This window comes from Camellia sinensis, chromosome 3 (assembly GCF_055761805.1).
Source record: "Camellia sinensis isolate YWXY chromosome 3, ASM5576180v1, whole genome shotgun sequence".
Lineage (NCBI taxonomy): Eukaryota > Viridiplantae > Streptophyta > Magnoliopsida > Ericales > Theaceae > Camellia > Camellia sinensis.
The window spans coordinates 40058694-40202872 of record NC_138963.1 but is presented as its reverse complement, the minus strand read 5'-3'; the positions used below and the strand labels follow the sequence as shown (position 1 = coordinate 40202872).

The 144179-nt window shown below is 38.4% G+C and overlaps 2 protein-coding genes and 2 long non-coding RNA genes across 6 annotated transcripts; all 4 read right to left on the bottom strand.

Annotated features, from left to right (window-relative positions):
- Positions 1-9431: 9431 nt before the first annotated feature.
- LOC114290435 (kinesin-like protein KIN-5C) lies at positions 9432-46196 on the bottom strand. Its single transcript, XM_082919569.1, has 23 exons — positions 45987-46196; positions 32586-32715; positions 31352-31510; positions 30912-31261; positions 30696-30834; positions 30295-30392; positions 30038-30194; positions 29574-29643; positions 29375-29451; positions 28987-29040; positions 28805-28885; positions 28613-28724; positions 28453-28539; positions 28028-28203; positions 27699-27860; positions 27452-27559; positions 26987-27145; positions 26826-26909; positions 26547-26752; positions 26256-26357; positions 25831-25940; positions 10607-10758; positions 9432-9911 (listed from the first exon to the last, which is right to left on the bottom strand). The coding sequence occupies exons 1-23, from the start codon at positions 46043-46045 to the stop codon at positions 9714-9716; spliced, it is 3030 nt and encodes a 1009-aa protein (XP_082775695.1). The 5' UTR covers positions 46046-46196; the 3' UTR covers positions 9432-9713.
- Positions 46197-51271: 5075 nt separating this feature from the next.
- On the bottom strand, positions 51272-61574 carry LOC114290433 (kinesin-like protein KIN-5C). Of its 2 annotated transcripts, XM_082919568.1 has the most exons (24): positions 61316-61574; positions 60953-61082; positions 59509-59667; positions 59072-59421; positions 58856-58994; positions 58611-58708; positions 58363-58519; positions 57381-57450; positions 57192-57268; positions 56786-56839; positions 56604-56684; positions 56412-56523; positions 56249-56335; positions 55993-56168; positions 55669-55830; positions 55422-55529; positions 54952-55110; positions 54791-54874; positions 54512-54717; positions 54221-54322; positions 53817-53926; positions 53019-53170; positions 51566-51769; positions 51272-51470 (listed from the first exon to the last, which is right to left on the bottom strand). In XM_082919568.1, the coding sequence occupies exons 1-23, from the start codon at positions 61372-61374 to the stop codon at positions 51572-51574; spliced, it is 3030 nt and encodes a 1009-aa protein (XP_082775694.1). In that variant the 5' UTR covers positions 61375-61574; the 3' UTR covers positions 51272-51470; positions 51566-51571. The 2 variants fall into 2 exon arrangements, with proteins under 2 accessions (XP_082775694.1, XP_028090150.2); XM_028234349.2 differs by having other exon boundaries at positions 51272-51769.
- Positions 61575-87348: 25774 nt separating this feature from the next.
- Positions 87349-89833, bottom strand: LOC145820960 (uncharacterized). The gene is made up of 4 exons (XR_014363002.1): positions 89407-89833; positions 88931-88997; positions 88502-88620; positions 87349-87616 (listed from the first exon to the last, which is right to left on the bottom strand). It is a non-coding gene; the product is annotated as an uncharacterized LOC145820960 (long non-coding RNA).
- A 100-nt stretch (positions 89834-89933) lies between these two features.
- LOC145820959 (uncharacterized) lies at positions 89934-92345 on the bottom strand. 2 transcript variants are annotated; one of them, XR_014363000.1, is made up of 5 exons: positions 92254-92345; positions 92071-92128; positions 90852-91044; positions 90325-90405; positions 89934-90156 (listed from the first exon to the last, which is right to left on the bottom strand). It is a non-coding gene; the product is annotated as an uncharacterized LOC145820959 (long non-coding RNA). The 2 variants fall into 2 exon arrangements; XR_014363001.1 differs by having other exon boundaries at positions 89934-90146.
- Between the last annotated feature and the right edge of the window lie 51834 nt (positions 92346-144179).

Genomic DNA, 144179 nt, shown 5'->3' with positions numbered 1-144179 from the left:
ATCATTTTGTGCAGTATATCAAAAGTTAGGTATGTATCCAATTTTTCTCTTCCCAACTCACATTATTTTTTATACACTATATGTATGATGTGTTTACTCTTTGATTACATTAATAAAAAATTTCACTGTTCAAAAAAATGTTACATATGTAAAATATGATTTGATATTCACCTAATTATCAAATATGATCTTTTACCCATTCCTACCCTCGGCCAAAAAACGAGAGAATTGTAAACATAAATTTCATAACATAAACCTTACACTTTGTGATCATTTACCAAGTGTATTATCAAGAAATTAAGACAAAATGACATACCTAAATCCATCGATGAACAGTTAAACGGAAGCGTTTGATTGTCAATAAAACCTTTGATATTGACTATGTTATTGCCTTCTAATCCTTTCCCCTTTGGTGCCTTATATTTCTCCTTTGAGAGGATTTAGAAAAACAAAACAGTATTCTTATTTTTTCACCTTGGGAAGGAATAGGAACCATAACCTTTTAAAGGTTGTAATTGATTTTCATAACTGAAAGGTAATGAAAACCAATAAATTAACCATTATTGGTTTTAAAACTGAAAGGTAATGAAAACCAATAAATTAACCATTATTGGTTTTAAAACTGAAAGGTAATGAAAACCAACTTTAACCAATATGTTTTAATTTCTATTTCTGCCCCCCCATAGAAATAGAAATTATACAACTAGTATCTACACATTAGGTCCATAACACATATACCCTTAAGCCTATTAACTAAATTGAATCACTTAAAATGTAGGCTTCTTATAAATGATAACACCACATTTAATTATGTGGTCCCATTGAGACATTATCTAACAATCTCCCACTGGACCACATATGTATCCTGAAAAATGTGCTTAACTTTAGTGAGCTCAGAAATTTGTTATCATAACTTGAGGGTATCCAAACAATCTTATCCATTAACTATATTAATATAGGATCAAAGCGGTCTTCGTTACATCAATCGTAACTCGACCCACCAATGGTCACGTATACTAATACAGCTAAATGACATAGATCAATCATGGATGCGTAGCATGGAAATTACATGTGATGTGATCCATACATGCCTATTTTCAACTGGTCCTACTTAACTTTGTTGAGATCAATACGTAACAGAGCGTAATAAACTGAATATTTCATTTCTGCAGAAATTAATCTAATTACATAGATAAAACTCAAGGCTGACATAAAGCAGTAATATAAATACAAACTCCCACTAAACCAGAATGTTCTCAAATAGAACAACACCCATCTGAGCAGTGTGCTCATGAAAGACCTTGGGTGGTAGTCCCTTCGTAAGTGGATCCGCTATCATGGAGTTTGTCCCAATGTGCTCTATGGAAATCTGTCCACTCTGCACTCTTTCTTTTTGAGTAAAGCCTTTGGCTACAAGACGTGCCTTATACCTCTCCACATTACCATTTGAATCCCTTTTGGTTTTAAATATCCATTTACAACCTACGGGTTTCGCACCAACTGGTAATGAGACAAGTTTCCAAACTTTATTGTCTTGCATAGACTTATATTCTTCATTCATGGCTTCTATCCACTTATGAGAGTTGGAACTTTCCATGGCTTGACGAAAGTTGATTGGATCATCTTTCGACATTCCATTTTCTACCTCATGTTCCTGGAGATATACAATATAATCATCTGAAAATGCAAATCTCCTTTCTCTGGTGGATCGCCTTAATGGCACAGATTCTTGAGGTTGAGGTTGTAGAGTTTGTTCCTCAGGAACAATTACCTCATCTTGAATGGGGGTTTGAACTATATTATCTTGAACAACATTGTCTGGTTGAGGATTCGAAATTACTTCTCGAGCAATGACAGGTATAGAAACCTGTGATTGGTCAAAAGTAGTAGTAGTAGGAAGTGGGATTACTCTTGCTTCCTCCTCAAAAACAATGTCTCTAACTGGATTTCTCCCCCCAAACTCAACATCCTCAAAAATGTTGCAATTACCTCATCTTGAATAAGTTACCAAACAGATAATCTCTAAATAAATTAATTTAATGACAACATATCAAGATACCTAGCACAACATTAATACCAAGCCTTTGGGTAGTGATATTAACTGTAAGTGGTATTCTTGTTGTAATGATCAAACATTGACAATAAGTTATGTCAAAGAACAAATCTATCTTTTGATGGATTTATTATTCACATTAGGTTTTCTTGACAATTGGCACATGTTTATCACCACAAAATGTGTGTGTAATTCTGCCAAGTCTTAATCATGTCTTTGGACCGATAAATACCCGCATGAGATACACAGACATGAATTTCAAAACATTCCATATAAAACAATCTAGACAAGAGAGATCACTTTTGTGACATCTTGTTTGAATTGACTTATATTGAGAATGTTAGAAAATTAAATTTCTGTAGACGTTGTATGAAATTACATTAAATTTAAAGATTTCTAAATTTGTGACCCCGTATATGTTATATAATCTGCAGCAATTCCAATTATATATATACATATATAAATAGAATTGACGGGTCCAAAAACAAATAGTTTTTTTTTTTTTTATGATGTTCAAAATGAAACCGATCAAATCGCAAGATATATCTATATATATACTCCCTCCGTCCCAAAATATTAGTCCCTTATTCCATTTTTCATTGTCCCAAAATATTAGTCCCTCTTCAAAAATCAAGTACAAAAATAATATAAATTTCCTATTTTACCCTTCTTTTAAATTAATAAACAACATAAAAAGTACAATTATGCATTGATATTCCCAAAAAATGTACTATCAAAAGGATAATTTTGGAAAATTAACTTTTTTTAAATGTAATAATTGTACTACCAAAAAAAGTTGGATTCCCCAAAAGGGACCATTATTTTGGGACGGAGGGAGTATATAAATACATGATGTTCATCCATTTGAAAAATAAACCGCCCATCCAAATTATGTTCCATTTCCAGAAAACAAAACAGAATTTGCAGCAGAGGAAAAAACAGAAAAACAAAAAACAGAATCTGATTCCAGGAAACTAAATAGAATGAATAAAGCATATCAATTCTGATAATACACATGATATGAATGCTCTGATACCACTTGTAAACATAAATTTCAAAACATAAACCTTACACTTTGAGATCATTTACCATGTGTATTATCAAGAAATCAAGACAAAATGACATACCTGAATCTATCGATAAACGGTTAAACGGAAGCGTTTGATTGTCAATAAAACCTTTGATATTAACTATGTTATTGCTTTCTAATCCTTTCCCCTTTGGTGCCTTATGTTTCTCTTTGAGAGGATTTAGAAAAACAAAACAGTATTCTTATTTTTTCACCTTGGGAAGGAATAGGGACCATAACCTTTTAAAGGTTGTAATTGGTTTTCATAACTGAAAGGTAATAAAAACCAATAAATTAACAATTATTGGTTTTAAAACTGAAAGGTAATGAAAACCAACTTTAACCAATATGTTTTAATTTCTATTTCTGCCCCTCATAGAAATAGAAATTATACAACTAGTATCTACACATTAGGTCCATAACACATATACCCTTAAGCCTATTAACTAAATTGAATCACTTAAATTGTAGGCTTCTTATAAATGATAACACCACATTTAATTATGTGGTTCCATTGAGACATTATCTAACAAGAATCTATAGCATTTACTGAAACTAGTCAAACGGATTTGAAAAGAAAAAGAATAATGTTTAATGTATTAGTTAGTGTATTAATTGATGATGTAACATAATTTAAGAAGTTTTTCTTATTTGTAATTTGTATAATGAGTGAGATTAATAATAATATCATAATTAGTGTTGAGACACTAATTGATGCAAGTAATACTATCGAAAAAAAAATTAAAAAAAAAATTGCATCATTATGCAATCTTACAGCACTGACTAATTGTTAGACGTAGATCTTAATTTTCCTTTCACAAGCAAGTTGTTAGATATGGCCTTTACCAATTCCTACCTTCGACTTACAAAGAAATATTTTATTTCCCCAAAAAATAAAAATAAAACTAAAAAAGCTAATAGGTGGAAAAGTGTATCAAGGGTGTAACCTCGACCAGGCTAGGATCATTGCTCACGAGCAACTTTAATGGCAAAACAATCAGGCTTGGCAAATTAGACATCTAAAGTCCTTATCTAATAGAGAGCTAATGCCTTGCCAAAAAAACTCATTTATGTACAAATAAAATAAAAATCACTTTGATGTTTTTTTTGATTGAAATGAATTTGTCAATGGCAATTTTGAAAGAAAAAAAAAAAACATTGTTATGGGTTTTTTTTATTGAAATGAATTATTAATATCAATATATTTAGATTTTATATACAATTTTTTTATTTGTATATTATTACTCTGGTTAATATCCAACTCAAAGAAGAAACAAAATAAAAAGGGAATTTTTGAAAAGCTAACTAATATTTTTTGTTGGGTAAATTACACTAACGCCCTTTGAGATTTCTCTTTAATACAGATTTTTTTTCACATTTAAAAAATTACACTTACCCCTTATCAAATTAAAATGATATATTTGTCCCTTAACCTTTATACATATAAAATAATACAGATATTTTCTTCATGTCATTTCAAAAGAAATAACAATCATCTTTTTTGGTTTAACATACACAAAAAATTAATTTTTTTTTATTTTTCGTGTTTTTTTAATTTTTACTGAATTTTTTTAATATTTTAAGCAACTTTTTTATTTTTTAGATACACCAAATCTAGATATACTTAAGAAGTATCACATTTTGTGATTTTTTTTTTTAAACTCACCAAATACAAAAAAATACAAAAATTCAATTCATTATCTTACTTTGTTGTATTCAATGGATTCTTTTTAAGTTTTTGGTATAAATTTTATACTTTTTAAATATATCTAGATTAAATTGATCTAATCTAGATATAATGGTCGAAATAAAAATAAAAAATTATATTCATATATAAAAATTTATACAAAAAATATCATAACCATGTTGTAATAGTGATATTGTTGTAAATATAAATCATGTTTATGGGTGTTTTGTTTTAAAATGAAATGTCACCGTTAAGCTATATCATTATGTTTGAAAATTTCATATAAAATTTATTTTTGTATATCATCACTCAATAAAAACATGTTCAGGTAGAATTTAATGATAGAAAATTATAAAATGTAATCATAATAATAAGAAAAAGAAATAATAGGAAAAGTGGCAAAATGGTCGTTTAAAAAAATTTAAGATAAATTACAAACACCCCCTTAAGGTTTGTTTAAAATACGAATTGTCTCATGTGATTTGAAAAATTACAAATACCTCCCTGTCATAATTTTTTATTTAACAGAATTAATTGAAAATTTGAAATTTCTAACTATTCACCTATACAATAATAAAATTATTTGAATTATTAATTAAAATAAAATTTTAACATTATTAAAATTATTAATTAACTTGGTGATTTATTAATAAAATGACATATTTGTTATGAAATTAGAAACTTTAGAGGCATAATGTAATTTCTAAAATCATAGGGATAATTTGTAATTTAAGTAAACCTTAAAAGGTGTGTTTATAATTTATCCAAAATTTTAAGACATAACATTAGCAATCTAGGAGACAATTTGTAATGAGATTACAAATCTCAGAGAGTGAAGTGTAATTTTTCAAATGTGAAAGGGGGATTTGTATTAAATAAAAATATCAGGGAGTGTCAATGTAATTTACTTTTTTTTTGTTTTATTCATTTTACATCAACTGTGGGAAAAAAACAAAAAAAATGTTTTTAATCTTTAGTGAATTTTTTAAAATTTCTAGATATTTCAATTTTTAAGTGTACCTAAACACGAAAGAGGAAATTTTAACTGAACTATGAAAAACTTCACTAAAGAAATTTTAACTAAATTATAGATTTCCCCTTTATGTTTCATAAATTATATTCTGCTCCCCGAGATTTATATTCGCATAACAATTTAACCCTTACTGTTAACTAAACATTAAGAATGGTCAGCTGACATCACCAAAATATAAATTGATGGACGATACTGCTCCTACTGAAATCTTTTTGATAAATTAACAAAATTTACAAAAGAATTACATTAGATGAGAAAAAAATTAAGTTTTTGAAACCATATTTGATTTGTTGTTTAGAAGAAAAAAAAATTAGAATTTTAAAAAATAAATAAAAACTAATATAATAAAAATAAATATGAAAAAATATATTTAATTTGTAAAAATTATTTCTGAACACTCAAAAGATATAATTATATAAAAATAATAATCTACCCGTTTAGTTTTGATTTTCAGAAAATTCTACTTTTATATTTTCTGTATTTCAATGAATTTTTTTTAATATTTTAAGAAATTTTTTTTAAAAAATTTTTACACACACCCAACGTAAATACACTTAAAAATTATACTATTTTTGGAAAAAAATCTTTAACAAATTCATTAAATACCAAAAAAAAATTTAAAAAAATACAAAAATTCAGTACATTTTTCGTATTTTTGTATATTTATTAATTTTTTAAAATATTTTTTCACAAATATTTTACTATTTAGATACATGTAAGTAAGGTGCATCTGAAAAGGTAAAAAAAATGCTTAAAATTTATATAATATTCACTAAAAATAAGAAATAAAATAGGAAAAACAGAAAACTCATTTTTCAAAAAACTGAATTTAGAAAACTGAAACCAAACACACTGAATTATTTTTTATTTTTTATTTCTTAACCAAATTAATTTTAAATTTTTTTAAAAATAAATTTCTAAAAATCAAACCAAACATATTCTAAGAATTTTTTGACAAGTCATTTCTTGTATTTTTAACTTATTTAATTATTTGTTAATTTTATGATATTTTTACAATCTGACACTACAACATATAAGAGATTTAGAGACCAATTTTTTTATCTTTAGAAGTAAAAATTTTGTTACAAAAGACATTTAGGGACTAATTTCTATCATCGTGACAGTGGTCGCTAAAAGGTCACCCTGAAAAGTCAAAAATAAGGCTTTTAGCGATAAAATTTTGAAAATGTCTATAATAACTAGACTTTTAGGGACAAAATAATTTGGTCTCAAAATGGTTTATTTTTTTAGAAAAAAAAATTTGATACCAAAAAGATAATAATTAATGACTAATATTCAATTTTCGTTGCTAAAAATATAATTACGACATTTTTTGTAACAAAAATATTTGTTCCCCTAAAAATAATTTTGTCCCTAAATTTTGGTCTCTATAGCCTTAATTTTTTGTAGTGTGATAAGTGTTTCCATTTTAATTTTGCATTTCATAACTTATTTAAAAATGATAATTTAGCTAAACCTCAGGGGGAATCTGTAATTTAGCTAAACTTCAAGGGAATCTATAATTTAGCTAAATCTCAAGGGGTGTAGGTAATTTGCCCTTACTTCTTAAAAGGGCATTTTAGTCAATTTATGATATCCGTTAACGGCGTTAATTGCAATGGGCAGGATTTAATTTTTGAAACCTTAGGGGGAAATCTATAATTTTGTTAAACCTTAAGGGATGTGTAGGTAATTTGCCCAAGAAAAACAAAAAACTTTTTTATTTGTATATTACTACTCTGGTTAATATACAACTTTGTTTGGACGGATTAGATAAGGGGTGATTGGAATCACCGGACTGTTAGTTCTAGAATATATTGTTTCCGGGCTATTTGGTTGGACTGAATTTGTATTCCATGTTTGTTTAGTCATGGGATTAGTTGTCTAGAAATGACTATTTAGTTGGATAAGATATGAATCCTATATTTGTTTGATATATTATGAAGAAGAATAAATGTTTAAACGACTATTTTACCTTTTCAATTATTTACTAAGTAATAGCAATATTTAACATATCTTTAATATTTTAATTATTTTTAACTAGATTAAATAAAAATTTATTTTATTTTATTTTTTACACAATTAAATAAACAAAATATCAATAAAAATATATGTTATTTTTTTAATTAAAATTTTAAATAAATTTATTTGAAAAAAATAATAATAATTAAATAAAAACATCTATTAAAATTTAAATAATGAAATTAAATAAAATATAAAGAAAATTTTAAAATAAAACATCAATAAAATATCTATTAAAAAATTATTTTAAAAAATTAAATAAATAAAATATCAATAAAAATTAAATAAAATTATTTAATTTTTAAATTGAGACATTAAAAATTATTAAATTTTACTAAATATAATATATAATTAAATAATAGATGGTCAAAATAGTCATTTCACCACCTAATCTCATATCCCTTTATCTCTCTATTTGTGTCTCACTCCCTATGGGACACAATAGTCCAATGAATTTGAAACTAATAGTCTGGTGCAAAAATTTTGAACCAAATAATGGGCTATTAGTCCAGATAAATTAATAGTCCAATCTCATCTCTCAATCTCTCAAAACAATCACCACCAAAGAGGAAGCAAAATGAAAACGCAAATTTTGAAAAGCTAACTAATATTTTTTGTTTTATTTATTTACCTCAACTGTGTGAAGACAAAAACAAAACAAAGAAAAAAACGAAATGTTTTTCATCTTTAGTAAATTTTTTAAAATTTCTAGATATTTCAATTTTTAAGTGCATCTAAACAAGAAAAAGGAAATTTTGACTAAACTATGAAAAAACTTCACCAAAGAAAAAAAAACAAAACAAAACAAAAACACTAAAATATTTTTCAAAAACTAAACCAAAGAACTAAAATATTTTTCAAAAACTAAACCAAAGAACTAAAATATTTTTCAAAAACTAAACCAAAGAGGTTAAAAAAAAGCGTTTTGACTTTTTTATATCATATCATCTCTCTACTTTTTTTTGTTTATTTCAAAAAAAAAAATTAATTGATATTAACCTACTTTCCAAAATAACCCAAGTAGATTCAGGTGAATCTAACTTTCAGAATTTGGACTTGATAAAACTAAAATTGTCTGAGAAATGAGGGAGGATCCCTGCAAAGATATCAAAACCCTTGAAATTCATAAATATATCGAATGCACAAAAAATAAATAAATAAACAACAAAATAAAAAGAATTCCTTCCTTTTTTTTGGAAAGAGAAAACAAAACACAAAGCATAAGTTCAAAAACACAATTGTTTTAATTGTGAAACAATTTTCAAACATTCAAAATTGTTTCTAAAAATAGAGTTGTTTTATCCAAGAAACAATTTTTTTAGAACAATTCACCAAACAAAAAGAGGAAAACAAAAACACAACCAAACAAAAACTATATAACTCACAAGTCATGCAATATAAAGGATTAACATTTTTTATTTACTGCACTGTATTAACCACTGACTTGCAATAAATAGAATAGATTAAAATATTAAAATACAAACAATAAAATTAAAAAAAAAAAAAAAAAACTACTCGGGGTTAAATAAATAACTGCAAGTTATCTTACCTGATACAAGACAAAGGCAAAAAAAACAAAAGAGTATCTCTCAAATAATCTAAAATAATCTTACAATAACAAATGCCACAAAAGAACAAGTATTATGGAGGAATAATGTAGAGCTTTTCCGTCATATACAACTCTGATTAACCTATAATTTGCTAAATCCCAAGAAAGGATTTATTTAGTTTTCATTGACATGTTACATTCCCCGTATTTTTCAAAGAGCAATAATGAGAGTGTGCATGAAAAGTTACAAATACAAATCCGATAAACATCATGCGCGAAAATGACAAACACTGCCTCTTATCAATTGAGTTGGATCAGGGGTGAGCGTGGTATGAGAGACGGCTTTGATTCCTTAACTTCAAATGATTCGTAAGAATGGTTTTCTCTAAATTCCTCTAGCAGGGCCTCCATTGGCATGGCTCGAAGAGATTCAATTGTCCCCTTACATGGAATGTCTGGCTCACATCTGATTGGTGTTGTGCCAGTTGGCTCATAATCCTGGCCATTATAATTTTAAAGCAATCAGGATATAAACCCAACTATTTATTGAATAGAATAACAGAAAATATACATGAATTCACAAAAAGTTTACATTTACAGAATAATCAGGGAGGACAGTTCTTTGCTTGTAAAGAAAAGCATGTTCTCAAACTTATCCAGAAAAGAAAATGAATGAAATAATCCAGATAATAATGTTAGTTCTTAAATGCATATCTTAGTTTTTTTAAGTTCAACATTTCGGCCAGTAATGCTTGGTTAAAATAAGCAGGCATAGTCAGGCCAGACCCATCACAAGAATTAAAAACAAAAAGAAATTTGGTTGCAATAGACGGTCAAAAAACATATTGTCATGTCAAAATACATATGTTTGGATATTGTGTATATATGGAGAGAGACAAATATATTGTTCTTTTATTTAAGATAACTCAATCCTTTCATTTACTATTGTCATTTCAAAGACATAGTCTGCAGCCGCAGTGAAGTGTAGAGATGCGAAGGCAATGGTTTTTAGGTGCTAAACCTTAAATTTCATGATGATGCATTAACAGTAATATAAATTCTGGTTGGCATTGGACCAATGTTTTTGGTTAAAAGTGCATTAGTGCACGTTCAAGAAAGGAGGCCAACTACACATCTCTGATGCAATTCAATAGTCTTGGGATCATGATGAGTGAGATGAAAAATTAGCATACCATATATTTCTGCTGGAAGGTATCCACTGCTTTTTGTTCAATAGAAGTTGATTGGACAGAGTGATCCACCCCGAGAACCTCAAGAATATTTGCATGAGCCTCGACTGTGGCCAAAATGCCACTTATGGATCCACGTTCTTGCTCTGATACACCTGCAGAAAGTTTCAGAAGCAAATCACCAAACATAGAACAACATTCATAATTCATTTAAATGACATTAGTAATTCATGACACTTTTTTTTATGTATAAGTCTGTTCTACTTAAAATCAGAGTCAATGATACTTCTGCACAGGACAACCACGTCAACATGTATCCAATGCTGCTTTACAAACTTAAAAATGTGCACCTAAGATTAGACAGCCAGAACCATTTCACATGACTTGCAAGTTCCATCATCTATAACCCTTGGCAAATCTCCTTCCCATAGATGTGTTCATTTCTTCTTATTTCCGTAGATGCATAAATTTCTTAATCTATCTCTATTGCCACTCATCTAACTACACATTCTAATGCCAGCCACACTCATTTCTTTGAGAATGTGTAGTTTTTTCCCCAAATTTTCAACCACAAACAAAAGCTGCCCTCCAGACCAAAAGAAAGAAAGTTATGAAAAATCTAGAAATCCGCTAGATATTGATTTGTGATTATGTATCAATTTTAAGCAATAAAACAATCCCAATCAAACAATCAAGACAAACCGATACAACGATTTTAACATGGAAAAACCACAATTGGAGCACCTCCAATTGTGATAAAAAAGCCACGGGCAACAGTTACAAAACAATTCGCTAAGAAAATATAAAGGAATTACACAGGTATACTCTCAATTACCTAGCGAATCCATACCCGAATTGAACCAACCCCTATATGCCTCTTCCAGCCCCGTCTTCACCTCAGAATTGTCTTAACGATGAGCCACTCCAGAATCCACCAAAGCTTCAGGCTCAAATTCTTCAGAATCTACCGAAGAACAACTCTCTCTTTTGTATAGAATGAACAAACAATCCTTTGATGTATCCTCTTTAAGCCATGAGTTGAATACTCAATGAAACATCAAAGAAAACTAGCAAAACAGCCCCAGGTATAAACCCTAGAACCCAAGAAAGAAAGTGATGCCACATGTGAATGTGAGAATATGTGTTCTCCTAGGATTAGGAATAAGTGTCCTATATCTATTAGACTTCTATATATCTCAGTAATGTATTCATGTAGGATTAGGAATTAGTGGTACTCTATATAAATGATGTATGTATTCTTTGTTCAATAGAATTCAAGACTAATATACAGCTTTATTCAGAAAACTTATATGGTATCAGAGCAGGTTGAGAAACCCTAGCACCGTAGGTCTCTCTCCTTCTCTCAAACCTGATTGTTGATCGAAGCCCTTTGCTTCATCAATCGTCAGTCGTGAATCTTCTCCTTGGCACAGTCTGGTTCGCGATTTCTCTCTCTCTCTCTCTCTCTCTCTCTCTCTCTCTCTCTCTCTGCCCTGGTTGTCGGACGAAGCTTCTTACTTCGTCGATCATCTGGTTGGGTCTGATTCATCTGATTCCTTGCAACTGTTCGACTCATCTATTCGACTCGTCGTCTTCTCTCTCTCATTCTGGTTCGCATGTGTCGGCTTCAGGTTCTCACTCCTCTAGTTTGGTTCTCTTGGCTCCGTCTGTTAACTGAGTTAGTGACACATCTCAGTTTGGTTCTTCAGTGTTTCCTTTATTATACTTTGACCTAACTATTCTACAACTTTGCTTTATAATGGACCCCAAAATTCAAGCCATTAAATGTAAACTCACTAGTGGCAATTATGCCTATTGGGCCAATGTTATGAAGAATTTTCTTCTTGGTCAAAAAAAATGGGGCTATGTTTCTGGTTCTACTCCTCGTCCATCGGACCCGAAGGTAGAAGGGTATCTGTCTTCCTGTGATACTTGGGATTGTGATAATGCCCAAGTTCTTACCTGGTTTCATAACTGTGTGGATGACCGTATTGGAATGATGTTTTCCAAGTACAGTACTACCAAGGAAGTGTGGGATTATTTACTCGGTGTTTATCAGCAGTCCAACTTTGCCAAGCGGTATGAGTTGGAAATAACTATTCAGAGTGCTCGTCAGCGGGATCAAACTATTCAGGACTTTTATATTGAGATGACAGGTCTCTGGGATCAGTTGGCTCTTATGGAACCACCTAGTCTCAAGATACTAGACGCTTATATTGAGTTTCTGGAACAGGATCGTTTAGTCCAGTTCTTAACAGCTCTCTCCCCTCAGTATGAGGCTATTCGAGGTGGCATCCTTCACCGATCTCCTCTTCCCTCTTTGGATGCTATTGTTCGTGAACTCCTCTCCGAGGAAACCCGTCTTAAGACGGCCAGTTAGACTTTGCCTCTTTCTGTGTTCTTGGCTCCTGCCAAGCCACCCTTGTTATTAACCCCTTCTCCTCATCAACTTCAGGCCACTGCGAAACCCAAGCGAGGACCATTAGGGCCAGATGAGTGTGCTTTCTGCCATCAGAGGGGTCATTGGAAGAACAATTGTCCCAAAAAGGGACGTCAGCCTGCTCCGTCTTCTCAGACACAGTTCCGCGGTCCTACTTCGAGTACTTTCCGACCTCTTGCTGCTTACACTGCATCTACTCCGGCTCCCGATCCTGACTTGGCTTCCCTGAGTGCTCAGGTTGCACAACTTCAGCATATCCTGTCCACCTCTCAGTCATCCCCATCTGCCTCCGCTCTTACCTCTCTTCATTCAGGTTTGCTTGGGTCCTCTTCAGGTATCCCTTCTTCTGTCTGGATTTTTGATTCTGGTGCCTCTCATCATATGACTCTTCACCTTTCCTTACTTCAAAATTGTATTCCCCCACCCATTCCTATTACTATTAATACTGCTAATAGATCTGGTATGTCTATTTTATCTGTTGGGTCTGTCATACCCTCTGCCATGTCTGCTGTTACTATTCTTTCTGTTTTTTATGTTCCTTAATTATCTGTCAATTTGTTATCTATCAGTCAACTTGATGCGTCTGGTTTTGATGTTATCTTTTCCTCTTCTGTCTGTTGTATGCAGGATCGGGTGTCCAAGAAGCAGATTGGGACCGGCCGTAGAATTGGAGATCTTTATGTGGTTGAAAGCTTGCATCTCCCCTTATCCACCTCTCCAGCTGCACTTTCCTCGTTTCAATTAGATTCTCAGTCGAGTCAGTTTTACTTATGGCATTCTCGTCTCGGTCATTTGTCTGTTGACCGCTTACGATCTTTAGCTCAGTCAGGATTGTTGGGTAAAGTTTCTCCTAGTCAAATTGATGAATGTCGAGGGTGTAAACTTGCCAAAATGTCAGCTTTACCTTTTAATAAAAGTGCATCTATTTCTGTTTCTCCTTTCTCTCTTGTGCATACTGATGTTTGAGGACCCTCTCCTATTCTTACTAAAGGGGGTTCAGTATACTATGTGTCTTTTGTTGATGATTGCACCCGTTACACGTGGATTTGTCTTATGACTCATAAGTCTGACTTCTACCAGATATATCGTACTTTCCAGTCCATAGTCACTACACAGTTTGGATCTACTATTAAAATGTTACGGTCTGACTTGGGTGGGGAATACTTTAAAATTGAATTCTGTGAATATTTGGCCAACTTGGGTACCATTCACCAAACTTCTTGTACTGATACACTTGCCCAAAATGGCCGAGCTGAGCGTAAACACCGTCATCTTCTTGAGACAACTAGGTCTCTTCTTCTCTCTGCCTCCGTTCCAGCTCCGTTTTGGGGTGAGGCAGTTCTTACTGCTGCTTTTCTTCTCAACCGTATGCCTACCCCCCTTCTTTCTGGTCGGTCTCCTTATGAGGCTCTCTTTTCTCAACTTCCTAATTACTCCCTCCTTCGTGTGTTTGGATCTGCGTGTTTTGTCCTTTTACCCCGTAAAGATAGGACTAAACTTAGTGTCTGGTCTGTCCTATGTGTTTTTTTGGGATATAGTCTCACTCAGAAAGGTTATCGCTGTTATGACCCTGTTTCTCGTCGCCTTTATGTCTCCCGCCATGTTGCCTTTCTCGAACGTCTATCTTACTTTCAGCTTCCTCCTCTCACCGCCCCAATTTCCAAAGAGGATTTGGTTCATATTGATCCATTTCCTTCTGAGGTCCCATCTGATGAGTACATCTCCATAGTTCCTCCTGAGCTTATTCCATCTTCTCCTCCTGCTTCACCTCTGACTACTTCTCCTTCTTCGCCTTCTCCTCCTCCTTCTCCTCCGTTGTTAGTTTATTCTCGTCGCAAGGTTCCTCCTCTACCAGTTGTCTCTACCCCTGCTGCTGATCCTCCTGCTTCTGACGACTCTAATCCTGCTGCACACCGATATCCTCCTCGAGCGCGTCATCCTCCAAAAAGGTTGGGTTGGTCTAATACTTGTTTTTCTGCTTCCTATCGTACCTTTTTGTCTGCTATTCACTCTTTTGCAGAACCTCAGTCTTACAAGGAGGCCTGTCAGGATCCTCATTGGGTTCAAACTATGGAGGATGTGTTGTTTGCTCTACAGAAAACTAGTACTTGGGAGTTGGTTCCTTTACCTGCTGGTAAGAATCTGATTGGTTGCAAATGGGTCTACAAAGTCAAGACTCATTCTGATGGTTCTCTTGAGCGCTACAAAGCTCGTCTGGTGGCCAAAGGTTTCTCCCAAGAATATGGTATTGATTATGAGGAGACATTTGCTCCTATTGCCAAGATGACTACTGTCCGTACTTTGATTTCTGTCGCTGCTGTTCGTTTTTGGCCTCTTTATCAGATGGATGTTAAGAATGCTTTTCTTAATGGCCATCTCACTGAGGAGGTTTACATGCGTCCTCCCCCTGGTCTTCACCATTCCTTTGGCCAAGTCGGTCGTCTTCGGTGTGCTCTATATGGTCTGAAGCAATCTCCTCGTGCTTGGTATGATCACTTTCAGACTGCCGTTACCGAGCTTGGGTTTCATCCTTCTGCTTCCGACTCTGCTTTATTTCTAAGACATACCTCAACTGGTTTTGTTGCTCTCTTACTATATGTAGATGATATGATCATCACTAGCTCTGACTCTTCTGCTATCTCTGAGGTCAAGTAGCATCTATTCCGCACCTTCAAAATGAAGGATCTGGGACCATTGCGGTATTTTCTAGGCATTGAGGTGGCTTCTTCTCCCAAGGGTTACTTTCTGTCCCAGGCTAAGTATACTAACGAGGTTATCCATCGTGCCAGACTTACTGACACTAAGCTGTCTGATACCCCCATTGAGCTTAATGTAAAGCTCAACACTACTGATGGGGTTCCTCTAGATGATCCTACGTTATATCGCGAGCTTGTGGGTTGTTTAGTCTATCTGACAGTTACTCGCCCTGATCTTGCCTATGCTGTCCATGTGATTAGTCAGTTTGTTTTTGCCCCTCGCTCTACACATTGGGCTGCTTTGCTTCGGATTCTTCGCTATCTTCGCAGTACTATCTTTCAGGGCTTGCTGTTCTCTTCTACTTCTTCCTTAGACTTGGTGGCTTATGCTGATGCTGATTGGGCTGGTGATGTTAATGATCGTAAATCTACTTCTGGTTTCTGTATGTTTCTTGGTGATTCCCTTATTTCTTGGAAAAGCAAGAAACAGACTGTTGTTGGCCGTTCTACTGCCGAAGCTGAGTATCGTGCTATGGCTCATGCTACTGCTGAAATTGTCTGGCTTCGTAATCTCTTATCTGAGTTGGGCGTCCCTCAATCTTCCCCGACCTCTCTCTATTGTGACAACCGAAGTGCTATTCAAATTGCTCATAACACTGTCTTCCATGAACGGACAAAGCATATTGAGATTGATTGTCACTTCGTCCGTCAGCATCTGCAGTCTGGCTTTATCTCGCTTCCTTTTGTCTCTTCGACTCTGCAACTTGCTGACTTCTTCACTAAGACTCACACCACTGCTCGGTTTCGGTTCTTTCTTAACAAACTCTCAATGTTTTCTGCTAAAACACCTTGAGTTTGAGCGGGGGTGTGAGAATGTGTTCTCCTAGGATTAGGAATATGTGTTCTCCTAGGATTAGGAATAAGTGTCCTATATCTATTAGACTTCTATATATCTCAGTAATGTATTCATGTAGGATTAGGAATAAGTGGTACTCTATATAAATGATGTATGTATTCTTTGTTCAATAGAATTCAAGACTAATATACAGTTTTATTCAGAAAACTTACAGTGAAAAGCATAGATCCCATGATAAAAGTGTGTGTGTGACTCTTGAAGTTCGACAAACACAAGATTTAAATCCTAGCAGTGATCTGAAAACTGGGCCTCCGGCAAGAGAATCTAAGCACAACAAAGAAAAGTCAAACCACTAGAAATCAAGAGGTATTTGATGAGTAAAAGCATAGGCTCCCCCTCAATCAATGAATCTATTCCTTTTTTTTTCTTCCTTTCTTTTGCACATTTTTTTTCTTTCTTTTGCATATTTTTTGTTCTTTTTATTTTTCTTTTTCTTTTTCTTTTTCTTTTTCTTGTGCACACTCATTGGCAACTGACACGCTCAAGAGTATAGAAACCGAATCAGAGAAGCATGGATATAATAAGGATAGCCTAGTTGGTGACTCTGAGGTAGCCTTTTCCTCATAGCTGGACTTCAAAGAATAGAGGGAGAAAGTCGTGGAGATGCAAAAAAATGAAAGGTGGTTAAGAGACTCAACATCATCCAAGATATGCTAGTATCGGTCAATTCCTCTAGAAAAACAAAAGATACCATGCCAGAAGTCCATAGAAAAAAAAGATCACTAAGGCGGAAGACTCTAATATTTGCTAATCTAAGAATGTGTACAGAATGAGACATACTAATCAAAGAACACACACTCCGAAATGAGTAATGACCACAGAAAGCACACACATATTAACATGTAATGGATATTCTCATCAATTCCAATATGCACCAAGGACTACTCAAAAATTTCAAGTTTGCAAAACCATACTAAGAAAAAAAATTTGGGATTTTTTTTTTTTCATTTTTTTTTCTTTTTCTAAACAAAGCAAGACATAAAACGAACATGCACATATTTTTTTTCCTAAACAAAGCAAGTCAGAAAACGAACACACACACACTAAATGACTCAAAAAAAAACATAAAGAAACCCAAAAACTAAAACTAATAAACAAATTAACACAAGTCAAGTTTTCTCACCCAAACCGTTTTAGTATGAACAAAGTTATGAGAATGGCGGTTCTTGGGTGGTGTCTTGACATTGTGATTCCCTTCCCTTTCAATAGGAACCTATCTCGACATGGTTTCCAACTTCCTATTTCTATGTCTAGGCAAATACAAACTCGCTCCATGTTTGGTCTCAAGCAAATCAAAATAACGAGGTCTAATATGACCCTTAACCTCATTACCACCAATGAAGTGTCTCCTACCCCACGAGATGTTGGAATTTCTTCCATCTCTATGAGACATTCTCCCATGCAACTCATAACAATAAGGGCGAATATGACCAGCCAAACCACAATGATGACAAATAAAAACAAGGTGTACAGGATGTACCTTCTTTTCTTTGACCTTACCAACTCTAGGATGATTGAGAAGCCTATCCTCATGTTGAATTTTTTGTTCTCCCTTTTCTTGAGTTCTTGTATCATAAGATGTGGAAGCACTCTGTTTTTGCTCTTTCTTACCACCAAAGCCCATGTCACTCTTGTCAGAACAAATTTGTTGAGACCCAATGATATTGTCCAAAGTCTTTGATCCTCTGTTCCAAAGACCAATGGTAGCCACAGCACACTTGAGTTGTTCCTTTTTCTTGATCATTAGTTCTTCTAAAGCAACTTGAGACATCTCAAGAGTTTCAATTTTTTCTTCATATGTTGCATAAATTTGTTGTAGCTCATTCCTCTCTGTCTCACAAGTCAAGAGTTTTGCACAAAGAGCTTGTCGATCATTAGAAATCTTAAGGGCATCATTCCTAGCCTCGGAAATCTCTTTCTTTAATTTGACATTCTCACTTTCACATGCTTTGAGTTTCGTAGTGAGTTTGTCATTCAATTTGGATAAGTTAAGAGATTCCTTATACAACTTTTGATATGCTTGCTAAAGTTCTTCATCTTCACTCCCCGAGGATTCATCATCAATGGCATTCTCAGTTGGGCTCTTCGAATACTTTGTTCGTCCATTAGTTTCAGAAACTGCCATGAAGGCAAGGAATTGTTTGTGTCCCTCTTCGCCTTGATCTTCGTTGTCACTTTCATCTTTATCAGATTCTGATTTATCATCCCAAGTGATAGCGAGAGCTTTCTTCTTCCTCAAACGAGTGGGGCATTTTTTAGCAAAGTGGCCAAATCCTTGACATTCATAACATTAGACTCTTTCAGAGTTCCCTTGTATCTTTCCTTTCTTCTTCTTGACTATAGAATTAATTTTGAGTTTATCTTTGCCTTTGGATTTATGAGTATGAATAGAGTCCAAAAGATTAGGATTCTTTTTTAAAAAAAGATTTTTTTAATTGTTTTACAAAAGCATCCGTAATCTTGGAATCTATCTCACAGTCCTCATCAGAATCTACTCCAACTCTATGAGCACTACTAAAAGCAATAACATCTTTTTGTTTCTTATTGAAATTCCTATGTGCCTCATAAGTTTGGAGATTTCCAACCAAATGATCTAGCTTGAGGTTATCAACATCTTGAGCCTCCTCAATAGCCGTAACTTTTGGTTGGAATCGATCGGGCAAGGACCTCAAAATTTTTCCTACAATCTTCGGTTCCGGTATTTTTTCACCTAAATTGAAGCTGGAATTTATAATGTCACTCAATTTCGCATACAATTCTTCAAAGGTCTTACTATCTTTCATTGAAAGGTTTTCGAAACTAGACGTGAGACTTTGAAGTTTTAAGCGTTTAATAGAAGGAGTGCCCTCATGAACAGTTTATAAGATATCCCAAGCCTCTTTTGCGACTTCACAATTGCAAATGCGACTAAACTCTTCAAGTGTGACAACGCAAAAAAGAGAATTTATAGCTTTACTATTCCAATTACTATTTTGGTAATCAATTGTGTCCCACTTATCAATTGGTTTAGGAAAAATTACTCCATTAACGGTAATCATTAGTTCGGTCCACCCATACATGACAGATTGCCAAATTTTTTCATCAATAGATTTCAAAAACGATCTCATCCGAGCTTTCCAAAAAGAATAATTGGATCCGTCAAGTAGGGGTGGTCGAACCATAGAATTTCCCTCACGTATTGAATCCATTATCACAAATCAAACAAGATCTCGCTCAAAAGTTTTAAAAAAACAAAAGAGCGACCCGCTTTGATACCAATTGAAAAATCTAAAAATCCGTTAGATATTGATTTGTGATTATGTATCAATTTTAAGCAATAAAACAATCACAATCAAACAATCAAGACATATCGACGCAACGATTTTAACGTGAAAAAACCACAATTGGAGCATCTCCAATTGTGATAAAAAAAAATCATGAGCAACAGTCACAAAACAATCCGCTAAGAAAATATAAAGAAATTACACAGGTATACTCTCAATTACCTAGCGAATCCACGCCCGAATTGAACCAACCCCTATGTGCCTCTTCTAGCCCCGTCTTCACCTCAGAATTGTCTTGACGATGAGCCACTCCAGAATCCACCAAAGCTTCAGGCTCGAATTCTTCAGAATCTACCGAAGAACAACTCACTCTTTTGTATAGAATGAACAAACAATTCTTTGATGTATCCTCCTTAAACCATGAGTTGAATACTCAATAAAATATCAAAGAAAACTAGCAAAGTAGCCTCAGATATAAACCCTAGAACCCAAAAAGATCTAAAGGTGAAACCCTAGATTTGGAGCAACATGCGAATTTATAGAATCTGAAATCACGAGGTCCGCTCTAGCGTGGGAATGGACGCTCGAGTGGGGACACTATATGACATGTTCCACCAAGATGTACGCTCGAGCGGGGATTTCGACGCTCGAGTGTGAAAACACGGATCACAGTATTTTTGCAGACACGCATACTTCTGGAACTCACCAATCTCCGCTCGAGCGGGGAAATGTCTGCTTGAGCGGACAAGCAACTTTGAATGCACTTTTGCATTTTGCTTCGGGGGCGCTGCCCCTCGACCCCGCCTGGGCGCTGCCTCGGACCCGCCAAGGGGCACTGCCCCCTCGACCCCCCGCGAGCTGACCGAGCAGCTCGATCCCCGTCATAGTCAGCGAAGTGGCAATCTTGAAAGAATTAAACACCACAAACTTCTCTGCAAGGCATAATTTGGGTTGGATTCACATCTAATAAACTCATAGCCTCACTGAAATAAAAGTGCGAAAACAAGTACAACTAAAAGGAGTTTTGTCAAACGGAATTGCCAAGAATAAAACCTAACAAACTATAATTTTCTCCCTTTGGCATGGCAGACTGGGAAGAATTCTAGGATCATACACGAAAGATAAAAAAATACAATTCCTCACATTCTGCCCTCAAAGAGAAGTCATTGCTTTTTGTTCAAATTCTCTATTTTATCGTTACTAAATGCCCAATTCCATCTTCATATTTGAATTTCCCATTTTGTAGTTCTTTTTAGCCATCAGACTTAACAGCATTATTTCAACTAGGTTCATTCAGAAAAATGTTTATCAAGTCCAATATATTTGAACCCAAACACGTTTCATGTTAAAACAGAGTCTGTGAAAGATTTAAGTGAAGCATTAACTCTTACTTTTTCAATTCAAACTACTTTCAATTGTTCAACCAAAGAAGGTGAATGTAGGGAAGCATTGCTCATTCATCGAAATGAGTAGAATAGCCAAACTATAGGGTGAAATATATTGCTATGACTGATAATAGGGTCCCTCCAACCTGAACTCTTTTCTTTTCTTTTTTTCTTTTTTTTTTTTTTTTTTGATAGATAAACCTGAACACATTTGAACTCATTTCATTCAATTTAATGCATCGATTTAAGTTGACGATTATCACAACTTACCATATAAAAAATAATCTTTATAAGCCAATCTTAAAAAAAAAATCTAGTTTACCCTTTTTCTAAACCACTTAGAACCACTAAATAGCAAAGGATTATATTAAAATCACCTTCTCTGCACTATGAAGAAACTGCTAAGATACTTCAGAACTTTCTAGACAACGTAATTCCCTTCAAATCTGGGAAAAGGTAAGATTCAATCCAAGGTCCCCTGTGTGACCACATTGACTTCTTATCCAACAAACTAGATGAAACCTTAAACCCTAACGAACAACCAATTTCCTATGGAGATACAAAAATCCCCCAATATTGTGCAACAGCAGATAATTGTTGAAAATTTCCTAAAAGCTAGTCAGCTAGAAACAGATTTTTCAAAAATAGGTTATACGAAAAAAATAATTCAAAAAGAAACAAAGTGCAATCATGGCTTCGGCTTTTAAAAAATTCTCAGTAGTGTGATTCGTCTGTAACTTATTTACCTAGATGGCATTTCGAATCATATTGACACAAGAACATAGCAGTAAATCAATCATTGAAATGATGCACAATTGTAAACCAAGTCATGGAGTTCATGATGACTTAATGATTTTGTTAAAACCTATCACCTACTTCACCCACTTAAACCTACTCCACTAAACCTAACCCACTACACCACTACCACATCACCTACTCCACTAAACCTAACCCACTACACCACTACCACCTCCATTTCACCTACTCCTTACCTACTACACACTCACCCTCTTCTATATATAGGAATCATGAATCATTGTAATAAATATAACATTATATCAATCAATAATACAAGCATTTCTCTTTATATATTAAATTTCTACATGGTATCAGAACAGGTTTAGAACCTAGTATTTTTGCTTCACCGGCGGGCGGCAACTTCGCCTTGGCCGCCCGCCGGACCTCAACCTAGTCCACTAGCATTTTCTACACATACCTTCACTCTTCTTCACCACCTCGCCGACGCAAACCCAAAATCTCTTTACCCATCCGTATTGTCATGATCGGAACTCTCACTGGAGCCCAATGGGGAATCTTCGCTAATGGTATGTACTGTTGCTCCATCTGGCTTACAATCTTTGGACATAGAGATTTCCTTCGCTACCGGTTCTTCAGACCCCTCAGGACAAGCCTGTCTATCACATGTGGCATCAGAACTGTGACTTTCCTCCAAAACACAACCCATGGAGTGCTGATGCAGACTATCATGTGTTTCCTGCACAACAAGTCTGGTGTCATCCAAAATCTTTTTCCATGTTAGGCTCCTTAGACATACACTCAAACAATGTAGAGATTCTTGATCGAAGCTTTGTCAAGGATAGTGAATCAGCATCAGATTGTGGATCCATTACAGACAATTCCAGATTAGAAGGCACCTGCTTTGTCAACGAATCCAACTCAGGCTGTTCTTTAGAGTGGAAATCTGAATCAGGAAGTCATCCATAAGCTGCAGGTGATTGTACTTTCAGCCTTGTTAGGCTTCTCAACATTCTTATCCTTCTTGAAATGGGACAGCTCAGAGATCAATGCTGTAGCCCAAGCAATTGCAGTAATGTCACCCAACACAGCTCTCTCTCTCTCTCTTTTTCTCATTCACACTGCCACATACACACACATGCACGACATCCCTCTCTCTTCATCATGTACCCCACTCTCTCTCTCTCATCTTTCCACTTTCAAACCCACAATCCTTTTTTTTAATCAACCCACTCCCTCACTTTCTTTAAACCCCTCTTTCCCTCACATGGGCTTGTCCCCTCTCTTTCCTCCGTTTGATTTCAAAATCCATTATTTTTATTTATTTTCTCCAAACCACTTTCCTTATTTCCCCCCTCTTTCATTTTGATTTCAAATATATTTTTATTATTTCTTTCTTTATTTTTCTTTCACATTATTTTTAATCTTTTTCAAATTCCATTCATACCATATAGCTTTGCACACCAAACCATATTTTATTCATCTCGGGATCAACCCCGATCACCATTTTACACCACAAAACAACAACAAAAAAAAAAAAAAAAAAAAAAACCACATACACAGGCGGGATTTTTCTTCTCTACTCTGCCGCCTGTCTTTTCTTCTTGCCTCCGTCCTGGACGGCCCTTGACGGTGTTGCCTCCGTGCTTCCTAGACCACCAAGCAAGTTTCCTCCTCCCTGCTCCTCCACTACAGCATATGGTGGACCTCCAAATCGGAACATCACGGTGGCCTTCCGCTTCAGCTCCTTGTTTTCTGTCTTTAGCACACTTATCTCTGCTCGCGCATCCTTATACATGCGTTGGAGCAGAGCCAGCTGGGAGTTTAACTGTTGCACCTCATTTGCCCTACTCTGCAGCCGGTTCGACAAGTTTGTAACCGCAGTCATGGTTTCCACACATGACTTCAATGTATACTGATTGGCTTCCACATCCGACTGCACTGCCATTCTTTGCTCCACAGACCGCATCGGAAAGTTCAACGGAGCAAACTCCGGGGCGCTTGGTTGAGGTTCCAGTGCCACCGCACTAGTTATCTCTCTTGTTGACTCGTTGAGGTCGGGAAAGAGAGTGAGCAGACCACGGGACGAAGAGGCCATATTCTGGGTAGCTGAACGGGAAGACGAGGCCATGTTATGGGTTGCTGAGTTTTTTCAGAGAAGGGTTGGATCCAGAGTATTTCCAGAGTATCTCTCTCAGAACACGAAGAATTTTTCAGAGGTTTCTCTCAGTTTTTCTATCTCAGCTTCTGCCTCAGCCTCAGCCTCCGTCTTGGTTAAATAAGCCGAGGCAGCCACGCGTATCGCGCGCCACTTGACGCCAGACGACAAACGGGCGCCCCAGCCAAGGCACTCACGTGCCTCGCCATCATATCTGGCACGTCTTTTTATGGATTAGGCACGCCTTTTGATGGCACGCCTTTTGAAAGATTGGGCACACCTTTTGAGGGTGCGACTTTTTAAGGGTCCGACAAGACTCTGTAAACTGTCCCGACATTGATTCCGGTTAGCTCCTTCATGGGTCCGACAAGACTCTGTAAACTGTCCCGACATTGATTCCGGTTAGCTCCTTCATGGGTCCGACAAGACTCTGTAAACTGTCCCGACATTAATTCCGGTTAGCTCCTTCATGGGTCCGACAAGACTCTGTAAACTGTCCCGACATTGATTCCGGTTAGTTTCTACAAAGGTCCCGCAAGACTCTGTAAACTGTCACAACAACTGTCACAACATTGTCAGCTACAACGGTCCGACATGACCCCATAAACTGTCTTCTACATCGGTCTGACACCGCCATCCAGTGTCCTCTACACCGTTATGACACCACCATACAGTGTCCTCTACAACGTTATGACACCCCCATACAGTGTCCTCTACAACGTTATGACACCACCATCCAGTGTCTTCACCAATGGTCTGACACGACCATACAGTGTCACCTATCCTCTTTTATTTTTATGTATTTTCTTGTTTTGTAACTCTCTCCAAACTCAAGTTGGTTAGTTCCTATCCCCCTTGAGTTTGCGGGGGGCTGTTAAAACCTATCACCTACTTCACCCACTTAAACCTACTCCACTAAACCTAACCCACTACTCCACTAAACCTAACCCCCATACAGTGTCCTCTACACCGTTATGACACCACCATACAGTGTCCTCTACAACGTTATGACACCCCCATACAGTGTCCTCTACAACGTTATGACACCACCATCCAGTGTCTTCACCAATGGTCTGACACGACCATACAGTGTCACCTATCCTCTTTTATTTTTATGTATTTTCTTGTTTTGTAACTCTCTCCAAACTCAAGTTGGTTAGTTCCTATCCCCCTTGAGTTTGCGGGGGGCTGTTAAAACCTATCACCTACTTCACCCACTTAAACCTACTCCACTAAACCTAACCCACTACTCCACTAAACCTAACCCACTACACCACTACCACCTCACCTACTCCACTAAACCTAACCCACTACACCACTACCACCTCCACTTCACCTACTCCTTACCTACTACACACTCACCCTATTCTATATATAGGAATCATGAATCATTGTAATAAATATAACATTATATCAATCAATAATACAAGCATTTCTCTTTATACATTAAATTTCTACAGATTTCATTTGACAAAAGCCAAACTCAGGATATATGTGTAACATAACAAGATACATTTCAAAATGATTACAACAAAATTGGAAACAAATGGGCAATAATTAAACGTGCACGATAGCATACAAACTGTACAAGTGAAGATTGTAATAACACTCACTATCAAAGTGCTGAATGATATCTTCACTATTCTTTGCCATTTCTTCTTCAACTGCCGCCCTTGCCAAAGCAATCTCAGTATCATGTTGCACATTACTATCAGACACATTCCTGGAACAAAAGATGAATTCACTCAATTTGAATACTCACGCCATGGACTGTAGCCAAAAGGTTTGGAATGTAATTACATATTAATCAATAACATGGTGACAGTTTCACAGCCATTATGCAAACCCAACACAAAAACCATAATTCAAAACTAAACAAATTATAATCTTTTCACCTAAAAAGACATATTCATTACTTCCACATATGTCAAAGTTGCCATTATCAGCAGAGCAAAACACAAATATTAGAAGCCAGAGCACTGAGATTTTAATATTCTTCTGTTTCTTGACAAAGAATGTGAGAACTAGCACAACTGACCTGACAAGGGAGACTAATGTCGAAACATTTTGACTGCCAATTTCATTGACGGATTCATGTGTCCTTTTCCAATGCTTGGAAGCTGTTTCAGCGGTGTTTACACTGTCAAGACAAAACAGAAACAAGCAACAAAGTTAACCAGTAGTAGAATATAATACAAATGTCACTGTCCAAAGCAGAATTAGTACAAGGTCACCAACCAAAAAATAATGAGGTACGTAAAGGTCAACATGCAAACAATATAGATACAATAGGATCAAATTAGAGAACACAGCAACAGCCATTTCTTACCATTGCTGGAAAAGTAACTCCATACGGCAATGTTTGGCAGCAGAGAAATCAGCACAATCTTTCGCATCATTCTCTGCTTGCACAGAGAACTCCTGCCATTTTCGTTTTGCATCTGTTGTTATACCCTCCATTGAGGAAACATGCCCATCCAAAAATGTCTTATTTCCTATAACAGTGTCTTTGAGATGAATGAGCCGTGCATCCACCTATTAGCCAAACCGTTAGTGATTCCTGAGAAGAATACAAAAGCACAAAAAGTAGTTAAGACACCAAACAAACCAGCTCTTTTTGGCGACGAATGTGACTAGAAACTAAGTTGGTCACGTCAGCAATAAGCTTCTCTGCATCTGATGTTGATTGTTCCTGCATATGTAAAGCTTAAGCTGTTAAAAATATAAATCCTAACATTTTAACTCTACACAAAAGATCTAAAACTGTACCGCATAAGCCTTTTCGAATTCTTCGATACTTGTCGTCTGAATTTCATCAACTTGGGTTGCATGACTTTGAAGATTTTTTGACTGTTCAATAAGCTGATGGAGAAATCCATGAGTGTACTCCGAGATATTCTTGGACTGCTCAATACTTGCATGAAATCTCTGTACAATTCAAAAATCATGATGAATAATAAGAAATTTGAACAATACATTCGCTTTAATAACAGTAACACAAGCAGCAAAAGACATTTAAGAAAAATACACAAAATTGTCGAACAATCTTGCAAATTCAATCATAAATCTACTTATTAAGTAACCTCCACATGCAATTTACAGAATTTGCAGAAAGTTTTTTAAGTAAATTAGTGATCGAAATTGCAAGCTCCATTGTCAAAAGATGCCACAAAAATTTATACATGGCAAGCAACTAGATATGCTCAAATGAAATTATATACAATTAAATCAAACCTGTCGAAGGTCTCTGGCAAAATGTGCCATTTCCCCTTGATGAGTTGATAGAGTGCCTTGAAGATCATCAAAAATTGAATTTGCTTTAATGGCCTCTGCAGCTAAAAACTGAATCCAGAATAACATAATAAAAGAAAAAAAGAAAAAGTAAAATGTATTAAATTACTGTCTACAACGATGATGCTAATATAATGAACAGCTTTATAAATCATAAGATTAAAGAAAAAATGAAATTGCTGCCACCTACTTTTTCGATAGAATGTACATTAGAAGAAACAGAAGCTGAAATCTCCTCTACAGCTGCATTAGAGCTCGCATTGTGCAAGCAAACAACATTTTGCACAGCCTCCATGTGAGAAATATATACTGCCCTCGAAGCAGTCATCTTTTTCTTTAAATCGATGACAGCCTATGAAAGGAATTTTGTTAAAATCAATTGTGTTGAAACTCAATCTCGTGCAAAACAAGTACTTATAAGCTGGTATCAAATTAAAATATAGTAATGCAAGATTAACATCTGTAGAGGGGGGAGGGAGGGGTGTACAATAACAAAATCTGCAACAAATTCAGAAATACCTTATTGTGTATGTCCAAAAAGGATTGACAATGTTTCTCAATGCACTGAAGGTGTTCACTTTGTCGAGACATCGACTTTGCTACCGTATTACAAAGGGAGCCTAGTTGCTGCGCAAGATCAGTTCGGAAACCATTCACAACTGACCTGTTGTCAGCATTCAGTTTGTCTTCTCTTTCTACACAAAATCACACCAGATAGCACCAGTCAGGAATTTATGACAACAATCAATACTCTTATGTTTGGTTGAGGGATTTGAGGAGGAATTTGGAAAGGGAAAGGGAAAAGAAAAAGGTGTGTGAAACTAGGTGAAATTTAGATATATTTCATTCATATTTCACCTATTTTTTTCATTTCCCTTTCCAAATCCCTTCTCAAATCCCCCAACCAAACACAACATTAATAGGTTAAAACCGACACTACATACCAATTTTCAAATATAAAGAAGCATTATCCTGCAGAGATTTCTCCAAGTCAGACCGCAAGACACTTGCTTGATGGGCCAATGCATTTTCTGTTTCAATTATTCACCAACATTATGATGGAGCTAGCAAAGAAATTCTAACAACAGAAATATTCAAGCATACCTGCTTTTTTCTGCTCAGAGATAATAAAATCACACTCCTTGAGAGCATACTGGCATCTCCTTAACTCTTCTTCAGTGCTGGCCAACGATTTGCTTGTTTGGTTCAAGTTTTTCTACAAAACTTTCAATCACATGATAAGAACCTAAGGATGAATCCTAAAACCATACATAACCACATACGGATAGAACTTACCTGGGTAGCATCAAGTTTGTTGTCTATATCAGAGCATTTTTTAACCTGATCATCGAATTTATCTTGTAATTCCTCAAGTTGCTGGTCATAGCAAATTAAGTATGTGAGGTGAAACAAATTATCACACAATCACATAGCAGACCAAATTCTATTGTTTTTACAGTTGCTTAAATTAAATGAACCTTCTGGTGGGTTTCTATTGTAACTTCCATTTGTTCAATCTGATCTGCCATTGCCTAAACATGAAGAAAGAATATACAGGATTAGAGGTGAATGTTAGATGAATAGACTTCAGAAATCAATGATAGAACGATAAGGGATACATATATCAAAAATGATTTGTCAAATCAGGCACGATTCAACCCTTGTACTAAGAAGCTACCATAAAAATAAAAAAAAAATTAAAAAAATTGCTGAATAGTCAACCATAACAACAGCAAATGGATCTGATTAGCACATTTTTGAGTCTATTAATGGTCAATAGTAAGATTGAATGATTGTATAAGTATAGAAGTAGAGTGATGCTTAAACAGTGAAAGAAAATCACAAATGATGAGACCAGCAGAGTACCTTCTTTTCACTCTCCTCCTGATAATATCGTTCCTTTGGTATGTAGACACCATTTTTCTCACGTGCAGCATAAACCTCTGGATAGTGAGGAAGGATTAAAGAATAGATAAAGAAATTCACTAAAAAAAATATACCTGGAATAAGTAATTGAAGGTAGAAGTATCTCTTTATCAAAAACAGGAATCCAAAAAGTTTATACCTGCCTTAAGTCGTTCAATTTCACCATAAAGATCCTTTATAAGAGTTGATTTCATCATTTTCTGGTTGACCTACAAAAACAAAAAAGCGTTTAAAAATTAAAAATTAAAATAATAATAAACCAAAATTATGTTTAAATACTTAAATGCAAAGGCCCATTCGTTAAGACCATCAAGATCAACAACACAAGGTAATCCATGCCAACAGAAATATGACAAAGGTACATTCCACCCATCCATGACGACGAGCTCTTCATAGACTGGTGCTTTGTGAAATTAAAGCATTTACAGTACTTTCATCCAAGGAATTACTAGCAACATGGTACAACATTCTCATACATTTTCAACTTAGAGATAATGCCAGCACTTGATGAGTTTAAAAATTAAGATTTTGTTCCCCCACCCTATGGCTTATTTCTTAGAAATGCACTCAAATTCTTGAAAACAGTAAGATTACAATATCAACCTCAGGCTTATTTCTAATATGTTTTGCCCTATGTGCATAGTCCAGTGTACTCAAGGTCTCCTCCAGACAATGAACTGCAGGCGATACTGTGGCAATAATGCATGTCTTGGTTCTTCCACCCAACGAATCACGAAGCAGACGGGTGAGCTTGCTATCCCTACATTCCGATTTAGCATAGTAAGTACATAATTGGGAAGGGGAAAAAATCTGGAAAAGATATAAAAACAAGCCAAAGATCTAATGAAAACAACTTTAACCTGTAGGGGACATGTACAAGATGCTCCACAAGAGCATTAATAACTCGTCCGAGAGTTAGCAAGCTTTTGTTTATCTCTCCTGCCTCTCTTGCACGACCCTAGGAAATATACACTCATATTAAACAAAAAAGACAAATATAACAAATTCATTACCAAATTTTACCCAAAGTAAAAAGACAAGACTGAAAAACAAAATTAACTAAAAAGATGTTTTTCTGTCATTTGTAGCCCCAAAGTCAGGCCATAGGCTGGGCTCGTAGCCTGCAATCTCCGAACAAGATTGGCAGGCAATTCCACTGGGCTAATTAGCTTGCTGTAACTTGAAAATAACATGATTTATCTTAATTTAATTACCAAATTCTTGTGTTCAGCTTTTACAGCAAATGTAGATGTCAAAATACCTCCCTAGCACCAGAACGAGAAATATTTTCTGAACCAGCCAAATCAACCAAATTCAGTTTGCCACATTTGATAAGCTCTTCACCTTCTGGGGTTGCTTCCTTGATGTGTATGGTTATGGAAAAAAGGGAATGTGACCGACTGAGAAACAAAATATGTTAACAAACAAGGAGATTGGATTCTGATTATGACTACAAAGGCAATGAAAGAATAATGACCTTGATTGTTTGTTTAATAGAGTTTCTGCGGTGCGACGTTTTGCAGACCCCCTTTCAAGTAGGGTAAAAATCTCACTAGCACTCGTTACAATTTCCTCCTCCAATCCTCTTACAAGAACACCACCTTTCCCATCTTCCATGAGAGGCAACTGTTTTTTCTGCCTATCCTCCAACGCAACTCTGGATATCTCCTCAGGGGCAAGCAAGTCAGTGATCTCCTCATTATACAATTCTAAGAAAGTAACTTTAACACTGTATTCTGCATTTTGACTCTCCAATGTGTCAAAAATTTGCTTCACGGCTCTAGGTATGACACCTGCTTCCAGAGGCAAGTCTCCATTAGGTCCACTCTGTCACAAAATATAGACATGGCATCAGTACTTGAAATGAGTAAGTATAGCAAACTTAAACATGAACTAACCACATAAACAACAAAGTACCTTCGACCTCTTACATTCTCCTTCCATGGTGTAAGTTTTTCCTGTGCCAGTTTGTCCATAGGCAAAAATGGTACAATTGAAACCCTCCAGAACTTCATTAACAATAGGAACAACTGCTTGATCATAAAGATCTTTTTGCTGAGCTGAAGGGCCAAAAACCTATATGGTACATGAATTAATGCCAGTATATAACTCAAAGGTCATTACAAGTTAGTGTTGGGGTAGTGTGAATCCTCTAATAAGCTATGTTATCAAAAAAAATCAAATACCCGTTTCGGACACTTAGACACTTGGACACGGATGTGAGATACGTGTCCAGCACTTTTCATTGGATTGGACACTTCACATATATCTATATTAAACACTATCATTATATATGTTTATTGTTGTATAATTACTATAAAATGAGTAAAATGTTTTTTTGACACCATAACACCATTTTGTCTCACATATTAGGTTAAAAATATAATCATTTTTTTGCCAAGTCCACGTATCCTTATATTTGATGTTTAAAGTGTCCGACCTCTAGATGATATGCACCCGCACCCGCACCCGACACCCGTACATGAGTGCATGTAACATGACTGATAAGTATTAAACACTAACCACTCAACCGCAAATAACCCAAATGTTTTAGAGTAAATCCATGGTATATTCAAACTTGTGACATGTTGCCCTAATTTTCTAGGTATATATATATAGTCGAAAGGAGCAGCTATCATTGTAATCTCTTGTAACCTTTCTGATCATAGTGAAAATCACAACAATCATAGACGTAACCCCAGTTTTGGAGTGAACCACGTAAACCTTGCATTCTTTGTGTGTACATGTGATTTATCTTTCTTGTGTATTTGTTTGTTTTTGTATTTCGCATTTCACTAATCTGATTAGGTGTTACGGATTCCTAACAGTCCAAAAACATAATATTAAACTTCACTTGATACATAATTTCCTTGCCACAATATTTTTGTATGCTATCAGCCTTACTCTCTTATATTTGACTTTCCAAGACACTTAAAAAGCTGTCTTTCAAAGTAAAATGCTGAAAAAAACACCATATTCACACTTCATATTGAAAAACCTCTCTTCTACCAAACAGAACAAGAAACAAATTGCCCACTCTGCCTATATGTTATCAAATGAACTACTACAGAAAATCTCATCTACAATTTACATCAAAGTAACTAAATTTAGCATTAAAAAAAAAAAAAAAAAACTTTTTCAAATAAAATACCTTGTCGAACGTGAAAACCCTATCAATGTGTTTCCCAGCAATGTTCTGAGAAACTGCGACTTCCCTCTGGTACTCATTGCAAGTCACGACCTGCGGTGCATTGCTCCGCAACTCTTCTTCGCTAAATGGCCTGAAAACAAACAAACTGTTAGTGTATAGCTGTTATAGCATTATAACTGTTATAGCATTATAGCTTTATATTTCTTAATTCTTTCTTAATGTAAAGTATGTAAAGAACAGCTTTTCCTTTATGCTTTCCTTTATGCTTTCGGTGCCTACATTTGGCATCCTATGTATCCTCTCCTCTCTATAAAGAGAGTGAACTTCTCTTTGTAAATATATACACACATAACAGATCAATATAGAGTTATTCCTTCTCTCTCTCTCTCTCTCTCTCTCTCTCTACCAAACTATTGTTTCATGGTATCAGAGCCCAATTATACAATTCTGGCATTTTTCAATTTTGGTGCTTAGTCCCGTACATAGTGACACTACACCAAACAGCTCAGAATCTCCTTACGATTCCAACGGTACCACACCCGTCATCAGAACCGCCCTCACGCGCTCCCACACGCCTCCTTTGTGATCAGCACGGCTCTACTTCTGTCGCCACTCTCACACGCGCCTTCACGCCCCTTCAGGTCTGCTCTTTCGTGTCCGCGCCTGCTACCGTGCACCCGCGTGCGCCATCCCTCTATCGTGAGCCGCGCCTGCGCCGTTCTGCTATCGTGCACCCGCGTGCGCCAGCCTGCTACCGTGAGCCACGCGTGCGCCAGTCCGCTAACGTGCGCCGCTGACATCATTTTACATTCTGTTGACGTCATCTCTGCACAGCACACCTTTTCTAGCTATTTTTGACCTTCCGGACTCACTGATACACTCTGTTTTACCTAATTTTGCTCCTACAGGTCTATTCCTATTGATTTAGCCCTACTCAACTATTATTATGGATCGTCATGATGCCTCCCATCCCATTTCCGTTATTTTGAATGGTTCCAATTATGTTCTGTGGGCCCAAGCCATGTCTTCCTTCCTCAAAGGAAAGAAGCTCTGGCGAATTATCACCGGGGATGTGACCCAACCGGTGAAAGACACTGACACTGATGAAACTACTGCTACTACTGCTACATATGAAGACCGACTTGAGGAATGGAACAGTAAGAATTACCAAATCATTACCTGGTTTCGAAATACCTCTGTTACCTCTATCAGTCTTCAGTTTGGTCGCTTTCAGCTTGACTCTGTAACTACTCCTGCAAAAGACATCTGGGATTTTTTGAAAGAACGATACCAGACTACTGGTCTTGCCCATCAATATCAACTTCAGAGCCAACTTCACCGCATGCGCCAAGAATCCAGTCAGTCCATTAATGACTTCCTTTCTCAAATGTACTCTGTTTGGGACCAACTTGCTCTTTCAGAACTGACTTGGCCTCACCGAAAAGATGCTGTTTTATTTACTATTTATCGTAATCAGCAAAGGTTGGTGCACTTTCTCATGGCTCTTACTTCCTCTTTTGAGCCCGTACGTGCCTCTCTGCTTCATCGCCATCCCTTGCCCACTCTTGAACAAGCTATTTCTGAGCTGCTACCAGAGGAGACTCGTCTCGATACTCTCCAAACTCATCATGTGGACTCTGTTCTTGCCACTCCTCCGTATCGGCCATCATTTACCCAGCGGACCACTGTCTGCCTCTATTGTCAGAATCGGGGCCTTCCTTCAACACATCTCCTGGTCAATTGCCCCGTCAGATCCTGCCGATAGACGTGCCTCTCTGCTTCATCGCCATCCCTTGCCCACTCTTGAACAAGCTATTTCTGAGCTGCTACCAGAGGAGACTCGTCTCGATACTCTCCAAACTCATCATGTGGACTCTGTTCTTGCCACTCCTCCGTATCGGCCATCATTTACCCAGCGGACCACTGTCTGCCTCTATTGTCAGAATCGGGGCCTTCCTTCAACACATCTCCTGGTCAATTGCCCCGTCAGATCCTGCCGATACTGCAACAAACTTGGTCCTGGTCATCTGCAACAGGATTGTTTTCGCAATCCATCCCGATCATCCTCCAATAGCCACTCCTTTCGCGGTGGTTCTTCCCGAGGGAGCTTTCATCGTTCCGGGAATCAGTCTCATCACACTGCTGCTACTTCCGGGAATCAGTCTCATCACACTACTGCTGCTGCCTCTGCCTCTGCCTCTGAGGGTTTCTCTGAGTCACCTGTTCCGTCTACCCCTCTATTTTCTCAAACGGATGTAGAGGCCATGTTCAAACACCTTCTCTCTCCCTTCTGGTACACCTCCTCCTACTGCTTTGTCTATGATCCCAGGTAACTCTTCTTAGTATTTTGACTCTGCCTGTTGTAATCATATGACCTTCAGTTCTACTATATTTTCTTTCATCTCTTCATCTTCTCATATTCCCTCAATTCATACTGCTGATGGTTCTCTCATATCTGTCCGTCATGTTGGTACTGTTTTCATATCTTCTTTATCTTTATCTCAAGTTTATCATATCCCTGCTCTCACCTTAAACCTTATTTCTATTGATCAATTATGTGAACTTGGTCTAACTGTCACATTTTCTGCTACTAATTGTTTGGTGCAGGACCCTCAGACAGGGCAGACTTTTGGGATTGGCCGTAAGCACGGACGTCTCTATGAACTCATTCACCTTCATGTTCCTGACTCTCCTCAGATCGCTGCTCCTGCATCTGCTTCCTCATTATCTCCTTTTCATCTTTGCCATTGTCGCTTAGGACATATTTCTGTTAATCGCTTAAAGTCTTTAGTTTCTAGTGGACAATTGGGTCATGTAATTCTAGATAATTTCAATTGTATACCCTATCAATTTGCCAAACAACCTGCTTTATCATTCAATAAAAGTACTTCTGTTTCCCATGCACCTTTTGATCTTATACATTCGGATATTTGGGGCCCCTTCCCTACTACTACTATGGGGGGATCTCGTTATTTTGTTGTTTTTATTGATGATTTTTCCTGGTTTACTTGGCTTTTTCTCATGAAAACTCGGTCTTAACTTAAACACCTTTATTATAGATTTGCCCAAATGGTCCACACCTAATTTTCCAAAAACATCAAACTCTTTCGCTCTGACAATGCTATGGAATATCGGGATTCAGATTTCCTTTCTTTTCTTCATAGTCATGGTACACTGCCTCATCGTTCCTGTGCTGGCACGTCCCAGCAAAATGATCGTACTGAACGGAAACATAGGCATATTCTTGACATTACTCGCGCTCTCTCCTTCTATCTTCTTCCTGCCCTGAAAACTTTTAGGGGGAAGCTGCCCTCACTGCTGTCTACACTATCAATTGTGCTCCTACCCCTGTCATCCATAAGCAAACTCCCTTTGAACGTCTGCATGGCACTCCCCCTCCATACACCAATCTTCGGGTTTTTGGCTCTACCTGCTTTGTTCTGTTTCAATCCCATGAACACACCAAGCTTGAACCTCGTTCTCGTCTTTGTTGCTTTCTTGGGTATGGAATTGAACATAAAGGCTTTCGCTGTTGGGATCCTCTCTCTAAACGTCTTCGTATCTCCCGACATGTCATTTTCTGGGAGCAACAAATGTTTTCCTCACTATCCTCCTTTCACTTACCCGCACTTTCCACTAATGTCTTGTTTACTAATCCTTCCATAGATCTATTCTCTGATGATTTTGATACAGGTTCCTCCTTCATCGAGATGCCCTTGTTCACTCCTGATCCTGTCCAGACTGCTCTCCCTGAAGGTCCACCTCTCATTGCACCACCTCCTTCTCCACCGTTCTTCCTCTCACTGATCCTCCTACGGGTCGACCGCGCCGGATAACTCAACCTCCTATCTATCTTCGTGATTATATTGTTGGATCTGCTGCCTTTTCTACTTATGAACCTACCTCCTATCGTGAGGCTTGTACTAATCCTCTTTGGCAGCAAGCTATGACTGATAAACTTCAGGCCTTGGACAAAACTCATACTTGGGATCTTGTTGATCTTCCTCATGGCAAGACTGCGATTGGCTGCAAATGGGTTTACAAAATCAAGACCCATTCTGATGGCTCTATTGAATGCTACAAAGCTCGTCTTGTTGCCAAGGGTTTCAATCAGGAATATGGTATTGATTATGAGGAGACATTCTCCCCTGTTGCTCGGCTTACCTCTGTTTGCAGTTTACTTGCTGTTGATGTTGCTCGCCACTAGGAGCTCTTTCAGATGGATGTCAAAAATGCTTTCCTCAATGGTAATCTTCTTGAGGAGGTCTACATGCAACCTCCACCTGGGTCCACTTTTCCACCTCATAAGGTTTGCAAACTACAGCGTGCCCTCTATGGCCTCAAGCAAGCGCCCCGTGCTTGGTTTGCTAAGTTCAATTCTACCATTCATGACTTCGGGTTCACCTCTAGCTCCTATGACTCTGCTCTTTTTATACGGACTACTCCTCATGGTACCACTCTTCTCCTTCTGTATGTGGATGATATGATTATCACTGGTAATGATGAAGCTGGTATTCTCCACCTCAAACGTTTTCTCCACCGTCAGTTTGAAATGATGGACCTTGGTACTCTTAACTACTTCTTAGGCCTTAAAATCTTGTTAGCATATTATATTAAGTATTAGCATATTATATTAGCCGAAAGGTACACTAGGGTCTGTCTGTAATCATTTTATGCACTCAGGGATAGCACTCAGGGATCATCTTGTAATTGCCTTTCTTGTAAACCCTAATCTTCATTTATAAATAGGGGTGATATTCTATCATTCCCCAAGCTGGTTACTCAAGCTTCATGGTATCAGAGCTTAAGCTCTAGGGTTCGATCTTACCTAGGTTGGTCCTCTGCTGGGTCGTTCTCCAGTTCGTAAGCAGTCGTCGCTCAGTTCCTCAATCCCTCAGTCCCTCAGTTCATCAGTCGCCAGCAGTCTTCGTCTTCATCGTCTTCGTCAGTCTTCGTCTTCATCGTCTTCGTCTTCATCGCCTTCGTCTTCGGCTTCATCAGCTTCGGCTTAGTCGTCTTCGTCTTCATCAGTCGCTCGTCTCTGTGTATGTATGATATACCCTCTGTTTTGTATACCACCGTCCTAATACATGTATAACTATATGTATATATATATATATATATATATATGTAAATCAGTAAACATTTCTATATATATATAAATCAATCAGTAAATATATATATATAAACAAAAAAATATATATATATAAATAAATAAATAAAAAAATTAAAAAAAACAAAACAAAACAAAACAAAAAATAAATAAAAATAAAAATAAAAAATAAAATAAAATAAAAAATATGATTTCTTAAATTTGTTATGCTCTTATAAGTAGTCATTGTGCCTGTTCTTTCACCACCACCTTCCGGGTTTGTGATTGCCACTAGTTTTGTTGCGGGTTTGGTAGTATTGTATCCATGACAGATTCCACCAGTGTGTCCCTTTCTTCTCAAACACCAAAAAGTGAGAGTCTCATTCTACCTACTACCATGACTGAGAACCCCAACCCTAGTCTGAAAATCACCACCTCTCTATTTAATGGTCAGAACTACCTAGCATGGTCCCAAAGTTTGACTATGTTTTTGAAGAGCAGAGGGAAGATGGGGTATGTTGATGGCAGGATACAGGCACCTAGTACCACTGACTCAGGTTATGACCAATGGGAGATTACCAACTCTTTGATTATGAGTTGGCTTATCCATTCGATGGTTCCAGAACTTGGTGAGGGCTACTTGTCTATGGAGACTGCCCAGGACGTTTGGGAGGCTGTGGCTGTTACCTATTCCCGCAAAGGGAATTTTTCACAGGCATTTGAGTTGCGCCGCTCTATTGAGAGCTCACTTCAGGGGGAGCAGACTGTTCTTCAGTACTTCACTTTCCTCACCAACGGCTGGAAACGCCTTGACCACCTGGAAGACTATAAGCCCGTTTGCCCTACTGATTCTATCGGGTACAAAAAGTTCATCTCACGGGAACGGGTCTTTAAATTTTTGGCCGGCCTAAATGTGGAGTATGATCCAGTTAGGGGTCGAGTTCTGAGTATGGATACTCTTCCTTCACTTCAGGAAGCATTTGCCTATATACAAAATGAGGAGAGTCGCCGGTCTGCTATGATGTCCCCTGTCTCTACTGACCCCGCATTACTGTCTACTCATCGAGATGGCCTCAGCCTGCCTCCTCCGTCTGCTACTAAGGAGTCTGTATTCTGTGATTATTGCAAGAAGCCACGGCATACTCGTGAGACGTGTTGGAAGCTTCATGGGACTCCATCCGGGGGTCGAGGTGATCGGTCTGGTTCTCGAGGAGGTCGGTCAGGCCAATCTAGAGGACGTGGTTCCTATTCCCGGGCTCATCAGTCTAGTGCCGTTGATACCCTTGATTCTAATTCTACTTCTGTTACCCAAGCTTCTGATACTGAGCTGGAGGATGCTTTGCGCCAATTGTTGGACCGCCGATCTTCTACTGCTCTCAGTACCGCTTCCTCGTCCTTTGCCCGCTCAGGTAACTTAGCATCTTCTCCTTGTGCTTTCCTGTGTCATACATCCTTGCCTTGGATTATTGATTCTGGTGCCTCAGATCATATGTCTGGCTCCTCTGATCTTTTCTCTGTCTATAAGCCCTCTTCAGGTCAGGACAAAGTTAAGATTGCCGATGGTACTGTTTCTTCCATTTCTGGAAAAGGTTTAGTCCAAGTCACTCCTACCATACATCTATCTTCTGTTCTCCATGTTCCCAAGTTTTCTGTTAATCTGTTATCCTTAAGTCGTCTTACCCAAGATTTGAAGTGTAGTGTGACATTTTTTCCTGATCATTGTCTTTTTCAGGACCTTGTCACGGGGAGGACGATTGGCAGTGGTAGTGCAGAAAATGGTCTCTACTTCCTAGATCAACCGGACAAACTTGCTTATTCTTCCACCACGTCTTCTACTACCCCCGCTGATTTATGGCTGTGGCATCGGCGTCTTGGGCATCCCTCATTTCATTTACTTAAGCATTTATTTCCTTCTAGTTTCGCAAATCATCATGTGTCTGACTTTCTTTGTGAGTCTTGTCAACTTGGAAAACAACATAGAGCTTCTTTTGCTCTCAGTTTGAATAAAAGCTTCGTTCCTTTTTCATTAATACATTCTAATGTTTGGGGTCCCTCTCGTGTTCTGTCTGTGAAAGGTCATCGCTGGTTTGTTACATTTATTGATGATTTTTCTCGTGCTAATTGGGTGTATCTCATGAAAGATAAGAGTGAGGTTTTCTCTGTGTTTCGCATTTTTCATAAGATGATTTGTACTCAGTTTGGGGCCACTATCAAAATATTTCGTTCTGATAATAGCAGGGAATACATAGATTTTGGGTTAGGACAATATTTCTCTACTCATGGCATTATCCATCAGACCTCTTGCACCAATACCCCTCAACAAAATGGGGTGGCCGAACGCAAGAATCGGCATCTTCTTGACATGGCTCGGTGCATGTGTTTTTTTATGAATGTGCCTCGGCCCTATTGGGGCGACGCTGTTCTCACCGCTGCCCATCTTATTAATCGTCTCCCTACCCAGGTCTTGGACAAAAAGGCTCCGCTTCACGTCCTCCTCGGTTCTCCATCCTTGTTTTCTATTCCTCCCAAAATATTTGGTTGTGTCTGTTTTGTCCATAATCACTCTCCCTCTCGTGGTAAGTTGGACCCTCGCTCCCTCAAGTGTGTTTTCCTTGGTTACTCTCCTACTCAAAAGGGGTATAAATGTTACCACCCTTCTTCTCGTAAGTGGTTTGTGTCCATGGATGTAACTTTCTTTGAATCCCAGTCCTATTTCTTGTCCTCTCCGGTGTCACCGTCCTCATTTCCGGAGGAGCCTTGGTGTGAAGTGAGTCATGTGCCTCCTATGGTGGAACCAGTTGTTCTTGCACCACCCTCTACTACTGTGCTTCCTATGGTGGAACCAGTTGTTCTTGCACCCCCCTCTTCTACTGGGACTATAGAACCCACTGTCACCAAGAATACGGACGGGCATGTTTATGTCCGGGACGTAGACAGAAAACAAGTTAACTGGATACATGGGACCGTTTCTGCTACCCCACTGCCATCTCCTGCTTCTGATGAGAGTCGAGGTAACTTTGAAACTCTCGAGTCCATTGATCTTGATGTTCCTATTGCCAAGAGGAAGGGTGTGAGATCTTGTACTCAACATCCTATCTCACAGTTTGTATCATACTCTCATTTATCATCCTCATATAGAGCGTTTGTGTCCAATATTTCCTCTGTTAGCATTCCTAACCATTTTCAGGATGCTCTTGCTACCTCTGAATGGAAACTAGCCATGATTGAGGAAATGAAAGCACTTAGGAAGAATGGCACTTGGGAATTGACTGAGTTACCTACGGGCAAACGACCTGTGGGATGTAAATGGGTATATATTGTGAAACATAAAGCAGATGGGTCTATTAAGCGTTACAAGGCAAGACTTGTGGAAAAAGGGTTTACTCAGACATATGGCATTGATTATCAGGAGACCTTCGCACCCGTGGCTAAAATGAATTCAGTCAGAGTACTTCTCTCTCTAGCAGCTAATCTAGATTGGCCGCTTTATCAGTTTGATGTCAAGAATGCTTTTCTCCATGGTGACCTCGAAGAAGAAGTATATATGGACATTCCTCCGGGTTTTGAGGATCATCAAACAGAAGGCAAAGTATGCAAACTTCGGAAGTCATTATATGGTCTCAAACAGTCTCCAAAGGCTTGGTTTGAGAGATTCACTCAGGCTATGTTTAAATATGGCTTCAAACAAAGTCAGGCAGATCACACATTGTTTGTGAAACATTCCTCACACGGTAAGACTACAGCACTTATTGTTTATGTAGATGACATAGTTCTTACAGGCAATGATAGTGGGGAAATACCTCTGTTGAAGAAATATTTAGCTAAAGAGTTTGAAATTAAAGACTTGGGCAGCTTGAAGTATTTTCTGGGAATTGAAGTTGCTCGCTCTAAGGATGGGATATTTATCTCACAGAGAAAATATGTGCTTGACCTGTTGAAGGAAACTGGGATGCTTGGCTGCAAGGCATGTGCCACCCCCCTGGAACCCAATCAGAAATTAGGGGATGATGAAGGAGGAGAAGTTGTGGATAGGGGGAGCTATCAACGATTAGTGGGTAAGCTCATTTACCTATCTCACTCTCGTCCTGATATTGCTGTTGCTGTCAGTATAGTTAGTCAGTTTATGCATGCTCCTCATCAGATTCACCTTGAGGCTGTCATGAGAATCTTGAGGTATTTGAAGTCTGCTCCTGGAAAGGGTCTGTATTTTTCAAAGTATGATCATCTTCGTGTAGAAGCCTATACAGATGCTGACTGGGCTGGGTCAGTAACCGATAGGAGATCAACTTCAGGGTATTGCACATTTGTTGGCGGCAACCTAGTTACTTGGAGGAGTAAGAAACAGAATGTGGTTGCCAGGTCAAGCGCAGAAGCTGAGTTTAGAGCTATGGCACAAGGTGTGTGTGAACTTTTATGGATCAAATTATTGTTGCGTGATCTAGGTATTGATCAGACGGACTCCATGCGGTTATACTGTGATAATAAGGCCGCCATCAACATCGCTCACAATTCAGTTCAACATGACAAGACAAAACATGTTGAGATTGATCGCCACTTCATTAAGGAGAAACTCACTAGTGGTACCATTTGTACTCCCTTTGTCCAGTCTGGTGAACAACTTGCTGACATTCTCACTAAGCGGATTGGGAATAAACCATTTCATGACATATTAGGCAAGCTATAGCGATCCCGGGTTTACCCTTGTTGTACAGTGATCCGGACATGTGTCCGTGGATGTTGGTAGTTGATTACTATTTTGTTTACATCCTTTTTTCTACGTATTTGAGTTATAGGATGTGTTGGGCGGATTTGTTTCAGGTTGGTTGAGTTTAGAAACCAAAACTAGTTGCCCAGATTTTTGGCCTGTACGCTCGAGCGGGGGTTTGGGCGCTCGAGCGGGTAATACACCCATCCAGTATTTTCTGTGCAGTGTTGGACGCTCGAGCGTGGGATTGGCCGCTCGAGCGGGGTTGTCTGAGTGCCGCTCGAGCGTAGAGTTGGAAGCTCGAGCGGAGGCCTGGTTCTGCAAAAGTGCTGGGCGAGTGCATTCTGCGCTCGAGCGGGAGGTTGGCCGCTCGAGCGGAAGTCTGTGAGTGGCCGCTCGAGCGGGGTGTTTTACGCTCGAGCGGAGACCTGGGTTAAAATCCCGAAATTGTGACTTTTCAAATCACTTTTTACTTTCTCTTCTCTCTCTTACTTTTCCAAAATCACCATTGTTGAGCCTCTCACTCTAGACTCTACCTTCTCTCTAGGTTTTGATCTAGTAGGAGTGATTTACTCATCTTTGGCCTTTACAAAAAAGTTGTTGATCGTCGAGGGCTTCATTTTAATCTGAAAATCTCGGGTTTTGGAGCACGTTGGGTTTTGTCGTCTTCTCCTTTGGGACTCCGAATTTGAGGTAGGGATATCCTACTCCTCTCTATGGGTTTTGTCTTTAAATTTTGGTATTTTGAGATGTTGGGCTTGGTTTGGTAATTTTGTGAAAGTTTGGGGCTTTTGTGTAATTTTACAAAAGTTGGGGTTTTATTCATAATAAACCTAGATGCATGTTTGGCATAGAAAAATGGAATGATTGTTGAATCATTGATGAAAATGGGACCTAAGGGTTGAAATGTTAATTATGGGAATTGACCTAATTACATTGTTTAATTAATTGGGATAATTAATTAAGAAGAATGAAGAAATGAAATGTTGATTGAATATCCATTGTGCATTTATTTTCTGTTTAGAAATAACTGTTTTGGGCTATCGGTGGAGGATAGTCGTGATTGTTGTAGACAATGCATGATGATTAGGCAAACTGAAACTAATCAATGAAATGTGTCATGGAACTTGACGATTGATAGAATACATTAATTGTATGTATTGGATGATTGTATATAGAACCAATGTGTTTGTATACGTTATGTGTAGAGGAGGAGATAGGGGATGTACTCCGCGGTTTAGGGGAAGATAGGGGATGTACCTCTAAACCGGTTAGTGTTGGGAGAAGATAGGGGATGAACTCCGTAGATACAGCTCATATGCTTGTCTAGAAGTGAAGATAGAGCTTATATGCTTATCTTTGTGATGTGTGGATATAGCTCATATGCTTATCTGTGGATATTGTGGTTATACATATCTGTTGTAGAATGTGGATATAGCTTATTTGCTTATCTGAGAATGTAGAGATTGTTGATATACATATCTGTTGAGAATGTGGTTAGTGCTTATATGCCTATCCGTTGAAAAAGGGAAAATGAAAGGAAACTTGGACTCATAAGTCGTATGACATAAATATGTGATTTATGTGATTGTATCAGTGTTGGCCATCTATCAATTGTTAATATTTTAGTCATTGTTCATGGTTGGTTTAGTGTATTTCTACTGGGTTGTGGCTCACCCTATATGGGAATATCATTTTCAGGTGCAGGTAGCATGCCACCTCCAAGGACATAGCTTGGGAGGCTTAAGGCGGACAAGTTTTGTCGTTTTACTTTTGATGTATTACATGTAACTTCAAGCCAAGGGCTTAATGTGTAAACGAGTTAGTACTCTTTTGTTGTAACCAAGTGTTAACTTGGAAAGCTGTAAGCCCGTAGGGCATTTTGTTATGATGTTAACATGTAATACTTATGTAATGGAACTCTAATGAATAAAGGAATGTGGTTAGTTTATATGTAAATGCATGTCTTATCTGATGGGTTTATTGTTATTATTTTGAGGGCGTTACACAAGCTGGGCATGAGAGATATCTTCGCACCAGCTTGAGGGGGAGTGTTAGCATATTATATTAAATATTAGCATATTATATTAGCCGAAAGGTACACTAGGGTCTGTCTGTAATCATTTTATGCACTCAGGGATAGCACTCAAGGATCATCTTGTAATTGCCTTTCTTGTAAACCCTAATCTTCATTTATAAATAGGGGGTGATATTCTATCATTCCCCAAGCTGGTTACTCAAGCTTCAAATCTCTCATGATTCTACTGGTTCCTATTTGTCCCAGGCCAAATATGCATCCGATCTTCTGGCTCGTGCTGGTCTTACCGATTGCAAAACTACATCTACTCCAGTTGATCCTCAGATTCGTCTCACTCCTCTCGATGGGAATCTCCTCTCTGATGCTACTCTTTATCGCCAGCTCGTCGGAAGTCTTGTCTATCTCACAGTGACTCGTCCTGACATTGCCTATGATGTTCACATTGTCAGTCAGTACATGTCGGCTCCTCGCACTCCCCACTATACTGCTCTACTTCGCATCCTTCGCTACCTCAAAGGCACTCTGTTCCATGGCCTTCACTACTCTGCTTCCTCCTCTCTTGAACTGCGTGCCTTTTCTGATGCTGATTGAGCTGGGGATCCTACGGATCGACACTTTACCACGGGATTATGTTTCTTCTTAGGGGATTCTCTTCTTGCTTGGCGTAGCAAAAAACAATCCCTTACTGCCCGCTCTAGTACCGAAGCTGAATACCGAGCTCTTACTGATACTACTCAAGAACTTCTCTGGCTTCGCTGGCTCCTTGCTAATATGGGTGTTTCTTCTTCTGGTCCTACCTCTCTCTATTGTGACAATCAGAATGCCATTCAGATTGCTCATAATGATGTTTTTCATGATCGCACCAAACATATTGAGATTGATTGTCATTTCATTCGCCAGCATGTCACCTGTAGTATTGTTCATCTTCTCCCTATTGCTTCTGCCGAACAACCTGCCGATATTTTCACCAAGGCTCATCCTCCTGGACGCTTCAGTGATCTTTTTTTCAAACTCAACTTGGTTGATGCTTTCCCTCCTTGAGTTTGCGGGGGGATGTTAGTGTATAGTTGGTATAGCATTATAACTGCTATAGCATTATAGCTTTATATTTCTTAATTCTTTCTTAATGTAAAGTATGTAAAGAACAGCTTTTCCTTTATGCTTTTGGTGCCTACATTTGGCATCCTATGTATCCTCTCCTCTCTATAAAGAGAGTGAACTTCTCTTTGTAAATATATACACACGTAACAGATCAATATAGAGTTATTCCTTCTCTCTCTCTCTCTCCCTCTCTCTCTCTCTACCAAACTATTGTTTCACAAACATACATCATAAATCATAAATTAGATAAATTCACAAAATTGTCAACAATATTCTGCAACAATCTCAATAAAAATAACGAAATTTGTGAAGAAAAATTAGATTAGCGATTCACAACCAGATAAAACCCTAACGCCTAAAAATACAGATGCTTACACTGGTTTATATGTATGTATGCATGCATATATTTATTTATATATATATATAGAGAGAGAGAGGGAGAGAGAGAGAGAAACAGATTGGTACCTGCAACGAAGAAGGACTTGAACATTGACGCCTTTCTCTTTCTCAGGGCGACCAGACATTTTCGAACGACCCAAGTGAGAGAATCGAACACACTACTGTTACGTTGTTTTTGAAGATCCAGCCACGATTCTCTCTCTCTCTTTCTCTCTCCGAATTCTGAACGAGAGCGGGATGGGAACGAGATTTGAAATTTGGGAGCCGATCTCATTCTTTTGATCCAACGTCTATTATCTGACAATTGTAGATCCGACGGTCTGTGTGATTTTAAATTCAGCTTTCGTTTATTTGACCGAATTAGCCGTATCCCTATATATAAAAAATAAATAAATAAATATGTATAAAATTATATGAAATGTAAGTATATTTTATTTATTTTTTATTTTTATTTTTTTAAATATATTTTTAAATCTCTCAACTAAACACAAAATTAAAAAATTACAATTTTAATAATAAAAGAAAAATTGGAGGGTCCCTAACAATCTATCCTATTTCTTTTCTAAATAATTAAAAAATTAATTTTCTATTTTAGGAAGTTACATTTTCAACCACTTTTTCCAACAATACTCTCTATTCTTTCTATTTGATTTAAATATTATGCATTCATTATTTTTTTATTTAAATGGTAAAAAAATACATTTCTTTACTATTTTTTAGTTAAATTGTAGACAAATTATAAAATATTATTGAACAGGCAATTGGACATGTGGTGTTTCTAGATTATTAGATGATTTCTGATTATTAAGAACCCAAAATCAAAATTTTAAAATTAAATAAATAAAAATCCAAATAAGAAGCAAAAAAAAAAATCTAGTAATTCATTCTTTTCAAATAATGATTATAATCAATAAATAAACCAATCATGATTGATTCAAAGTGCGAATGATATATAAATTCTTTCTCTTTTTTTTTTAACCGTCAATGCCATATTGGAACAAAATAATAATTTTATATGTTTAGAGAAGCTATAGTGATTCCGTATAAATGGAGAGGGGCTATAGCAACCCTTATATTTGCGAGTTGGATAAGAAACCGCTGGGGGTGTTTTTTGACCCAAAAAAAAAATGTCTTGTTTGTTTTGTTGCCTGCGTAAGTGGTAGGAGTGGACTATGTTGAGTTAGATTCACTTATGGAAAATCTGGATTCCCCTCTCTCCAACACTAGTTTGTCCAGCACTCTCTAGCTATGTCTAGGATATGAAGGCGCGTAGCAAGGCGAGAGAGAGGCCAAGTTTTGTGCATACCAGTTGATTGCCCAGACGACTATCCAAATGACCGGTATAACACTTGTCTACCACGGTTATCACCCTTGTTGACCATCTCTGCCACCTTGTTGCCTAACGACCAGCAAGAGAGTGCAGGATAATGATAGGATTGAATAGTGCTGAAGAGGAGGCGAACCCTAGAAAATCCATGGAAGGATTAATACTCTAAGGCCATGTTTGTTTGGACGGACTGGATTAGTATTCCCATGACTAATAGTCCTAGGAATACCAATCCGTTGGATTATGTATCCTATCTTAACTAATAGTCAAGTTTAAAATAATTAATCCGTACTTTAATTGTTTAACCAAACATCGGATTAATAATTTTATTAGACTATTAGTCCAATCCCAAACTCATGTCCACCCAAACAAACATGACCTAAGGCTATGTTTGTTTGGGCGGACTGGATTAGCATTCCCATGACTAATAGTCCTAGGATTACGAATCCGTTGGATTATGTATCCTATCTTAACTAATAGTCAAGTTTAAAATAATTAGTCCGTACTTCAATTGTTTAACCAAACATTGGATTAATAATTTTATTGGATTATTAGTCCAATCCCAAGCTCATGTCCACCCAAACAAACATGGCCTAAGAGCATGTTTGTTTTGAGGGATAAGGGTGTGGGATTCGACTATTAGTCCCACCAAACTAATAGTCCATTGTTTGTTTGTAAAATTTTGCTCCGAACTAATAATCCCCTCGGACTATTAGTCCCACAAATATGGGACTATTCTATCCCATGGGGGGTGTGGGATAGAAACCATGAGATTGATATCCCATGGGATTATTTGGTGAAATGTCCATTTTACCCTCCATGCTATTACTTAGTAAACAATTAGAAAGGGTAAAATAGTCTTTTGAACATTTATAAATTATTTTTTTAGTGTTGTTAATTTAAAATTATATATTAAATAAAAAAATTAAATTCTAAATTCTAAATTTAATTTAATTAAAAATAATAAATTAAAAATTATGGCCTTATAAATTAATTTTTTTTAGTGTTGTTAAAAAATTAAATTTACATATTTCTCTAAAATTATTTTTTTAGTGTTGTTAATTTAAAATTATGTATTAAATAAAAATTATAAATTAAATTTATTTAAAAATAATAAATTATAAATTATGGCTTTATAAATTAAATTTTTTTAGTGTTGTTGAAAATTTAATTTATATATTAAATAAAATTATTTTTTTATTGTCGTTAATTTAAAATTATATATTAAATAAAAAATATAAATTATAAATTATAAATTAAATTTAATTGAAAATAATAAATTAAAAATTATGGCCTTATAAATTAAATTTTTTTAGTGTTGTTAAATTATAAATTATAGATTACAAATTTAAAATTATATATTAAATAAAAATTATAAATTACAAGGATAAAATAGTCTTTTGAACATTTATCCTTATCCAGTCCGTCTAACCAAACATTGGATTCATTAAAAATAGTTCAATCCAGACATCTAATCCCATGATTAAACAAATATAAGATACAAATCCAGTCCAACCAAATAGTCCGGGGACAATATATCCTAGGACTAACAGTCCGATGGATTACAATCCCCCCTTATCCAGTCCGTCCAAACAAACGCACCCTATTCGGATTGCGGGGGATTTGGGGGAGACTATTCACTATTCGGATTGCTTATCCGAAGGGATGAATAACCCATCGTTTGTTTTTTTTTTAGTCCGCCGAACATGGAGTTCGGCCGAACTTCTTGTCCCCATACGGGGCATTATACTATCCCGGGAGGGGTGTGAGACAGTTTGGGAGGACAATCTACTGTTGGGATTAGGTGATAAAATGACTATTTTGACCTTCTACTATTTAATTATGTATTACATTTAGTAAAATTTAAAAAAATTTAAATGTTTCAATTTAAAAATAAAATAATTTTATTTAACTTTTTATTGACCAGCGGATCAACAATCTACTACAGTGGCTAGACTATCTCACCTGTGGGGGCACGGGATTGATACTTAAGTAGCAAAACACAAAAATAAATTATTTATTTTTATGTATTTTTATATTAATTGAGCTTAAAAAGTACAAAAAAATAATAATTATAATATTAAAAATTAAAAATTATTAATTTTATATATTAATACTAATCTTCAACTTAATATCACCACAGTACTAATTCCCTCATTTAATCCCACTGTACTCATAATCCCTTCAAATTTAATCTGCCACATAAACATAGCCAAAACTTGTTATTTTGGCTAAAAAGTAAGTATACAAGGGATCTGTTGGGAATACTTTTACACACCCCCTTCCCCCCATTAGTTTTATATTTTTTTTACTTCAACCTTTAAATTTTTTTGTTCACTTTAACCCCTAGCGTTTGTATCTCTCTTTTTTTTTGTGAGTAAATTACAAATACGCCTTTTGAGACTTGCTTAAAATACGTATTGTTTCTTGTGATTTGAAAAATTACAAATACCGCCCTATCATAATTTTTTTATTTAACAGAATTAATTGAAAAAATGAAATTTATAACTGTTCACCTATACAATAATAAAATTATTCGAATTATTAATTGAAATAAAATTTTAGCTTTATTAAAAACTGTTAATTAACTTGATAATTTATTAATAAAAAGACCTATTTGTTATGAAATTAAAAACCTTAGGAGGCAGAATGTAATTTTTAGAATCACATGAGTAATTTGTAATTTAAGTAAATCTCAGAAGGTGTATTTATAATTTATCCTCTTTTTTTTTTAATTTATCCAATTTTAGATGAAAAATATCACGTGGGCAACCATGTGGCCCTAGGTAGTAGAATTGATAAATTACATTTATCCTTTTAAGTTTCACAGTTTCTCATTTTCACTATTATTTTTTTCTAAATTTCGCTATTAATATTTATAATTTTTTCCAATTTACTTCTAAAACCAATTTTTATCCAATTTTAAGGCTCAAAATTTAAAATTCAAAACCCAAAACCTAAACTCAAATTTTAACCCCCATCTCTTTCTCCTCTTCAAATTCCCTTATGCTGTGTTTGGTTGGGGGATTTGGGAAGGGATTTGGAAAGGGAAATGGAAAAGGTAGGTGAAATGTGAATAAATCATGCCTATATTTCACATAGTTTCACACACCTTTTCCCTTTCCCTTTCTAAATCCCTCCTCAAATCCATCAACCAAACACAGCATTAAAAACTTCCGATACTCCTTCAACTTCCAACATGCCACTATCTCTCTAGTCTCTATCTCCAAATCTCCCCTCTCCGTCCATTTCTTTCATTGTCCCGCCTTGTATCACGACCATTCATTCATAAACACCCAAACATCCTTTTGTTTGGTTGAGTTTTTATAAATAATTTACTTTCTGATAAAGTTTAAAAATTAGTTTGCTGCAAAGATGACTTTCTCATGGAGGCGCAAGAATAGTTTTTGTAAATTCAAAATATATTTGCTTGTAATTGTTTTTGGAATAATTGCAAAAAAGTGGTATATAAACTCAAAATATTGCAAAGGGATTGAAATACAAGACTTGCACAATCTAACGCATAAATTGCTTGTACTTTCATGACATGCAATTATTTTGAGTTGATACAATACAAAAATATACTAATTATTTTCATATGACAATCTCCACAACATTAGGCCTAGTTTGGAAAGACTAAATAAGTGCACTTTTTGACTTTTTATGAAATATGGGTTGAGTTTGAGTTGAGTTTGAAGTAATGTGTTAGAGAGGTGATGTGACTTAAATAAGATGATGTGACTTAAATAGGATAGTGACTTTTTGACTTTTTATCTTTTTTGTCTCATGCCAAACTTGGCCTTATAAATCAAACAGATAAATCCTGCTCAGTTTATATAACTCACAAATCACGCAATATACTGGATTAAACACTAACATTCCTTGTTCACTGCACTGTATTAACCACTGACTTCCAATAAATAGAATAAAATAAAATATCCAAGCAGGATTAAATAAATAACAGCATATTATCTTACCTGATACAAGACAATCAAAAAACAAAAGGGTATGCCCATCTCTCAAGTAAGCTGAAATAATCTTACATTAACAAATGCCCCAAAAGAACAAGCATTGTGGAGGAATAACGTAGGGCTTTTCCCTCATATACAACTCTGATTAACCTATAATTTGCTAAATCCCAAGTAAGGATTTATTTAAGTTTCCATTGACATGTTACATTTTCCACTACCAAGTATTACAAGCAACGGAGACCTATCAGCTTCCTGGCATTTTTCAAAGTGCAATGATGAGAGTGTGCATGAAAAAATACAAATACAAATAGGCTAAACACCGTGCACGCAAATGACAATCCCCGCACCTCCTATCAATTGAGTTCGCCCAGAGGTGAGCGTGGTATGAGAGATGGCTTTAATTCCTTAACTTCAAATGATTCATATGAATGGTTTTCTCGAAACTCCTCTACCAGGGCCTCCATTGGCATGGCTCGAAGAGATTCAATTGTCCCCTTACATGGAACATCTGGCTCACATCTGATTGGTGTTGTGCCGGTTGGCTCATAATCCTGGGCATTATTATTTTAAAGCAATCAGGATATCAACCCAACTATATTTTGAATAGGTCAACAGCAAATATATGCAAGTAATCATGATGAATTCATACAAATGTTTATAATTAGATTAATTTCCTTCTTTTTTTTTATAGGTAACAAGCAAAGAGAGCTGATAAAAAGCTTGTGAGGAAAAAATCATGTTCTCAAATTTATCCTGAAAAGAAAATGATTGAATTAATCCAGATAGTAATGTTAGTTCTTGAATGCATAATCTTAAATTTTTTTACATTTGGGCTTGCTTAAAATAAGCATAGTCAGGGCAAAGCTATCTTCAGAATTTAAAATAATAATAAAAAAGGGTTACAACTTACAAAAAAAAAAAAAAAAAACAACGCTCAATTAGTACACATTAATGTGTGTTTGGGAGAGAGAAGATTGAGTACACACCTAACCTTTGGCATAATGCACAAAGTGGTGGCTTCAAGACTTAAACCCATAACCTTATGGTGTGTTTGGTTGGAGGATTTGGGGAGGGATTTGGAAAGGGAAAGGGAAAAGGTGTGTGTAACTAGGTGAAATTTAGGCATATTTTATTCATATTTCACCTACCTTTTCCATTTCTCTTTCCAAATCCCTCATCAAATCCCTCAACCAAACACAACATTAAGGTTACAACTTACAACAGATGGTCAAAAAACATATGTGATTTCATTTCCCTTACCCTGTAAAATTCTAGGCTAAAGCAATCAAATTCAGTCCCCAAACCTTTATATGTATTACATGGACAATAACGCTATGTTTGGATATTGAATTTGTGAAGAGAAAAAGAAAAGGAAAGGAAAAATATAGGAAACAACAATGAAAAATCAAGTAAAAGAAGCTAAATTCCTAGTCATTTGTTTGGTTGGGTTTCAAAAAGGAAAAGAAAATGGCTGGGTATTTATCATTGTTTGTTTGATTACCCAAAAATAATGAATATGCTCAAGTAATTTTATTTCCATTAACCAATCCAAGGCTAACATAGCATAAAGAACAAATAACATAGTTTGTACCACAGTGAAGTGTTGGGATGCGAAAGCAATGGTTTTATCCTTCGTAGAGGCAAAAGTGCTAAGCTTTAAATTCCTTGAAGATGCTTTAAACAGTAGTTTGTCGTTAAAAGTGTGATAGTTTGGGTTCAAGGGGGGAGGCCAAGTACACACATCTCTGCTGAAATTCACTAATCATGCGATCAGATGAGTAAGATGCAAGATCAACATACCATATATTTCTGCTGGAAGGTATCCATGGTTTTTTGTTCAATAGAAGCAGATTGGACAGAGTGATCCTCCCGGAGAACCTCAATAGTATTTGCATGAGCCTTGACTGTGGCCAAAATATCACTTACAGAGGCACACTCTTGCTCTGATACACCTGCAAAAAAAAAAGCAAACTGACAAACATAAAAGAACACTCCTAATTCATTTAAATATAATTCATTTGAATAACACCTGAATAATAAACCCAAAGTAATTCCCTTTACTTTGGATCTGACAAAGACAAGATTCAATCCAAGGACCCCAGTGTGACAACATTGACTAACACATCCAAACAATTAGCTGAAACCTCAAACCCTAATGAACAACGTTTTCTTATGATACATCAATTCCCCAATATTGTGCAATCCACAGATAATTGTTGAAAATTTCCTAATCAAAGGTGTAATTGTCTCCCTACAGTCTATAGGGTAGCCAGCTACAAACAGTTTTTTTTTTTTTTTCAAAAATAGGTTTGTATGATTCGTCTTTAACTATTTACCTTAATAACAATTCAAATCACATTGATACAAGAATACAGTGGTAAATCAATCATTTAAATAATGCTCAATTCTAAACCAAGTCATGTTGTTCAAAAGGACTTAAGAGATTTCATTTGACAAAAAACAAACTCAGGATAGACGTCTAACATAACAAGACAAGTTTGAAAACAATTACAAAAAATTGGAAACAAATGGCAAATAAAATTAAACATGAACTATATAGCATACAACTGCACAAGTCAAGATTGTAACAGCACTCACGATCAAAGTGCTGAATGAAATCTTCACTATTGTTCGCCACATCTTCTTCAACTGTAGTCCTTGCCAAAGCAATCTCAGTATCATGTTGCTCGTTACTATCTGACACATCTCTGGAACAAAAAGATGAACAATTAACTCAATACGATATTCATATCATACTGTAGCTAAAAGGTTAGGAACTTAATTACATATTAATCAAATTATATGGCGACCATGTCACTGCCATTATACATACCCAAAACCAGAACCATACATAACTAGAAAAATTCTAAAATTTTCTCCTCATAACACATATTCATTACTTCCAGGTGCATTGACATCAAAGTTACAAATATTAGAAGAGTACTGAGATTTTAATATTCTTCTGTTTCTTGACAAATAAGGTGAGAGCTAACACAACTGACCTGACAAGGGAGACCAATGTCGAGACATTTTGACTTCCAATTTCATTGATGGACTCATGTGTCCTTTTCCAATGCTTGGAAGCTGTTTCAGCAGTGTTTACACTGTCAAGGCAAAACAGAAACAAGCAACAAAGTTAACCAGTAGTAGAATATAATACAAATGTCACTGTCCAAAGCAGAATTAGTACAAGGTCACCAACCAAAAAGGAATGAGGTAAGTAAAGGTCAACATGAAAACAATACAGATACAATAGGATCAAATTAGAGAGCGCTGCAACAGCCATTTCTTACCATTGCTGGAAAAGTAACTCCATACGGCAATGTTTAGCAGCAGAGAAATCAGCACAATCTTTCGCATCATTCTCTGCTTGCACAGAGAACTCCTGCCATTTTCGTTTTGCATCTGTTGTTATACCCTCCATTGAGGAAACATGCCCATCCAAAAATGTCTTATTTCCTATAACAGTATCTTTGAGATGAATGAGCCGTTCATCCACCTATTAGCCAAACCGTTAGTCATTCCTGAGAAGAATACAAAAGCACAAAAATTAGTTAAGACACCAAACAAACCAGCTCTTTTTGGCGACGAATGTGACTAGAAACTAAGTTGGTCACGTCAGCAATAAGCTTCTCTGCATCTGATGTTGATTGCTCCTGCATAAATAAAGCTTAAGTGGTCAAACATATAAATCTTAACATTTTAACTCTACACATAAGATCTAAAAATGTACCTCATAAGCCTTTTGGAATTCTTTGATACTCGTCGTCTGAATTTCATCAACTTGGGTTGCATGACTTTGAAGATTTTTTGACTGTTCAATAAGCTGATGGAGAAATCCATAAGTGAACTCTGAGATATTCTTTGAGTGCTCAACACTTGCATGAAATCTCTGTACAATTCAACAATCATGATGAATAATAAGAAATTTGAAATATATATAGGTTTAACAACAGTAAGACAAGCAGCAAAAGACATTTAGGAAAAATACACAAAAATGTTGAACAATCCTGCAATTTCATTCGCAAATCAACTTATTAAACAACCTCTACATGCAATTCACAGAATTTGCAGAAATTTTTTCAGTACATTAGTGATCAAAGTTGAAACTGCAGGCAACATTTGTCAAAAGGTGCCATGAAAATTTATACTTGGCAAGAAACTAGATATTCTTAAATGAAATGAAATACAATTGAGTCAAACCTGTCGAAGCTCTCTAGCAAAATGTGCCATTTCCCCTTGATGAGTTGATAGAGTGCCTTGAAGATCATCAAAAATAGAATTTGCTTCAACAGCCTCTGCAGCTAAAAACTGATTCCAAAATAACAGAATAAAAGAAAAAAGGAAAAAGCAAAATGTATTAACTTACCGTCTACAACAACGATGCCAATATAATGAAAAGCTTTGTAGATCATAAGATGCAGGAAAAAATGAAATCGCTGCTACCTACTTGTTCGATAGAATGTATATTAGAAGAAACTGAAGCTGAAATCTCCTCCACAGCTGCATTAGAGCTCGCATTGTGCAGGCGAACAACATTTTGCATAGCCTCCATGTGAGAAATATATAGTGCCCTTGAAGCAGTCATCTTTTTCTTCAAATCAATGACAGCCTATGAAAGGAATTTTGTTAAAATCAAGTGTGTTGAAACTCAATCTCATGCAAAACAAGTACTTATGAGCTGGTGGCAAATTAAAATATAGTAATACAAGATTGACATATGTATAGAGAGAGAGAGAGAGAGTAGAATAACAAGATCTGCAAAAATAAATACCTTATTGTGAATGGCCAAAAAGAAATGACAATGTTTCTCAATGCACTGAAGGTGTTCACCTTGTCGAGACATTGATATTGCCACCGTATTACAAAGGGAGCCTAGTTGCTGTGCAAGCTCCGTTTGAAAATCGTTCACAACTGACCTGTTATCAGCATTCAGTTTGTCTTCTCTTGCTACAAAAAATCACATCATAGCACCAGTCAGGAATTTATGTCAGCAATCAATTTAGTAAGTTATAACCAACACTACGTACCAATTTTCAAATATAATGAAGCATTATCCTGCAAAGATTTCTCCAAGTCAGACCGCAAGACACTTGCTTGATAAGCCAATGCATTTTCTGTTCCAATTATTCGGCAACATTATTGAGAAGCAGCTAGCAAAGAAATTCCAACAACAGAAATATTCAACCATACCTGCTTTCTTCTGCTCGGAGATAATAAAATCACACTCCTTCAGAGCATACTGACACCTCCTTAATTCTTCTTCAGTGCTAGCCAGCAATTTGCTTGTTTGGTTCAAGTTTTTCTGCAAAACTTTCAATTGTACGATAAGAATCTAAGGATGAATCCTTAAACCATATATAACCACATACGGATACAACTTACCTGGGTGGCATCAAGTTTGTTGCTTAAATCAGAGCCTTTTTGAACCTGATCATCAAATTTATCTTGCAATTCCTCAAGTTGCTGGTCATAGCAAATCAAGTATGGGAAGTGAAACAAATTAACACACAATCACATGATAGACCAAATTCTATTATTTTTACAGTTGCTTAAAAAAAACTGACCTTCTGATTAGTTTCTATTGTAACCACCATTTGTTCAATCTGATCGGCCATTGCCTAAACATGATGAAGGAAGATAAAAGATTAAGAAGAGACTGTTAGATACATAGACATCGGAAAATCAATGGTGGAACGGCAAACGAAACCTATATCAAAAGTTATTTATCAATCCAGGGACAATTTGACCTATGTACTAAGAAACTACCATGGTACTGATCATAAAAAATTTACTGAATAGTCAACCACACAACAGCAATACACTTGCTAACAGCAAATGAATCTAATTAGTGCATTGTCGAGTCTATTAATGGGCAAGACTTAGGTTCAATGATTGCAAATAAATATCATTTAAGTACAGTGCTGCTTAAACAGGGAAAGAAAAGAACAAAGGATGAGACCAGTGCAGTACCTTCTTTTCACTCTCCTCCTGATAGTATCGTTCCTTTGGCATATAGACACCATTTTTCTCACGTGCAGCATATACCTCTGGATAGTGAGGAATAAATAAAGAATAAATTCACTAAAAAATATAGCTAGAATAAGTAAATGAATCTATAAGTATTTCTTTATCAAAAACAGGAATCCCAAAGGTTTTTACCTGCCTTAAGTCGTTCAATTTCACCATAAAGATCCTTTATAAGGGTTGATTTCATCATTTTCTGGTTGACCTATAAAAACAGTAAAATAATATTAAAAGATCATTTAAAAATTGAAAACCAAAATTTAGTTTAAATGCTTAAATGCACTGGCCCACTCGTTTAGACCATCAAGATCTACAACACAAAGGTAATCCATGCCAACAGATATATGACAAATGCATATTGCACCCATCCAAGCTGAGCTCTTCGTAGACTGGTTCTTTGTGAAATTAAAACATTTATAGCACTTTCATCCAGGAAATTACGAGGAACATGGTACAGCATTCTTATACATTTTCCACTTAACGATAATGCCAACATGACTAGCAACAAGGTACAAAATTCATCAACAAAATTCCACTTAGAGATAATGTCAGCACTTGATGAGTTTAAAAAATAAAATTTTGTTCCCCACACACCTGGAGAACACAATCTTTGTTATGCACAAATAGTAAAGTATATAAACCAGTATGTCAAGGTGTGTGCATGTACATATATGTTGACATAGTGGGTGTTTGGGAAGTGGGTTTTTTTGTAGGTTTTTTTAGTTGTAGGATATTATTGGAGAAATTTTTTTTTGTGTTTGGGAAAATAGTTGGGTTTTTTTGTAGTTGGATGTGATGTTTGTGAGAGAAAAAGTAAAATGATTATGGGATTTTATGTGATATTTTTGTTTGGATTTGTTTTTTTTGGTTTTGTAACCAATTTGTCTTTTAGTGAAAAAAAACCAAAAAACAAACTCCCCAAACACCGCCATACTTCAGTAACACAAACCAATCTAATAATGATAAGAAGCTAACTCAGTCGAAGAAACTCTGGGGAAAATAAATAAGATTAATTGGTTTCCAAAAAAAATTACAAATAAAAGAAAAATCTAGAAAGCAGATGAAGAAATGCACTCAGGAAACCAAAGTCATGGAAAAATAATATTCCAAAATCAACCTCAGGCTTGTTTCTAATATGTTTTGCCCTATGAGCATAGTCCAGGGTACTCAAGGTCTCCTCCAGACAATGGACTGCAGGTGATACTGTGGCAATAATGCATGTCTTAGTTCTTCCACCCAGCGAATCACGAAGCAGACGGGTGAGCTTGCTATCCCTAAATTCCAATTTAAAATAGTAAGTATAGAAGAACAAAAAAATTTGAAACGGACATGAGAAGAAGCTAAAGATCTCTGGAAAACTTTAACCTGTAGGGGACATGCCCAAGATGCTCCACAAGAGCACTAATAACTCGTCCAAGAGTTAGCAAACTTTTGTTTATCTCTCCTGCCTCTCTTGCACGACCCTAGGAATTAGACACTCATATTAACTAAAAAGACAGATATAACAAATTGATTATCCAATTTTACCCAAGCTAAAATGACAAAAGAAAGAAAAAGAAACTTAACTATAAAAAAATATTGTTTCTAGTCATTTGTAAATGTCAAAATACCTCCCTAGCACCAGAACGAGAAATATTTTCTGAACCAGCTAAATCAACCAAATTCAGTTTGCCACATTTGATAAGCTCTTCACCTTCTGGGGTTGCTTCTTTGATGTGTATGGTTATGGAAAAAAGGGAATGTGACCGACTGAGAAACAAAATATATTAACAAACAAGAAGATTGGATTCTGATTATGACTACAAAGACAATGAAAGAATAATGACCTTGATTGTTTGTTTAATAGAGTTTCTGCGGTGCGACGTTTTGCGGACCCTCTTTCAAGTAGAGTAAAAATCTCACTAGCACTTGTTACAATTTCCTCCTCCAATCCTCTTACAAGAACACCGCCTTTCCCATCTTCCATGAGAGGCAACTGTTTTTTCTGCCTATCCTCCAACGCAACTCTCGATATCTCCTCAGGGGCAAGCAAGTCAGTGATCTCCTCATTATACAATTCTAAGAAAGTAACTTTAACACTGTATTCTGCATTTTGACTCTCCAACGTGTCAAAAATTTGCTTCACAGCTCTAGGGATGACACCAGCTTCTGGAGGCAAGTCTCCATTAGGTCCATTCTGTCACGAAAAGTAGACATGGTATCAGAACTTGAACTGTATAGTATAGCAAACTCTAACAAGAACTAACCACATAAACAACATTACCTTTGACCTCTTACATTCTCCTTCCATGGTGTAAGTTTTTCCTGTACCAGTTTGTCCATAAGCAAAAATGGTACAATTGAAACCCTCCAAAACTTCATTAACAATGGGAATAACTGCTTGATCATAAAGATCTTTTTGCTGAGCTGAAGGACCAAAAACCTACATACAACATGAATTTAATTAGTATGTAAATCAAAAATCGTACAAGTTAATGTTGGTGTGCTATGTATGATTCCTCGTAAGTATTGGACACTAACCACTCGACGGCGAATCCACCACAAATTTTTTGGAGTAAGTGTATTATGATATTTCCGCACTTGTGACATGTTGCCCTAATTTTCTACGTATTTAGTTGAGGTGAGGCAGCTATAACTACATAGAAAACAATGAATCTTTCTTGTACATAACTATCACACTTTAACTAAAAACAACATATTTATAGTTGGCCTAATTTTCTTATCTATTTTTCTCTAGTGTCCTGTTGCAAACAATGAATTGAAAAACTATGACAATAATCCCAGGCCAAATTTCAATATTAATGCGTACACCTTAACATGGCCTCATTTGGTGTAGCTGTTAAAACAAATTATAGATTATGACTTTAATCAAAAGTTGTTAATCTGTTTGGTGTAATTGTTGGATTATAGATTTAAGTTGCTGAGTAGTATTTGTTAAATAAATTGTGAAATAACTTTTTCAATTAACTTTTATTTTTTGTCATTCACTACTTGTCTACATTTCTTATAAAAAATAATAATAATATTCTATATTCTATTTGGGTCTTTTTCTATTTTTAAAAAAATAAAAAATAAAAAAATCTAAGAGTATAACCGTAAATTAGCATGTCCACAACAGAAGTTGATAATCAGAAGCAAGGGTTGAGCAACTTCTCAAAATTAGCTTTTTTGACTTAAAATAAGTTATTAGAATCAGAAGCTGTTTGAAATAAGTTTAATCAAACAGTCCAAAATAGCTTTTCAAAAGTCATAAGCTTTATTAAACACCCCTATTGATAAAGGCTTAACTTTCAAGGTTCAGTCGCTTAAATGGGATGCAAAGTCACAATCCAAATATTGAGTTAAAATTGATTTCTAAATACATAATTTTCTTGCCGCAGTATATTTCAATGCTATCAGCCTTACTCTCTTATTATTCAAGTTTCCAAGAAACTTAAGAATCTGTCTTTCAAGTTATATGTTGAAAAAACAGTGTCTTCAATCACATTGGAGGAATCATATGGAACTAGCCTATAACCTTGTTTTGAAAATCAATACAATCTATTACGAAGATGCCACTGCTCCTTACATATTGATGGCGTAAACGGAATAAGAAACAAATTTCCCACTCCACCTATAACTTATCAAATGAACTACAAAAAGCAAATCTCATCTACAAATTACAACAAATTAACTAAAAATAAAAGCCCTTTTTTAAAATCAAATACCTTGTCGAATACGAAAACCCTATCGATGTGTTTCCCCGCAATGTTCTGAGAAACTGCGACTTCTCTCTGGTACTCATTGCAAGTCACCACCTGTGGCGCATTGTTCCGCAACTCTTCTTCACTAAATGGCCTGAAACAAACAAATATACATCATAAATCATAAATTAGATAAATTCACACTATTGTCAACAAGATTCGGCAACAATCTCAATAAATAAATAAAAAAGAAGCGAAATTTCTAAAGAGGGATTGGATTAGTGATTCACAACCTGAGGAAATCCTAAACCCTAAAAATACTACACAGGGCAGACGCTTACACAGGTATATATATACAAGGAGAGAGAGAGAGAGAGAGATTGGCACCTGCAACGAAGAAGGACTTGAACATTGACGCCTTTCTCTTTCTCGTGGCGACCAGACATTTTCGAACTAAGCTAAGAGAAGAGAATCGAACACTGTTACTCACAGATTTGATTCTCTCTCGTCTCCTCTCTGCTCTCTCTCTCTCTCTCTCTCTCTCTCTCTCTTCCTTTTCCTCTCTCTACACTCTCTCTCTCTCTCTCTCAATTCTGAACTCTCTTCCTTTTCCTCTCTCTACACTCTCTCTCTCTCTCTGAATTCTGAATGAGAGCGGGATCGGAGCGAGATTTGAAATTTGGGAGCCGCTCTCATTCCTTCGATCCAACGGCTGCTATCTGATAAGCGTAGATCTGACGGTTTGTGCGATGTTGAAATTCAAGTTACATTCATGTGACCGAATTAGCCCTATATTTTTAAATTCCAATTTTGAACGATTGGAATAAGTTATTATAGTTAGTTTTTGCTATTTTAATTTGGCTACAAAAATTAGGTAGTATTTACTACAGTTTTAGAATTATGATTGGGAAAATTAGCCTAAGGCCCCTCTGTGACGCCCCAAATTTTCTTTTTTTTTTTTTTGAAACATCAAGGGAAATTAAATAAACAAAATAACTTAATAAACTAAAAAGTTGACATCTTAATAGGGCATTCCAACTCTCGTACATAACCACAGGTTCAAATAATATTAAATAAAAACTTAACATTATTCAAATACAACAGCAATGAAATTATAAGGTCCTTAATAGCTAATATATAGGATAATAAAGTTATTCGACTTTTGCTATGATTTCAACTCAGCTAAGGCTCTACGTTAGCGTCAACTCCATTTCAGCTTCAATTATTTCCTCGCTAAAACCTGGCATAAAACGTCAGGGCAACAAAATATATGCCATGAGTTTTGCAACACAGTAAGAAAACGTAACCAACCTACCATTCTTTTTAAGAGACAAATAATAATATTCTAAACATGAGATAACAATATAATTATACACAGAAATTACAACCATTAGAATAGTTTCAGTAATTTTAATAAATTAGGTGACACTCGAAATCTCGCCAAAGAGATTTAACTTACCAACCACTAAGCATGGCAACGGTTAATTTGAAACCCTCCCTTGGTCAAATATTTAAGTGTTACCAACCGTAACTACCAGGGATGCCCACGTCCGGAGTTATATACCCAAGTAGTGGCATTCGTGGTCTGCCCCAAGGAAACGGTCTGCCAGGGGTAAGCAACCTCCCTGTGTGCCACCTGCACATCCACCCTTATTCCAAAACCGAATACCGAAAAGGGTTCAAATAAGTCCCGTGCCATCTTAGAGTTTCGCAACACAATTTACGTGAGAATTCTCAAAACCAGGGCTCACCCTGAACAACCGGTGTTAACCGTCAACCCTTAATTCCGTACAGTCTTTAAACCAAGACTCACTCCGAACAACTGGTATTAACCATCAATTGTTAACTTTGTATATGCCGTTAATCATTTCAGTTAATTTTGATATTAATCACAAACAATTCCAAATTTTTAATCACAAATAATGTTATACCAACTCATTAAAATTCCCAATCATAAAATATTGCATGTGTCACACAATACTAAATAAAAGTACAGAATTCAAATAAACAATTTATTTAAACCATGGTATGAAATAATAACTTAGATACAAGAATTAAACCCTAAACACACACATGCACGAATTTTTGATTTACAAAATTAGACTAGCATAATATTAAAGTGGTGATTTTATTCTGTCCAGAAAAATTTTCAGAGTATATATCTTACAATTAAAATTATAAATACATTACTTATACAACCCTAAAATTCATATCAATCTACAGGATACTCAATAAACATGTTATGGTTATTTTTCAGAAAGCTTTTTCCAAAAATAACTTATAAATAATTCTAAACAAATTCTAAGGGTGTTTATGACACAAATTTGTCACATTTCCTTACGTTAATTCCATGCTTAAATTTATAGATCAAACCCATAATCTAAAAATTTATTATGAAACTAGACTTCTCAAATTTCATCTTCTAGTTAGAAATTACCAGATTTGGCTTAGTATAGAATTTTAAATAAATTTTCAAATACATGGTAAAATTTGTCTCACAGTTTCAGATTTAGTTAGAAGTTTGTATAAATTCGTAGAAAGCTCGAAAATTGTTTCCAAAAATTTCTGGATAAACTAGACATCATTATCAATAACTTTGTAGAAGAAATCATCTCGAAATTCTGAGTATAAAATTGTCTAAAAATTCGGGTAACATGCTGGCAGATTCAAGACAGATTTCTCAACACAGTTTCAGATTTAGTTAAAAATTTGTATAAATTCGTAGAAGGCTCAAAAATTGTTTCCAAAAATTTCTGGACAAACTAGACATCATTATCAACAACTTTGTAGAATAAATCATCTCGAAATTTTGAGTATAAAATTATCTAAAAATTCGGGTAAACATGCGGGCAGATTCAAAACAATTTATTCTCAACACAGTTTCAGATTTAGTTAAAATTTTGTATAAATTCGTAGAAAGCTCAAAAATTATTTCCAAAAATTTCTGGACAAACTAGACATCATTATCAACAACTTTGTAGAAGAAATCATCTCGAAATTTTGAGTATAAAATTATCTAAAAATTCGGATAAACATGCGGGCAGATTCAAAACAATTTAGACAATGTATCATATGTACACAATCTGAAAATTTCAATTATATAAAAAAAATGAGAAGGTTGAGAGGGTTTTCTTACCTATTAGCCTTCAAGATCTTCCTTTCTTTAATTTTTTTTTTTTTTTTTTTTTTTTTTTTTGCTTCCCATGAAATTCCTTCTAGCAAAAAAAAAAATTGAATAGGCTTCAATACTCTCTTATTTTTCACTCCCTCTCTCTCATTCTCGGCTCTCTCTCTCTCTCTCTCTCTCTCTCTCTCTCTCCCTCTCTCTCTCTCTCTCCCTCTAGGACTCTCACAGCACATACCCACCAATTCCTCACCCAAACACCTTTAACTCCTTAGTTATACACACACACATGCACTTCTCTTGTTGACACATTGCACACATGCACCTTGGTCAAGCTTCCAGCACATCACTTACACATGCACACACAAACAGATTTCTTAGTACACACACTTGGATTTCTCAGCACACCCTCACTTCATATACACCCATAAATTTATTTATTTATTTATTTTTTTTTTTTTTTCCTTCCATAGTTTAATTTATGATTAAGATTGATTTAATTAAATAATACATATTCTTAATAAGTCTTGATTGACACAAAATTAGTTAATTATATCTAATCTCAAATCCCACCTAATTTAATTAGTCTAATTGACTTCCAATAGAGCCTGATTAAATATGTGTATATATATATATATATATTTTGGGGTTTTAGTATATAAAATATTAGGTTTCAGTGTAATTTGAATAAAAATATCATAAGGTTCATAAATTTATATTGAGTGATAATATAAAGTCAAAAAGAACATTTTATTTTATTTTATTTTAAATAAATGTTCAGTATAAAAATATACAGACTATTAAATTCAAAATATTGTGACTAATTATTTAAGAAAATTAAAAATATATATTATTATTATTATTATATAAAAATATGGGGTTTTACAATCTATCCCCCTTACAAAAATTTCGTCCCCGAAATTTAAGTTGTCCTTGGGTTTTGAAAAGTTGTGGGTAACCGATGAGCGAACTCTACTATTATGTTATTAGTTTCCAGTTTTACCTCATTCACACCCTCTCCCATCTTCCATTCCACACCACGTGTGCACCTGAACACTAGCACATTTCATTGAGGTTCCATCGTATCCCTCACATGCACACACACAGCGGATTTCTCAATACACCCACACCCATAAACACTCTAACTTCTAGACTCGTACATAATTTAATTGGTCGAATTTGACTTCCATAAAGGCCCAATTAATTTTGGTTAATTTATCATTCTGAATCAGATTTCAAATCAAATCCCCAAAATGCTCCAATTATCAAATTAAACTTATTGAGCTCATCAATTTTGGTTTCTCTCACCTTTAAGGCCTTCAATTTCATATCAAACTCAAAATCTCCATCTATAAATTACATATTCAATTGAGCACCTCATAAATAATGTAATTCATAATAATCTAAATTCTCAATCCTCACAACTCAATTAACTCCAATTCGAACCCAATTGATTAAACCTTAGTTTTATTAAACTGAATCGAGTATTTAATTACACTTTCATAGGGTCCAATACTTGAAATTAAACTGATTTAACTTATCAATTTCACCTCCTTGCTATTTTGCATCAATACGCACCCCAGACCTTCTTTGGGAGCATCACAATACACGTTGTACCCAACGTCACGTTCTGGCACTAGGAGAATAGGGGCGCTCGTCAATCTTTTCTTGAGTTCTTGGAATGAATTTTCGCAAGATTCGTTCCATTCAAACTTACCCTCTTTTGAGTCAAATGTGTCATTGGTTTGGCCAGTTTTGAGAAGTCTTGAATCTTCGATAGTAACCGGCGAGTCCTAAGAAACTACGAATCTCAAATGTGTTCTTAGGTTGCTTCCATTCTGTCACTGTTTCTACTTTAGTTAGGTCTACTAATATTTCCTTGTCAGATATCACGTGATCCAAAAACCTTACTTCCCCCATCCAGAACTCACATTTACTAGCCTTAGCATACAGCTGGTTTTCTCTCAAAGTTTGAAGTACTATTCTCAAATATTATTCATGGTCTCCTTCAGACTTGAAATACACCAAAATATGTTTTATGAAAACTACCACAATTTGATCTAAGTAAAGCGTGAATATTTTGTTCATTAAGCTCATGAACATGCCTGGTGCATTGGTTAGGCCGAATGGCATCACTACGAATTCATAGTGGCTGTAATAGGTTCGAAACGCAGTCTTAAGAATATCTTCTTCCTGAACACGCAATTGGTGATACCCCGACCTGAGGTCTATCTTTGAGAAATACTTTGCCCCTCTAAGCTGATTGAAAAGGTCATCAATCCGAGGTAGTGGATACCGATTCTTAATGGCGACTATTGAGTTGTCGATAATCAATGCACAACCTGAGTGTCCCATCTTTCTTTTTAGCAAATAAGGTTGGTGCTTCCCACAGGGACGTGCTTGACCTTATATATTCCTTGTCCAATAATTCTTGCAACTATGTCTTTAGCTTTCTCAATTCAGTTGGTGCCAGGCGATGTGGTGCCATTAAAATCGGTGATGTACCAGGTTGTAGTTCAATGGTAAAGTCTACTTCTCGCTTTGGGGGTAGTCCTGGTAATTCCTCTGGGAACACATCAGCATATTCGTAACCCTAGTTCCATACGATCTTTATCTTCCAGAACTAAGCTGGCTAGCCACCCAACTAGGTGATTGTGCCACTTTGAATTTCCAAGTGTTAGTGATAGGGAATCTTGTCTATCCCCCTTAAATTGGAATCGTGTTCCATCCTGAGAGTAAGCAATCACCGTCTTCCGATAGCAATCAATGATGGCTCTATGGGCTGATAACCAGTCCATTCCTAGGATAACGTCAAAGTCTGAAATTTTCATGACTCGTAGGTCGCAAGTTAAACGTAAATTAGAGACTCTTAGTTCACATGATTTGCAGACGTTATCTACTCGAGTTTGACCTCCTAGCAGTGAAGCTACACTTATAGGTGTTTCTAATCGTTCAAGCTCTAATCCTAAGATCCACACAATTATAGTAGAGAAGAAAGAGTATGACGTGGCTACGACCATAGCATAACTAGCATAAGAATTCAAAAGGAATTTGAGCAGACGGTAAAGTCGGATGACATGATAGTTTTGAACTTTAAATAGGGTTAAGATTATGGAGCTGGTGATCAAACTAGATATTTGAATTGAAATTGTGTTTGGCCATACACATTTCAAACCAAACACCTAAGATTCTTCACCCTGTAAGGATTAAAAGAGTGCAATCGGTTTTCAAGAGAACAACATACAAGATACAATAAACATGACTCAAAAATTACCAATTGATCATCTTAAGGCAATACTTTGTCGAATTGGAAAGGTTCAATGAAGATAGAGCAGTGATGATTTTACATCCGACAAATTTGGAGTCAACCCAGTTAGCATCAAACAATGATAGTTACTATGATTAGCATAAAGCTCTCAAAAACTATGAGTTACACAATTCTATTCCTTCTAACACATGACACTACTCCTCAATTGAGGTTAAACCTCTTCCCACCGTCCCTAGGTATTCTAACCTAGAGCTCTGATACCATGTTGTGACGCCCCAAATTTTCTTTTTTTTTTTTGAAACATCAAGGGAAATTAAATAAACAAAATGACTTAATAAACTAAAAAGTTGACATCTTAATAGGGCATTCCAACTCTCGTACATAACCACAGGTTCAAATAATATTAAATAAAAACTTAACATTATTCAAATACAACAGCAATGAAATTATAAGGTCCTTAATAGCTAATATATAGGATAATAAAGTTATTCGACTTTTGCTATGATTTCAACTCAGCCAAGGCTCTACGTTAGCGTCAACTCCATTTCAGCTTCAATTATTTCCTCGCTAAAACCTGGCATAAAACGCCAGGGCAACAAAATATATGCCATGAGTTTTGCAACACAGTAAGAAAACGTAACCAACCTACCATTCTTTTTAAGAGACAAATAATAATATTCTAAACATGAGATAACAATATAATTATACACAGAAATTACAACCATTAGAATAGTTTCAGTAATTTTAATAAATTAGGTGACACTCGAAATCTCGCCAAAGAGATTTAACTTACCAACCACTAAGCATGGCAACGGTTAATTTGAAACCCTCCCTTGGTCAAATATTTAAGTGTTACCAACCGTAACTACCAGGGATGCCCACGTCCGGAGTTATATACCCAAGTAGTGGCATCCGTGGTCTGCCCCAAGGAAACGGTCTGCCAGGGGTAAGCAACCTCCCTGTGTGCCACCTGCACATCCACCCTTATTCCAAAACCGAATACCGAAAAGGGTTCAAATAAGTCCCGTGCCATCTTAGAGTTTCGCAACACAATTTACGTGAGAATTCTCAAAACCAGGGCTCACCCTGAACAACCGGTGTTAACCGTCAACCCTTAATTCCGTACAGTCTTTAAACCAAGACTCACTCCGAACAACTGGTATTAACCATCAATTGTTAACTTTGTATATGCCGTTAATCATTTCAGTTAATTTTGATATTAATCACAAACAATTCCAAATTTTTAATCACAAATAATGTTATACCAACTCATTAAAATTCCCAATCATAAAATATTGCATGTGTCACACAATACTAAATAAAAGTACAGAATTTAAATAAACAATTTATTTAAACCATGGTATGAAATAATAACTTAGATACAAGAATTAAACCCTAAACACACACATGCACGAATTTTTGATTTACAAAATTAGACTAGCATAATATTAAAGTGGTGATTTTATTCTGTCCAGAAAAATTTTCAGAGTATATATCTTGCAATTAAAATTATAAATACATTACTTATACAACCCTAAAATTCATATCAATCTACAGGATACTCAATAAACATGTTATGGTTATTTTTCAGAAAGCTTTTTCCAAAAATAACTTATAAATAATTCTAAACAAATTCTAAGGGTGTTTATGACACAGATTTGTCACATTTCCTTACGTTAATTCCATGCTTAAATTTATAGATCAAACCCATAATCTAAAAATTTATTATGAAACTAGACTTCTCAAATTTCATCTTCTAGTTAGAAATTACCAGATTTGGCTTAGTATAGAATTTTAAATAAATTTTCAAATACATGGTAAAATTTGTCTCACAGTTTCAGATTTAGTTAGAAGTTTGTATAAATTCGTAGAAAGCTCGAAAATTGTTTCCAAAAATTTCTGGATAAACTAGACATCATTATCAATAACTTTGTAGAAGAAATCATCTCGAAATTCTGAGTATAAAATTGTCTAAAAATTCGGGTAACATGCTGGCAGATTCAAGACAGATTTCTCAACACAGTTTCAGATTTAGTTAAAAATTTGTATAAATTCGTAGAAGGCTCAAAAATTGTTTCCAAAAATTTCTGGACAAACTAGACATCATTATCAACAACTTTGTAGAAGAAATCATCTCGAAATTTTGAGTATAAAATTATCTAAAAATTCGGGTAAACACGCGGGCAGATTCAAAACAATTTATTCTCAACACAGTTTCAGATTTAGTTAAAAATTTGTATAAATTCGTAGAAAGCTCAAAAATTATTTCCAAAAATTTCTGGACAAACTAGACATCATTATCAACAACTTTGTAGAAGAAATCATCTCGAAATTTTGAGTATAAAATTATCTAAAAATTCGGATAAACATGCGGGCAGATTCAAAACAATTTAGACAATGTATCATATGTACACAATCTGAAAATTTCAATTATATAAAAAAAATGAGAAGGTTGAGAGGGTTTTCTTACCTATTAGCCTTCAAGATCTTCCTTTCTTTAATTTTTTTTTTTTTTTTTTTTTTTTTTTTTTTTTTTTGCTTCCCATGAAATTCCTTCTAGCAAAAAAAAAAATTGAATAGGCTTCAATACTCTCTCTCTCTCTCTCTCTCTCTCTCTCTCTCTCTCTCTCTCTCTCTCTCTCTCTCTCTCTCTCTCTCTCTCTCTCCCTCTAGGACTCTCACAGCACATACCCACCAATTCCTCACCCAAACACCTTTAACTCCTTAGTTATACACACACACATGCACTTCTCTTGTTGACACATTGCACACATGCACCTTGGTCAAGCTTCCAGCACATCACTTACACATGCACACACAAACAGATTTCTTAGTACACACACTTGGATTTCTCAGCACACCCTCACTTCATATACACCCATAAATTTATTTATTTATTTATTTTTTTTTTTTTCCTTCCATAGTTTAATTTATGATTAAGATTGATTTAATTAAATAATACATATTCTTAATAAGTCTTGATTGACACAAAATTAGTTAATTATATCTAATCTCAAATCCCACCTAATTTAATTAGTCTAATTGACTTCCAATAGAGCCTGATTAAATATGTGTATATATATATATATATATTTTTTTTTTGGGGTTTTAGTATATAAAATATTAGGTTTCAGTGTAATTTGAATAAAAATATCATAAGGTTCATAAATTTATATTGAGTGATAATATAAAGTCAAAAAGAACATTTTATTTTATTTTATTTTAAATAAATGTTCAGTATAAAAATATACAGACTATTAAATTCAAAATATTGTGACTAATTATTTAAGAAAATTAAAAATATATATTATTATTATTATTATATAAAAATATGGGGTTTTACAACTCTCTCATTTTTAGTAATGTAAGAGATCCACAATATTATTTTATGAAGTCTAAGGTTCCTTAATCTCATACTCATATATCACAGAGAAATTTGACTCTCCCAACCATGGCACTCAATCTCTGACAAAGACAAACCAGTATCTCTCTCTCTCTCTCTCTCTCTAAATCTATCGATCTAATTTTGTTGATATTCATTCATTCATATATGACTTTTGATTTGCAAAATGCATAAATCAAATGTTGAAACTGAACCAACCAGTGAATTCAAGTAGAACAGCGAATGAAGAAGTTTACATGATCTTGATCTACTACAAGTTTTGCCAAGACATTCTCTCCCCTCTCATCTACGTCAAGGACCTTCGCAAGCACAACGTAACCCTATACTTCCTCATCGATGAGTGCAGCAAGCTTGTCCACGATATCCTCACCATTCGTGACAGTTTCATGATCTCACGAGCACAACTGGGCTTCATAAGGCTATATGAAAATGGAAGAGAAAACAAACCAGTAGGCAGAAAGACGATGTGATAGTGTGATTATAGCATGTCGGAAAAAGGTTTAAAAAATGGGCCACCCACCTACTTTTTGTATGATGCTCCAAAGTGGAGTCCCGTATACTTTAGCGTTTACCACATTCCTTCAGAAAATGTATCCTATGTATGCATATTTATGTCGAGTAATCTTTATTTATATTATTACGTGTTCTCATATTTGAGTTATTAAAATTTGGTGGGATGATAAAAGGAACTGAATTATGGAAGTTGGAAGAAAATATAAGAAAATGAAATACTTAGTAGACAATTATGGACAGTGCTTAAGTTCAATTAATATGAAGGAACTTGATTTAACTTTTATGGGATTTACATGCTGGCATTATTGAGGAGAGTATTATGGACAGATTGAATGTGGAAAAATTGTTACTATAGTGTCATATTAGTGTAATGTAAGCATAAACTATTCATATTATTGTAGTGCAGAATTTGTCCTATAATATATCTCTTAGACTTTCTCTTCATGAGTATGATAGCATAGCTTACCAAGTTTTTTTTTTTTGGTCTGTACTTTTTAATCTACAGCACATCTCTCAATCACAGTAATCTTCATTGATAGAACTGATGCTTGCCCACTATTATAATTTTTGTTGATTTTATATTCTGTAGAAGTCTGCTAATAATTAGGAATTATAGAATTCTGTTATTACCTTATGTGCACACATACATCTGAGTAAATTCAGGGGTTGTTTAGGGTGTCATAAATAAGTGCACTTTTTGTCTTTTTGGACTAAAAAGTTAAGGAAAAAAATATAGATGTTTGAGTTAACTTCTTGACTTTTTATGAAAAAATGTGTATTAAAAAATTGTATAAAGAAGTGTGTAAGAGAAGATTGGAGAGGTGTGGGTCACAGCCGTACAATCTGCACAAGTGAAATGGAAGTAAGAAATTATTGGCTACTTTTCGGGCATTGCACTCGACGGTTTTGTTCGGCCCGTGGGGGTCATCACGGGTCCCATTTTGATAATCTGAACAGTCAATATGTAGAACTCGTCGAGTACTATATGTCTCTAAAAAATCACGTTGATTGGATATCGATAGCTATCTGATCAGATTTGTTTTTTGTCAATCGTCAATTATAACACCATCCATTTGTTGTACATAACTGATTTGATCATGCAGTTATCGATATCCGATCAATATGATTTTTTACAAATACATAGTACTCAACGAGTTCTACACATTGACGGTTCAGATTATCAAAACGGGACCCGTGATGGCCCCCATGGGCCGAACAACAACCATCTAAAATTACACCCAATCATTTCATTTTTGTCAACAAACGCAGCACAGCAGCTGCACATAGATGATATCAAAGTTGTACTTTTGTTTAGAAAATTGATTTTTATTATTATTTTTTTTTTGTGAATAGTGACAACTTTTTAATTTTTTGAGTAACTTTTTTACTTTTTGTCCTTTTTAGGCTATGCCAAACTAACCCTTAGTGTGCCTATGTTGAAATTTATGTTTTTTTGTTATTATTTCAGGCTGCTTTCTTAGCAATGAATAGTACTAGAGGAAAACTTCTAGTACTTCAGTCTGGCAAGTTCATGACCTTTCCATCATTGAATTTTATGTGTTTGGTATAAACAACAACGAAATTGCTAGCCCATACCATATCTGTTTTTTATGTTGCCAAGTTCTCAGTCATATCGTGCCCGCACAAAACCACACAGATTTTCTCTACACAATTTTCCCTGGATGGAGCCACACAAAGCCACACAAATTTTCTCTAACACAAATTTCTTTGGATAGAGGCACACAAAGGCACACAAAATTTCTCTACACAATTTTCTCTAGCTTTCTTTGGTATTGAGAGAAATTTTAATTTTCTCTGGTTGAAAGATGATGAATGGAGCCTTATGAATGCACCCTGTAATAAATTACAGATTTATAGTCCAGAGAAATTCTCAACAACTCAAATTTATAGTCTAGAGAAATTCTCAATAATAATGAACCTTGTGAACCAGAATTTATCTGTGAAGTCCAGAGAAAATTCGACCAGAGAAATTCTCTGTGAAGTCTAGAGAAAATTGAACCAGAGAAAATCTCAATGAACTAGAATTTCTCTGCGAAGTCCAGAGAAATTCTCTAGATCGAATTTTCTCTGACTAGTTGAGTCTAACTGATTCAATTTTCCCTTTCTACAGCTTGTATTATATCTGTCAACTACACAAATGATGTGTTCTTGTACATGCATGCTTTTGGTATCATTGTTGTTTCTTGGTAATAAAGTTTGTGCATCATTTGTGCTGTTTAGTTACTGATATACAGTTTTTTAGGTGAATGTTTTATGATTAAACCCTGTGCTTAACTTGTGTTGTCATGTCATTCAAAATGCTCTAGACTTCTAAAAAGAAAAGGAAAAAATGTTTTCTTGATTTAGGTGTAATATCTATATATTATGTTTGCAATAACTGTTTACTTAGTTTTTCATAGCTCTTTATTGCAACGTCGTAACATTTTGCAATGCCCAGAGTGAATGTTTTCTGATTTGTCCAAAGAAATTTGGTGTTGGTTCAAAGAAATTTGGAATTTTCTCTATGATTTGTCCAGAGAAATTTAGAATTTTCTCTGTGATGTGTCCAGAAAAATTTGGAATTTTCTCTGTGATTTGTCCAGAGAAATTCTCTGGATCGAATTTTCTCTGGATTGGTATTGAGGGACCTTAGACATTATGAAAATATTGAGTGCCCTTTATGCTATAAAATCTTAATACTAGGGACCTTAAAAAAAATCCCCATTATGATTTTATAATAGAGTTATATTTTAAATTTATGAGTTTTAAAATTATGATTTGAGTGTGAAAATTTATTTGTTTATGAGTTTTGAATTGAGTTTGAAATTTTTAACGTGGCATATGATATTTAATTCAAAAATTCACAACTCATAACAAAACATGCAATCCAAAATTCTACTCAAAACTCATAAAAAAAAATTAAAAAATTTGGAAATATTTTTTTTATCTAAAATACAAAAATAACAAGTGCAAAAAAAAAAAAAAAAAAAAAAAAAAAAAAAACTATTTTGGTTAATTGGCCAGATGTCCGGAGAACATCCGAAAGGATGACCGAGTAGACATGTTTTTAAAAGTAGGTGTGAAATCAATTTTTTAATACGCTATCCAAACAAACGGTTCAGGTGAAGGGGTGGAATCAACTTTCGAAAATTGCACCAAACAGAGCCTTATGTTTTGAATTATAATTGATTTTTTTTAATAATTAATTTGATAATTGTGAAAGAAAAAATTAAATATTTATAATTTTATTGTAACATTTTATTTTATTAACTATTTTAATTCAAATCATACTTTCCAAATAAGGCCAAAATATGGCAATGCATAGCCAATATTCTAAAAATAAAATGCTTAAGTCTATAAAATGTATCTTTTAAATTTTTGGGAAAAGTGGGTGGTTGGGGCACTTTATTACAAAAATATGAGACCTTTTTATGTGATGTAACTTTTTTTTATTTTATTTTATTACAGAGAAAAAATCTACACTCATGCATTTGTAATTATTTTTGGCTAAATAGTCTGATTTGCAATTTTTCTCTAAACTATCTTAATTGTGTTGACCATGTGTTTTGTTTAGAATCTAAACAATTAAAACTTATAATCTCCTATCATGTTAATGTAAATGAATTTAAGAATAATGTTTTAAATTTTAAAACATTACTTTCTCTACACTAATTCTCCATCGTTTGGAAACTTAAAACTTTATAAAAAATTACTATAAATTATCATACTCTTTTTCTTTTTTATTTTTTGCTTTTGTTTTGTAAAAAATCAAGTAGTCAATTTCCAAGCGAGATAAGTCATTTACAAAATACACTAGTATAATTTTTTTATTACTTACTATTGTGAGAACACATTCGTTAGTTAACACAATTTTTGTATGAGAATTAGTGTATAATGGATTTTTAAAAATTATTTAGATATATAACTAGCCTCGTAAGAGGATCAAAGAAAAAGGAAAGAGAGTAGAGGTGACCAATTTAACTCAAACTCATAATGAACTCGCTCAATTATATCCATTTAAATAAGTAATACTTCTACTTTTATTATTGCCACCATTGCCACTGCACCACCATCACCACCTCCATCAGTTCTATCATCACTACCACTTTGATGAAAATCTTATTCAAATGTCTTGATAGAGCTTTAACATTGTGTGGCAACACTTTATTAATCCTGATGTAGCTGATCCATCTAAAAAAATAAATAAGTGATTTTTGGCATGTGTTAAAATAACACATGTTATTTTAGCACATTATCATATTTATGTCACAATTATCTTATTTAAGTCATATCACATTTCTATCATATCATTTTAAACCCAATTTATATTTCATATTTTTTCATAAAAAGTCAAAAAGTATACTAATTTAGTATTTCCCAAATAACCCCTTGACGTAGTTACTTGAATCAACTCATGTTGTTGCAGTTCACTCTGTGAATCATTAACACCTCCATCACCAACACTCTACTACCTTTGTTTCTACTCTACCATTCCTCCGCTGCCACTCCACCAACATCGCTACCATTCCCACAGCACCACTACCACTACCACTACCACTACTATCTATTGCTAAAATAAATGACAAATGTCAACAAATTTGTTGAGTTCATTTATCTAATGAGAGAATTTGTGTTAAATTGTTTTAAATGTGAAACCCGTGTTGACCCAATTAATCTGGCCATTTTTTTTTTTTCAATCAAAGAAATTATTACAAGCAAATCAGGAGCAAAAAAGCAAAAGACTAATGAGCCAGAAACCCAATTGGGGGGTAGACAGCCATAGAAGGAAGCTTAGGTCCATGACGGTGCAAAATATTGTTTAATTTGTTAAAATTGTATCAATTTATATTAATTTGTACCGTTTTAATTGTTAATTGCAGTTTAAACATTGAAATTTATAATATGTTTTTTAAACCGTTCTGCTCCGCTATAGTTAATACATATATATTTTTTAACATCTAATGAAATATCAAAGTAAATATGAATGTGAAAGAGATTTAAGATATGAAATTTATTACAAATTAGTAATTATATATATAAAACATATTATATAAAATTATTGTGTGTTATATATACATATATACAAAATATTATACAAATTAATGTTATATATTATGCAAATGTATGATAATTAGTTAGAATATTATTCAACTAATTCGTCAAAAACTGCCTAAACCTCAGTTTGTCAATCTGTTAATCTACCAAGCCGCTATTCGATTTGTAATTTTACTCTCAAACCATCCAAACCACATCGCGTACACCCCTACTTAGGCCACCCAGTGAATCAATGTCGCCCATTTGCTACGTCTAATTAGCCTTCGTTTGGCTAGTTTAGTTGGACAAAAAACACAAAAGACAGATTAGACTAAGGGGTTGTTTGGGATGATCTAAATAAGTACACTTTTTAACTTTTTATGAAAAAACGTGAAATATGGGTAGAGAGATGTGATTTAATTAAGATGATGTGATTTAAATAGTGTAACGTCCTCAAAATAACAACAATAAACCCATCAGATAAGACATGCATTTACATATAAACTAACCACATTCTTTTATTCATTAGAGTTCCATTACATTTGTATTACATGTTAACCTCATAACAAAAATGCCCTAAAGGCTTACAGCTTTCCAAGTTAACACTTGGTTACAACAAAGAGTACTAACTCGATTACACATTAAGCCCTGGGCTTGAAGTTACATGTAATACATCAAAAGTTAAGCGACAAAAGCATGTCCGTCACTAGCCTCCCAGCTATGTCCTTGGAGGTGGCATGCTTCCTGCACCTGAAAATGATATTCCCATATAGGGTGAGCCACAGCCCAGTAGAAATACACTAAACCAACCATGGACAATGACTAAAATATTAGCAATTGATAGATGGTCAACACTGTTACACCCACATAAATCACATATTTATGTCATACAACTTATGAGTCTAAGTTACCTTTCATTTTCCCTTTTTTCAACAGATAAGCATGCTAGCTCTATCATTATTTCCACAGATATGTATAAAAACTATATCTCACATTCAGATAAGCATAAAAGCTATATCCACATTCTCAACAGATATGTATAACAACAATATCCCACATTCACAGATAAGCATATAAGCTGTATCCACACTTCTCTAGACAAGCATATGAGCTGTGTCTACGGAGTTCATCCCCTATCTTCTCCCAATACTATCCGGTTTAGAGGTACATCCCCTATCTTCCCCTAAACCGCGGAGTACATCCCCTATCTCCTCCTCTACACATAACGTATATAAACACATTGGTTCTATATACAATCACCCAATACATACAATTAATGTATTCTATCAACCGTCAAGTTCCATGACACATTTCATTGATTAGTTTCAGTTTGCCTAATCATCATGCATTGTCTACAACAATCACGACTATCCTCCACCGATAGCCCAAGCAGTTATTTCTAAACAGAAAATAAATGCACCAATGGATATTCAATCAACATTTCATTTCCTCATTTCTCACCATTAATTATCCCAATTAATTAAACAATGTAATTAGGCCATTTTCCATAATTACCATTTCAACCCTTAGGTCCCATTTTCATCAATGATTCAATATCAATTCCATTTCTCCATGCCAAACATGCATCTAGGTTTATTATGAATAAAACCCCAACTTTTGTAAAATTACACAAAAGCCCCAAACTTTCACAAAATTACCAAACCAAGCCCAACATCTCAAAATACCAAAATTTAAAGACAAAACCCATAGAGAGGAGTAGGATATCCCTACCTCAAATTCGGAGTCCCAAAGGAGAAGACAACAAAACCCAACGTGCTCCAAAACCCGAGATTTTCAGATTAAAATGAAGCCCTCGACGATCAACAACTTTTTTGTAAAGGCCAAAGGTGAGTAAATCACTCCTAGTAGATCAAAACCTAGAGAGAAGGTAGTATCTAGAGTGAGAAGCTCAACAATGGTGTTTTTGGAAAAGTAAGAGAGAGAAGAGGAAATGAAAAAGTGATTTGAAGAGTCACAAATTCGGGACTTTAACCCAGGTCTCCGCTCGAGCGTAAAACACCCCGCTCGAGCGGCCACTCACAGACTTCCGCTCGAGCGGCCAACCTCCCGCTCGAGCGCAGAATGCACTCGCCCAGCACTTTTGCAGAACCAGGCCTCCGCTCGAGCTCCCAACCCTACGCTCGAGCGTCCACTCACACAGATCCGCTCGAGCGTCCAACTCCACGCTCGAGCGTACAACACTGCACAACAAATACTGGATGGGTGTATTACCCGCTCGAGCGCCAACACCTCCGCTCGAGCGTACAGGCCAAAAATCTGGGCAACTAGTTTTGGTTTCTAAACTCAACCAACCTGAAACAAATCCGCCCAACACATCCTATAACTCAAATACGAAGTAAAAAGGATGTAAACAAAATAATAAACAACCACCAATCATCCACGGACACATGTCCGGATCACTGTACAACAAGGGTAAACCCGAGATCGCTATAACCTCCCCCCCTTAAAGAATTTCGTCCCTGAAATTAAACACAAGTTTTCAAAAACAAGTTTTCCTCCATTTTAAACAATGTTATATTTTAACATTCAACAATTCGACCCATTACCGGTCATCCCATCCCTTTAACAAGAGACATATCACAATATGTAAACAACATATGTATTGCCAACATGCATCAACATTATGCACTATCTTTCCAATTTCAACAATATAATCAACATATATAGTGTCACATTCAACTTCCATATAAGGCAAGTTCCAAAACATACTTCCAATAATCAAAACATTTTCAATAATCAAAACATTTTCAATGTTTCACAACTTAAGACATATATAAAAGTTCTTAAGTTCAACAAAATGTAAAATTTAAATACAAGATTACATATCAACAAACAAGTCCGGATATTTCTCTCGGACTTCCAACTCACGTTCCCAAGTGGCTTCCTCCACTCCGTGATGTTTCCACAAGACTTTCACCAAAGGAATGGTCTTGCCACGCAGGACCTGATCCCGCCTATCCAAGACCCGAACCGGTCTCTCCTCATACGAGGCATCCTCATCTACCTCTAAATCAGTCTAATCCAACACATGTGATGGATCTGGCTCATACTTCCGAAGCATACTCACATGAAACACGTCATGCACTCCGGACAACTGCGGCGGTAAGGCTAACCGATATGCAACCTCACCAATCCTCTCAAGGATCTCAAAAGGACCAATAAACCGAGGGGATAACTTCCCACTCTTCCCAAACCTCATCAGACCTCGTCTAGGTGATATCTTCAGAAAGACATGATCACCTACCTCAAACGCCAAAGGCCTCCTCCTACGGTCAGCATAAGATTTCTGCCGACTCTGGGCTGTAACAAGCCTCCTACGGATAAGCTCAATTTTCTCCGTCGTCTCCCTAACCAACTCCGGACCCAACAAAGGTGCATCACCCACCTCGGCCCAACACACTGGAGACCTACACGGTCGGCCATACAAGGCCTCAAACGGTGCCATACCGATGCTAGACTGAAAACTGTTGTTGTAGGCAAACTCCACCAAGGGCAAGTGCCTCTCCCACGTCCCACTAAAATCAAGGACACAACCCCGAAGCATATCCTCGAGGATCTGAATAGTACGCTCGGACTGCCCGTCAGTCTGAGGATGATAAGCCGTACTAAAGGTCAACTTAGTGCCCAAGGCACTCTGCAAACTCTGCCACAACCTAGCAGTAAAGCGAGGATCTCTATCTGAGACGATCGTCACTGGGACCCCGTGCAATCTCACTATGTCCCGAATATACAAGTCGGCAAGATGATCTACCGAATCTCTCACGCGCATAGGAATGAAGTGCGCCGACTTAGTCAACTGGTCTACAACCACCCAAATAGCATCACTACCCCGTTGAGTCCTCGGAAGACCCACAACGAAGTCCATAGTGACATGTTCCCACTTCCACTCGGCAATAGGCAAGGGTTGCAACAAACCCGCTGGCCTCTGATGCTCGGCCTTCACTTGCTGGCAAGTAAGACATTTCGATACGAAAACAGCCACATCTCTCTTCATACCCCGCCACCAAAACTGGCGACCCAAATCCTGATACATCTTAGTACCTCCCGGATGCACCGCAAGGCGCGAATAATGAAACTCTCGGAGTACTTCCTCGCGGCAAGACTCCGGTACAAACAAACGGTCTCGGTATCTCACACTCAGGTCGGGATACACCGTCAAACCCTTCTCAACTTTCCCACTGGAGATCTTCTCTCGGAGGGATTCTACTTCAAGGTCACCTCTCTGTGCCTCTAACACTCTAATCACAAGTGTAGGCTGCGCAACAACAGAAAACAAGGCCGCATCCTCAATAGATTCGCCCAGTAGCAAATCAAACTCGCCAAGTGCTCCCAACATCTCCCATTCCCGGATGGCTATACAAGCTACATCACTAATGGATTTTCTACTAAGGGCATCGGCCACAACATTGGCCTTTCCCGGATGATAGTGCAACTCAAAATCATAATCCTCGATGAACTCCATCCACCTCCTCTGCCTCAAATTCAAGTCTCTCTGTGTAAACAGATACTTCAAACTCTTATGATCCGAGAATACCTCGAACCTCTCACCATAAAGGTAGTGCCTCCAGATTTTCAAGGCAAAAATCACAGCTGCTAACTCTAGGTCGTGTGTGGGGTAATTCTTCTCGTGTATTTTCAACTGACGTGAGCCATAAGCTACCACTTTCCCTTCTTGCATCAACACACAGCCCAAACCCTCTCGTGAGGCATCACAATAAACCGCATAACCCAACCCTCTCTCCGGAATAATCAACACCGGAGCGGTGGTCAATCTAACTTTCAACTCTTGGAATGACTTTTCACAAGTCTCACTCCACAAACTTGACTCCCTTCCGAGTCAGTCTAGTCAACGGTGACGCTAACCTGGAGAAATCTTTCACAAACCGACGGTAATACCCAGCTAATCCCAGAAAACTGCGAATCTCAAACACACTCTTAGGCTGTGCCCAATCTTGCACTGCCTCTACCTTGGATGTATCAACAGACACCCCTTCCCCGGATACTACGTGGCCTAAGAATTTGACTTCCCTCAGCCAGAACTCACACTTCCCAAACTTGGCATACAGCCTATGGGCTCTAAGCAACTCAAGCACCACTCTCAAATGTGCCTCATGCTCCTTCTCTGAAGGCGAATAGATAAGAATATCGTCTACAAAGACGACCACAAATCGGTCTAAGAACTCCCGGAAAATCCGGTTCATCAAGTCCATAAAGACTGCCGGTGCATTGGTAAGCCCGAATGGCATCACCAGAAACTCATAATGGCCATACCGCGTACGGAATGCCGTCTTAGGAATATCTTTCTCCCTGACCCTCAACTGATGGTAACCCGATCTCAAGTCTATCTTAGAGAAACAACGGGAACCCTTCAACTGGTCAAACAAATCATCTATACGGGGCATAGGGTACTTATTTTTAACCGTAGCCCGATTCAATTTCCGGTAGTCAATACACAATCTCAAGGCACCATCTTTCTTTTTAACAAAGAGGGCCGGTGCTCCCCACGGTGAAACACTAGGGCGAACAAAGCCCTTATCTAGCAATTCTTGGAGCTGAACTTTCAACTCAACCAACTCTGCTGGAGCAAAACGGTAAGGTGCCATAGAAATCGGCGCCGTGCCGGGCACTAAATCAATAGAGAACTCTATCTCTCGGTGAGGTGGCAAACTAACAAGATCTTCGGGAAAGACATCCGAATACTGACAAACCACCCTCGGCAATACATGCTGGGTCTCACCACTCTCACCACTCTCAAAGCTAGCAAGTAGACTACTAAGTTCACTTCGCCCTCGCGAATCATACCCCGGTGGCAAAACACTACCAACCCGGTCTCCCAAGAAATGGAACCACTCCCCGCTCAAGGTACATAACGTGACCCTCTGGCGGTAGCAATCAATAACAGCCCGGTATGACGATAACCAGTCCATACCCAAAATAACATCAAAGCCCTTCATGGGCATGACAACAAACGGAAAAGGAAGCCTATAATCGGCGACCTCTATATCACATCCTCTAACACCCTGTTTCAGGATCAACTCACCACCCAAAGGCGATACCACACAAATAGGAGATGCTAACTGTGCTAACTCCAATTCCAAAACCGATGCAAATGCAGCAGATACAAAAGAATGAGATGCACCCGTGTCTATCAACACATTAGCAACTGAGTTGCAAAACAGAAAAGTACCTCTCACTACTGATGGAGCCGGTACTAAATCCTGCGCGGTAACAGCATACACGCGCCCCGTAGGCCCTTGGTCTACCTGCTCACCTCTCGGAGCAAAAGACTACTGCACAGACTGGGATGACGAAACCCCCGGATTGGCCCTCGAGGCCTGCACAGACTGAGCTGGCTGAAAACCCTGCGTCTGCCTAGAACCAGACGCTCCCGAAGTGGCACTCAACTGTGGGCAAAACCTCTTCAGGTGCCCAGGCTGTCCACACTGATAACAAGTCAAGAGCTGCCCCCTGCCCAAACTCTGACTCTGCGGTCTAGCTGAAGAAGAAGCAGCAGCTTTCTGACCCCCACCCTTCTGCGGGCAAACTGAAACCTTGTGACCCAGCTGGCCACACTTGTAACAAGTGAATTCCCCCTGACTGCCTCTCCCCGAGCCTACACTCGGCACTGGAAAGGTCGATCTAGAGACTGCACCCTGAGACTGCTGAGGGTTATAACCCTTCTGTCTCCTGCCATCACACTGACTATCCTGGCTCCTCTTGGAGCCCCTCTGTTCTTCCTCCTCCTCCTGCATCATAATCTCCATATGAGCAGCAGCATCAACTAGGTGTCTATACTCTCGGATGTAAGACCCACCAACTCTCAACTTGAGGCCCCGCCTCAACTTCCGCTCAAACTCATAGCAACGGCGTTCCTCAGACGCCACCAGTTCCGGTGCAAACCTGGACAAACTGGTAAAAGTAGCCTCAAACTCGGCCACTGACAAGCCCTGCTGTTTAAGCCGGCTAAACTGATCCCTCAGCTTCTCCCTAGCTGCTGCAGACAAAAACCTCTCCTGAAAAGCATTTATAAACGCCTCCCAAGTACCGCCCACACGAGCCTTCTCGTACTTCCACCATTGACCCGCATCTCCCTTTAGTTGGAAGGATGCCAAGGTCACTTTCAGTGCTCCGTCCTCGATGCCAAGCATCTCGAACGTCTTACTCATTTGCTCTAGCCACTCATCAGCCTTCAGTGGCTCCTTCGGATCCCCAATAAACTCGTCCGGATTACACCAGAAGAACTCCCTCTTCAAGAAGGAAGGCCCTGCCTCAGCTGCCTGATTCCCAGCTCTAAGAATACCCAAAGCTCCTGCTATCTCTCTGGCCAAGGCACCCATGGCCTGCTGACCCACTGGCTCGGCCACATTGGCCTGCCCAACTCCCTCCTGTACTGCCGGAATCTCCCCCGGTAACGGTGCTTCCTGCCTCGCGGGTCTACCACGCCTAGCACCTCTTCCTCGTCCTGACATCCTAATAAAGGTAACACAGAACGTTAGCACATTCACAAATGTGCCGAAACTAAACACTCACGTCCTAATGCATGGACAACTGTAATTCACTCCACATAAGCACATAAACACATAAGCACTTACGAATTTCATTTCCGGATAATAATAGTCCCGAGGCGTTACTAGAGTTCCGGTTAGAAACAGCATTGATCAAGTGCTTTTCCAACAAGACTCCCAGAAACTCAAGGATCCAATCAACATCCCAGAAATTAAATCCCATACCCACATAGTCACATAAGCATGTTAGCATTTAAGCACATAGCATATGATACTACATCTAAGTCTCTATCAAGCGAGACAAACCCATTGTGATACTAATCACTTTCCACGTACCCAAAGTATTCGAACCCGATACGCTCTGATACCAAGTTGTAACGTCCTCAAAATAACAACAATAAACCCATCATATAAGACATGCATTTACATATAAACTAACCACATTCTTTTATTCATTAGAGTTCCATTACATTTGTATTACATGTTAACCTCATAACAAAAATGCCCTAAAGGCTTACAGCTTTCCAAGTTAACACTTGGTTACAACAAAGAGTACTAACTCGATTACACATTAAGCCCTGGGCTTGAAGTTACATGTAATACATCAAAAGTTAAGCGACAAAAGCATGTCCGTCACTAGCCTCCCAGCTATGTCCTTGGAGGTGGCATGCTTCCTGCACCTGAAAATGATATTCCCATATAGGGTGAGCCACAGCCCAGTAGAAATACACTAAACCAACCATGGACAATGACTAAAATATTAGCAATTGATAGATGGTCAACACTGTTACACCCACATAAATCACATATTTATGTCATACAACTTATGAGTCTAAGTTACCTTTCATTTTCCCTTTTTTCAACAGATAAGCATGCTAGCTCTATCATTATTTCCACAGATATGTATAAAAACTATATCTCACATTCAGATAAGCATAAAAGCTATATCCACATTCTCAACAGATATGTATAACAACAATATCCCACATTCACAGATAAGCATATAAGCTGTATCCACACTTCTCTAGACAAGCATATGAGCTGTGTCTACGGAGTTCATCCCCTATCTTCTCCCAATACTATCCGGTTTAGAGGTACATCCCCTATCTTCCCCTAAACCGCGGAGTACATCCCCTATCTCCTCCTCTACACATAACGTATATAAACACATTGGTTCTATATACAATCACCCAATACATACAATTAATGTATTCTATCAACCGTCAAGTTCCATGACACATTTCATTGATTAGTTTCAGTTTGCCTAATCATCATGCATTGTCTACAACAATCACGACTATCCTCCACCGATAGCCCAAGCAGTTATTTCTAAACAGAAAATAAATGCACCAATGGATATTCAATCAACATTTCATTTCCTCATTTCTCACCATTAATTATCCCAATTAATTAAACAATGTAATTAGGCCATTTTCCATAATTACCATTTCAACCCTTAGGTCCCATTTTCATCAATGATTCAACATCAATTCCATTTCTCCATGCCAAACATGCATCTAGGTTTATTATGAATAAAACCCCAACTTTTGTAAAATTACACAAAAGCCCCAAACTTTCACAAAATTACCAAACCAAGCCCAACATCTCAAAATACCAAAATTTAAAGACAAAACCCATAGAGAGGAGTAGGATATCCCTACCTCAAATTCGGAGTCCCAAAGGAGAAGACAACAAAACCCAACGTGCTCCAAAACCCGAGATTTTCAGATTAAAATGAAGCCCTCGACGATCAACAACTTTTTTGTAAAGGCCAAAGGTGAGTAAATCACTCCTACTAGATCAAAACCTAGAGAGAAGGTAGTATCTAGAGTGAGAAGCTCAACAATGGTGTTTTTGGAAAAGTAAGAGAGAGAAGAGGAAATGAAAAAGTGATTTGAAGAGTCACAAATTCGGGACTTTAACCCAGGTCTCCGCTCGAGCGTAAAACACCCCGCTCGAGCGGCCACTCACAGACTTCCGCTCGAGCGGCCAACCTCCCGCTCGAGCGCAGAATGCACTCGCCCAGCACTTTTGCAGAACCAGGCCTCCGCTCGAGCTCCCAACCCTACGCTCGAGCGTCCACTCACACAGATCCGCTCGAGCGTCCAACTCCACGCTCGAGCGTACAACACTGCACAACAAATACTGGATGGGTGTATTACCCGCTCGAGCGCCAACACCTCCGCTCGAGCGTACAGGCCAAAAATCTGGGCAACTAGTTTTGGTTTCTAAACTCAACCAACCTGAAACAAATCCGCCCAACACATCCTATAACTCAAATACGAAGTAAAAAGGATGTAAACAAAATAATAAACAACCACCAATCATCCACGGACACATGTCCGGATCACTGTACAACAAGGGTAAACCCGGGATCGCTATAAATAGGATAGTGACTTTTTGAATTTTTAGTTTTTTTGAATTATGCCAAACTAAGCCTAAATAAGTTAATATAACAAAATGTGACATCAAAATTATAATTATTTTACTTTTTTTTCTCACAAAAGTCAAAAAAATCAAAAAAAAAACTAAATGAATTTTTTAGTCCCGAGTTAAAAAAGTCATAACTAAAAAAAATTAACTAAAAAATCAATGCCAAACGGAGACTAAATAAGTAAGAGAGGAGCAAACATAAGATAGAACAGTGCCTCAAGCTCCAAGTTTTGTATGAGACAAAATTTTTGAGGCCCACTGTGTCTAGAACATCGGCAAAGCCCAATATGAAGATTTATTTAAGGGGAAATTACCCATAGGTCCCATGTGGAACATGTAGACACCATTTAATCTCATAACTTTTTGAGTACACCCAAAAGTCCTTTCACTAGAAAAAAAATTGTTTTTTGCGACGGCAAAACGCCGTCGCAAATACCCCAATTGCCGTCTCAAAAGGTTTTTGCGACGGTAAAATGACTTTTTGCGACGGCAAATGGGGGTCGCAACAAAAGGGGTTGCAAAAGGGTTTTAGCGACGGCAAGTGCCGTCGCCTTTGCTTTTGCGACGGGAAAATTCTTTTTTTGCGACGGCAAATTTCTGTCGCCAATAATAGATGAAAATCTGAATTTTTTTGCGACAGCACCGTATTGCCGTCGCTAAAAGGGTTTTTGCGACGGCAAAAATACCGTCGCTAAAAGTGTATTTGAGGCAGCAACCTAAACCATTTCTAATGACTATTGTCGACGGCTAAGATACTGTCGCTAAAGGCCTTATTTTTCAATAATATTCCCTATCTTTTGCGACAGTAGAGGTGCCGTCGCAAAAAGCCTATTTCAAATTTCTTTTTGAGACAGGATGTTCTGCCGTCTAAAAAAAAATTAAAAAACAAAAAAAAAACCTGTAATAAAATTATTAAAAATATAAAAATGACTTATATTAAATGAAAAATAACTATAAAAAAAAACCAATAATTATATAATAATTAAAAAGTCCAATATATAAATAAAAATTCATCTATAATTAAAAAACAAATTATATTCTAACATTAACAATTCCATCTTCTAGTTAAATGTAAAATACCACTGAAACACTACAACATAAAAACAAAGCCAAGGGCAAAAAAAAAAAAAAATGTACATAAGATGGTCACTAGCTACATTAATACTAGAATTGCTTTAATTACATATCATATAAGATTAACCCAATCCATGCCATGATTGTAATTGTTTTCTGGCACATAAAAAATATTTCCAAACCCTTCCATCCCAAACTCCCCTAGAAAAGGTGGATCCATGGCTTCCATGGAGAACAATGAAGTCGGGCTGTTGCTTGAAACACCATCGCATCTCTCCAGTAGCCTCTGTATCTCCTTCTCTGCCTCGGAAAGCTGTTGAGGTTGAAGAAGATACAACAAAAGAGCTAACTCAGTATCTAAAAAATATACTTGAATTTAAAATTCAAGGCTTCAACCTAACAGACATGTAGCTCTATAAATTTTGAGTTGAAAGAACAAATAAAAGGATTGAAGAATTACTCCAAGAGAACAAAACTCTATAGGAAAAATTGAAAAATATTCATCAAATGATAGTAAATCAGAATAGGAAACAAAATTAAATTAGACTTCCTTTTTGAAAATTGCAAACTAAGGGTTGACGAAAATTCACAATTTTACGGCACTCTAGAAAGATATTTAGTACATTAATGATTATTGTATGAGATGATGATCAAGAATACTCATAGCCATAGTCTATATATATATGCTTTTCTGCAAGTTGTGAAACAGAGTAATTATATTTGATTTAGTGATATGGTGACAACAAAGAGTAAAACGTCAGGCCTAAAGGATTGTCATCATTTGAGCAACATTTCTTCACCTATTAGTGAGGACTGGGGAGTTTAAAACTAAACCAATGAAGATGTTTACCTTAAGACGGACGATGAATTAAAAAATGTAGAGAGGGATTTTAATAAACTTAAACTTCAACATAGGTGATCTTGGGCGAAAGAGATCAACTATTTGAGATGGTAAAGAATTGATAAAAAAAATTCTTTGATAAATCAATTATACATTTAAAAAAAAAAAAAGAACATAATTGAACAGACATCTGCCAAATGCATATTTTCTTCTAAAGAAGGCCACACTAAGCTCGCACAGTGCTGTATGTCAAAGACACAAGCACAAGCTCAAGCTCAGCCTATTGGATACATACAACTGCCACATTAACAGAAAATAAGTGTGCTAATAACATGATGAAAAAAGAACAAGAGGTACCTTAAATATGTACATTGATTGAATGATCATCGGCCTCTTGTAGTCTAAGGATAAGAGTAAGCTTGATAGTTTCTCCGAGCAAGATAATTTTTTGAAGACTGGATCAATCTCATGCAGCGCTACACAAAACATACAATATGAGTGGCAATACAATGTATTCACCCAAAAAGAGTGGCAATATAATGCCAACCAAAAAGGCATAACAAATGTCAGTGTACCATCCACTCATTTCCTCTTTTCGATCATTTGGATTGTCATAGCAATTCATTTACTAACTTTATTAGAATCCAAATAAGATTATTGAAATTTAAAGATATAAATGAAAACATTCAAAGTAATTATAGAATTTAAGGGGATGACAGAGATGATATGAATTCTCCACATACATACATCCAAGAAGGAAGAAGAAGAATAGTATTCCCCACATACCATGTCCAACTTTGTTAATTGAGAGTTGCTTTGGTTGCTTTACGTTACCATCTTCATCAAATGCTTTCTGTGTCCAACAATACCAAATGTCAACATGGCCATGTAGCCAACATTCTACAAGGACTACAACTAAAAAAGTCACTGAAATTAAAAAAAATAAAATTTTAAATGGAAAAAAGGTGGGGGGGAAATTAAAATACTGCTTGATTAGAATTCTAGAAGTGAACCTGTTTCACAGCACAGCAGCAATCAAAGCATTTTTAACTCTTTAAAAAGAGTACAATAGAAATACTATCTACACCGTATCTAAAAGTTAAAACAAACAATGATTTTTATCTAGCTAATAGATTAAAAGAATCAAATCAAACGTAGAACCATGATCTCATAAAAATAAAATTAAAAAAATTAAAACAAAACAAAAAAATATTATAAACAAAAAAAAAAAAAAACTAAGCCATCTTTCATAGTACTACTACCTATAGAAACATGACTGCAAAGCCCATATCCATTTGCCTTGCACCTGGTGGAGGCATTGTCTGCCTTGCACCTGGTGGAGGCATCTCCATTTGCTCAACAATCCTTCGAATCTGGGGCTCAAAGCCCATATCCAACATTCGATCAGCCTCATCCAAAGCCAAATACTTGATCATCCGAAGAGAAACTCTTGCCCTCTCTATCATATCTACTAAGCGCCGCGGTGTGGCAACTAATATGTCCACACCCTGTTCCAGATTACGGAGCTGCATAAGCACAGGTTTGCCCATTTACCCACAAAAACAGAAACAAAAAAAGTTAAGTGCATGGAATGTGTTGGACACAAGTAAAAAAATCAAAGAAATCATTGATATTTCACATTTCACAACCCTCAATCTGGTCTTCTACATATTAGAATTCTTGCAACACTCCAACTCTAATTGCACAAGAAAGAAATCCAAAACGTCAAATCCAAGGGAAGGAAATACAAATTAGCACTATAAACTAGTCAAAGAAATCATGTATGCATGAGCAAAACTTCTGATTTTGTATAAAGAAATTAACGTTGATTGAAGGAAATGAACTTACTAGGCAGACACAGTTTAAGTGAATAGATCTACTATGATTTTTGATAACTTTCTACTCTCTTTTCAGAGTGTGACACAGGAATAAACAATGGGGAAAACTTACAGGACTCTTTCATAGTAAGATTCAATAGTAGGTCTCCAAGATGGAAAAACTTCTGGAATTTCCTAGCCAGACAACACCAGAAATAATGTTTTCACCTTAGGAATCATGTACCCATTGTACAAAATGTATGCTAAATGACATATCACAAAATGCAGGAGAAATGAAATTGTTATATGAGGACACATTAAGAGAACATAAACAAATGACAGCACACGAAATTATTAAAATACCTTCTGAAGGCCATTGATTCAGATTACTATGACTTGAAATGCTTTCCAGGGGACCAATATAGAAACTTTCTTTTGAGTCACCTGTACTCCAATCAGTAGAAGATAGTCAACCCCAAGTTCTTTTCTCCATTACACCAATGAAATATGTATTAATGAGAAAAGAACCGATTAGAGTTTCTCCATCTAATATCAATCATACCATCAATCAATGAGTTTCAACCCTGGCTTTAAATTCATGAATTGGAAAAAAGTATCTTTAAGACCACATCCTGTTTAGACTGAATCACAAAATCTTTGTAAAATCATTGCCAAACTTGCTATTATTTGTCAATTTATGCTTCCACCAAAATTTGAGAGCATTCATTCAAATTTTCAGCATATTCAATCTCGATACCATACAGATACACTTTTCTGAATTTTTTTTTTTTTTATAATCTGAAAATTTCAACTTACATCGGCACATTTCCCACTTTATATACAATTTGAAAGCATCACAAAATTTGTTAAAAGTGAGAGAACAGTAAAACCTTTAGAACTTGAAGAAGGGTTGAGATTCTCGGCATACAGTGGCGTATAACCTCTATTTTCTTTGTGAAGCAATTTCATCTTCTCTTCAGGGGGGAGTGAGAAGAATCTTTTGCTCTCATCAAACACTTGCTTAAGCAGTTCTTGCTCTACCCCATAGTTTATGACGTAAAAGAAACCACATTCTATGCATGCCTACACCACACATCCGAATACTAATGAATTTGGGAACATGATGAGTCGTTCTAAAAAACAAATCAAATTAATATCATCATTGTGACAGCTTCATACACATTACTGGCCCATTTCTAACAGTTTATAAGCTTTCTAGTTAATTGGCTTACCTTAACAATTAACAACCATATGCTTATCACAAAGAATTCTTTAGGCTGTGTTTGTGGAGAAAAAATAAAAAAGGAAAGAAAATGTAGAGGGAAAAAATAAAATAAAAAAAGAAGCTTAATTCAAATTTCCCTTCCCTTTTCTTTTCCCCATGTTACAAAATAAGTTGTTTGGATAACCCAAGAAATTTAATAATATCACTGCACCATTCATAGCTTTTAACATCATAAACTGACATTGCATAATTAATGAGTTTATCTATTCTATTATATAATGCGAGCGCCCAAGTTGGCGTGAACACTGTCGCCCATTTTACCATTCCCAAACTGCCCTTATACAATTACCTCAGTTTATTTTCAATACACACCATCTAGTTAAGCAAATGACTTCCCAAATGACACTATATCACTTGTCCACTATAACACTGCTGCTTTTCTAAGCTGAAATATAACTAAGTATGTAAACATTCAAGTCCAATGGGATGTCCAAACACGCCCTAAATGCACAAACATGTAACTTGATTTTAATTTCTGGGTACTTTTGTCTTGATTTGCATATATAATATACCAAATCTGAAAAAAAAATTAAATTAATTAAAAACAAAAACACACAGATTCATATTTCAGATTCAGATTTAGATTTCAGAATTAATAAAATTAACATACAGATTTCAGATTTCACAACTAAGATCAACATTACACAGTGTGAGACACAACTAAGATCAGATTTCAGATTACACAGTGTGATCAACTAAGATCAACATTTCAGATTCAGATTAACATACAGACATTACAGACATCACAGAATGAGGGAGACATTACACACACAGATTCGATCGGTGCAGTGTAGAGATGAGAGATCAGGGAGAGAGAGACTTACCTGTGAGACAATGTGAGTCTATCGGGGCGAGAGAGAGAGAGAAAGAGATGAGACTGATCTGATGAGATGAGAGAGTGAGGGAGACAGATTAGATCAGAGATATATCTGATATATATATATATATATATAAAACAACCATCGGGCAAAGAGAGAGAGAGACAGAGATTGAGAGAAAGAGTTTACCTGTGAGTAGATCGGCGGTGCGATGATCGGTGCGAATCGATGAGATGAACAACGAGAGAGTGAGAGAGTGATCGGTGCAGAGATGAACGAGAGGCGACTGAGAGAGTGATGTAAGGGAGACGATTAGATTTAGGGTTTTTTTGGTTCTAAGAATTGGGAGGGTTTTTTTTGGTTCTAAAGAATTGGGGATTTTGGGGGGCGCAGGAATGGAAAAAATGGGTTTTTTTAAAATATTTTTTAAAAAATATTATTTAAATAATAAAAATATTATTTTCATTTTTTTATTTTGTAATAGAAAAATTTTTTTTTTAAAAATTCATCATAAATGAATATTTAAATAATATAAATAAATAAATAATAATTTTTATTTTCTTTTCGTTATTAAAGTTGAAAATTTATTTGTTTCATATATATTTTAATGAAAAATATTTTCCACTAAAATAAAAATGAGGGGGGGATGAGAAAAAAAAATTAAAAAAAAAATTTCATCATAAATGAATATTTAAATAATAAAAATAAATAAATAATAATTTTCATTTTCTTTTCGTTATTAAGGTTGAAAATTTATTTGTTTCATATATATTTTAATGAAAAATATTTTCCACTAAAATAAAAATTAATTTTCTGTAGTCAATGAAAAATATTTTTCTGCGGCCTATTTTTTTTTATTACTAAAAATCATGAACTAATTTTTTATGGTAGAGGAAAAAGAACGGCAGCAGTAGTGAAGGTGGTGGACAAGAGATGATGGTGATGGTGATGGCGAAAGAGATTAGTGGTGAAGTTCTGGTAGTGGTAGTGTAAATGGAGTGGCAGGGGTGAAAGAGAGGTAATGGTAGTAGTAATGGCAGTAGTGGCAGTGGTGGTAGTGGAGTGGTGGCAATAGTAGTAGTAATGGTAGTCGTAGAGGTGAAATGGCGACAGTAGAAGTAATGGTGGTAGTGGAATGGCGTTTTGCAGTAGTGGTGAAGGTCGTAAAAGAGATGGGTGGTGAGAGAGAGAGAAAGAGATGAGTGAGAGACAGATAGAGAAGAGAAAGAGATAGACAGAGACAGAGTGATGAGCGAGAGAGAGAAAAAGTGGTCGCTAAAAGTGCATTTTCTTGTAGTGGAAAGCTCAGTAAATAGAGAAGAGATAAGGGAGATAATGAGCAATGTGAACACAATGGGGGAGAGAGACAAACAGACACATAGAGAGAAAGAGAGAGAGAGACAAAAGTGAGAGACAAACAAACAGACACAGAGAGAGAAAGAAAGAGAGAAGAGTGATAAGTGAGAGAGAGATAAAGAGAGAAAGAGATATAGAGAGAGAGAGACAGAGAGACAGATAGAGAAATAGATAGAGAGAGACATATAGAAAAATAGAGAGAAACAAGAGATGGGAGAGACATATAGAAAGAGAGCGTAAAGAGATGAACGATAGAGAGAATAGAAAAATAGAGAGATAGAGAGAAAAGAGATGAGCGAGAGAGACAGAGAGAGAGAAAAGAGAGATGAGCGAGAAAGACAGAGAGAGAAAAGAGATGAGAGAGATAGAGAGAAGAGAGATGAGCGAGAGAGAGACATAGAAAGAAGACCAATGAGAGAGATAGAGAGAAGAAAGATGAACGAAGGACACACAGACAGACAAACAAACAGATAGATAGACAAACAAACAGAGAAAGAAGAGTGGTGAGTGAAAGAGAGAAAGAGAAGAGTGGTGGTAGTTGAATGTCGTTTGCAATAGTGGTAAATGTGGTAGAGAAGATGGGTGGTAAGAGAGAGAGATGAGTAAGAGACGAATAGAGAAAAGAGATAGAGAGACAGAGTGATGAGCGAAAAAGAGACAAAGTAGTCGCTAAAAGTGCATTTTCTTGTAGTGGATCGATAAATCGATAGGGAGATCAATAAATAAAGAAGACATATAATTCAAAACTCTGTTTAAAACTTAATTCAAATCAATTTTTTAAATATTTTAAATATTTAAAAAATATTTTAATTTTGGAAGAGACAGATAAAGAAGAGAGATAGAGTGATGAGCGAGAGAGAGAGAGATAGACAAAGTGGTTGCTAAAAGTGTATTTTCTTATAGTGGATCGATAAATCGAGAAGGAGCTCGATAAATAGAGAAGATGTGAATAAGAGAGTAAGCAAGGCGAACATAGTGAAGGAGAAATAGACAAATGGACAAGTAGACACAGAGAGAGAAAGAAGAGTGATGAGTGAGAGAGAGACAAGGAGAGAGAGATAGACAGAAAAAGAGATAGAGAGAGAAAGAGAGAGAGATGGAAAGATAGAAAAAAAGAGAGAAACAAGAGATGAGCGAGAGATAGACAAAAAAAGAAAGAAATAGAACGAAAAGAGATGAGTGAGAGAGAGACACAGAAAAAGAGAGAGACAGAAAGAGAAGAGAAACGAGCGAGAGAGATAGAGAGAGATAGAAAGATAAGAGAGAGAGAAAAAAAAAAATGAAAGAGATAGAGATTAGAGAGATGAGCGAGAGAGATAGAGAGAAGAGAGATATGCGAGAGACACAGAGAGAAAATGAGAGAGAGAGAAACAGGCAGACATAGAAAGAAAGAGAGATAGAGATAGAGAGAAATGAATGAAAAGAGGTAAAGAGAAGAGAGAGAGATAGAAACAGAGAGACAGGAAGATGAAAAAATAAATGAAAAGAGAAATGTTATATCAAAAGAGTAAGACGACATTATTTTTTTAAATTCTTTTTGCAACAGAAAAATACCGTTGAATTTATTCAAACCATTTTGTGACTGTATATGTATGAAGCTATCTCAAAACCGCAACACTATGCTAGGTTAGAGTTTTCCAAAAACTCTTTTGAGAAAATTATACTTTCTTGTTTTCCGTGTTATATTGTTTTTACTGATTTTTTTAATATTTTAAGTATTTTTTTAAATTTTTAGACACACCTAACATAAATACACCTAAAAATTTTAAAAATTGTAAAAAAAATCTTTTAAAAATTCACTAAATACCAAAAATATAAAAAAATACAATAATTCAATACATTTTTTTTTGTATTTTTATGTATTTATTAATTTTTAAAAATATTTTTTCATAAATTTTTTATTTTTTAGATACATCTAAGTAAGGTACATCTAAAAAAAATATTTAAATTTAAAAAATATTCACTAAAAAAAAAAACACGAAAGTCACTTTTTGTGACGGTAGAAAATGTTGTCTCAAAAAAGCAGAGTATTTGCGACGGCACCATTTGCCGTCTCAAAAAATCAGAGCATTTGCGACGGCACTATTTGTCGTCTCAAAAAATAACAGTATTTGCGACGGTATTTTCTGCCGTCGCAAATACTCTCATTTTTTGAGACGACAAATGGTGCCGTCGCAAATACTCTCATTTTTTGAGACGGCATTTTCTGCCGTCGCAAAAAGTGACTTTTTGAGACGGCAAGTGTGCCGTCGCAAATAGTTCTGTCTCATATACCCAGTTTTCTTGTAGTGTTTCCCCTCTCTCTCTGCTTTTTGCTTCCCTCTTTACGCCTCCTCTAACCCTAATCTCAGTCCTAAAGTCAAACAAGAAGGCAATGAAGAACAAGAACAAGAAGACGATGAAGAACAAGAACAAGAAGATGCTCATCTTCAGATCTGTGCTTAGATTGAACAGTTTTGTGTATATATCTTTGTCAATTTCTCTCTCTTTCTCTCTCTATTTACAGATTTTTTTTGGGATAGTTGTTGATCTATGGTTGTTGTTGTTGATGATGAAATAGATCTATAATATCATTGAAACAGATCTGTAATGACTCAGATTTGTACAGATATCACACAGATTTGTAATGAGAAAATTTTCGAATTCTGAACAAGTAATTTTCGAGTTTTAGTCACAGGCGGTGAAAACTGTAAAATTTTGCAGTTTCAATTTTTTTTTTTTGATGCTGGAATGAATCATGGTTTAAAACTGTAAAATTTTACAGTTTTATAACATTTTTTAGAACTGTAAAATTTTACAGTTTCATTACATGTTTTAAACATTCCGACAAGTCTCCAGCGATGTTGAACATTCCGACGAGTCTCCGGCGACCGTTTGACGGAAGTCCGACGATAGTAAGATGTGAACAGTGTCTGTAAATTAAAAAAAAAAAAAAGAATTTTTTGGTAACAATTAAAATTATATTGGACTAATTGGTGCAAGTATTTTGTTTTGGGATTAACTGGGTTTTGAACTAAGTACATGAGACTTATCAGTAAGTTCCCCTTTATTTAAAGACCCACAAGACAATATCTATGACCCCCAAAAAAAAACCACAAAGAAAACTCTGTGGTGCCTAGTAGTACGTTTAGAAATATCCACCTCCAGCCTACGAAGAATCTGTTAGTTTTTGGAAAAAATTTAAATAAGTCTATATTTAAAAAAACAATTATATATCAGTGAAATTTTTTATAAATATTAATAATTAAATTATTAATTTTTTTCACCAACTTGTAATAATTTTGTGAAAATACCATTGGGTAATAATTTCCCCTTAATTTTTTAGCAAAGAGTTTTATGCAGATGTTAATTAATAAATTTTAAAATAATTACAAATTATTTACGTCATTTATTACTATATGATAATTTTAAATTTGTTAATGAGTTCTCTTCGTAAACTTATTAATAAGTACCTAGTATCACTTGTTTCTGTATTGTCTTTAGTCCATTATCACCATGTTATGGGCAATTTGAGCTCAATGCATAGCTCGTTTTTATGCATCTTCAGAGGTTATGTGCGTAAATCATTGAAAAGTTAAACGAGCTCAATGCATAGCTCGTTTAATCTTATAATCATAGTCATCTGAACTTTAAAAAAGAAAATAATTTTCTAAACTCACAAGAATACTATGTAATCAGACAAAAATTAAAGGTGTGAGTATATTTTATCCAAAAAATTATATAATTAGAACTTGCCATATAAACAATCTACTATATATTTTGTGGGTGTTGATTTATGACCACACAATCAAAAGGGGAACTCAGCTGGAGAGCACTAGTAGAATAGATTAAGCCTAACAACTTACACATAATTGTAATTTTTCCTTTAGACTTTTTTGTCTCTTTATATTTATTGTAGCAATTTTGTCCAAGCCTATGTCTAGGCTTTTATAGACTTTGGTAGAAAGGTGCAAAATTTTGGCCGTATTGGTGTGTTAATTTTCTACAATGAAATAATGTTAGGATAGACTAGGATGACTTTATGATTTTGTTTGTATATGTAAGATGTCTTCTATAAATTGGCTTTCAAGCTAACATAATAGACGATATAAATTCTCTCCATCCTTTAGTTTCCTACTTCGTCTCTAACTTCTCTTAACTCCATCATAATTCCATTGGTATTAGAGTTTGGTGACGAGCTTGGTGAAGAGCTTTTGAAAACAAGATCAAGCTATGTAAGTATTTCTATATATGTATAAATTTTAATATATATATATAAGTGTGAATGGTGGTCTAAATGATATAAAAAAAAATGAAAATATTATTCGTTAAGGTTATTGTTTAATTGTGTATCCTTTGTATTGTATATTTTCATAATTATTTATTTCATTTATAATTGTTGTAAAACCTATATACTTAGTGTATGTCAAAGGCCATATACTCATTATGATCTTTTGACTAGTGGCCATAATTAGGCATTTTTAAGTCTTTAAGATCATAAAGAAAAGTTTTAGGTACCAGATTATACACTAGGAGGGTCTTAGGTACCAACAATAATCTATAATGGCAATTAACACTGAGGATATAATATGCTTTGGAAATATAAAAAATAATGTTAATAATAAATATGACCATAATTTGCATATTACTAAAGGATCTGCAAATATAAATAGTGTGCGTTCTAATTTAAATAATATTATTGATATTATGTGTTCCTATTTTTCTAAATTAGATAAAAATCAAAAAAATAAATCAAAATTATCTAGAAACTAAAGTTGAGTCTATAAAATCTAAAATAGACAATTTAGGTTTTATAATAAATATTGACTTAAACAAAGAAGCAAAAACCCAAATAAACAATTTGGTGACAACATTAGAAATTATATCCTTCATAAACAATGATGGAATGAATAGTCCAAGACATAACTCCATTCCTTTCTATTATTTTTATTATGGAATTATGATAAAGTTATGGAGTTAAGAGAAGTTAGAGATGAAGTAGGCAACAAAAGGATGGAGAGAATTTACATTATCTATTATGTTGGCTTGAAAGCCAATTTATAGAATATATCTTGTATATACAAACAAAACCATAAAATCATTATAGTTTATCCTAACATTATTACATTGTAAAAAATTAGCACACCAATATGGCCAAAATTCTGCACATTTCTACCAAAGTCTAGAAAAGCCTAGACATAGGCTTGGACAAAATTGCTACAATAAATACAAAGAGACAAAAAGGTCTAAAGGAAAAACTACAATTATTTGCCGTATTATGACAATTACAATTATATACACTTCTAGCCTCTCCGTTGTTCAAAGAGATAGAAGAATATAGATAAGATTTGGTTGATCTTATTTGTCATGTAGCGTCGGCTGAAAGGATTTGTCTGGCCACTTTCCGTCTAATAATGCAAGTTGGTCCACGTGTCCTGGAAAATGTTGGAGTTGATCAAGAGAAAACTGCATGTGATAGTAGGGTCCACTATGCTTCTATCCGGTTTATGAGATTGTGATATTCTTCATCAGTCTCTGATGGAGGAGAATCAGGATCCTGGCTGTATTGCTCATTCCGAAATTGTTCTACATCATCCGCGGTCATGGCTAGCTCTAACGGAAAATCCAAATTATTTCTCTTTTTGAGATTTAATAACATGTCAAGAGCCTCACTAATTTGTGTAGGAGACCTTTGATATGTTATGGGAAAATAGGTTACAAATAATATTCTACCATTTGTGACCATGAATGGCAATTTTGCTGAGCCATGGATATTAGACGTTACTTGTGAAACAGATATTAGACTGTCTATCCAATATTCTGTCAAAGAAAGTTTTTGAATATTTTTTAATCGTTCTCTTCGTTGATCTTTTTCCAAACAATCATCTTCAAATTCAAAATCTTCAGTTTCTTTGAGATACCAAATCTAATATGGTTGGAAAAAATGTTCTCGTTCCCACCAACCAATAGTGCTGGAGATCCAGAAAGTAAAATATTTACTCCATCGGAAGCCTTTTACCACCCATGAGAGCATAAGCATTGCTTTTATGATCATTGGATATTCTATCTAATGGATTGGATCTAAAATTTGGAAAATAATTTAATTAGTTATTTCTCAATCTATGTCTTCAAAAACCACATGTCATGGTTTGCCATGATGGTTATTTTGGGAATTCTATCGTTAAAATTTAATTTATCACATGATCGTTCTAAGATTTGTCTAATCTTATCATGATGATCCTCAACTCAATTTTTGATTATCATAAAAATTTCTTTTAGAAGCAAAGTTCTTACTTTTTCAAAAAGACAAATTCTTTTTTTTTTTTGGTTCAAAAATTGGATCAGAAAACTCATCTGATATGAGGTCTGATACCATTGCAACCATACACACTTGGTAATTTTAATTTTTGCTTTTCCTCTTATAATGGGTTTTCCTCTTTTAATTGCCATTATAAATTCTATGACCAGAGAAGATTTGGCTTTTCCTCTTTTATATCATTTAGACCACCATACACACTTATATATATATATATCAAAATTTATACATAGATAGAAATACTTACATAGCTTGATCTTGCTTTCAAAAGCTCTTCACTAAGCTCTGATACAAATTACAAACACAAAATGAAAGGAGTTTTCTACTAATTTTATTATGGAATTATGGAGTTAAGAGAAGTTAGAAATGAAGTAGGTAACAAAAGGATGGAGAGAATTTACATTGTCTATTATGTTGGCTTGAAAACCAATTTATAGAATACATCCTACATATACAAACAAAACCATAAAGCCATCCTAATCTATCCTAACATTATTACATTGTAGAAAATTAGCACACCAATACGGCCAAAATTTTACACCTTTCTACTAAAGTCTATAAAAGCCTAGACATAGATTTGGACGAAATTACTACAATAAATACAAAGAGACAAAAAAGTTTAAAGGAAAAACTACAATTATTTTCCATAAGACGGTGTATATAATTGTAGAAACTGTAGAAATTGTCAAAACATGGCAAATAATTGTAATTTTTCATTTATTGTCTTTGTAATTTTGTGTGGAAACTTTGTAAAAGCCTATTTATAGGCTTGTAGACTTTGTAGAAACTTGAAAAGTTTAGGCCGTATTAGTATGGTAATTGTCAACAAGTAGATAGGTAATAATGTTAGGATGACTTTATGATTTTGTTTGTGTATCTAAGATGCATTCTATAAATTGGCTTTCAAGCCAACATAATAGACAATGTAAATTCTCTCCATCCTTTTGTTGCCTACTTCGTCTCTAGCTTCTTTTAACTCCATAACTCTATCATAATTCCATAATAAAAATGGTAAAAATCTCCTTTCCTTTTGTGTTTGTAATTGGTATCAGAGCTTGGTGAAGAGCTTTTGAAAGTAAGATCAAGTTATGTAAGTATTTCTATCTGTGTATAAATTTTGATATATATATATATATATACGTGTGTATGGTGGTCTAAATGATATAAAAAAAATTGAAAATATTATTCGTCAATGTTACTCTTTAATTGTCAGAATATGGCAAACTTACCATGCTGTTACATTTTTCATTGACTTTTTCCAGTTTTAGATTTTTCCCATTGTCTTAACCATTGGTATCAGAGCTTGGTGAAGAGCTTTTGAAAATAAGATCAAGCTATGTAAGTATTTCTATCTATATATAAATTTTGATATATATATATATATATATAAGTTTGTATGGTGGTCTAAATGATATTAAAAAAAAAAAATTGAAAATATTATTCGTCAAGGTTACTCTTTAATTGTGTATCCTTTGTATTGTATATCTTCATAATTATTTGTTTCATTTATAGTTGTTGTAAAACCTATATGCTTAGTGTATGTCAAAACCCATATACTTATTAAGATCTTTTGACTAGTGGCCATAGGTATTTTTAAGTCTTTAAGTTCATAAAGATAAGTTTTAGGCACTAGATTTTATATTAGGAGGGTCTTAGGTACCAACAACAATCTATAATGGCCAATAACCCCGAAGATATAATATGCTCTGGAAATACAAAAAATAATATTAATAATAAATATGAACATAGTTTGTATATTACTAGAAAATCTGCAAATATAACTAATGTGTGTTCTAGTTTAAATAATATTACTAATATTATGTGAAGATTTGGTTTTCTAAACTACATAAAAATAAAAAAATATAAATAGTGTGTGTTTTAATTTAAATAACATTACTGATAAAATGTGAAGATTTGGTTTTCTAAATTAGTAATAGCACCACTGGAATATTGAAGATTTGGTTTCCATTTGTAACGAAAAAGTATATTCTGACAAATCTTTTATTTCAGATTCATTTGGTTTAGATGTCTGAATATTAGTTGGAACTGGGTTAGTTCTTATTTGACAAAAATTATTTTGATAAACAGGTATAGCTGATGCATTGTAAAAAACTTTTTTAGCCTTCGTCATTGTAGCTAGACTTTTCGCGCTCCTTTCGGAAGACGAATAAGCCCTATAGTATCGGACTCTCGTGGTTCTGAATACCAAAGAGTCGAAATCCGGCAAATCTTTTGAAAAATCGATTGTGAATCAAATTGTCAAAAATGGACTGTTTTGCCAGATACAGAGTCGCCACCTAAATATTTTTTGGAAAATTTAGGAAACCCATAACTCGTGCTAAGGGCCACGTGTCTGTCATCACCAAGATTGTCTCAGCTCGGGAACTTAGGTACGAGAGGGGAAGGTCATGAATTGAGCATCCCCGCTCGCCCGATCAAAGATCGGCCTCTACTACTCATGATGTGAACCTTATTTACATTATATGCGCACACAAGTATAGACTAATTTTCACGAAAGTTGGAACGTTTTGATTTAATGTTTGTTTTGAAAAAGTGTTTTGAATATGTATCATTTGAAATCCCATATATATACATTAATCAAAATATCATAATTTCAGGAAATAGTCTTCATCCACAGGCATTCAAACGGTATATCAACTAAGCATTTACCCTCATGGTAATATGTTTGATATGACAACAATCACACTCATGCACTATGCTAAAGTAAAAATGCTTACCTCAAATTTCCGAAGGCGAATCAAAAGAAAGAAAATAGTTAGAGAAAAAGAATGCACGATCCTAAATAATGCAATATGATTAATGCAACACATACAACGTGCAGTTAATAGGCTCGGCTACTAGCATGGCATGTGAGTTAATCCAAGGCATGTGATAGCGCATGTGTTCAAGTAAAGAGTTTGAAATTGACATTCGAGTAATATGATGAGTCGAACTTTTATGCATGCAAAACAAATGGATGCAGTTCATGGAAAATGCTAAGGAAAACATGATGCTATATACTATTCATCATAAGCAGATAAATAAAAGGGAGAAAGAATGGGGGTTGGAAGACATGTACAAATTATTACATATTTGTCCTCACGCAGGAGGGTCCGAATATCCGAGTGTCCAAATTAACTACTTATTACAAATCCAAATGAATTAACAAGCTAAATTAACTAATTATTACAAATTCAAATTGATCTAAGTAATAATTACGACATATTACTATTGAACCATTAAATCAAAGACACAGGAAGCGAGGAGCCACACGTATACGAATAAGAATATCCTCCCGGAAACTCTCTGTTTAGTGTCTAGTTTCTGTTTTGTTTCGTAATTAGAAAAATAATCTGTTTTCATCCTAGCCTCTTTTTTGTTCTGCCATAAGAATGACCACTGATTTTTGATACTGCCTTCCTGCCACAGAAAAGAAACAGAGCACAAACAAAGTGTTTCTAGGTGATGTTTATCCTCTCTGCTCCACCCTATCATGAAACAAATCAAGGGAGGACGCAAGGTTATTGCGTGATGATCCATGGCTCGATGGGACAAAGTCTCAATGAATGAAAAGAAAAGACCAACAAGACATCCTCCCTATCATGGAGTTACCTCAAGGGAAGTGGTAAATATTGACTCTTGAACCATTATCATCACTAAGAGTATGTAATGATTCAAGACTCGGGTTCAATTAACGTCCGATTGAACCCAACTTGATTTTATTATCTTATTTTACCTCTTTTAACCCATTTATTAGCCCTTTTAATTACCTTGCCATTCTTTAGTCATTTTAGTCCAACAATGAGAATTATGTCCACTAAAATAAGAGAAGCGTCAAACAAGGAGTTGTTCTTGGCATGAGAGAGATGTAATGCCCTGGTAATGAACCTCCGAAGAGATTAAACCATTTAGCATGGAATATCTCTTTCTCATGCTAAAAACAACAGATATGGGACTTTAATTCACCACTTTTAATTAGATTACAACAATATACAATATAACAATAAATCAAAGCAAAAGAGCAAAATAAGCTGTTAGGTTTTATTCTTGGCAATCCCGTTTGACAAAACTCCTTTCAGTTGTATTTATTTTCGCACTTTTTATTTCAGTGAGACTATGAGTGTTTAGATGCGAATCCAACCCGAATTGTGTCTTTCAGAGAAGTTTATGATGCTAAAGCTTTCAAGATTGCCACTTCGCTGATTATGACGGGGATCGAGTTGCCCGGTCAGCTCGCGGGGGTCGAGGGGGCAGCGCCCCTTGGCGGGTCCGGGGCAGCGCCACGGCGGGGTCGAGGGGCAGCGCCCCCGAAGCAAAATGCAAAAATGCATTCCAAGTTGCCTGTCCGCTCGAGCGGAGAATCCCTGGTTCCAGCAGTTTTTGGTCGCCTGCAAAAGTACTGAGATGTGTGATTTCGCGCTCGAGCGGGATTTCTGGCGCTCGAGCGGACCTCTGTTATATCACGCGCATATTTTGCTGAAGACGCTCGAGCGGGCAGTTGGGCGCTCGAGCGGAGATCGCGGGATAGATTCTATAAATTCGCGTGTTGGGTCAGATTTTAGGATCACTACTCCAGATCTTCTTTTTGTGTTCTAGGGTTTATATCTGGGGATACTTTGTGAGTTTTCTTTGATGTTTTATTGAGTATTCAACTCATGGTTTAAAGAGAATACATCAAAGGTTGTGTTTTGTTCTACAAAAGAGAGAGTTGTTCTTCGGTGGATTCTGAAGAATTCGAGCCTGAAGCTTTGGTGGATTCCGGGGTGGCTCATCGTAAAGACAATTCCGAGGTGAAGATGGGGTTGGAAGAGGCACATAGAGGTTGGTTCAATTAGGCGTGGTGGATTCGCTAGGTAATTGAGAGTATACCTGTGTAATTCCTTTAAATCTTCTTAGTGGATTGTTCTTGTGGCTGTTGCCCGTGGTTTTTTGATCACAGTTGGAGGTGTCCAATTGTGATTTTTTCCACGTTAAATCGTTGTGTCTCTTTGTCTTGATTGTTTGATTGGGATTGTTATATTCTGCTTAAAATTGATACATAATCACAAATCAACATCTAGGGGATTTCTAGATTTTTTCATAAGCAAGAAATGCAAGAAAATAAAAGGTTTGTGAAATTCACCTTTGAAGGAAATGATGAACTCTTTAGTTTACAAACTCCCTCTTGATCACCCTCAAGTGTAGGAAATGTGTTCTCAAATCCTCAGTAGCTATGGAAGCTTGGAAGTGTTTTGGCTCAAGATTGAAATGTAGACAAATTTTCCTCTTTTACTCTCTTGTTTTTTTAACTCTCTCTTGAATTAATTTGTTAATTTTTTGCTTCTTAAATCAATTTCTTTTGCCCCTGAAATCTCTTCATTTGGTTGCTTTATATAAGCAACAAATAGATAATATAATAATATAAATCTATATAATATATATCTATATATAATATAATAATATAAAGTATATAAAGATTATATATATATTTATATATATTTGCTGAGATTGATGTTGGCAGGCCAGGGCTGACCGACATCAATATAATTTCTTATTATTTTTCTTTTATTATAATATAATATAATATATAAAATATCTAAAATATATAATTTATACCAAAATACTAAACATATAATATAATAATATAACTTTTATTATTATTATTTTTTTATATATATAAAATATACAAATTATTCTAATTTATATAAAAACACCAAAAATATGAATAAACACATAAAATTATGCAAAATTACAAAAATACTAAACTAATGAAATATTTAGTATTTTAAAACAATTTGGCTATAATGATGAAGGTTGGGATTAAAGTTCAAATTCTATCTCTCTTACTGAGGATTCTGTGAGAAACACATTGTACTTGTCATCATCAGGTAATCAAAAGAAAGCGCCCAAGTCTTAGGGTCGGTCAAAATGGGGTGTCTACAGTCATACTATCATAGGATTTATAGCTTGCTCCTGAAAATCCCCAAACTTATGTCTTGCGATCATTCCATTCTGTGTAAATTCTAGGTTGTCTTCCTGCAAACACAACATAAACTTTTTCTTGTCTAGGAATTGCTTTTTTAGCAATTGTCATCCAATCTCCTTGAGCGGGTTTTTTTTTACCCTTGTCCATTTTTTCCTCTTGGTCTAGAAAGCTCATTTCCTTTTAATTGCCATTATAAATAATTTTAATTTGTTTGAATATGGCAAATAATTGTAGTTTTTCCTTTAGACTTTTTTGTCTCTTTGTATTTGTTATAGCAATTTTGTCCAAGCCTATGTCTAGTCTTTTATAAACTTTGGTAGAAAGGTGCAAAATTTTGGCCGTATTGGTGTGCTAATTTTCTACAATGTAATAATGTTAGGATAGACTGGGATGACTTTATGGTTTTGTTTGTATCTGTAAGATGTATTCTATAAATTGGCTTTCAAGCCAACATAATAGACAATGTAAATTCTCTCAATCCTTTTATTGCCTACTTCGTCTCTAACTTCTCTTAACTCCATAATTTTATAATAAAAATAGTAGAAAGCTCCTTTCCTTTTGTGTTTGTAATTGGTATCAGAGCATGGTGAAGAGCTTTTGAAAACAAGATCAAACTATGTAAGTATTTCTACCTATGTATAAATTTTGATATATATGTATATATGTAAGTGTATATGGTGGTCTAAATGATATAAAAAAAAATTGAAAATATTATTCGTCAAGGTTACTATTTAATTGTGTATGTTTTGTATTGTATATCTTCATAATTATTTGTTTCATTTATAGTTGTTGTAAAATCTATATGCTTAGTGTATGTCAAAGGCCATATACTCATTAAGATCTTTTGACTAGTGGCCATAATTAGGCATTTTTAAGTCTTTAAGATCATAAAGAGAGATTTTAGGCACTAGATTATACATTAGGAGGGTCTTAGGTACCAACAACAATCTATAATAACAATTAAAATTACCGTTTAGCAAATTTGATTGTAAGAGTGGATTTTGGCAAATTTGATTGTAAGAGTGTATTTTGGCAAATTCAATTGATTGAGGAGTCAAAAAAATTGACAGTTTTCAGTACACATAGAGGACATTACCACTGGAATGTTATGTCTTTTGGGTTAAATATAGCACCACAAGTATTTCAACGGTGGATAGATACAATTTTTAAAAATCTTAAAGATTGTTGTGTAGTGTATATTGATGATATACTTATCTTCTCTAAAATCATATTCTAACAATTTGTCAGAATATAACAAAAATCTGAAATTGGAAAAAGTAAAAAAACAACTTTGTTGGCAAATTTTCTCACACTTGATACAATATTAGTTGAATTTGCAAAAATCATAAAAGAAAATTTATGTGGCTTTGCAGGAGATACTAATTTGCAAGCCGATGCAAATTATATTTTGATAAAATTAGAATCATGTAATATTTGTCTTTTTGAAGACTATGTTCAAACTTTAAAAAAATATTATTACCTTATTGATCCACCAGCAAATCAACCCTAGTTAGATCAATTTTTCCATAAATTTCCTAATCCATACGATGAGTTATGTATTAAACATATCCTGATTTTCTCAAAAAAATGGAAAATGAAGAATATGATAATCTTGGTTTTCTAAATTAGATAAAAATCAAAATTATCTAGAAATCAAAGTTGAGTCTATAGAATCTAAAATAAACAATTTAGGTTCTATAATAAATATTGACTTAAACAAAGAAGTAAAAACCCAAATAAACAATTTGGTGACAAAATTAGAAACTATATCCTTCATAAACAATGATGGAATGAATGGTCTAGGAGATAACTCCATTCCTAGGCTATTTTATGGTACAAAAGATATTATGGTACTTCAAACCAATACTTATAATAGGACTGAAAATGAAAATATTGTTGAAATATTGGATTATTGAAGAAAATTATATAAAGACCCAGATTTAGGTATTGATGAAAAAAATAGGCTACTAGGTCAAATAAGAGAAACTTATCTAGAACGTGAAGCCCTTTTACAACACTTTAATTATGATATTAATATGTCAATTAATGATGATGATAGTCAATCATCCTCATCTGAAGAGACATTAGATTAAGATATTTCACCATAAATAAATAAAAGGAAAAGAAAGGCACAAGAGCCAATTGATCCTAAATTATTTGGCACATGTGGAGATGGAGAAAATTTTGACTTCATTCAAACAAATGAAGTCAAAATTGATACTAACACTGGAAGTACCTCAAATCATACATCTGAGCCAATAATATATAGAAAAGATAATAATCATAAGTATCCAATAGCTCAAAATGGTACTTATTTAGACTTGTCTCATTTCCATTTAAGGATCGGCAACAAGCAATTGATGATTGGGCACAATCATTGTCCATCATTATTACCAATTATAAAAATAGTTGGTCAAAAGAAAAATTCCTTGATTATATTGCAACATACACACTTATATATATATATATTGTTTACAATATATATTGGAGTGATTTAATGAATTGGGATATAACCAATTGATGAGAATCCGGTTGTGGTTTGTCCACCCGAGAGCCCTCCGACAATCAAGTCAGTAATCTCTTAAAGATATCAATTCAAGTGTTTAACTCATAATTCACTACTCACAGTATATCACACATACTTGAGGCCCATGGGGTGCCTTGCTTTTATAACCGGCAGTGACCTGATCCCTTTATAAGTCTCAGTTTAATGGACTCAAGCTCAATGCTCATCCTAGACCCTCATTTCGATACAGATAAACTCTTCTTGAGCCTTATCTTTATCCAGATTGAGAACCTCCTTTGTTCTAGGACTCTTGTCTCTTATCTGCTTATCTCGGATTCTGGTATCTTCGCAGATAACCTCGGTCTAGTCGAGATCATCTCGACAACAAAACTAGGCCATGTGGCACTTCGGTTGACACTTCAGCGCCACCTTAGTCACGTGCTGTTATTCATAAAATACTTCCCCACAACTGCCCCCTAGGTTCTATTACCTCGGCAACCTGAGGTGATGAAACCTACATCGTTTGTCCACACTATATGTCGGCTAAAGATTCATTCTTCTCTTTGACCGAGATTACGACTCATCGACTTCAAGTAACCTAGACTCAGCTGTCCACTTTATCCAGGATTAAGAACTAAGTTCTTAAGTTCTTTACATATCTCAACCGAGATCGCTTCTATGACCGAGATCATAGCCTTATTACTTCAAGAATTGCAAGAGTCCCAACTGCGCATGAGTTGTTACGCACAGTCTTTTCAACTGTTTCCTTCACGTGTACTTGTCTCATTAGCTAGTACTTAACACGCACTATCAAGTCGCGTTGTTTCTGCCTACGCCGCCCGACAGACACGTCTTCGAAGGTCAATTTATTACATTTTTGCTGCCTTTTCAATTTTTAACAAAATTCTCTTTCTCTCTCTTTGCCTCTTCACTTTTCATTCTTGCATTCCCTTCCTCTGCTCAGATTTTCTCTTTCTAAAATCCGCAATTTTCAAGCTATCTTAAGCTCTGCAACTATTTCTTCCATCACCGCCAGCACACCTTTCATCATTTGACTCCGATCATTCGAGTTCTCTGACTCTAGCATACCTCACTTCGGCGTTCTTGTTCTCAACTCCATTCAGTAAGTTCTCAATTTCATTCTCTTTAGTTTCAGTGTTTCAATGTTCTGTGAAATTTAATTTCTGAGTTGTTGTCTACAAAATTTCCATTCATGGCCATGAATTTTCTTCAATGATGTATGCCGCTTCTCATGCCTTTAGAGTGTACTTTGTTTGTGTCATACACACTAATCTACACTGAGATGGTATTTTGGTTGCCATTCATATTTCTGACCACATCCTTGGCATATTGCATTGATTACATTGAATGTCTGGCACTGTTCTGGCCATATCTATGGTAGCGCTTGGTAGAGTTTTCTAAATATGATTTGAGAATAGAGTTGTATTTTGAGTTTGTGAGTTTTGGAATTATGATTTGAATGTAGAAAATTTGTTTGGTTATGAGTTTTGAAATGAGTTTTGAATTGAATGTCAAATTAAGTTTTTAATGTTTGATAAGACACGTGAAATAAGAAAATTTGTTTAGTTATGAGTTTTGGAAAAAGTTTTCAAAACTTAATTCAAATTGTTATAACTCATAACCAAGCACACTACTCAAAACTCTATTGAAAATTCTGACCAATATTCATAAGCAAACTCTTTTTAAAATTCAATTAAAAAAAATAATTATTAACAGAAAATAACATTAATCAATTTTTTTAATTGAAATGCTACAAAGGAAATAATTTTTTTTTTTCAAAATAAATATTCAATTATTGATTTAAAATAACTTTTGATTGTATATTTGGTTCGAATTTTTTTAAAAATATTTTTTAGTTAAAATATTTTTATATTTTTAATAATTACTGTCACAAATTATTTATTATTTGTTGTATTGTTCTTTCAAATAAATGGGAAACAAAAAAAACAAAGAACCATTTAAAAACAAATTGAATAAGTTAGCAAATTAACACAATTGAAATATCAATAAAAATAATAACTCAATAAAATTATCCCTGTCTGCTAATTTCACAATTAAAATATCAATGAAAATAATAACTCAATAATAACTCTATCTGCTAATTTATCCCTTCAATCTCTCTCTCTCTCTCTCTCTCTCTCTCTCTATTCTAACAAAGTTTTACCTACAAAACTCCTTCTGATACCTTCCCTTTGGAAAGACCCGCAGTCGGATATTATGGTCAAAATGTAGAATTTTTCATTCTGGGTGAAAATAACTTTCATAGATTGAAAGACGATCAAATGCATCAAAGTTTGCCTTGAGTCCAACAAATTGACTTCCCAATTGAGCACAACCAGCATCCAGCCACCTGCAACCTCCATCCCGGGTCCGTAATGGACATAAAGACTCACAAACCAACATCAACTCTTCTTTTTTTCGCTTTCTGTTGGCAATTTCCACTAAAAAAAAAAACCCCCACTGTAGCGGTCAACCTGGATGTCCGGGGGGACGATCGGGTAGACTCAAAAATTCAAAAACTGTTTGAAAAGCTGAGAGCTTTGGGTTGGAAGTTTGTTTTAGAAGGAGCTCTACCAAACGTGAAATTGAAATGTGTTTTGAAATGTGTGGTGGAATTAATTTTTGAAAACCCCATCCAAACGCTTTGTTCACGTGCATGGGTGGAATTATGATTGGAAAGCTTTACCAAACACAGCCTATGTTTCTCTCTATATTTCTACTTCATTTGATTCTTGAATTTTGTTTGCCTCTAATTCCTTCTTGGTTCTAAATTACATTCTTTTTCTGTTTTCTTTGTCTATTTTCCATATTCTTGCTTCTGATTCTTGTTTTCGTAGTTTTGGGTTTGGGATTTGCTTTAGAACTCATATCCTTAGGAAAACTGGAACAAATTTCCCCTTAGATCTTCATAAATCCTCACCCCAGTACTTTCTAGGGTCTAGCCGAGGTCTACAGACCCATACCAATCATTTTTTCCTGAAATCCAATACCGATTTTCTCAAGCCGACATTATGGGTATGTTTAGGTGGAAGGTAGACACCCCAACCAAACTAGAATACTTTAGATAAGAGTTCTCCATTCCAGTTGACGTTCAACTATGATTGGCTGGAAAGGAAGACTCTATCATGCCTGGTAAGGACACCATGCATTCCCCGTCGTAGCGTTTATTGAGTGTGGACTTCGGCTTCCTTTAGACATCCTCTTTAGGGAAGTCCTCAATTATTTTGAATTCAACCCTATACAACTAGCCATCAACTCATATTGGGTTATTAATGGTATAATCGAACTGGCACGCTGAGAAAATGCCAGGATTACACTAGTCCATATTCAATTCTGCTACACTATGTGTGGCCTTAAGCTTGACAAAGGTTACACATATTACCTCAAGCTCAGATCCACCACCTATAAACTCATAGCCGACCTTCCTGACTCTAACAAAGGTGCTGGAGATGACTACCTGATTGCCTCGGGCAATTGGGAATTTGCTTTTGAGGACGATCTTTATCTATTTCCCTTGTGTTGATCGGTGTTTAGAGAGGATGACAGTAAGAACTAAGTGTAACTTTTATGTTTCTGTTAAGGCTTGGCAATTTATTAATCTTGTTTGTACTAATATTTGCTGTTTGCTTTTGCAGCTCTTCTCCAACCATCAAAAGACTTCCGTCAGACCTTCTTCCCAAGCCTCGATCTGAAAAGGTTATTGGGTTTGCCTGTTGAAAAGTGCAAAGCCTCGCTGCTACTTAACTACATACAGACTTATAAGTCTGCTCTGCCCAACGTTCCCAAGTGTAACAAGACTCCTCCATCTGCCACAACTTCACCAGCCACTTCATCACCAAGGCCAGACTAAGCCTTTACTTTAGACCCAGTAAAGCAGCCATCCACCTCTGTCCCCCAACTTATTCCACCATCTCAGTGCCGACGCTGACACCGAGTTCTCCCGAATGCACCGGCCAGTAGGACTCGGAGCCAGAAACGCCGATATTTAAAGGCATCGGCCTACGATCCATCCAACTCTCCCATTGCCCTTTCTGCGATCTACTTTGGAACCAGGGTTACTGTCGCTGCAACTACCGACGAGATAGGTCGCAGTTAAGCAGTAGTTGAAGACCTCCTGATCGACTTGCTAGGAGTGGTTACAGTTTACTCCTCCCTATCTCAGTCCCAACCAAAGCCCAAGCCAAGAGAGTCAAAAGAGCTAAGGCAAAGGCTACAGTAACACAAGTCCTTATTGATTCAGAGGACACAGTGCCGATCTCAAAATTGGTTGTGATCGAAAAGAGCTCAACCGCCGGAGAGCAGAGGCCTGTCGAGGCCGAATCCTCCGAAAAACATCATTCAAAGAAGTCGAGGTCAGAAAAAGTAGCGGGGCCAGGTGTTTTCCAAGTCGACGAGACTTGGGCCCTTACTCTCATAGTTGGGGACCGACCAATGAAGGTCGTCGACAGTGCTATTGACAGTATAGAGGTCCGCGTTGCGCTCTCTACAGCTGTTCTTCTGCGAACAGATCTAAATCGTATTGCCGAGATCAGCAGATATGAAAACTTCACCTTGATGATGCAGCATTCGGTCCTGGTAAGTCTATAACACTTATACTCTTTGGCATTTCACTTAAGTTTTTATACTTAGAAATTTTACTAACTTGTTCGTTTCTTTCCTTCTTTGGCCATCTAGCATGCCCACTCTTTTGCAACGAAAGCCGATGCTTTCAAGAAAAAGCTGGTCCACAATCTTGAGGCCAAGATCAAGGTTCTGCTGGATCAGGCTAAGGCTGCCAGACTCGTGCAAGACCAGGCCGAGGAGAAGGTTGAGGCGGCGGAGGTTGTGGTCGAGGTGCTCAAAGCCGAGGCCAAGGAGGCTGAGGTCAAAACCGCCAAAGCTAAGGTAGAGCTCCAGGAGGCCTTGGTGACCTAGGAGGCCAAGATTAAGGCGGTGGACGAGAAGGCATTCTTTGAGGGGCAAGTCGCCGTTCGAGGTGCTCAAAGCCGAGGCCAAGGAGGCCGAGGTCAAAACCGCCAAAAGCCAAGGTAGAGCTCCAGGAGGCCTTGGCGACCTAGGAGGCCAAGATCAAGGCGGTGGACGAGAAGGCATTCTCTAACGGGCAAGCCGCCGTTCGTGATGCATACAAAGCCCAAGTCAATCAAGCCTGCAACAGAGGTTGTTACCTCGGCTGGACAACGGTGCTCAACAAGTTATATATCCTCATGAACTCCCCCATCTGCGATATCAACTAACTGAGCGTGCCCTTCCCTCCCTCCCCAAAACATTGACGATGAAGCCGAGGCTGAGGATGTTGATGAAGGGGCAGAGGCTGCTACTGGGGCTAAGTCCTTCACTCTGAATGATCAAGTCCTGGACATGACTTAAGATGAGGAGGACGAGGTCTCTAAGAGTGCCTCTTCTAAAAAGACAACATCTGAGGCTAAGGTCTAGACAGTCGAGAAGAGACTTGATGAGACCCTTCGCAAAATTGACACTGAGATCAAGGCTGAGAAGACTGTTGAGAAGCCCTCTCAAATGTTTGTCGAAGCTGAAACACCGTCAACCGTCGAAGTAGGACAGTCTACTTAGAAAGTTTCTTGTTTGTACTTTTTTCTTTGACTTTTGAACAGTTGTAACTTTTTGTTGTTTGAACAATGTATGTTTTTGTCGGGCCAAAGTGCCATCATTTTGTAATAGAACAAGTTTTCTCCTTGAATGCATGCTTTATTTTTGTCTAAGTGTTTGAATGCTCTTCATGTATGCTTACTGTTTTTCTTCGATGCCTTGCATGTTTCCATACTTAGAATATTATTGCAATTATTCCATGTACACGTTAACTGTGTAATCACTCCAGGTAAGAACACATCTAACATGTAACACCTCGGATCTACTTCACCTCGGGTGCACCCTTAGTTAGTCACCTCGGACCAACTTACCTCAGAGTTCACCTTTTACTGTGATCTTGGCCAAAGGGCACTTTACAAAAATTCTTTGAATAACAGTCAACAAGTATTGCTTCCTTACTTGTACTTCGTGTCTTTTATCAAGACTTCACCCTTCCAACCTTTCCAGGTTTGACAACCTGGTTGGTGATCTTGGGTAACAAATACCTCGGGTGTCCCCTCATCTGGTTAACCCGGCTGACTCTATCTTGTAAATTTTTTCAAAAAGTTTCAACAAGTGTCAAGCCTATTCCTTATTCCTGCCCTCTAATGTGAACCTAAGTACCACTTATGTTCACATTAAGCACGTATCTCCTATTGTTGCCGAAGTCTGATTGAAACAAATCTTAGCCAAGGTTTTTCTACCTTGGTGTCTCTATTAATCTGACTAGATCAAACTTAGTTCAACTCTGCCATCATGGTAAGTCTAAGTTACTTATCATGTTTCATTCTGAAACATTGCCAACTTAGTTGAACTCTACTATATGGCAAGTGCTAATTCAACTTTACCATATCTGAAGTTTAAGTCATGCATCATGTTTTATGCCAAAACATCGCAAATTTAGTTCAACTATACCATATGGTAAGTTTTAAATTAACTCTACCATATGGCAAGTTTAAGCTATTTGTTATGTTCACCATATGAACATCATCATCATAAGACTGTTTAGTCTTATCGCACAAGTTTTTTAACAATAATAAAAACAGAATTAAGCTTAGCATTTTATTAAGATTTCAGCTATCATTACATAAATCAAAAAACAAAAATTAATGGTAAAAAAACTTTAAGTTGCTAGTGTTCCATGGTCTTGGCAGCTCTTTGCCATCAGTGTCTTCCAGCCAATATGCGTCATTGTATGTGACCGAGATGATGTGATATGGTCCTTTCCAATTTGGGCCATGCTTGCCCTCCTCGAGATCCTTCTTATTGCCGACAACTTTTATAAGGATGAGGTCCCCAATCTTGAACTCCCTTGGGTTGATCTTCTTATTATAAGCCCTAACAAGCTGCTGCTGGTATGCCCCCAGCAGAATTGCTGCTTTTTCCCTTTTTTCGTCCAACAGATCCAGATCTTGGGCAAGGAATGCCTCATTGGTTCCATTTTTCACTCCCTGGGTTCTGATTCCAGGGATGCTGACCTCTAGTGGGATGACTACTTCAGTGCCATATGCCATGGCAAAAGGAGATTCCTCAGTTGATCTTCTCGGCATAGTCCAATATGCCCTCCGCACATTGGGTAATTCTTCCACCCACTTTCCCTTGGTTGTTTCCAGCCTCTTCTTGATCCCATCTAAGATGGTCTTGTTGGATGCTTCTGCCTGACCATTACTCTAGGAAAAACTAGGAGTAGAGTAATAGTTCTTAATCTTGTACTTTGCACAAAAGCTCTTGATTAATTTACTATCAAACTGGGTGTCATTGTCTGCTATAATGGCTCTTGGGATCCCATACCTGATGATTATGTTCTTCCAGATGAAGTTCTTCACATTAATATATCGAATCTTTGCAAGAGGTTCAGCCTCTATCCACTTTGTAAAGTAGTCTGTGGCTACGAGTAAGAACTTTATCTGTCTAGTTGCCTGGGACAATTGCCCTACTAGGTCCATACCCTACAGGGCAAACGACCAAGGACTGGACACTGGGTTCAGATCTATTACTGGTTGATGTATCAAAGGTGCAAATCTTTGACACTTCTCACACTTCCTGACATAGGCTTCGGCATCCTTCTGCATGTATGGCCACTAGCACCCTTGGGATATGGCTCTATAGGCAAGTGACTTGCCCTTCTGTATGATTTCTACAAACTCCTTCATGGATCTCATATAAAAAATTTCCTACCTAAGAGGGGTGCACACATCGTAGCAAAGGTCCACTGAAGGATCTCTTGTACAGGTGTCCTTTTTCTGATAAGCAAAATCTGGCCGACTTCAACCTGGTTTTGTGCACCTTTTTTCGGTCATCCGGTAGTCTTTTCTTTTTGAGAAACATAACTATGGTTTCCATTCAACTAGGACCCATCTCTACACACATTGCCTTATATTCTGTGATGAGGGGCTCTATGCTTGGGTCTGACAAATAATCAACCATTATTGTTCTTGCCTCACCTGATTTCATTGCGCTAGTTAGGTTGGCCAAGGCGTTGGCGTGACTATTATCATCTCGGCTAACCTATTGTAGTAAAAAATTCTTGAATAATGCTGGCAACTTGACAACCTATTTGACATAGGCTATCACCCTTTTATCTCGAGCTGCATACTCACCCGTTGCTTGATTCATAATAAGCCGAGAGTCACAGAAGACTACCACCTCATCAGCTTTCATAGCCGCTGTTAGTTTCAGCCCCGCAATCAGCGCCTCATACTCTGCTTCGTTATTTGAGGCCTTGAACCCTAAATAAATAGACTGTTCTATCATTCACCTATCTGGCGATACCAAGACTACTGTTGCCCCCACTCCCTGCCTGTTGGAGCTGCCGTGCTATCAACGAAGAGCCGGAAGGACTCTTCGATGCAGATATCGCAGGGCTTTGGTTTTTTTTCCTCCTTCTACGTTGCTGGAATGGGGTCCTTTTGCCCTAGTTGGGTCTCTTATTGCTTCCCTGGAGATCCTAAGTCGCGGCACATCGGAGCACGCCTATAACATGAACCGGGGGGGGGGTACCCGTGTGCATTAAACAGTTCGAATCATCGATCTCTTTGATTTAGTCTCACTAGTACAATGTGAAACACAGATGAGAGCCCAGATTTGACAACTTTTAAAAAATTCATTTTATTGCAAAACCTTTTGCCATAAATGGACTGCGTCATCAGATCTCAGAGTCGCCACCTAATATTTTGGGAAATTAGGAAACCCATGACCCGTGCTAAGGCCATTGTTCGTTACAACCAAAGTTGTCTCGGTTCGAAACCTTAGGTATGAGAGAAGAAGGTCATTAATTGAGCACCCTCGCTCACCCGATCAAAAAATTGGCCTTTACTAAACCATGATATGAATTTTATTTATTTTCATATTTCGATTATTTAATAAATCCTAAAAATTACTGTGTGAAGCATACAAGTATAGACCATGTCATTTATTTTGGAATAATTTGATTTCATGTATTTTGAAAGAGTTTTGAAGATGTACAACCCAAACAAATTGAGTTTACAAACATGAAAAATCAACATTATTCCAAATTAAGCGACACAACCTCCATCCATTGGCATACATACAGTTATATCAGGTAAGTACGTAGCCACATGGTAGGATGGTTAAACATAATAAGAAAAACATACACAAATAGGATGCTAAAGCATAAAAACTTACATATTTACTGACGCCCCCGCAAACAACTACAAAACAAAGTTAGTAAAGCATGCATGATCTTATATACAAAATCCTAATGCAATTCACTCATGAGATGCAACTAAAGATTCGGCTTCTACGATATGATATGTGAATCATCTCAAGAACATGAGGTAGCGCACATAATCACATAGGAATTAATTAAATCCATAAATACAAACTTAGCTGAATCTAGATACATGAAACATGGATGCAAAGTATGGATATAACGAAAAAAATAAAATAAAATAAACATGATGCATATCCACAAATAAGGAAAACAAGTAAAAGAATGGGACAACAAGAAGCGGGAAGGAGAATTATTACAACACTTGAAAGAATAATTACAAACCAAATTAGAGAGGGATGGGACAATATTACAACAAAATAAAAACCTCACAAAACACTCAAAATAAAATAAAATAAAATAAAAAACTTCATATGCCATGGAAACCATCGAAAGTTGGTTAACATCGAAAGACAATGTCATTATGTCCAAAAGAAGCTAACTGGCCGGCCTGCCAACTAGGCCTAGCCAAAACCTGTCTCGTTGCAAAACCAAGAAAATGAACAAACAAGAAATATGTAAGTGACTCAACTGACCACTACCGGTTAGATTAAAACAACGAAATAAATATAAAATAGAAAGTGCAAAATTACAACAAACTAACATGAACCTAAAATAAGAACACAAATATAAAATAGAACATGTGAAATGATAACAAAACCACGAAACTAATACAAGAAGACAAATAAAAGTTAGGAAATGTAAGATTACAACACAACTATTATGAAACTAAAACAAGAAAACAAATATAAGATAGAACATGCAAGATTACAAGAAAACTAACATGAACCTAAAATAAAAAATAAATATAAGATAGAACATGTAAAATTACAACAATACTAATATGAAACTAAAACAAGAAAACGAATATAAGATAGAACATGTAAGATTTCAATAAAACTAATATGAAACTAAAATAAGAAAACAAATATAAGATAGAACATGTAAGAGTACAACAAAACTAATATGAATATATATATATATATATATAGAACATACAAGAAAAAATGAAAGAATTAAAAATTCACCTTTCAAAGAAAGATTGAACTTCTTAATTTTCAAAATTCCTCTTGATCACCCTCAATATTGTGAATTTTGATCTTAATCCTCAATTCAAGAGCTTGAAATTTGAGCTTGGAGTGACGGTTTTGAACAAAGGTCTGATCACTCTTTTCTTGGCAAGAATACTTTCTCTTTGATTAAGGCTTTGAGTGGTTTTGACAAGGGAGGATAAAACGTAAGAGCTATGTAACTTCACTAGTTTGGCAAGATAACTCTCTTGTTTTTAAGACTTTCTTTTATTTCAAATTTTAACACAATTTTAGCATTCTCTCTCTGCACTTCTCTTCTTCAACATTCATCCCCAAATTCAAGACTAGGGCTCTCATTAGCCAATGCAAGTGGGCAATGATGGAAGACAAAGTAGAAGAGAAAGTGAAAGACAAAGTGGAAGACAAAGTTAAGCATTTTTGGAAAAATAATGGAGTTAAGAGAGGACAATGTATAATGGAGGTAAATGATGAATGGTGAGGTGGTGTGTGATTATGAAAGTGGATGATGAGTTGGGATGGTGGGATGTGATTATGAAAGTAGATGGTGAACGGAGATAGCGGGATGTGATTATGAAAGTACGTGGTAGGGATGGTGAGGTGTACTTATGAAAGTGGATGGTAAGTGGAGATGGTGGGGTGTGATTATGGAAGTAAATGGTGAGTGGGGATGATGGGGTGTAATTATGAAAATGGATGGTGGGTGGGGATGGGGTGTGATTATGAAAGCAAATGGTGAGTGGGGATGATGGGGTGTAATTATGAAAATGGATAGCGAGTGAGGATGGTGGGGTGTGATTATGAAAGTAAACGGTGAGTGGGGATAGTGGGGTGTAATTATGAAAGTGGTTAATGAGTGGGGATGGTAGGATGTGATTATGAAAGTAGATGGTGAGTGTGGATGGTGGGGTGTAATTATGAAAGCGGATGGTGAGTGGGATAGTGGGGTGTGATTATGAAAATAGATGGTGAATGGGGATGATAGGGTGTAATTATGAAAGTGGATAGTGAGTAGGGATGGTGGGGTCTGATTATGAAAGTAGATGGTGAATGAGAATGGTGTGGCGTAATTATGAAAGTGGATGGTGAGTGGGGACGATGGGATGTGATTATGAAAGTAGATGGTAAGTGGAGATGGTGGGGTGTAATTATAAAGGTGGATGATGAGTGGGGATGGTGGGGTGTAATTATGAAAGTGGATGATGAATGGAGATGGTGGGGTGTAATTATGAAAGTAGATGGTGAATAGGGATTGATGGGGTATGAAACAGTCAAATATTATTTGTGGGGAAAATATAACACAATGTGATGCTTTGGTAAAGTGGTTAAGGTTTAAGATATGGAGTTTTAGGTTAAGGGTTCAAAGCCCTTCACCAGCATTCTTATTTCTCTCTTTTTTTTTTGAGGGGGGCTAAAGACATGTCATTGCCACATCATCAGTACGGACCAATCCAGTCATGCCACGTCAGCGTCATAGTCAGCATTGATGGAATATTCTGCATATGGACGGAATATTTACTGATTTAATAGAATATTCCCTCACATGACAAAATATTCCTCGAGTTTTGAAAATTACAATTTGGCCCAGAAGTTTCAAATAATTGTGCTGTAAGTGAGGCCCCCGAAAGTGCAGCGAAGGTTAATCCTAATTAAACGAACCATTCTGGATGCAACCGTGAGGTCAGAATATTCCCTTAGAATGGTAAAGACATGTCATTGCCACATCATCAGTACGGACCAATCCAGTCATGCCACGTCAGCGTCATAGTCAACATTGACGGAATATTCTGCATATAGACGGAATATTTACTGATTTAATAGAATATTCCCTCATATGACAAAATATTCCTTGAGTTTTGAAAATTACAATTTGGCCCAGAAGTTTCAAATAATTGTGCTGTAAGTGAGGCCCCCAAAAGTGCAGCGAAGGTTTATCCTAACTAAACAAACCATTCTGGACGCAACCGTGAGGTCAGAATATTCCCTTAGAATGGTAATTTATGACTGTTTAGGTTTGGAAACAGGGCTCAAATTCTAAGGTTGCGTTTGGTAGAGTTTTGTAAATATGATTTGAGAGTATGAGTTATATTTTGAGTTTGTGAGTTGTGAAATTATGATTTGAGTGTAGAAAATTTGTTTGGTTATGGTTTTTTAATGAGAGCTTTTTTGATAAATCCACTTTCTAAGAGCTTTATTCCATCCAACTCATATTCTTTTTAACTATTCCATTAGGTCCTATTTGAGATAAGAAGACCAAAATATCCTTTTCATCTACTTATGTTCCATTTAGTTCACATTATTTTCTTATGTTTCAATAAGTCCTATGGGTGACATAATTACCAAAATACCCCTAATGTGAATGTTCACACCGTCAATGTGAATGTTCATATCGTCAATGTGTAAGGGCCCAGCCCATGTTGATCCTCGTGGGTGCCCGAAAAAATTCGAGTCGGGCCAAGGCAGGCCCGACCCATTGACAATGTGAATATTCACATTGACTTGTTAACATTCACATTAATAGGAGTGTAAAATTGGCTCGCGTCCTGTAGCGGTGTGAAACCCGCCCGCGATCCATGGGCGGCCCGAGGCGGGCCCGGTCCGGCCCGTTGACAATGTGAATATTCACATTGACATGTTAACATTCACATTGATAGGAGTGTAAAATTAGCCCGCGCCTCGTGACTGCCCGAAACCCGCCCACGGCCCATGGGCGGCCTGGGGCGGGCCCGACCTGGCCTGTTGACAATGTAAATATTCACATTGACATGTTAACATTCACATTGATAAGAGTATAAAATTGGCCAACGGCCCAGGACGGGCCCGACCCAGCCCGTTGACAATGTGAATATTCACATTGACATGTTAACATTCACATTGATAAGAGTATAAAATTAGCCCGTGCCTCGTGACTGCCCGAAACTCGCCCACGGCTCGTGGGCGGCCCGGGGTGGGCCTGGCCATTTTTTTTTAATTCTTTTTAATTTTCTCTATCAAAATTTTATTATTTTTCACAAAAAAAGACACTAGGCCTCGGCGCGGGCTGGGCCTCTGACCGAGCCTTGAATGGGCCTTAACCGGGCCGATGGGCCGGGCCGGGCTTCAAAGTGATGGCCCAAGCCCTAGCCTAGGGTCTCGGACTGGACTTGAGCTTGGGCCCAAACGAGCCTTTCCCAGGCCAGGTCGGGCCGGCCCACGGGCCAAAAAATTAAGCCCAGGCCCTAACCCTGGCACAAGGGTATTCGGGCTTTGGATGGGTCGATGGATCGAGCCTCGGGTCGGGCCGGTGGGCCTGGGCCTAACCTCGAGCTTAGGTTGGGCTTGGTCGGGTCTGGCCATTTTTTTTTAATTCTTTTTAATTTTTTCTACCAAAATTTTATTATTTTCCACAAAAAAAAACATTTCGCCTCGAGCCGGCTAGGCCTCGGACTGAGCCTTGAATGGGCCTTAAGCGGGCCGATGGGCTGGGCCGGGCTTCAAAGTGATGACCTAGGCCCTAACCTAGGGTCTCGGACATGCTCGGGCCCGGACCGAAACGAGCCTGTCCCGGGCCGTGGATGGGCTTCGGGCAGCCCACAGGCCGCGGGCCAATTCTACATTCCTATCAATGTGCATTTTAACATGTCAATGTGAATATTCACATTGTCAACGGGCCGGCCCAGGCCTACCCCAGGCCACGGGTAAGCTTCGGGCAGCGATCAAATTTTATAGTCCTATCAATGTTAATGTTAACATGTCAATGTGAATATTCACATTGTCACAGGGCGGGCCAAGCCCGCCTCAGGCTACGGTCGGGTTTCGGGCTGCCCACGGGCTGCGGGCCAATTTTACACTCTTATCGATGTAAATGTTAACATGTCAATGTGAATATTCACATTGTCAATAGGCCGGGCAGGGCCGCCCATGGGCCGTAGGTAGGTTTCGGGCAGCCGCGAGGGGCGAGCTAATTTTACACTCCTATCAATATGAATGTTAACATGTCAATGTGAATATTCACATTGTTAACGGGCTGGATCGGGCTCGCCCTGGGCCGCTGGCCAATTTTATACTCTTATCAATGTGAATGTTAACATGTCAATGTGAATATTCACATTGTTAATGGGCCGGGTCGGGTTCGCCCTGGGCCGCTGGCCAATTTTATACTCTTATCAATGTGAATGTTAACATATCAATGTGAATATTCACATTATCAACGGGCTGGGTCGGGCCCGCCCTGGGCCGCTGGCCAATTTTATACCTCTATCAATGTGAATGTTAACTTGTCAATGTGAATATTCACATTATCAACGGGCCGGGTCAGCCACCTCCGAGTATTAACTTGCCAAGGAAGACACGATGCGAGCTCCGAGTACTCTTATCAACATTATCAATATGAATGTTAACTTGCCAAGGACATAGTGGTCAGCCACCTCCGAGTATTCAGCGACTCCCAACTCGTCTTCGGTCAGATGACAGGGGATTTTGATGCCAAGGAAGACACGATGCGAGCTTACAGGGACATGGCACTCCCCCTTGCTCGCCTCATCAATACCTTCCACATCAGGCACATTCCTCGGGCGGAAAACTCCAAAGCAGATGAGATGGCTCAGTTGGCCTCTGCTGACCATCCTACTCTCAGCCATGATGTCCGTGTCGAATATCTACACCACCCGGCCATTTCACCCGACCTGCAAGCTGTACAATACATCCAAAACGAACCCATCCCTTGGGCATCTGACATTCTCCTATTCTTGACCACAGGCGCACTCCCAGATGACCAACAGCAGGCTGCCAAAGTCCGATCCCGAGCGTCCAATTACATCATTGTCGACGGTATATTGTACAAGCGCGGTTTCTCCCGGCCATATCTACGGTGCCTCAATCCAACTCAAGCAACTTATGTAATGCAGGAGATCCATGAGGGAATTTGTGGTAATCATTCAGGTGGCAGGTCCCTTGCCTAGAAGATACTCCGTACTGGGTATTTTTGGCCAACTCTTAATCAGGATGCGACCGACTTCGTGCTCAAATGCGATAAATGTCAACGCTTCGCCAACATCCCCCATGCTCCTCCTACGGAGTTAATCACACTCTGCAGCCCTTATCCGTTTGCCAAGTGGGGGATCGACTTGGTTGGTCCACTTCCCACCGGTCGAGGCCAGACCAAGTTCGCAATTGTCGCCATTGATTACTTCACCAAGTGGGTCGAGGCTGAGCCCCTTGCCACAATTACCAAGCAGAACACCACCAGGTTTATCTGGAAATCGATCATTTGCCGATTTGGCATCCCTCAAGCCATCATCTCTGACAATGGCAAACAATTCGATAACGCGAAGTACAGAAAATTTTGTGCAGATCTCCAGATTCAACCATGCTTCTCTTCCCCTGGTCACCCCCAAGCAAACGGCCAAGTTAAGGTCACCAACCGTTCCCTTCTGAAAATCATCAAAACTAAGCTCAAAGCTGCTAAAGGCCTTTGGGCTGAGGAACTACCAAACGTACTCTGGGCTTACCGAACCACTGCTCACACTCCCACTGGAGAAACCTCTTTCGCTTAACATATGGCACTGAGGCGGTTATTCCGGTCGAAGTCGGTCTGCCCACTCCTAGGGTTTTACATCCGGATCTAGCCTCAACCGAAGAGCTCCATCGAACAGACCTGGACCTCGTCGAAGAGCTCAGAGAGACTGCTGCTGTCAGATTGGCTTCGTACCAGCAGAAAATGAGAACACACTACAACCGCCGAGTTCGACCACGAGAGTTCTCCGTGGGGGACCTGGTCTTACGAGAAGTGACTCTTGCCACAAAGAATCCAACCGAGGGCAAACTGGCAGCTAAACAGGAGGGGCCCTACGTTGTGAAAGCCTGACCACGACTAGGCACTTACCAACTTCAAGACATGGAAGGCCGAGACTTGCCCCATCCCTGGAATGCGGAACATTTGAAGCGTTACTATTAATAAGTTCATACTTTTGTATTGTCAATATTGTTGTATTTCCCTTTTTAATACATAATCCAAGTTCCGACTGCAGATCTCAGCTTTCATAATTCAACTGTCTGTATGTAGCTCCCATGACATTTTCACTTGCAGCACTTCAAAAGCCTCAGCCAGACCGAGCACTCAAAGCCTCGGCCAGATCAAGCACTTCAAAGCCTCAGCCAGACTGAGCACTCAAAGCCTCGGCCAGACCGAGCACTTCACAGCCTCAGCCAGACTGAGCACTTCAAAGCCTCTGCCAGTCGGAGCACTTAAAGCCTCAGCCAGGCTGAGCACTTCAAAGCCTCGGCCAGACCGAGCACCTAAAGCCTCGGCCAGACCGAGCACTTCACAGCCTCAGCCAGTCGGAGCACTTCAAAGCCTCCGCCAGTTGGAGTACTCAAAGCCTCAGCCAGGCTGAGCACTTCAAAGCCTCGGCCAGACCGAGCACCTAAAGCCTCGGCCAGCCCGAGCAGCACTCAAAGCCTCATCCAGGCTGAGCACTTCAAAGCCTCGGCCAGACCGAGCACCTAAAGCCTCGGCCAGCCCGAGCACTTCACAGCCTCAGCCAGACTGAGCACTTCAAAGCCTCCGCCAGTCGGAGCACTCAAAGCCTCAGCCAGGCTGAGCACTTCAAAGCCTCGGCCAGACCGAGCACCTAAAGCCTCGGCCAGACTAAGCACTTCACAGCCTCAACCAGTCGGAGCACTTCAAAGCCTCCGCCAGTCGGAGCACTCAAAGTCTCAGCCAGGCTGAGCACTTCAAAGCCTCGGCCAGACCGAGCACCTAAAGCCTCGGCCAGCCCGAGCACTTCACAGCCTCAGCCAGACTGAGCACTTCAAAGCCTCCGCCAGTCGGAGCACTCAAAGCCTCAGCCAAGCTGAGCACTTTAAAGCCTCGACCAGACCGAGCACTCAAAGCCTCAGCGAGACTGAGCACTTCAAAGCCAAGCAGGACCACATTTTTAACACTTAGTCACATTTTGAAGCTTCTTCACAATTCCAGGACCACGTTTTTACCTAGTTAAATTCCAAACATGCTCTCACGAATTTCATTTACTAATCAGATTATCTACCACCTCACCCAGTTTATTTCTCCAATCTTTCCTCTACAAGTTTACAATTAACTGTTTAGTTACAATTTGCAACCTACCCTTTGTCCTCATCCATGGATTCTTCATCCGTACTTAATATTATGTTCTACAATTTCCTACTCCAATTTTTCAATCAACCACTATCATCTTTTCAATTTTCATACAACTCCAATCGCACTTCGCAGGAAGGAACTTTTAACTTTAACTTTGCACGAAATTTTTATTGCACAATTTTTATGACCAGTTTTTATAACAAGACTTCATTCATTTTAGACAATATAGGCCCACACAATCAACTGGCAACATAAACAAAATAACATTTGTACACAAATTCATTACAATTAAACTATTCATTCATTCATTTATTCACTCATACATTTACAATGTGTACACAAGTTCATTACAAAAAAAAAAAAAATCACAAAACACAGAGCATGCCCAGCTTTTCTTCTTCTTGGTTATTCCTCCTCGCTGGACGCCAGCTCTTCTTCTCCAATGCCCTCGTCCAGGGGGGTCTGGGCCACATCATCTTCACCTATCGTTACACTACTCAGGTCCAAGTGTGGGAACAGCTCTTCAGCTTTGCGCTTGAACATCTTCCAATCGCTGTCCCAGAACTCGGCCATTTCGTGCTTGTAGAAGTCTGACTGCTGGAAGCTTTCAATCACCTCTGCCTCTGTCCTACCTCCAGCAGTCATCCTTGATGGGCCCACCCCCCCCAGACTCTTGCCCAGCCAGACTCCTGGCGACAGCAGCGTCTACCACCATCTGAAATTCGGGGGACCCTTTATATTGCTCCACTGCTGCGACGCACAAATCAAGGTAGGCCGCCCTCTCAGACGCCGCCTTCGCCCTCTCTTCATCCAGCTCTCTTTGCAGGGCCCCCCTTTCAGCCGCCACCGCCGCCCTCTCCTCTTTCACCCCCTTCTTCAGACTCTCCAGCTCCGCCATCGCCTTCGCTTTCTCTGTTTCCCACTCCCTCAGAAGCCTCCCCTTTTCCTCCTCTGCTCTGGCGCGCTCCTCCCCCAACTCCTTCAACAGATCTCCAATTCTGGAATCTGCTTCATCCTTTTGCCTGACCAGCTCTTCATTACTGCTCATGGCCTCTTCATACCGCTCAACCGCAACGGCGCAGGCCCTTTCAGACTCTTCCAACTTTTTCTGTGCACCAGCCAGTTGGAACTCGAGCGACACGACCTTACGGCGTGTGTCCTCCAGCTCCAACTTGACTGCTGGCAGATCAGCATGGGCAGTCTTCCAGTCGGCACTGTCCTTATTCAATTTGGCCAATTGGGCCTTGGCCTCTTCAGCCTTTAACTTGGCAGCCCCTGCCTTCATGAGAAGGGCCCCTGCCAAGGTAGTTACCTCCATTTGGGCGGAGCATAACCCCCTCAGCAGGTCAGCCTCATTATATCCTGATGCCGTGCGCAGAGCTGTCTCCTCCACAATCTTCACCAAGCGGTCTGCCCCCGCCCTGGCTGGGCCTTCTTCTCCTTCCAACCTTCCAGCTATCGCGCGTGCATGATAGATTGCCGTAGCCAGGCGAACCCCTCATTCCTGGGGGGTAGGCCCCTTCTGGACCTGCTCCCTTCCACTCGGCGCCGCCTCAGTCAGCCCAGCCTCTACTTGCACTGTTGGAGCAATCTCCACAACCTCCACTATTGGGATGACCTCCACCACCTCTGGGGCATCCTTGGCCACAGGGACCTCCACCTCAGTTGGGGCCACCTTAGCTCTCTTGGCCCCAGACTCATCTGCGGCTTCCTCTAGGGCACTCTTATTTTTCTTCTTCTTTTTTTTCAGAGCCTCCCCCTCCTTTCTGGCTTGTTCTTTTACAGGGTCTACCGGGGGCGGCCGCGACTCAAAACTGCTCAAGTCTTTTCCCCCCAATGGCCTTGGGCGCGGTCGGATCCTCTCCCGGGCGATCGGTTGAGGCGGTCGGTCTCCTTGCGCTTCCTTCAACTTCGTGGCCTTGGCCAGAGCGGCCTGATCCTCTACCTCCTAAGCTTTTCTTCTCGCCTCCAATTCTGCTGGGTCGAGGTCCCCACATTTTGGCTGTGGTCCCAGCCATGCCTCAAACAATGCGGACAGTTGAACAAGCTCGTCCCATCTGGCCTTCTCTCTCTCTCTTCACTCCTTCACTCTCTTCACCCTCTCTTCCGCCATTGCCCCCTGAGAGGGTGATTTATGATCCGGTGGTGGGCCGAGGTATCGACCGAGCAAGTTGAGAGCCCAGCAGTGCATTGGGCTGAGATGATCGATTGTTCACCTAGAGATGGGCTACCAGAATTTGGGCCGGGCAGAGTACGGGCTGAGTGTCACCCCGGACCGGACAGAAACTGCTCGGTAAGGCAGTGCTCGGTCGGACCAGGGTGCCCGGTCCGAATATGGCCAAAGCCGGATTGACCGAGTGACCGGCGGCCAGGAAGGCATGGACAACCGAGGAAGTTGAGTGGCCGGTGCCCGGAAAGGCGTGGTCGGCCGAGGAGACTGTATGGTCGGCAGGAAGGCCGATCAAAGTAAGTATCCGGGCTAGGCTCGGCCGGGATGCCGCTTAGCCCGGTCCTCCGTTTGTTTATCCGGTTAGGCGCTTAAGGTATGAAGCATGGTACGACCGAGGTAGGGCAGCTCGGCTGCCGAGCTCTAGCTGTGCTGACAGGCAGTTGAGAGCAGGTGATGAATGGCATGATTTATGCTGACAGATGGGATAGCAGAGCCACGTGTCAGGAGATGACAGGGAGTGGATATGGGGCTCAGAAGGTATATAAGCATGTCTGCGCCCCCCATACGCGACATACGAACATCTCTGTAAGAAAATCCTTACACTCAAACACTCTCTCCCTTCTCTCTATTCCCTCTAAGGTGTGTGCTAATTTGACCGTCGGAGGGTGTTTCCGGCCACACACCGCCGGGTAGCTCACCGTTATTTGCTCGCAGGTGATCAGATATCGACGGAACTCGGAAGAAAGGAATACGGGCACGCCGGAATATTTGCTCCCCGTACAATTGGCGCCGTCTGTGGGAACTTGACAGACAAAACCTTGTCTTCCAGGTTCATCTGATCGCCATCCATGGCGAACAACGACGAGTTCCCGTTGTCCGCCATCGACGGAGCCACCCCGGAGTATACCCGAAGGAGAGAGGGACCTCCTGCCGTCCATCCAATGGCTGACTTGGGGACGCCCACTGGAGGACAATCAGGAGACGCGCGGGATAAGCGCGGAAGGAGTCATGGGCGTTCACGCAGTCCAGACAGTCGCCGGCAGAGAGACTCACACGCCCGGCGACTGGAAAGCAAGTTAAAGGACCAAGACGCTGTCATCAGGCGGATGGCGGCGGAGATGGAGGATCTTAAGCGGCATGTCAAAGGGAAAGGTGTAGCTGGAGTGGGAGACCACAGTGAGCGCACCCCGTCCCGCCGGTCAGACGATCAGAGTCAGCGACGTACTCAGTCCATTTTCATCACCAGGAGTTACCAGGTTGGTGATTCCGACATGCGTGCAGAAAAGTCTAGCGCGCAAGACAGCACTTACAAACCCTCACGTCCGGCGACGACGTCGAGGTACTCTTATTCTGCTCAGTCAGAGGACCTACGGGCAGTGTTAAGGGAGCGGGCCCGCCGGCGCGAAGCTCAGAGAATACCTGCTTTCCAGCGGCTCTCCTACGGGGTTCACGGCAGCGAGGAGGTCGGAATGCCTCCACCCCGCCAAGCAATGCCAATATTCGAAGATACAGACTTGGCAAGGCTGAGTGCCACTCATTTTTCCCTGGAAATAGAAACAACGCCGCTTCCAGCAGGCTTCCATCAGCCTAAGTTTACACTTTACGACGGAAAAACCGATCCGTACATGCATGTGAGCCACTTCCGACAGGTTATGGCCGGACATCGGCGCAATGACGGACTTATGTGCCTAATCTTCCCGTCAAGTTTAGGCGAGCTGGGCCTAAAGTGGTTCGAGAGGTTGCCGGAAGGGAGCATACAAAGGTGGCATCTTACGCGCTTCAAAACCAACACAAAAACACCAAAGGAAGTCGATCACTTGCTAAGTGTCAAGATGGAACCGTGCGACACACTGAAGGCGTACAATTCAAGGTATTGGGAAACCTTCAACGAGATCTTAGACTGCCCGGTCAACCTTGCTATCACACAATATAAGCGCGGTCTCCCGGTCGGACATAGACTGCGGGACTCGCTTACCATGCACCAACCGACCTCCATGGGCCAGCTCATGCAGCGCATCAATGAGCACATCCGAGTAGAGGATGATGCGTCGGCTTCCACCGTGAAGGCCACTCCGGTCGGAACAGACAAGAAGACAGTAGGCAAGGTGCACGCAGTTGGGCAAGAGTCCAACCGCTCAAATGACCGAGCAGAGGAATCAGACCGAGGTTCAAATCGAAAAAACCGGAGTAGAGGACGTCGGAATGACCGGGATGATTACCCCCGAGATGACGTCGAGGACGCAAACAGAAGAATGAAGGCAAGGACTGGCATAACCACGGTCTTCAAGATTCCAATCTATCGCATACTTAGTGAAATCCGAGACGAGGAGTATGTCCGGTTTCCTGCTAAGTTGGGCGATGGACAAAAGGGGTACAATCCGCGGTATCGTTGTACGTTTCACCGGGAGAGGGGCCACCGGACTGAGGATTGTTTGCCTTTGCGACAACATTTGGAAGAATTGGTTGCGGCCGGACATCTGGACCTTTACATTGATGGCGGCGTGAAACCAAATCAGGCTCCGGTCGATCCCAGGGGACAGGATGACCGAGATGCACCACCACAAGGAGTCATTAATGTCATCCACGGCATCGTGGAACCGGAGCGCGTTTGCGAACTCCGGGGCATGATCAAGAAGGCAGAGCATATGAGGGAAGTTTTGTCAGTACAGCCTGCCATCAAAAGGGGGAAGACAGAGGAGAAAGACGTGATTAGTTTCACCTCAAGGAATTTAGAGCGTATCCAGACGCCGCACAACGATGCTCTTGTAGTAACACTGCGCGTCAAAGAATTTGATGTTAGACGGATCTTGATTGACCAGGGAAGCTCGGTCGAGATCATGTATTATGATGCGTTCAAACAGCTCAAACTCCGTGAGACAGATTTGGCTCCGGCCACTTCGCCACTGGTTGGATTTAACTCGCAGCCGGAGTGGCCATTGGGAAAGATTATCTTGCCGGTCAAAGCAGGATCCGTGGTCAAGCAAGTGGAGTTTTGGGTGCTACAAGTGCCTTCAACGTACAACCTTATCCTTGGAAGAGGATGGCTTCACGCCATGCAAGCCGTAGCGTCGACTTACCACCAGGTGATGAGATTTCCCTCGGCTATGGGGGCAATCGAGGAGATTTGGGGAGACCAGGTCATGTCCAAGCAATGCTTTGTGGCGGTCAACGGGAGCCGGGCTGCCAAAGGATTCGTTCAAATGATCGAGGGACCGGAGGACCAGAGTGTCTTGGATGATGTTGGCACCAAAGCAGAAGACAAGGCAGTTGAAGAATTGGTTGAGGTGCGGATTGACGCCGAGCAGCCGGACAGATTCTTCTTGCTCGGTTCAAGTCTCTCGGCCATGGAGAGAACCGAGATGATTGAGTTTTTAATGGCGAACATCGAAGTCTTTGCATGGTCGCCCTATGACATGCCTGGTCTTGACCCAAGCTTTATCTGCCATCACCTCAATGTCTTCCCTGGAGCAAAGCCAGTCATCCAGCGAACAAGGAGATCGGCGCTGCATCACGCCGAGGTAGTAGCAGAGGAGGTAAAGAACTTGCTTGAGGCATGAGCAATACAGGAAGTGCACTACCCTCGGTGGATTTCCAACACGGTAGTGGTGCCCAAGAAAAATGGAAAGTGGCGAGTTTATGTCGACTACAAGACAGTCAACCGAGCTTGTCCAAAAGACAGCTTCCCTTTGCCGCGCATTGACCAGCTAGTGGATTTGACGGCTGGACACAATCGGCTCAGTTTCTTGGATGCGTACCGCGGCTATCACCAGATTGCCATGCATGGGCCTGACCAAGAGATCACCTCTTTCACGACTCCAAGGGGACTCTTCTGCTATCGAGTTATGCCCTTTGGTTTGAAAAACGCCGGGGCAACCTTTCAGAGGATGGTGACCAAAATGTTCGCTCCTTTGCTCGGCCGGACAATGGAGGCTTACATCGATGATATGGTGGTAAAGAGCCGACATGAGGCACACCATTTGTCCGACTTAGCCGAGATGTTCGCCATTCTGAAGAAGCACAAGCTGCGCTTGAACGCATCGAAGTGTGCCTTTGGCGTGGGATCCGGGAAATTTTTGGGATTCTTAGTCACGAACCGAGGCATCGAAGCAGACCCTACTCAGATCAGAGCCGTGCAAGAATTGAAACAACCCAGTTCGGCTAAGGACGTGCAGCATCTGGCCGGGATGGCCGCCGCGCTTAATCGATTTATAAGCCGGTCATCAGATCGCTGCCGCCCTTTCTTTCAAGCATTGAAGTCAAAGTTCTCATGGGATGACGAGTGTGACCGAGCTTTGGCCGAGCTCAAAGATTATTTGTCTTCTCCGCCGCTGTTGGTTACACAAGAGCCCGGTGAGGAACTCTACCTTTACCTTGCCGTCTCCCAGCACGCAGTAAGTGCGGTGTTAGTCCGGGCTGAAGGAGTTAAGCACCTCCCAATTTTTTACGTAAGTAAGACCCTTCTGCCGGTTGAGACGAGGTACTTGCCGCTGGAAAAGCTTGCGTTGGCACTGATGATGGCTTCGAGGAAATTGGCACATTATTTTCACGCCCATACCATCGTCGTACTAACCGAGTTCCCCCTCAAGGCCTTGTTTGAGCGCGCAGACTTTTCAAGACGAATATTAAAATGGGCGGTCGAGTTGGGACAGTTCGATGTGAAGTTCCAGCCGCGCACCGCAATCAAAGCCCAAACCTTGGCCGATTTTGTTGCCGAGTTCTCACCTGGCACTCATCCGGTATGCCCGGTCGACATTGCCGGGGCAGATGATGAGACGCCCACAATGCCAACCGAGGAACTTCCAGCTGCAGAAGGTCGCGCCGCGGAGTTAGCGCGCACCATCGAAATTCCCTCAGTTTGCACGGTAATACCTCCCGGTGCTGCGATGACGGAGTTGTGTATCACCAACCCATCCACTCCGTCCGGTACCGCATCACCAAGGGGGGAAGGAATGGTTCCACACAGCTCAGAACTTGATGATTCGCCTACGGACTTGGGCATTCTGAACCAACTTGCTGAGTCCGGTGCCGAATCCTCAAGGGGGGGAGGAATGGTTCCAGGCAGCTCAGAACTTGTGGCCGGCTTCACACCGCAACCTGGTAGCTCAGAACTTGCGGCCGGCTTCACACCGCAACCTGGTGATTCGCCTACGGACTTGAGTATTTCAGACAACCTTGCTGAGTCCGGTGTCGAATCACCAAGGGGCACTGAATTTGAACCGGTCAACACCAAACTTGACACCGCACAGCCGAGCAGTTGTGATCCCATTGCCCTTCGCAACTCTCAAGACCCATCTGACTGCTGGAAGCTTTTTGTGGGGGACATGTGGAAGCTTTTTGTTGATGGAGCGTCCAACCGCCATGGTGCCGGCCTAGGTATTGTTCTTATATCCCCGGACGGCCTAACCATTGAGCATTCCATTACACTTGGCTTCCCGGCGTCTAACAACGAGGCTGAGTACGAGGCGCTTCTCGCCGGGCTCAAGAGCGCGATTCAAATGAAGGCTGCCGAGCTCCTGGTATACAGTGATTCCCAGCTTGTGGTTAACCAAGTTTCAGGGATTTATGAAGCGAAGGACGATAGGATGGCGAAGTACCAAGCTCTGGTCAGGGGCCATATCAAGCAGTTTGAGGCAATCAGAGTGCAACGGATCGGCCGGGAAGAAAACAGCCGGGCTGATGAACTCGCCGGCCTCGCTTCCATGGTCAATAGTACGTCTCCAAACCCATTGTTGATTGACTTCCTTCCGCGGCCGAGCATTGAAAACGCCGGGCAGACGGATGTACTCTGCGCCGAGCTAGGCCCTTCATGGATGGACCCCTTGATCTCGTTCCTCAGAGACCAGACTCTTCCAACAGATAAGAAAGAAGCGCACAAAATCCGGGTGAAGTCAGAGCGGTTTTGGCTCTCTCCATCTGGCGCGTTGTATAAGAAGTCCTTCACCGGTCCTTATCTCAAATGCGTGCACCCGAATAGTGTGGAGGCCTTCTTGTTTGAAATTCATGAAGGCATTTGTGGCAGCCACATCGGGGGCAGGTCCTTAGCCTATCGAGCTATTTCGCAGGGATACTGGTGGCCGTGCATGCAGGCCGACGCGCAAAAATATGTCCGCAAGTGCGAGAAATGCCAGAAATTCGCCCATCAGATCCACCAGCCTGCCAGGGAACTTCTTCCCCTCACCAGTCCTTGGCCTTTCGCCATATGGGGGCTAGATATAGTCGGACCGTTGCCAACGGCACTGGGCAACCGGAAATTCTTCATCGCGGCCACAGATTACTTCACAAAGTGGGTTGAAGCTGAGCCCTTGGCAACCATCAAAGAGAAAGACGTGAAGCGATTTGTCTGGCAGAACGTTGTCACGCGGTTTGGTGTCCCCAAGATTTTGATCTCTGACAACGGCACCCAGTTTGACGGTCGCCTATTCAGAGGATTTTGTGAAGATCTGAAGATAGAATTCTACAACTCCACCCCGGCCTACCCGCAGTCCAATGGTCAAGCCGAAGCATCAAACAAGACTATACTGGATGGGTTGAAGAAACGGTTGGAAAAGGCTAAGGGCAAGTGGGCTGAAGAATTACCGAGCGTCCTTTGGGCATACCGAACAACCCCGCGACGTTCGACCGGGGAAACTCCATTTGCTTTGGCTTATGGCATGGAGGCGGTCATACCCTTGGAAGTTGAAATGCCCACCCTCAGAACTGAGAGTTTTGAGCCTGAACTAAATGCCGAGGCTATTGCCTTGGAGTTGGACCTAGCGGAAGAGCGCCGGGAGAAAGCCCTCATCCATGTGGCCGCCTACCAAGAAGAGCTCTCCAAGAAGTATAACAAGACAGTGCACCCCAGACCGTTCAAAGTTGGGGATTGGGTTTTGAGGAAGATTATGGGCAACACCCTGGTGCCAGGAGAAGGCAAACTAGGGGCAAATTGGGAAGGACCCTACAAGATCACTGGTCTGGCTGGCAAGGGGGCTTACCACTTGGAAGATCTAGAGGGAAGAGCCATACCCCGGCCATGGAATGCGGCCAACTTGAAATTGTATTATTTTTAAGCTTTTTACTTTCCTCTTTTTGTAAAGCAATTTTTTGGCTTGCAAAGCAGAATGTAATTCTTTTTGTCAAATTATAGAAGTCATTTTGCTTTAGCACTTGGATTATTGTTTTAGTGTTACGGACCGAGATGGTGTACTCCGGTTGGAAGAGTTGGTGTTTTGTCCAACTTAGGATTCCCAACCGAGATGGTGTACTCCGGTTGGAAGAGTTGGTGTTTTGTCCAACTTAGGATTCCCAACCGAGATGGTGTACTCCGGTTGGAAGAGTTGGTGTTTTGTCCAACTTAGGATCCCCAACCGAGATGGTGTACTCCGGTTGGAAGAGTTGGTGTTTTGTCCAACTTAGGATTCCCAACCGAGATGGTGTACTCCGGTTGGAAGAGTTGGTGTTTTGTCCAACTTAGGATCCCCAACCGAGATGGTGTACTCTGGTTGGAAGAGTTGGTGTTTTGTCCAACTTAGGATCCCTAACCGAGATGGTTTACTCCGGTTGGAAGAGTTGGTGTCTTGTCCAACTTTGGATTCCCAACCGAGATGATGTACTCCGGTTGGAAGTGTTGATTTGTTCAACTTAGTTACAGCCGAGATGGCTATTTCGGTTCATGAATTGGTCTTGTTCTGCTGAAGTACTTAGACCGTGTTATGTATTCCGGTTCGATGAGTTATACCGAGCTGTTTTGCTGAAGACAGAGCTGATTACAACCGTGCATACACTTGCAAAAATTTGAATTTTCATTGATAAGAAATTCATTACAAAAAGTGGGGACCAAGCCCGGTTACATCAGCAGTGTTGAAAGCAAAAAATACAAAAGAGAAGAAAATTAAACTAGAGGGGATAGATGAGTGAATTCGTCCTCGCCGACTTCAAGGTCAACGGTTGGACCGGTATCTTGTTCACCGGGCTCCTCATTGCCGGGCTGCTCTTGCACCTCGGCCTCTTCTTCCTCGGAATCTGTCTCCCCGTCCCCATCTTCAAGTCCCTCCTCGGCCTCAGTCTGTAAAGCGCTGAAAACATCGTTGGCATATGGCACGAGGTAGACCGGTAGTGAAGCTTTGGGAGGATTGGCAAAAACGTCGGTGTCAGAGCCCTGGCCGAGCTGTTCGCAAGCGGATTTCCAGCCAGCCTTGAAGTATATGTCTTGTGTTGCAAAGACTTGCTTCTGGTAATTCTTCTCGGCCTCGTTGAAACCCGCGTTGTTGGCAGCCCGGCAAGCCTTCCTCTTCGCCTTCTTCAGAGTGTCAACCTCGGCCTGGAGCTCGCTTTGTTTTTTCTCGGCTGCATTCAGTTGACCGAGCAGCCTGTTATTATCATTGTTGGCCATCTCGAGAGAAGCTTTAGCCCGGCCGAGCTCGGCTTGAAGGCTCTCTACCTGGCTGGCTGTATCGTTTGCCTTTTGCCTAAGCCGGTGGATGCGCTCCAAGACAAGATGTTGTTTTTGAATGGCCTGCACAAAAGCGAAGTAGATTAGAAAGGAGACCGAGAAGAAAAATTACCGGGCAAACATTTTGTGAAATTTTCAAAAGAACGCCGACTTACCCTGGCCATGGACTTCACGGATGACTTGACCAACCGAGTGTCAGGGACGTGGTCACTGCCGACCATGTCGCTCGGTAGTAGGAATGCTTTGGACAGATCAAAGGCGAGCAGATGCTCTTTGTCAGCCTTGATCGAAGCAGTTGCCGGGATGTCCTGACCCCGGTGTTTCAACTGAGGACGCCAGGCCGGTACTGGGGCGGGGGCGTCAGTCGGATGCTCGGTAGTTAGCTCGGCGACTAACTCGGCAGATGGGTCTGCCCGAGCCCTTTTCCCGGCCCGCCGTGCAGAAGGTTGTCGGCTGGATTGGCCGGTCAGTTGAGAGGCAAGGGCGACCACAGCGCCACTGGATTGACCGGCGACGGGTGAGCGAGTTGAAACGCTCGGCAGCTCAGCGGACGTGGCGGTGAGTAAGTTTTTGATTCTGCTGCGCTTGGCCATCTCTTGTTCTTCGGTCAGGCGAACGAGGGGCACGTCTGGCAGAGTAGGATCCGGTGGAGGAGTTGGAGCTCGGAGGAAGTCGGTGACCCTACTTCGGCGGGGAGCAGAGTATCTATATGTGGGACTGTAGCCAAGGAGTTGGTTACAATCTCGGTCGCGGTAGCGAAGCGCGGCCCTGATCGCCTCGACGTTGGGGAAGTTATAGTTGGCTTGCAAGGCTTGGATGGCTGCAAAAGAAACAAGAGAATCATTAGTCTACAGAAACGTCAAGTGTAAAAACCGAGATAATATGCACGGCTTACATGTGCTCTCAAAATTTTTGCTAATCATCCAGCCCGGTACCTCGGCTGTCTCGTAGTTACCAGACACCCAGAAGAAGTCATCGTCATGGAGATCCTTCTCTGGTATGCCGGTCACGATTTTCTCTCTGTCCGGTCTAATCTTGAGGTAATAGGCAAGACCGTCGCCGGTGTGGCCCATCGTGTATTGCCTCAGTATCTCGGCTAGACCTAAGTTGATGCCTAGCCGATTGTTTAATTCGTGAACGCCGTTGATTATTCTATAAGTGTTGGTGGACACCTGAGTGGGTGCCAGCCCGGTGCGGCGGAGGAACTCGGTTATAAGAGGGTTGAGCGGGAAACGAAGACCCCCTTCAACGATGGATAGCACGGTGAAGGGGCACTCATCCCTACCCCAAGGTGTGGTCTCCTCTTCTGCGAGCTGCAGGTGGACATCGGCCGGGACGCCGTACTCCTCCCTGAATGTAGCCAGCGCAGCCGGAGTATCCACTAGGAAGCGGAATTTCCCCATTTTTGGTCGGCCTAGTGTATCCCGGCTGAGGGGTTTGGCTCTGGGTATTGGATGTTGCCCGGTCCTGCGAGCCTCAGGAATGACAGTGGTCCCTTTGGACTCTGCAGGAAAAGGATGGCAAGTGTTAAGTGTTAGCGCGGTCGCGCGAAAGGAGCTGGATTTTAGCTCGGTCATTAAGGGTGCCAAACTACCTCGGTTGTCTATCCTATCTAAGGAGCCCGGTCGCCCAAGCGGACCAGATGTTAGCCCGGTTGAACGGCCAAGCCCATTTGTTATCTCGATTTTCGCCGGGGCTGAAACAAACATGCTGTTTTCCCGGTTTGGTTAGTTTTTTGGATCAAAAGAAGGCCCATAGCCCGGTTCGCCCCAGTTCCCCAATGTTCTTCAGGAAGACGAAGAACACCAAGAACAGTGGGAGGTTTGGGACGGATTCTATGGCCCTTACCCTAAATTCTACGCTTTTTGTACCCTAATGTGTGCAAAATAGGAGAAAATAGCAACGTAAGAGGGATTGAGTATCTTACCTGTGAAGGGCTGAAGTTGTTCTTCCTAAACACGAAGAATGGCAGAATGACAGTCGGGCTTGAGCTTCAGAATCGTCAGAGATGGAGGCAGCGGTAGGAAAAAATGGAACGATGGGGGGCAAGTTTGTATAGGCAAAAGAGACCGCCCAAATTCAAAATCTGACAAGAACGGCGGGTTGGCTTCTCGATGACCAATAGGAGCTCGCCACGTGGCCCCATTTATGGCTACGTCAGGATTGAAGCGACGGGATGATGAGACGAAGAGCCAGCCGAGCTACTTTCGACGAAAAGGCTGTAAGCCGAGGAACATGACCGGGGAAGGACAGCAGATTAGCTCGGAGAAGGCTTGGCGACTTGACGACCGGAGAAATGTTATCTCGGTCGAAGTGAGTAATCCCAGTCACGCTTTCGCGGACGGGATTAAGGGGCAATTGAGAGGGTGATTTATGATCCGGTGGTGGGCCGAGGTATCGACCGAGCAAGTTGAGAGCCCAGCAGTGCATTGGGCCGAGATGATCGACTGTTCACCTAGAGATGGGCTACCAGAATTTGGGCCGGGCAGAGTACGGGCTGAGTGTCACCCCGGACCGGACAGAAACTGCTCGGTAAGGCAGTGCTCGGTCGGACCAGGGTGCCCGGTCCGAATATGGCCAAAGCCGGATTGACCGAGTGACCGGCGGCCAGGAAGGCATGGACAACCGAGGAAGTTGAGTGGCCGGTGCCCGGAAAGGCGTGGTCGGCCGAGGAGACTGTATGGTCGGCAGGAAGGCCGATCAAAGTAAGTATCCGGGCTAGGCTCGGCCGGGATGCCGCTTAGCCCGGTCCTCCGTTTGTTTATCCGGTTAGGCGCTTAAGGTATGAAGCATGGTACGACCGAGGTAGGGCAGCTTGGCTGCCGAGCTCCAGCTGTGCTGACAGGCAGTTGAGAGCAGGTGATGAATGGCATGGTTTATGCTGACAGATGGGATAGCAGAGCCACGTGTCAGGAGATGACAGGGAGTGGATATGGGGCTCAGAAGGTATATAAGCATGTCTGCGCCCCCCATACGCGACATACGAACATCTCTGTAAGAAAATCCTTACACTCAAACACTCTCTCCCTTCTCTCTATTCCCTCTAAGGTGTGTGCTAATTTGACCGTCGGAGGGTGTTTCCGGCCACACACCGCCGGGTAGCTCACCGTTATTTGCTCGCAGGTGATCAGATATCGACGGAACTCGGAAAAAGGAATACGGGCACGCCAGAATATTTGCTCCCCGTACACCCCCAGTCTCGACTCCATCGACCTAGTTGGCACCTTCCAGATGGTGCGCACCCCCACTCCCCCATTAGCAGACACGTAGAACCACCGTGGCCGCCACCCCTTGATCGATGTCGGCAGCCCCGCCACCAATCCCCTCCCTATCACCGCCTGTAGGGTGACCCAAGTTTCTTGCTGCCCTGACACCTTGTAACACGAAAAGAACTCGTCTACCGTCATGGCCTCCCCTCCATTCGCCTTGGGCCACGCACTCGCACAGGCCAGCAGAATCTTCCATGCATTGGGCATCAATTGCCCCGGCGCCACCTCCAGGGGATTCAGCACGTCAACCACCACTTGGGGCAATGGCAACCTCAACCCACCTTTTAGCGCCTCATCGTACAGGGAAAACTCCCCTGGCCTAGCAATAGACGGCCTTTCCCTTGATGTTGGCAGCAATAACTCCACCTCCTCCGGAATCTGGTATCGTTCCCTGATAACCTCCAAATCCACCGCCGTGAGTGTGGATTTGTCCGCCTTAGTGTGCCACTGATCTGGCTCTACCTGGCTTAGTGGCTTTGGAGCCAATATCAGGGCTGACGCCTGCGATTCTCCCACCGGTTCCCCCACCCCCGCCCCCACCATCCGTGTCTCCGTCCTATATCGCGCTGCTAACTCCTCCGCATCATCGTCTCCCAGCGGGTCCACTCTCACATTGACTACTTCTTCTTGCGCCATTTCTAGGGTTTGCTTACAAATCACTTCTGACGAAGGAGCAAGGAAGTTGAGAAAATGCTACACAGGTGTGTCGTACGTAATGAAGGAATTAACACTTGGATATTTTGAGTTTTTGTAAAAAGGTAGGTGAGGCGCATTATACCCAAAACCCACGGTTTACCCGTATTCCATGGATCCACATTAATTTTCGCCCATTTCAAAACCTTTCAAATCAACCGCCAAAACCGCCTTTTCAAAACCCCCCTCATGACCTATCGTTTCATTTCTGCTCCAACGCTTCACTTCCCCCACAATATTGCCACGTGTATGGCCACGATGCACTGTCCCCTCCCCTTACCCTGTCCTTTCCATTTCAAATCATCACATGGCCCCACCCTACCCCCTCTCTTTTTGAGCCCCGCGCTGTCCTGGTCGGCACGCCTCACGGTCGACCTCTCCCGCCCGACCACCCTCGCGGTCGGCACGCCTCTCGGCCGACCCCTCCCGCTCAGTCACCCTCGCGGTCGGCACGCCTCTCGGTCGACCCCTCCCGCTCGGCCACCCTCGCGGTTGGCTCGGCCGACCCCTCCCGCTCAGCCACCCTCGCGGTCGGCACGCCTCTCGGTCGACCCCTCCCGCCCGGCCACCCTCGCGGTCGGCACGCCTCTCGGTCGACCCCTCCCGCTCGACCACCCTCGGGGTCGGCACGCCTCTCGGCCGACCCCTCCCGCTCAGCCCCCCTCGCCGTCGGCACGCCTCTCCACTCGGTTCACACTTCTCTTCCTTATTACTATTCCCTTCGTTGGGCTAAAGCTGCACTCGAAAATGGAGGACTACTGACATGGATAGGCCCACAAGGCATACGGCCCACAGCAAATCACCCCAAACCCATCGCTTGGGACCAATAGCATAACCCGGTTGGCAAAGCCCAAAACAGCTGGAGGCCATCTAGGCATGGGGGGCCAATGGCATTCGGGCACATGGCAGGTGGAACACAGGCCACATCAGCAGACAAAGATCTGCAGAGTTATTACCACAACACATCACCATTAATGCAGCCCATCACAGCATTTATTACGACAACACCTCCCCGTTGGAACAGAGTCCCCTCACCCTGAACAAGGTAAGCTATGACACAAGCTTTCGGCGGAAGGGGGGCACGTCACAAGGGACAGTGAAATGATTACCAAAGGATATAAGCAAGAATAGAAAGACACGAGGAAGGTTAAGCTTCTTATCTCTCTCTCTCTCTCTCTACATTTTCCTTCTTCCACTGCTAATTCTCTCGCCGGAGGGTTCACTGGGGGACTGTCCCGTTCCCCTTTGGACTTGCTTGCAGGTCATTTGACGGAATCATCACCCTAAACCGGAACCTGAAGAGCCTGGACCAGCCCGACCCATCCACCCGGGACGGACAGCATTATCAGTTGGCGCCGTCTGTGGGAAACTTGTGGTTTATTCGTGTGCTAGTTGTGTTCACTATCGCCGGAGCCCTCCTTTCTCACCATTATCTTTTTCCTCTCACCCGTCCAGGTGTATGGTCACGACTAGGTCCATGGCCTCCCACCATAATACCACCGATCACCAAACAGACCCTTCCCATCCAAACAACCCACCACAGTACATCATTGAACTTACTAACAGTATTAACCACATGGCCGAGCAAAACCAGGCCCTGATCAATGCTTTACTCCAAAGAAACCTCCCCGCTCCACCTCCAGACATTCCACCCAACCAAGAAAGAACCCCGGGCCACACTGCTCCACAACCCCCTCCCCTCAACCTAGAAGGTTCACAACCCCCTCCTCCTCCACATATGAACCTACCACCTCCACCTCCACCTCCACGCCCGCCAGTCGTGCCACTAGCCCCTGAGGGGGAAGCCAGCAGTGTCCAGCCCCCATTGACCGACCATGGCGACAACATTCCCCTTTGGAACGCTGAACTCCGAGCTATGAAACTCCAACTACAAGGGGTCATGCAGAACATTCAGCACAAGCCCTCAGTCACCGCCAACTTGCCTTTTGTTGCCTCCATCCGCGACAAACCATTGCCCGCCAAGTTCAAAATGCCTACCATTGACTCCTTCGATGGCACGACGGACCCAGTCAACCATCTGGAAACCTACCGCACCCTCATGATCCTCCATGCTTTCCCTGACGAGATCATGTGCCGAGCTTTTCCAGTGACACTAAAGGGATCAGCTCGGTTGTGGTTTAGCCAGTTACCGGCGGACTCCGTCTGCACCTTTCAACACCTCAGTGACTCTTTCCTGAGCCATTTTATTGGAGCCCAGCGCCAGCGACGCCCAGCCACCCAACTCCTAAACATTCGTCAGACCGAAGGGGAGTCGCTCCGCAGCTTCGTCACCCGCTTCAACACCGAGGCCCTTCAAGTAGCGGATAATGACGACAAGGTCATCCTCACCGCTTTCATGGCCGGCCTGCGGTCGTCGGATTTCCTTTTCTCCCTCTCCAAACAAATCAAAAGATTAAAGTTTAAATTGACAAAATTAAAAATTTAAGATTTATTTTGTTATAAGAATTAAAACTTGAATTTTTTATTTTTTATTTATTTATTTTTTTGTTGTTGTAATTTTTCCAAATTATTTTCTTACCATGGACCAATTCAAAATATACATTTCAAAGGTTGCGTTATATTATATCCATATATCACCGTGACTTGGCTAGAGATATGAATATACAAATTTGTCAATGTATTTTTGGGTAGGTAAAAGGTTACAATCCTATTACTTTACTAAACAATTGCAAAGCTTTAAGCTCCGTTTGATAAGACTTTCTAATTATGATTTGTGAATATGAGTTATATTTTAAGTTTATGTGTTTTGAAATTATAATTTGAATGTAAAAAATTTGTTTGGTTATGATTTTTGAATAGAATGTTGAATTGAGTGTGGAATTGAGTTTTGAAAGTTTGATTTAACATGTGAAGAAAGAAAATTTGTTTGGTTATGAGTTTTGGAAAGAGTTTTCTAAACTTAATTCAAATTGTTATAACTCATAACAAAACGCGCTACTTTCATACTATTAAAAATTCTGATCAACACTCATAACCAAACTCTTTTTAAAATTCAATTAAAATTTTTTATTATTAACAGAAAATAACATTAATCAATTTTTAAATGAAAATACTACAAAGAAAATAATTTTTTTTCAAAATAAATATTCAAAAAATTTAAATCATAAATATTTAAATAATTTAAATAGTGTAAAAAATTTAATAAGTAAAAAATTAAAATAAATATTCAAAAATTTTAAATCGTAAAAATTTAAATAATTTAAATATTCAAAAATTTTAAATAATTTAGAATTTTAATATTTTAAATTTAAAAACAACTCTACACTCAAATCATAACCAAACAAATAAAACAAAACTCATTTAAGAAATTATTTTTAAAATTCATAACCAAACACATAACTCGAAACTTCATACTATTTTCACAACTCTACACTCAAATCATAACCAAATATATAACAAAAAAATTAAAATATTTAAAAATATTTTTATAAAATAGAGTTTGAATTTATTTTTATAAAATATTTTAAAATTTTAAAAATTAAAATCGTAATATTTAAAAATATTCAAAAAATTAAAAAAACCGTAATATTTAAATATTTAAAATCTTAACAAAATTAAAATATTGATTTGAATTGAGTTTTGAAAAGAGTTTTGAATTATGTGTTTGGTTTTGAGTTTTGAAAAGTAATGATTATGTTTTAAATTGAGTTTTGAAAAATGAGTGTAGAATTATGATTTGAAAACTCAAAACAAACACCACACTCAAATCAATGGGTGGAACTATAATTTGAAAGGCTTACCAAACGGAGCCTAAGTTTTCTTATTAAGGATTCTGTGGGAAACACCTTCTTGTTTTGTCATCATAGGGTAATCAAAAGAAAGCGCCCAAATCTTAGGGCCAGCCAAAATGTGGTGTCTACATCGCCTCAGAATTGAACCAGGAGTGAACTCGGCCATAAAGTCGGCTAGTACCTGGCCCTTGATTGT

Excerpts from the sequence above, each read along its gene's own strand:
- LOC114290433 (XM_028234349.2), bottom strand. The coding sequence starts at position 61,374 with ATGTCTGGTCGCCACGAGAAAGAGAAAGGCGTCAATGTTCAAGTCCTT. Across the intron at positions 56,685-56,785 it reads CAATAGAAACTAATCAGAAG|CAACTTGAGGAATTGCAAGA; the intron begins GTCAGTTTTTTT and ends TGCTATGACCAG. Across the intron at positions 53,927-54,220 it reads ACATTGGTCTCCCTTGTCAG|AGATGTGTCAGATAGTAACG; the intron begins GTCAGTTGTGTT and ends TTTTTGTTCCAG.
- LOC114290435 (XM_082919569.1), bottom strand. The coding sequence starts at position 46,045 with ATGTCTGGTCGCCCTGAGAAAGAGAAAGGCGTCAATGTTCAAGTCCTT. Across the intron at positions 31,511-32,585 it reads GGGTTTTCACGTTCGACAAG|GTTTTTGGCCCTTCAGCTCA; the intron begins GTATTTTATTTG and ends TGTACCATATAG. Across the intron at positions 27,146-27,451 it reads TTGCCAGAGACCTTCGACAG|AGATTTCATGCAAGTATTGA; the intron begins GTTTGATTTAAT and ends TGAATTGTACAG.